The 120,253-nt window shown below is 42.3% G+C and overlaps 7 protein-coding genes across 8 annotated transcripts; 6 read left to right on the plus strand and 1 right to left on the minus strand.

Moving 5' to 3' along the window:
- Positions 1 to 5,908: 5,908 nt before the first annotated feature.
- On the plus strand, positions 5,909 to 17,259 carry ippk (inositol 1,3,4,5,6-pentakisphosphate 2-kinase). Its single transcript, XM_080495184.1, has 14 exons — positions 5,909 to 6,048; positions 10,514 to 10,573; positions 12,122 to 12,217; positions 12,533 to 12,599; positions 12,692 to 12,810; positions 13,019 to 13,108; positions 13,476 to 13,534; positions 14,601 to 14,673; positions 14,795 to 14,947; positions 15,058 to 15,178; positions 15,813 to 15,948; positions 16,033 to 16,135; positions 16,430 to 16,521; positions 16,884 to 17,259. The coding sequence occupies exons 1-14, from the start codon at positions 5,968 to 5,970 to the stop codon at positions 17,116 to 17,118; spliced, it is 1,485 nt and encodes a 494-aa protein (XP_080351310.1). The 5' UTR covers positions 5,909 to 5,967; the 3' UTR covers positions 17,119 to 17,259.
- An 87-nt stretch (positions 17,260 to 17,346) lies between these two features.
- Positions 17,347 to 98,936, minus strand: cenpp (centromere protein P; the record flags this gene model as incomplete). Its single annotated transcript, XM_080495369.1, has 8 exons — positions 17,347 to 19,574; positions 20,131 to 20,222; positions 20,306 to 20,385; positions 91,254 to 91,350; positions 96,526 to 96,614; positions 98,353 to 98,441; positions 98,524 to 98,678; positions 98,791 to 98,936. The coding sequence occupies 8 exons, from the start codon at positions 98,934 to 98,936 to the stop codon at positions 19,444 to 19,446; spliced, it is 879 nt and encodes a 292-aa protein (XP_080351495.1). The 3' UTR covers positions 17,347 to 19,443.
- Positions 24,068 to 43,273, plus strand: ecm2 (extracellular matrix protein 2, female organ and adipocyte specific). The gene is made up of 12 exons (XM_080495183.1): positions 24,068 to 24,270; positions 27,682 to 27,810; positions 28,331 to 28,492; positions 32,534 to 32,722; positions 34,393 to 35,268; positions 35,658 to 35,773; positions 36,026 to 36,161; positions 36,522 to 36,679; positions 37,505 to 37,644; positions 37,738 to 37,850; positions 38,481 to 38,694; positions 40,779 to 43,273. The coding sequence occupies exons 2-12, from the start codon at positions 27,684 to 27,686 to the stop codon at positions 40,963 to 40,965; spliced, it is 2,418 nt and encodes an 805-aa protein (XP_080351309.1). The 5' UTR covers positions 24,068 to 24,270; positions 27,682 to 27,683; the 3' UTR covers positions 40,966 to 43,273.
- Positions 49,638 to 62,479, plus strand: aspn (asporin (LRR class 1)). Of its 2 annotated transcripts, none has more exons than XM_080495186.1 (8): positions 49,638 to 49,910; positions 53,779 to 54,048; positions 56,939 to 57,051; positions 58,981 to 59,194; positions 59,685 to 59,795; positions 59,964 to 60,057; positions 60,417 to 60,555; positions 61,209 to 62,479. In XM_080495186.1, exons 2-8 carry the CDS (start codon positions 53,808 to 53,810, stop codon positions 61,407 to 61,409), a joined length of 1,113 nt encoding a protein of 370 aa, XP_080351312.1. In that variant the 5' UTR covers positions 49,638 to 49,910; positions 53,779 to 53,807; the 3' UTR covers positions 61,410 to 62,479. The 2 variants fall into 2 exon arrangements, with proteins under 2 accessions (XP_080351312.1, XP_080351311.1); XM_080495185.1 differs by lacking the exon at positions 49,638 to 49,910 and adding an exon at positions 50,420 to 50,459.
- ogna (osteoglycin, paralog a) lies at positions 82,261 to 89,133 on the plus strand. The gene is made up of 6 exons (XM_080495187.1): positions 82,261 to 82,671; positions 85,871 to 85,934; positions 86,236 to 86,400; positions 86,901 to 87,103; positions 87,253 to 87,345; positions 87,730 to 89,133. Exons 1-6 carry the CDS (start codon positions 82,516 to 82,518, stop codon positions 87,898 to 87,900), a joined length of 852 nt encoding a protein of 283 aa, XP_080351313.1. The 5' UTR covers positions 82,261 to 82,515; the 3' UTR covers positions 87,901 to 89,133.
- A 1,934-nt stretch (positions 98,937 to 100,870) lies between the features above and the next one.
- Positions 100,871 to 110,429, plus strand: nol8 (nucleolar protein 8). The gene is made up of 18 exons (XM_080495711.1): positions 100,871 to 100,889; positions 101,516 to 101,701; positions 101,961 to 102,023; positions 102,304 to 102,382; positions 102,517 to 102,673; positions 102,873 to 103,171; positions 103,397 to 103,638; positions 104,635 to 105,848; positions 106,018 to 106,194; positions 106,353 to 106,478; positions 106,683 to 106,776; positions 107,357 to 107,495; positions 107,603 to 107,686; positions 108,288 to 108,610; positions 108,784 to 108,955; positions 109,116 to 109,177; positions 109,755 to 109,837; positions 109,974 to 110,429. Exons 2-18 carry the CDS (start codon positions 101,581 to 101,583, stop codon positions 110,031 to 110,033), a joined length of 3,495 nt encoding a protein of 1,164 aa, XP_080351837.1. The 5' UTR covers positions 100,871 to 100,889; positions 101,516 to 101,580; the 3' UTR covers positions 110,034 to 110,429.
- A 1,351-nt stretch (positions 110,430 to 111,780) lies between these two features.
- On the plus strand, positions 111,781 to 119,039 carry gpr37l1a (G protein-coupled receptor 37 like 1a). Its single transcript, XM_080494711.1, has 2 exons — positions 111,781 to 112,482; positions 116,866 to 119,039. The coding sequence occupies exons 1-2, from the start codon at positions 111,844 to 111,846 to the stop codon at positions 117,901 to 117,903; spliced, it is 1,677 nt and encodes a 558-aa protein (XP_080350837.1). The 5' UTR covers positions 111,781 to 111,843; the 3' UTR covers positions 117,904 to 119,039.
- The last annotated feature ends 1,214 nt before the right edge of the window (positions 119,040 to 120,253 follow it).

Genomic DNA, 120,253 nt, shown 5'->3' on the forward strand with positions numbered 1-120,253 from the left:
CTGCACACGTCTGTGTGGTTTCATTACAAAATCAAGCAACAGCGCCCTCATGTGTCCCGGCACACTAACTACATCGCTGTCAGTGTGTCCGCTGCTGCAGCGTAAACACCTTTTTTTTTTTTTACTTATTAAGTGTAGTCATTGTCGTGTAAATGGGGCCTTAGTTTTGCTCAGAAATTATGAAGGAAATGACCTTTGAACCCTGCAGGTGTTCTGGAATGGACAAGCAGCCTCCCTGTGGGTCAGGTGACCCAGTGGATTTGTCGCCCTGAAATCAGTTATTGAGAAATGTGACTTCTGACTTCTTTTGATTTGACATATTACGACGCAACTAAACTAACATTTTTCTGCTAAATAGCTCTAAAATGCAGTTTTTCTTGTTTCTTGTTTTCCTCCCCAAAGAAATGTCACTGTTCTGAAAACCAGTGATATTAAATCACTTCGAACTGCACTATTTATTCTGCTTTTTGTTTTTCACTGGGAAAAATTCAAAAAGGATAAAACAAACAACAATGGCAACATAGCAATGGAAACAGACATCAAATAAGTGCAGCTTCTTTATTTATTTTAAAGCTTTAAAATGTCCCTATATGGCTGGGGATCAAAATAAATCAGAGCAAGTCTGTATACATAATGCAATTTTGTTTTGTTTTTGTAGGTTTATATTAGCATCAGCTTGTAAAACATCTTCACCGTCTGGAAAAACACAAGAGGCGTGTCCTCAGTGTCCTCGCTTTTTAGATGCAACCCTGTGTGAACCTGTGTTATCTAATATTCTGTCCCAGCATTCCTCCATCTGCCTGTCTGGTTTTTTTTTGTTTTTTTTAGCAATTTGTAAATGGTAATCTTTCCCCACTTCCTCCTGTGTTCGTATCCTGCAGCTGGAGTGAAGCATGCGTTCCTTAATGCTGCAGCTGCAACCTGACAATGAGTAGATTAACTGTTTACACAGGTTTATTAAGAAATGCAAGAACACAGGCTCAAGATAAAGATCAAACCTTCAAACCAACACTTCAGGCTGCAGGTGCCGTATTTCAAGATGGGAACTACATTTTCCGCCTTCATCCATCCTCAACCTCAACAGTCAATTTATGGTGATCGGGTGTCGTGTGTTATGTGTTGCATGTTGCAGAAAACTATGAAAACAATTCCCCTCGAGGAAAATCATGGCTTTTTATCTTTGTTTCAACTGTTCCAGTCCAGACATTCCAGCGTTATATTGCTGTATTGTATTTATTTTATTACAAAATGTTGGCTCCAGCCTCACCGCAACACTGGATTGAATATATATGGGATATTTTTATTGTGGTCAAAGAAAACTAACTATTGTCCCTTTGGTTGAACAACATCATAGTAAAAAAGCAGGAAATGTTAACTTACAAACAACAAAACGTAGTACCAGGTCATCCATACTCTTTTGTCACCACGAAGAACAAAAAGACACTTTTCTCTCCCAAAACGATCAATAAGTGCTGACGTCTAAGTCTTGCCTAGATTTGAACCGCAGCCCGTCAACTGAATATCTTCTATCAATCCTGTTTTTTTAAGAACAGCCTGGAAATTGTTCGTTTTTTAATCCTAATATATGTCCCTCACTTTCTATACATGTACAGTGGGTGTTTTTACATACTGTGTGAATATTGGGTGTGGAGTACGTCCAGGATATTGTTGCTATAAATAAGAAACAAGGGTTTTATTCAGACGCCTTGAATGAAGCAGTACAAAGACTGAATTGAGGATTTGATGCTGATTTACAATGACTGTCACCACTGGAGGTCACCAAAGGGGCTGCTTTCACGGTTTGCAGCTCATATGTGCTTTATCCGTGTGGATGATGTGCAGTTAGGTCAGAACATATTTAGTGATTCATTTCACCTCGAGCTCCCAGTGCAGTGCAAAAAAAAAAAACTCCAAACAAAAGCAGCTGGGACAGACTGATGTAGATAATCTGTAGCGTCTGCAGTCCAGGTGTATGAAGTCTTTTGTTCGTCTCCCACATGGCCGGGGGGATTATTATATAGCGTCGTACCCGGAGATTCCAGGTAGCCTCCCAGTTTCCTGGGAGTGTTTTATAAAAGGAGGAAATGGTTTTCTGCGAGTGTCTCAGGAAACTCTGCGGGGCAAATCTCCCGTTTCCGTCGGTTCTGCTCTCGCTTTTTCAAACCCGGTGAATAAATGCACGATGACCCGCTAATATTTCAGAAACGTTGCGGTGAAAACGTCTCTTTTGAAGTCACCAGCTTTATGGATCTGATTGTGTTTCTGGAAAGATCGCCGCGGGGCTCTTCTGACCGTCTCTGGAAAAGTATAAAACGCGGCGCCCCCTGATCGCCGTCTTCACCTGCAGCGTGGACTCATGAGTGTTTTCAGACTTATCGAAACTATAGAACAACATAGTTTCATGCCTCTGTAAAAAAAAACTTTGTCTTCGTGTCGTCTCACTGAACAAAAATATACATTTAACTCTTATATTTTTGCTCCCATTTCCCATGAGCCGAACTCAAAGCATCTCGGACTTTTTCTACGTACACAAAAAGGCCCATCATTCACGGATGTGGAACATCGCAATGCTGATTAGACGACATGATTTTTGCGCCGATGTGTCGATTCTGCAGCCAAAGGAGGCAAAGTAAAGATGTTTACTGACGCAGATTTAGATAAATTTGTGAACAATATATAACAATATGTACACAAAATTTGCCTTTTGTGTACATATAAAAAAAATCGTAGATCTTTGACTTAGCAAACACAAAACTGTTGTATTTATATTTTGATTCAGTGCCGCTTTAAGTAGCTAACATACCTGTTTAGCTCGTCCCTAAAAAAAAGCAGCTACAACAGCCGGATGTAAACTGGAGCTCTGCTCACAGACCGAGCAGGAAGACCCATGACGGCCCAGTCGTTCAAGCAAGCAGTTGTCCTCCTCCTCGTGTTCCCTGCAAAACAAAAAGGCCTTTTAAAAAGGCAGCCCAGGGCGCTAAAAGGTGTCGTGACAGTGGGGAACAGAAAGTGTCAGTGTGTGTGTGTGTGTGTGCGGAGGAAAGTTTTGAATGTCGTCAGCTCGACAGGCGGCAATGTGGGAAAAAAAACAACTTAACTTCTACCTTCTCTCGGCAAAGAGCTGTACCCATTCTGCTTGTTACTCATGTCAAATGCCTCATAGGAATGACTAAGCTGTGTTAAAAGTGAGTCAGCAGAAAGACATGGACACCTGTGTTCTCGTCACGATGATGAATCTATGTGCGGGAAGAAGGATTAAAGAGGAGAGGTCATTCTATCCCGTCACTGGGTGTCCCTCCGGGAGGTCAGAAAGGCCCGGAATCCACACACTGCTCGCCCTAAACAAGAACAACTGTCCATGAGGTGCGATTAAAAGAATTCACAGAGGACGGTTTGGACACACAGGAGGACCGTTGGTGATCTGAAGGAGCCTGTTAAGAGTTTCATGTGACACGGTGCTGGCACCTGGATCAGGAAATTGAAAGACGCCGTCAGAGACGAGTCCAACACGGAAATAGTTTTTTTTTTTTTTGAGAAAGTTTAAAGCTTTTGTGCAAAACAATATGGAAGATTTATTTCACTGCGCTGAAAGTCACATTTCAGGGAAACGTAGATAAGATATGTTGAAAAGCAGGTATTAAATGAGTTCGATCTCCTCTTGAATCGCATAAAAAAAAAAAAAAAAACAACAACTTGATGGTAATTGTGAGTTTTGTAGGTGGAAAATATCTTGCCGGACAAATGAGCGTGGACAGATTTGCAGCAGGATGCAGTTTCACAAGAGAAAGTCCCAAAAAGACGAGGAAAATGTCTGTAGGATCGATGAAGTCAATGTTTCTTTACAGTTTCAGCTCACAGGATCCCACAGTGTGTGTGTGTGTGGGGGGGGGGGGGGGGGGGGGGGGGTTGTCGAATGACAAGTGACGAGACTAATCCTCTTGAAGGGAGCACTCTGTGCTGGACGAAAGCCATGGATTGGCTTGTAAATGCGAAGAGGACAAGACAACGACGGCAAAGTTGAACTTGATTAGCAGGGCTAGTTTGTTTGCTCTGATAACATCTAAAACCTCATCAGCATGCAGACCAATCAGGATAATCAGACACAAGACACAACTAGTTCTCTGTCACCGCAAGTGTGGCATCGAAGAAAAACTCAGAACATTACAAGATTTGAACACCACTGGCTTTGTGTCGTCCATTTCAAAATCTTCTCAATTATGGTGAGAGAATAGTTGAATATATTTTGTTCTGCATTGAAATGAAACTGTTGATCGGAGTATAAATACCCTTTTATTTATTCTAGGTAATCAAGACAGAGGATATATGCATTTCCCCCCATTTTATTGTATTTGATCTTTTTCTCTGATAGTTTTCTCTATAATTTGCTTTTTGTTTCCTCTTTGTAAAATTGACAGGTTGCTTGTATCAGAGTGAGTTTACATGTTGTTGTGATTGAACTCTAAATAGAGGTATTTTTTCCACAAAATAATCCCAGTAGTGACGCCCTGTTTCTACTATTCTCAGTGTTTCCACTGTACACTCTGCTGTCCGCAAACTCACGTCAGTTAAGGGAATTTACGTTTCTTCGCTCCATTGGATGTTATCACGTGGATGCAATGCTTCCAAAAGCCACCAGATGGAGCCATAGTGCTTTCAAGACCAGTTCAGATTCTGCATTAAAAGTTCAGAGAACAAACACGTGCAACATTAAAGACACGGTGAATTCCATACATGTAAATTAAATGGTGTATAAAACCGGCTGGTTGGCACTGGATTTAAAGCATAGTGGATCATGGTTAGTTCGCCAGTCCTTCACTGGACAGAGGCAGAGTTTATGAGGTGTTCGGAGGAGTCCCTTCCAGGAAGAAACTGGGGACAATTTCCCTGTGTGGCGGATTTATATGATCTATTTTTAGAAAGTTACAATTATTCACACCGACCTGCTTTTCCATTGTTTTCTGACTCACCCAGGCGTCAAACAGTAATCACATGATGTACAGGACATTTCTGCATCCGCTTGGACAGACATAAATAAACCACATGAAGTGTTCCCCCCCCTCTCTCTCTTCAGTCCCACCTGTCTGATGTCGCCTCTTTTGACCAATCAGAGCGAAGAGGGCGGGGCCTAAGCGGGCAGCGTGAGAAGTGATTGGCTTTACCAACATGTCCGTCAGAAACAGAACGAAACAAGCTGGACTCAACTAACAGGAAAAACACAGAAACTTGGAAATAAGAAACTGTATTTATTTCCAAGCGGAGGGAAGCCCTGTTTCACTTTTTATTAACTTATCGAGTAGTTGCTCTGACGTTTCCATCTACACATCTATGGTGAAGAAAAAAAAAAGTGAACCTAAAAAATAGTTTAATTGTGATATAATTTAAATATAGCTTACAAAAAAAATTGTTAAAGACAGAGAACACTTCCTGGTTTATACTTCACTAGGGGTGGTATTGTTTAACTATTAGCTGGGCCTTATTTGTGTGCAATTAGCATGTTTCCCTCACACTATCCAAAAACATGCATGCAAAGTTAACAAGTGACCCTAAATTTTCCCGAGGTGTAAGTATAAGAATAATGATACGTTTTAATTATCAGCACCTTTCTAAACACCCCAAGTCACTGTAACAATAGACAAACACAATAATAAATCACATTAGTTGCAGTCAAAACAAACATTCCGACATTTGCAGCAGCGTTGAGATGACATTTAAAAGTGTCCAGAAGAGATTGAACACTAGAACTTCTATTAGCTTTTAATCTGAAAGGTTTAACAGGAGGCAGTATGCACATTGCTGAGGGCGCGGAGCCGGGAAGCACCGCTCTGCCCCCTCCTCCCTCCCTCCCTCCCTCCCCCGCCCCCTCCTGCTCGGTCCCGTTGTCGGACTCGTACTTCTCCGCTGGCAGTCACCGGTCCCGGTCGCAGTCGGTGTCTGTTGTCGGGCCGTCGCCGGAGCTCGTTTGGCGGGATGGAAGTGGACAAGATGGACGAGAACGAGTGGAAGTACCACGGGGAGGGCAACAAGAGCCTGGTGGTCTCTCACGTCCAGGTGAGCCAGCGAGGCTAACGGCCGGCTAACTTCTGCTAAACCTGCACCGAATTGCTTTATATTTAAAAGAGGTATACATCGGCGGACATAAACTTCACTCTGAGTATTTTGAGGGTTTTTTTTCCCCCGCCGGAAGACGAAATGTCAAGAGTTTATTCTCAACCGCTCGAGCGTCTCCAGTTTCTTCTTTTAGCTTAGCCGAGATGCTAGCCGCCTGGGCGAGTCGCTCCAAACCAATGAGAAAGGCTTTAAAACTCCCAAACACAGCTTGAAATCTCACCAGTGGGCTCAGTAAAGTTTCAGACTTAAACTCCCGTCGTGCTTATGTCGTGACTTTGAGGGGGTTGAAGCTGAAAGTGTCAAACACTGATGTGGAGGTGGACTGAAGTTGGCTTCTGATTCATCGTTTCCGCCTTAAAGGGGAAGCAGCACGTTAACGCGCGGAGCTGGAAACACGTTTGGTGGACGTTAATTAAAGATTTAAACTCAGCGCTGTTTGTGACACACTGTCTGAAGCGTGAAGCTTTTATAGTTTGTCACATCTGTTTACGATGCTCAGTTTTGGTGTGCTTTTCCACTCGGATCCGTTTTGCTTCACTATTAGACTCTGATGATGTCACATATTTGCACCTGTAAGAAGAAATAAGACTTTTTCTAAAGCAAATCTAAAGATTTATTTTTATTTTTTTACGGAAAAAGAGTTCCTCCACCTTTTGTGGGATTTAAACAATCTTTCAAGTTCACAGCTGGCCACACTATACAACACGAATCTAATGAAGTTCGCAGATTGTGCGACGTAAACGCAAATGGAATCGTTCTTGAGTCGAGGTGTCGCACGAGAGTAAAGTATCACCCATCCATCCATGAAAAAGAAATCAGCAAAACATGAATGGTGCCTCGCCATTATCCCCACAAAGGTTTTGTTTACATATTTTGCCATGTCGTTTCATGCGGCATTTCTATTTGTTTATTTGACACAAGTGTCGCCATCACCCAGAATTTTATCACAGGTTGTCTTCGGTTGTGAAACCATGACGACGGGTTGATACAGGGTGATGTAGAAACAGATTCAGAGTCCAGACCATAGCTATCGCCCACAGTTCACTCACGATTGTCGTGAATCTGTATTGCTTTTGTTTATAACGAGAATTGAACTCTTTAGATGAGGTCCTGATGTAAATGTCTTCTACTTAAGATTTAGAAACTTGGCCTTGACTATCACATCAATGTTGTAAAATAATAAATCACTGCTTGTCATTGTCACATTTATTTTATTACGTATTTCTTTGTGAAAAGCGAGTGGCAGATTTCTTGTAATGCTCGTAGGCTTTGCAAAGTCTGTCCAGCCTTTTCTGCAGACGGATCAAGGTTGACCTGAAACGCTCTCTGGACTCTCTGCTGGGAGCAGCGTCACTGCGGAGAGAATGAATTCAGCACATCAAGTCTTGCACTGATTCTGCAGAGAGCCGTGGTTCTGGAACGGTGCTTTGAGAGTTGGCAGATCTTTGGTGGATCGTAGACGGACGAATCATTGCGTTGCTTTTTAAAAAAAAATACGGACACGATGGTGCTGACATCAGGTTCTTGCTGTTCTTAATGCTAATTTTGGCTCCTAATGTGATTGGCTGCACAATTATGTCCGTCTCCTACGACAGAATACATTTCAAGGCAGTGAAGTGGATGATTTTGTGTTTTGGGTGAATTGATGGATAAGGAACTTATTTGGATTTTTGGGTGTTGATGAGCACGGATCAGTTCAAACTGACAGTAAATGCAGCTCGGTTAATATTTTTAAATTATAAATAGGACTGATAGTTGGAGGGCATATGAGGACTTTACTTGTAATGTTTCATGCTCTTGATCCAAAGTAGATGAGAAAATGCAAATGAAGTTTTCCCAGAGCGCGACTACGAACCACAGTCTATCTTCACCGCCCTGCGCTCCGAGAGCTACATTAGCCGCTAGCGGCTATCGTGGCGTTTCCAGCCGGCAGCCTGTGGCTCAGCTGCGGCCACACGGACACGAACCCCCCCGGTCGCTGCTCTGCAGCTGGACCAGCTGGTCGGTCAGCCGGCTGACAGACACAGTGGTCCGGTGGTGCGTTCAGGGACACGCCCGCGACAGTGTGGAGAGTGTGGAAAAGCAGAGCGTGAAACTCGGTAATTGTAGATTTAGCGCAACAATTCAATGAATGAACAGCACGAATATTAAAGTGTTTGCACATGTTTAGTGGCGTGACGTTCAGTCATGACATTTCATGACTGAATGTCAAATAACAAGTTTTTCTAGAAACTTTTTTTTTTGTTTCTACCCACCAACAAGTGCAGTGGAAACACAAGCAGAGTTTATCTGTTGAACCCCAGCTGAGATTGGAGTTTAATTTAAAGCACGTTTTCCGTTGAGCACAGCTGTGTTTGTAATAAACTCTTCATGAGATCGAAAAATGTTATGCTGTAAAATCAAAAAAATTAATAAGAAAAAAGTCTGATTTTAAAACAGGCCTGATTGTTTTTATGCACATTTTTGGATCCTTGTAAAACTTACTGTGATTTCAAACAAGAGCGAGCTTCATCATCGAGGGCAGTGACGATGTAAATAGAAGACTGTCATTCTGTCGTTTCACACTTTAATTACTTGTCATAATTTTTTTTGGTATTGTAAATGGCGACCACACCGTGTCCGTCTAAAGCAGAAAGTCACCCACCCTAATTGTGACACGTGTCGCTGAGCAGCTTCTGAGGGAGACGACAGTCTGTCACACGCGTCACACTCCCACTGTGTTGCTTTGTCACATACTGAGAAGTCCCAACTCGCCACGTCCACATGTTGGCTTGATCAAAGTTTTCTAATCTTGATTCGGAATTACTTTTGTGCAATATCGTCTAATTTGTCCGACTTTGTACCGTGTCTGTCCCCAGTTTAAGAAACCAGAGAGTTTTGTGTTCATTCAAAATGGAACAATTGAATATTAACCCTTCAAAAAGTCATGACAGGATATTATTCCCAATTTAAGTTAATCTCCGGTCGCAGATCATGTTTCCATATAATGTAACACTGTGTTGCATTGGTAATCGATATTTCATAGACTTTTTGGGGGGAGTGACTAACATTTTTCACTAGAAAGACTTTGAATTAAAAACAAAAAAATCAATTGATATTGATTTAAAAAATGTTGGGTTCTGCACTGAGTGTATTTTTCAGTTGGCAAAGATAAATGTATTTTGATTCAACCTCTATAATCACAAAAGCAAACGTCAAATACGATAATGTCATAAGCAGTCGCAGCAGCGTACAGTTGCACAAGTCTGGGGAGTTTTTTTATCACACTCTGCTCTTACATAATGTTTAGGAAAGTTAAGCTCGGGCATTAAGCACAATACATAGGAGCAAATGTCTGGAAGCTTACGTCGCTCATGTTGCACTTGTATGAATCAATGTTGTGGATTTAACGTCACTTATGCAATGAGCGTCTGACGCACTTTACTTTAGACGGGAGTTTCACTGTGGAATGTTTACATGTCAACAGGAGTGCTAGTTTCACAATAAGTGGATTCCACCTTTAAAAAAACAATCCACATTTCAGCAGGCTGAATCTCAAGTGTATCAGGTTGTGGAGTGGAGGCATGCCGGGGAAAAGGGAAGTGAGAGCAATGTGGTGAAGGTCGGCTTAGGAACTGAGGAAATCTAACCGGGGACTCGCCGCCGCTGGCATTTGCAGCCATGTGGCGCCGTTACTGGCTGCTGGGTCGCCAGCCGATTTGACAGCTGTCCTTTTCACCGCAGCGTCTGTTCAGAGAGCGTCAACAAAGCTGCTTGAAATCGCCAGTCGACGTCGCGAGTGGGGCCGGCAGACGGATTCGATGTTGAATCTTGGGTTTCCCAGACGTCACGCTGATGATTGGCGTAAAGCTCGGCGTCAATCGGAAGTTTTTAGTTTTTAACCACGTTGACAGTCGTACCTGGATGTGACTAACACTCATGTGAGTCATTGTTCCTCCTCGCATTATGTTCTCCCAGTCCCACTAGTCTGGACTCGCGTGTTGACGTTACGGACGCATTTGGAGGTTTACCAAAGCGGAGCGAGCTCTGATCTCCCACTCGAGTGTTTTTCCTTGACACACCCCAGTCGGCACAGAACGAACTGACTGTTCCTGTCGCTCTGTGGGAAATGATCAGCAAGCGTTTCTCAGGCGAAAGTATGCTTTGTGGCCTGTTCCTAGGCAACGCTGTCATCAGGTCTTAAAACCAACTTTTATGCTCAGAGCTGTTTTTTAAAGGACTCATCAGGTGGATCGTTTTTAAAAAAACAGCCACATTGTTGTGAGAAGCTATTTTGAGACACAAGATATCGATTCTTCTGGTTCAGAAGGCCTGAGCCATTCAACTACAGTTTAAACTAGCTGTGGTTGTTTTTTTTTGTTTAGAAATGCAAACTAACAGAAGTTCTCTCTGCTTTTTTTTGCAGCTTTCCAGAGTTTTGCGTCTTCTCAAGTATCCAGCGGAAGACTCTGAAAACCCACCACAGGTAATTAGAAACCTGCGGATGCATCCCTAAAGACATTTTGAACTTGTATACGTTCAGCCCAATTTCATCTCGAGCAGGCTGGACTGGTAAAATAGACCCATAATAACATAAAAAAAATTCTTTTTGCAGTGTATACGTGATGAAAAAATTTATATTTTCACAAGACCAAATAATTTCTATTGAAAATGACCACAGTCTGAACATAAAGCCAATATTCATGAATCCCTCTGGTGTAGAATACAATAAAATGTCCCAAAATAAACTTGTATGTCTGTTGCATTATGGGTATTTTGGACAAACTCAAACAGCATGACTTTGAAGCTAAAGCCAGTTTGCTAACTTTCATCTCGGGTCTTGTCGTGTCCGTTACTCTTAAGAAATTGATTAAAAATCAATGTTTACAACAGTTTGGTGGCATTGGAGCAGCTTGTGTTCCTGATCTATAAACATTTAATCCTTCAATAAAATCTCGACTGATGTTTGACATTAAACTTAATCGTAGACATTTTGCAGGAATCAACAATCTCATGACTTCACATGTCGACCCCGCGGTCAAAGCATGCACAGGCGAGGCCGTTAAACTGGCTTTACGATAAATAAGTTGTCAGTCTGCGGGGCGGTGTGCTGGACGACTCCCTGTCCAGAATAGTGATAAGAGCTCCAGCAGCTCAGACGACAAAACGGCAGATGAGGTCCAAACTCTGGTTCCTCCCGGCGAGCAGGACGCCCGTCGCTTCTGTCCGAGGGCTCGGGCTGCAGCACAGGCCGCAATTTGCATCGAGCCAAAGTCCCTGGCGGCGGCGGCGCCGCAGTTGTTTTTACATCCTGGTGAGATTACAGGCTCCCTGATCCGTATGTAAACTAAAGCTTGGGCCGGCCGGCCCTCCATATTCAAATTCGCTGCTGCTCCCTATTTGAAACTCGCTTCCAACTCCAGGCTTAACAGTGTTCGGCGGCTACATTTTGAAATATTAATGCTTGATAGTATATTTGTAGAGACGGCAAGAAAAATATGCTATTATTCATAATTTATCCAAAAAAACTAAAACTTCCCCAAGAGTTTAAATTCTTCAAATGAAAGATTTTTCTCGCCGTCCAGGGAAACTTTGAGGTGGTGACCAGCTGACCGATGACTCAAGGTATTAGTGGTTCGATTTGCCTGATTTCAAACTCCTCATAGAGGATAAGAAAAGTGCTGGCGTCGCGCTCCCTCCCGCAGTCCTGCCGCAGTGAAACTCTGCAGGCGCCGTGTGGCGTGAGGCCTCCCGAGTTTTAGTTCCACGTGAAGATGATGCACGTCGAGCGAACACTGCGAGTGTTTGTCCACCGAGGGAAACGTGTCGACGCGCAACAATAGATCCGTTTGAATCGCTGAACAACACGAGGCCCGATGCCGGACAGAGTCGGAGGGCGATCAGCTCTGGATACCGAGCCCTCTGTGACACCATTGTCCTCCCGCGGCCGGAGGAAGGTCAAACGTCGTCCAAGTCTGTGTAACGGAACAGGACAACCCTGTGTGTGTGTGTGTGTTCCTCCTCCTCCCTCCAGACCGCAGAACAGGCCTTCAGGCAGATCCAGAACATTGTGGACTTCAGCTCCAACGTGATGAGCAACCTGATGGGGGAAAAGTTTATCCACAGCGGGGTGAGACACGGAAAGGACAGATTTATCTTCAATGTGATTCCATTACAAAAAAAATAAAAATAAAATGGAACCTGTTCTAATACTTTTTAATTTAAGGTCAAACAATTGAATTTAGGTTTTTTAATAAAATTTCAGAATCACTTCCTAGTGTAACTATTTATTTGGGATCTTTAGAATGAATGTGGCTGTTTAATCCAGTGATATTGTTTTGAGACGTCGAGGACAGCATTGTCCACACGTCCACTGTCAAACGAACCACGTTGCCTCAGAATTATACTTAATTCACCCCGTAAATTTGCCTTGGTGTCCCTGCAGGAAGTGGTCAAACTGCCTCTGGAGTTTGTGAGACAACTATCAATCAAAGTCCAACATCAAAGACCAGGTGAGACTCTTGATTTCATTTGTTCAGGGTTCCACGAGTCGGTTCCTTGATGTCAAACATAAACTGTGTGTGTGTGTGTGTGTGTGTGTCAGCCTGGAGGTGTGATAAGGTCATGGACATCTACAGCGGCTGTGCTCTCTGTCTGCCCAACCTGACGTGTCCAGCCCTCCACCAGCCAACACACACTCCCCCCCTCTGCATCGAGATCAAGGTTCGCACCCGACAGATGTTCTGTATGAGGCTAAAGCAGGACGTTAATTTGTGTTTCGATCTGTATTTGGGCTTCATATAAAAGTGACGTTTTCTGTTTTTGAACAGCAAATCTACGTTGAGAAATGTTTGCAAGAACAAATCACACCAGTCTGTCGGTGTGCTCCATTTACATTTTGTTTCGTGTGTGTGTGTGTGTGTATTTTCAGCCTAAATGTGGCTTCCTGCCGTCGCCCAAACACGTCAGCAAAGACATCAAGACCAAAGTGTGCCGCTTTTGCATGCACCAACATTACAAGGTAACGATAACGAAACGGGTCGGGGTCTGTGTGTGAATGAGACTTTTTAGTGAGTCGGTTCCATCCCCTGATTCTGGGTGGAAAAGTGGGGCGGTGGTGGTGATGGTGGAGGGGGGGGGGTTGTTTGTGGAAAGCACTTTAGTGCATTACAAATCCAGTTAGATTGTAAATGGTAACAAACATTAAAGGAACAAACTCCAGGAAACTGGAAGCAGAACCAAGTTAAATCAGATTCCAGGTTATAAAAAGTCGATTTCTGAGGTCAGACGGAGGACCATCAAGCCAGAGCGCTCCGAATCGGACGCAGTCGGCCACAGACCTCTCGATTTGTTGTCTCAGCGTCTTCTTGGTGTCTCTGTCCCTCCAGGTGGCCAATGGCAAGTGGAAGAGACGCAGCCTGTACTGTCCCCTGGACCTGTTCTCCGGGTCAGTTCACTCACTAACATCTTGCAGATTGTGTTTTCAGTGTCGTTGGTCTTTAAATGCAGAAAAGGCACAAGCGACGGCCTTCTGCTCGTCATTGTCCTTCAAAATGCAATGAGGCGGGACACGGTTGGTGTTTATGTTAATGACAGAGCGACGCAGCAGAGCCAGGAATTAGCCGGTCTAGACTCCACAGTTATTTGCAGGATGACACTGTTGTTGTTCTTTTATTCTGACACTCAAAAAACCGACAGCAGCGGCGGCGCCCCTTCTCTTGGGCCAGTAATTGACGCTGTATGAATATTAAAAAAAGGAACATAATCAGAAAAGTCGTATTTTTTTTTCTTCTTCTCCAATATTGTGTAATCTGTTAAAGCCTTTCACTTGGTGTCTGTTTGTATTTACCGCTTCAACGGGGACAAGCAGGATTTGTTGCAGCTGCGTCTGAACGGCTTGTTGGCAGATTTACAGCAGGATCTGTGTTTTTATGGCCGTTTACAGGCGTGTTTCCGGGCGTCGTCATCAGTGAGACGCAAGTCCAGGCAGGTGGAGGGAACAAACCCCCTAAATTGAAAACTTCCTTTTAGCTGCAGGGGTGTCGTCAGAAACTCCGATTTCATGGAGCTGTTGGTTATTTTATACTGAATTGGATTGTAAAAGTACTTAACTGAGGAAGGATGACGATTGGGTGTCAACAGTGTACTATCTGATGGCACCACTGCCACCCAGTGGTCAAAGGACGGTACTTTTGGTGAAAGCAGCCGATACTGCATCCTTTGTGTGACTTGTACAAGATGTTTGTGGTGGCGACGATCATGGGACGTTCGCTGACACGCTCTAATTCTAAAAGATGCTTTTTGAGTTAGAATTTTATAGTCGGACAATAAAACAATCGACTTTGTTGTTGGGAGTGTGTGCGGTTTAACCGGTTGACACTTGTTTATTTATATTTCTCAATGAGTCTGAGTCCTTGTGCCCTTTAAGCTGCAGCCTGCAGGGAGGGGAAGAATTAAAAAAAAAAAGCTTCCCTGTCCTGCTGCTGAACAAAATGTTCTCCTGTGATGTGCAGGAACAGACAGAGGATGCAATTTGCAGTCAGACACCTGATAGAAGAACCTCAGAACAACTTGAAGATATTTAAGGTGAGATGCAACACCGGAGACCACAAATCACACGTCATCTTTTGAATATGTAAATATCTGGTAGTAACTCTGCAAAGACCAGCAAGGTGTGTGATCTGTATTGTGTGTGTGTGTGTTTCAGGGGGGTCAGTGTGTTTACAGCAGTAAGGAAGGCAGCGACGAGTCGCCGGACCTGAACGGTCTGCTGCATCACCTCCGGCCGTACTTCATGTACGGAAACAACCGCATCAACAGTCACATCAGCAGCAAAGCCGTCCTCAGCGACTTCATCCAGGTAAACACCAGTCCACCAGAGGCGTTCCTCTCTGGGTAGAGCGAGAGAGGACCCTGATGGATGTTTGTTAAAAATACTGAAGCTGGTATGATGGACCCGATGAACTGCAGGTGCTGGTGAACGCTCTGCTGAGCGGTGGAGGAGGAGACGGAGGAGGGCTGACGGACAGGCGGGGAGAAGGCCGGAGCTTTTGCGAAGCCAGTCTCTTCAACAAGGAGCGGATTCGCCACGGTGAGACTGACCTCTACCTTTTTTTTTACAGCTGTGGGCCGTCAAATAGTGCTTTTTTTTTTACCAAAACACACCTGAAGTTAGACGTTATTGAATCTGGCAGCAGAAAAGAAAACCGCTATAGAACCCAGGATGTAATCCTGAGGATTCCAGTCTGATGGAAGTCGTATTCACTGCTCTGCATCTTGCAGGATAGTCACAGTATTTGAATACGTGTTGCTGCAGTGTCCTAAATAATTCAACAGACCTCACAAGGTTGAAATCCCAGCAGCTTTCCACCAGAAGGAAGAAACTTAACAAACGTATTCTATGGCTTAATTGCATAATTTTGATGTACTCAAAATGAAACGGCGGTTGTTGCCGAGGCTTCATTACTTCCTGTGTGACCTGGTGCGACCTGCAGGCTGAAAGCAGTCCAACAGCTCTGCCTGTAGCCATGTGCCTCTTTCATCCCTCACAAAGGCTTTTCCTCCTTCCGCCGCCTCTGCCGACGTTTGAAAGAAGCACTTTGTTTCCTCAGCTTTAATACGCTCCGGCTCGTTACATCCCACTTCCATTGTGTGCTGAACGTGCAGAACCGAGAACCTTGAGACGCAACGTTTTGCTTTTGTCTTTACACTTGTCGCTCACGCAGGATCTCAGGGTTTACCCGGCGACAGCATCTTGTCCAGGATCCTTCAGACTCAAATGTTGGACACGTTGGACATCGAAGGACTTTTCCCTCTGTACCGCAAAGTGGAGCAGCACCTGCAGGACTTTCCTAAAGAGAGGTGGGTCGGAGAGCGCAGAGCGGTGAAGCTCCCGGTGGGTGTCGGTGTGTAACGTCCCTCTTCACCCCCCCCCCCCTCCTCCAGATCTCGCCTGCAGATCGACGGCCCGTACAACCAGGCCTTCCTGGAGAAGCTGCAGAAATGTTCCTCGGAGGACGACGGCTCTGTGGAGTACGCCGCGGCCAAGGTCCGACCGGGTTTCACGTGAATATTTACATCGTTTATGTGAACAATCGCAGCGAGTGGCTGGAAGAACTGGTGACGGAGAGATGATGGTGCCATTTTTAGTTCTATATGACACAATTTACAGTATCCAGAGATGCAAACTCGCAAAAAAAAACAAAGCCCAAAACTAATCAATCGACAAAAACATCAAGTAGAGAGAAACGTATGAAGAAAAGAAACGGAAGCTCAGAGACGCACAGACCGAAGTGTTTGATGCGGTCGCCTTGCGTTGAAACAATTACGTCTCCGACTCCAGGTCCATCAATACCGCGTTGCCATGACAGCCAAGGACTGCTCCATCGTGGTGGCCCTGGTGCCCGGCGCCGAGGAAGAGGAGGACGACGAAGGGTGAGAGTTCAGTTCCCACGTCGTCGTAGTTTGACTGGATTTCACTCTTTCTATTCCGACACTCATTCCATTATCACTTTGTCACAAATATGTAAAGGATCTTCGTCCACAGTTAACCATTTCCTGCCCGTTTAACTACTTTTTTTTTTTTTTTTTTGCACAAAAAGTAAACTTTTTTTTTCAATTTTACAAATGAAAGCTTTTTCCCCAATTCCGTCAGATTTATATTTGCTCTTTGAAACTTAAATCTCTTCACACTTCCAGTTCTTGAATGTTCAGACTCTGTAGGAACATGTTTAGAGTCCAGCAGGTGGCGCTGTCAGCCGACCTCACACTCTTCCTCCTCTTCCTCCTGTCTGCAGTCAGAGGCGGCTCCGGGACTTCCGGCCTCCCGCGTTCTCCTGCTCCATCTCCATCTTGGACCTGGACCCCAAGCCGTTCGACAGCATCCCCCGCCAGCTGCGCCTGGACCAGAAGATTGTCTCCTGCTACCTGCGGACTGGCGGCGCCTTGCCCAAGGGCTCCCTGCCGCCGCCACCCGCCATCTTCTCGGCCGCGGAGAGGGAGGAGTGCACGCTGCTGTTCCACCCGATGTGAGCGCCCGGCCGCCGGCGAGGGCCGAGGCGTCACTGCAGCGCTCCCCTCTCCTTCTCGCCGCTCACTCGGCTCCGGGTTCGACTCCCACGTTTGTCTGTTAAAGCTTCGCTGCTCCCGTCAGGAGGTGAATCGCAGCTCCGCCGCGCTCTTCTCTTCGTTTCTATTTATTCTGAAGGTTTTTCGGCGACGAGCGTCGTCGTCGTCGTCATTCTCCCCCATCGGGGGAAGCTGAAGGTCGCCGGGCTGCGGCGCACGTATGATGTCATTACCTTAAAGTGTCCTGAGGCGTCTCCGTGGCAACATTCGCACGCGTTTCGTTCGCCTCGGAAATCGCCAGAGAAGCTGAGGCCGAGAACCTCGTCCTGGTTTTCTGCTGCTAACTCGCATAAAGAGACTGTTCTGCAAGGTCAAAGGTCAAAAGTGTGTGAAGGATCACCCAAATGTTGATGGTCGAACAGGATTTGGTTTTATGTGAGGTGACGGGGCGAACCACTGCCTCGCCGTACCGCCTCACGTTCAGTGTTTTCATTGGAGGCAAAAGTTGATTTTAAAATGGAGAGAAGTCACACCTGAACGCTGGATCAGAGAAAAGTAGTGAGACTGGAGGATTCTTTTCAGTTCAAAAGGCTTTTAGCTGCTGGATGGACTGATCCTTTTCACGTCACGTTGTTGTTGTTGTTCAGGCTCCGTCGTGTAGAAACTTAACAGCCCGACTAAAACCCGGAGACGCGTCGCTCCGTAAACCTCAAACTCACCGCGAGTCGTTTCAGTTTGTTCCGACCAGCAGGCCTCAACCATTAAACCACAATAATACTCGCATTAATCAAGCTGGAACAGCTTTTAAGTAAAAAAAAAAAAAAAAAGACTCAATAATTACAATAAAGTCTTTGTTGCTAATTTAAGTTGTTTAATAAGAATGAAGCCGTTATTGAAGCGCCGCGGCTTAACTTTGATTTCCAGTCTAATGACTCTTAACGGCGTTTAGTAACACTGCAGGTGTGACGTCGCCAAGCGTCTCGACTCACCGGAGCAAAGGCTGCTGGGTAACGTCGGGCAGGCCGAGCTTCACGCTGGTTTTGTGCCATAAGTGGCTTGTTGTTCGTGGCGTATTTGTGCCTAAATGTCGTGGCAGGACTTGGAGGATGGAGGCCATCACTTTGTTACAGGCCGGAACGCAAAGGTGGACGACGCTTTCGCCGCCACCCGGCGAAGGCGTCGACCACCTTTTGCGCACGGCCCTCGGACCTCGGACGGGGTTCGGGAAACGACGCGTTCAGGGACGCTGGGAGGTTTTCACGTGGCCGGTGAGCCTCGCAGCGCCGCCGCCGGACGCTCCTCATAAAACTGGTAACACTTGACTTTAGTTCCCGTTTGCGGCGTCCGCTCACCCAGCCTCCAATCAGACGTCAGGAACGTTCCCGCACTACGGGAGGGAAAAAAATCACCCACAATCCTTCTCGCTCGTCGGCCAATCACAGGCCGGCACTTCTGTCGAATCCAAACACTAAGAAACGGGAACGGTTATCACTGTAACGAGGCGCGGCGGGCGGACGGCCGCAAACTGAACCAACCACTGATCACTCCGTTAAATCCAGACGCAGCGGGCAGCGCCGCAAAGGCTCATGGGAGTTCCCCCCAGGTGGTGGGGCTGGCTGACCACACCAACAAATGTTTCCACACAATTTAAATTTAGGTTCAAATCACGTCGACATTTTAACCATTTCGTGTATTTTCTGTCCGGCCGTTTCACAGAAATACAGTTTGTGTTGACTCTCATTCTTTTATTGGTTGAAATGGATGAAAACGGTTTCCTGTCAGACGACGGCAGGAAAATGAGCAGAATTAATCAGCATCTTGTTAAAAAAATGTTTCCAGAACAAATTCATCAGGAGGTCAGTAACAGGAAGTTTCAATTGCTGTTTAGTTCAGATGAATTTTCTCTGGGAACGTTTTCAAACCCAGGCGTCGCTGCACCCCCTACCCCCCCTCCCCCGCCTCATGGCGCCCGGTCGGCCGGCTGCCCGAGCGTCGGCCTGCAGAAACATCACAGCACTGTGATTCCTACAGACTTGTAATAACTGCGTGTGTGTAAATAGCGGAGAGAAGAAGAAACTATTTGAGAATACAAAGGCGACACTGCTGTCCGGCATTTTGTATTTAAATTATTTATTTTTGTAGATTTTGACCGGCGAGCTGCACCGTCGCAGCTCCGTCACAGTCGCACTCTTTCTATTGAAATAAAGACTTCTAAGAGACTAAACGCTCGCCGTGGCTCGTCTTTACTTGAACACGTGTTTTCAATGGCGCTCACCCCGGACGCTTTGATCAGAGGTCTGGAGGAAGGCCGACGGCTCTGATCATCGACTCGATGGCCGCTTCTGCTCCGAGAAGCTCCTGCAGGCTGTGGAAGGACTCGGCGGCGCCGCCTAGAGGTGGAGAGGGGAACAGTTGCAGAGCTGCACACAGAGAAGAAGGAAACGATTACAGAACGCAGCCATGTGAATTTTTCAGGTTTTAGTTTTTCTCGTTTTGTGTGTAGAATCCTTCAATCCTCCAATAATAAAGAAACCATTTCAAAATATGAACAAAGAGGAAGAGCTGGACAAAAATAAATGTAGAATGATCAATCAAGTTGATGCTTTGTAAAGTCACCCTAACTTCAAAAGTGCTCCTCTAATATGAGTATCATCAGCTTTTAATTATATTTTGACTCTGCAATGTTTCTTGAGACGTATAGCTAGAAAGATGATGTTAAAAAGATCGTCTTTTCAATCAAAAGAAAATATTCCCGGATGTGAAATGTGTCTGATCCGTCTCAACAGCCTGCAGGCAAAACTCAGGGAAGATGTCCATGTGAGGAAGAGGAAGTCATAAAACATTAAAAAAAAAAATTTTTGCCAGAGCAAGTGGAGACTAATTACAATGACTCAATGCACCACTAAGTGGTAAAAAGTGGTACTGCAACCTGGACCAGTTGTTGCACGGTGAACTCCGTTCAGGCAGACCTCTCACCTTCCTCTGGGATCTTGGTGAGCAGGTTGAACTTGGGCGTGACGGCGCCCTCTTTAGAAACCTCCACGGACCAGTGGAGGACAAAAACACAGCTGTAAAGAAAACATGCAGAGAAGAGATTATTTTTTTAAAGACTCGCTCCGGGGTTAGACGCTGTCAGGGTGGGAGTGTTTACCCAGGAAGCTCGGGGTGATTCAGGGTCATGACCTCCGACCGGCAGCCTCCGGGAAGTGAGACGACGGTGGGATATTTGTCCTGCAGCGAGAAAGAGACAGAAAATCATTTATTATAGAACAGGAAAAATACACGTTTGATATTTCATTGTATTTTGCACTGGAAAGTGTCATTTGGTCTTGTGAATATATAGACATTTTCATCATGTATAACCTGCATCGCGACAAAGAAAAGTTTGAATTTAAAGGTTATTATGGCAATATTTTCCCAGTCCCACCCACTTAAGATCAAATTGGATTTTATATGGCCCCTGAACGCAAACGTGTGGGGTCTAAACCAACTTTTGACTGTAGTACACATTTCCACCTCGGGGTGACGCCAAATCGCACTCCTGCTTCCACCAAAGGGGCTGATGAGTGTTTTCAATTACACTGGATTTTATTACTTCTGGAAAAATAAATGTACAAAAAGCAGCTCCAGTGTCACACTGAGCTGCTCTTGACGGTCAAAGAGTGACATGAAGAGTTTGCAGAACCCGACAGATTCGCAACTTTCTGGACAGACGGTTGCAATATTTACTGTGACGGCGAGAAATGCTGGCAACAAATAAAAGTTCCAACTAATGTTTAGATACATGCTGCTGCCAAAACAAGGTGAGATTCTTTGATTTTCTCCACAACATGATCTGTTTTAAACTGTTTTGTTTCAAACTTGCTGAAGTGACTGTTTGGGTGCACGTCGGAGGCTGGCCTGTAGGCGGCGCCGCAGCCCCTCTGGTCCTCAGCCTAGCAGAGGTTTGCACAAGCACATGGGGGGGGGAGTCACTGGAGGAGCGGAGAGGCTGAATATTTGGAGCGTGAGGTGGTGTCGTTGCCTCATTTCACACATGCAATCTCCACAGAAGAACGCAGATTCTGAAAGTTTCCACTGGGTTTCCTTCCAGACACGGATCATTTCTGAGCTTCGTGGGGTTTTTAAAGGAGGTGTTGTCGAGGTGCCTTTGGGGACGTTCAGTTTGACTGGGGGGGGGGGGGGGGGGGGGGTGCTGGACGAGTGAAATCTGATGAAACAATAGGCCGTGAATCTCCTCGATTTCCAGGCTGAAGGTTCACTGGCAGCTAGAGGGTCTTCAGAGGTGGGCGGGGCCACAGGGACGGGGGCGTCCAGGTGAATCAGTCAGGAGGAATCTCTATGAGCAGACTGAAGTCCAAAGGGGCTGAACAGCAGAGAGAGATCAAGTCTGAGTTGATCCGAAACAGGATTTAAAGCCGAGCTGGTTCACTAGATCACATTAAACTGACCAAGAGGCTCAATGCAAACACAACAAAACGTTTGTCTTGTGCCTCTTTTAAGAGGGAAAAAGCACAAAGATGACAATCCAAGGAGGATATTGATCTCCTGCTGGATCTTCGGTGCGCAGCTCGCCCCACGCCGGAAACAAAAAGCACATCAAAAAAAGTCTGGAATAGCGTGCTCTTACATGATTCGGAAACCGTATTCCGCAAAAATCTGGCCAGTTTAAGCGGATGGCATTTTGGCGAAAATGGGAGAAGGTACACGAAAAAGTGCATCAATATGTGTGGAAAATTCAGATATCGTACGCTGTTACTCCTGTTAATGGTTCTGTGATTATTAGACTAAGTCCCTTGTTGTTGTTGTTGTAAATAGATGAATAAACATGTGTGACGGATTAATGTGAGATTCTTCAGTTGAAATGGACAAGATTTCTGTTTACGTCACTCGATTTCATCCCCACCTGTCTGTGCTCATGTGTCGGACTCTTTGAACCGTTAAGTTTCTCCCTGCTGAGACGCGGATTTGTGGAAAAATTGTGAAAGATGCTGATTTTTTTTGTCACTGCAAATTAATTGTTAATCAATTTGATCTTTACCCTGCAACTGAAAGCACTGGTGTGTGTGTGTGTGTGTGTGTGTGTGTGTGTGTGTGTGTGTGTGTGTGTGTGTGTGTGTGTGAGCGACAAGTTGAGGCAGGATCATCTGAACCATGACATTATTCACTGTGATCAACTTGTAGCGTCTTGCTCCCATAATGTTTTTCTTTACGATGCGGATCGACAATCTTTGTTTTTGTTTTTTTAAATCACACGGAACGCAGCTGCTGAAAATCGACGTGAACCTTAAACTCAGTTTGAAGATAACAAACATGTTTGTTCAGGCTCGTCTTCCGCTCACTGCGGACTGAGACGTGGTTTCTTTTTACCCACGTTTCCTGATACAACAACACACTAAACCCTTTCAAGTTATCTAATCAACCTATCAATAACCTCATTTGTCTCGGTTCCTGTGGTTGAAGCATGACAAGTAACCTCACCCACTAGGAAGCAGTTGGTTAGTAAAACTCGTTTTAAACTCAGCGTGACTCGAATTAGCGAGTCGACATGAAACCAGTTTATGGACAGCAGCTGTGGACGCTTACAACCCCTTCATCTCAACACTTTTCTTTAAACTGACTTCATCAGGAGCTTTCTTTCCTTCTTTCTTTTATTTTTTTTTGTGTGCTGGGAATGATATGGACTAGCTGGAACCAGAACTTCAAACCCAAGTGAAGAAGACGAAGAAGAAGGGAAACAGACATCAGGAATGAAGAAAGTGGTGGGGAAACAATGAAGATAGATAGAACCAGTAGATAATGTAACCTTATGGATGCAAACTGCCGTTAAACCCAGAAGAAGAAGACTATTCATCAATTCATGTTTATAGTGTATCGTTCTCTGTGGTTTCAACACAGAAACAAGCGACAGCGCCCTCCCGTGGCCCGGCATACTAACTACATCGTTGTCAGTGTTCCCGCTGCTGCACTCCTTTTTTTTTTTTTTTTTTTAAAGGGAATAGGTTTTGTCATGTGGAATGTGTAAAGTGTCGTGTCACAGAGTTTCTACTACAAGAATAGTTATATATATATATATATATATATATGTGCTGATTGGGAAACGTCGACAAAGCTAAAGCTGAGCAATGATCGTGTAAAGATCTGAAGGATTTCAAGTGGAAATAAAGATATAAATCTGCAGCATTAATATCAAAGTTATGACTAAAGCTGGTGGATTGACAAATGGCAAAAAAAACCAAAAAAACTATTTGTTTCATTCAGACCCACATTGAGCAATTAAAGCATATTTTAATTGAAATACAGAAGAAGAGAAGAGACTTACATTATTTTACTGTCGTTCAACGTCTGAAAACCCACTTCCCTACAAACAACTGGCTTCTCATATCAGCAGAAAACCTCCACTCAGCCTCGACATCAATTTTAAATAGGATACGAGAGTCTGGAAGACCTGGAAACTTTACTGTGTTCATGAGACTTCAAGGCACCTTTTAACCATCATGGCCTTTTAAAAGGCAGAGGAAGTCCAAAACGTTTCACATGTCTAAAATTCTTCCACTGCGACACTGAGGTGGGATATTTGGTTTTTGTGTGACCTCTGACCTTTTCCCTTCGTCAGCTATTTTGACTTTCTTCGACTTATTTTGCTTTTCAAATCACACCAGAACCACAAAGACTTTACCTGCCGCTTCAGACGCTTGTTTTCCCAGCGCAGCGTGTGTGTGTGTGTGTGTGGCAGCGTCCTGCTCACCGACACAGGAAGACAGAAGTCAGACCTGTCTCCTTCTCCTTCTGCTTCTCCCTCCCTCCTTCTCTCTCTCTCTCTCTCTCTCTCTCTCTCTCTCTCTCTCTCTCTTTGTTTCAGCTGCAGTTTGAATCCGTCACTGCTTTATTAGCCTGCTCTGCTCCTCACGGCCGCTGCACGCACTGGGACACCCCGAGAAACACACACACGCACATACACGCACGCACAAAACAGTATCATCACACACACACACACACACACACAGACACACACACACACCTCCTGGAGCTCCTGCCGAACCAGAGGAGGAGGAGGAGGAGGAACGAGGGAGGAAGAATTTGGCCTGAAGTTCTGCAGCCGCCTTGGAACTGCTGGTAAACTAGAGTTAATGTGTGTGTGTGTGTGTGTGTGTGTGTGTGTGTGTGTGTGTGTGTGTGTGTGTGTGTGTGTGTGTGTGTGTGTGTGCATGTGTGTGTGCCGTCAGCTCCTCCCCTCTCTGTCTCCGTCTCCGTCTGTCCATCTCTCTTTCTCATAATGCTTCGTCAAACAGTTTGTCTCGGCTCAGAGGACTTTCACACACATGAACAGTCTGATGAATATTTAAAAAAAATGCTTTTTGTCGGGGGTTTAGTTAGTTATTTTGGATTCTGTGAGTCTCGTTTCATCGGCTACCAGAGCTTCGAGAAACAATCTGCAGTTATGTGAAGAGAAAAACAAACAGGCTAATCAAATAACGGAATCATATTTATGGGGAATTTTGAAGAAAGGCAGAGTTCATTTATATCGACTCGCGAGTCTCCAACAATACAAGTAATGAGCAGAAACGTTTCTCAGTAAAAACTTGGAGTTTTGTTTGAGACGTTGTGAGATACCGGTACGTCTGATCTGAATTAAATGATCAAAACAGAAACACTTTTATCATTTGAAGCTACGAAACCAATCAGGTTTCATCTCAAGACCTTTTAAAACGAGGAAGCGGCGCTTTTTCTCCGCGAATCAATCAAATCAAAACCGTCACGTGACGTCCCGGAGCTCGAACAGAAAATCTGAACTATCTAACGAGCTTAAAAGTGGAAAAAACCCCCCAAAAAACCCAGATCTGACCTGCAATTACATTTCCCGAGACGTGACATTATTTAAAGCGACTCGGCACCAAAAAAAGAAAAAAGAAGTGAAGCTGGTTTTCAGATCAGCGCCGCGGCCTGGTGACTTCAACAGATGTTACAGCGAGTGTTTGTCTGTGGCGGTGCTTTGGGATTAGTCTGGTCTGTCAGGACCCCCGGAGCCTGCTCACACAACCCTGACGCTACACTGCTCTCCTCCCTCCTCGTCCTCCTCCTCTTTCCACTCTCCCACTCCGAGCTTTTGAACATGAATCTGGCTCCGATCAGCGGTTTGCGATGAGTCGGGCTGATTGAAAACAATTACGACCAATAACTTCACTCCGGCTGCAGCGACAAGGAGGAGAGAAGCTTCGAAACGTCAGGAGCTCCTATAGAACCGACACAAACTAGTTGATTTGGTTAAATAATTGGTCAAGTTCAGCCGTCACCGGTTGATGTGCTGTTGAGAAGCAGGTAAAAAGAAGGAAACGGGGATCTGATACCGTTACAACTGCTGAAGGTTGGAGGAAAAACCTTGAAGTCCTTCAATGTGAATTTGAGCCTGATGCTGCGAATCCTCACCGACATTATGTGATGACTGGACACTTGATCCCAGTGCAGAACCTTGGATGTTCCCTCAGACACCCGGTTGATTTAGCAAACGTGTCCAGCTCAGGTCTGGAGTTAATCTGGAAACACTCTCATCACTCTTTATGATGTGAGTAAATGTGAGCCTGGCCTCGGGAAATCGCGTCTGCTTTAGTGTGTGAGGACGGATCTTTAATCAAACTTCAGACAGACTCTTCAACATGAAGAAAAAGTTCCAGTATTGAAAGCTTTTTTTTTTTTTTTTGAGAGAGAGCGAGAGAGAGAGAAAAGTGAGATTTTCCTCAACTGATGAGAGGTCGTGTCAGAACTGAAGCGACCACTTCCTCATTCTAAACTCACTGAGGCTGCGACAGCAGCAGAACTGAACTTCAGCTGGATTTCATTAATCCACAAACCTCCTGGTTTATTTTCATCTCTCCATCTGAGCCTGCTCATCCAGAGACTTGAACTGCTGAGTGTTTTCCCTCCCTCCCGTCTTCTGCACTCCGTCTCAGCTCGCATTGCCCCCCCCCCCCCCCCCGCTCTCATTGATCTCTGGTCTTCTATTGGCCGTTGTTGGGGGGGGGGGGGGGGGGGGGGGAGCGAGGGAGGGAGAGGAGGAGGGAGGAGGTTCAAACCTCCAGTCTGTGGAGCTGCAGACTGAGGATTTGAAAAAGAAAATGATTAAAACAGAGCTGGCACAAGTCAGGCAGGGAAGGTTAACCAGGGTAACGTGACGTAAAACCTTTATGGGACTTGTAGTTTTTGATGTTGAAGTTTACTGCGTTGAGCTTTCATTGTACTTAATGAAAATACCTGATTTACCTGTAATGATAACGAGCCCCAGTATTATCTGAAGGTCTGATTGAGATACTAATGACAAGATAAAGTCACCTGATTAGTTTTTAATTTGAATATCATGTGCTGCTATAAAATCCTGATTGAAAACATTCATTGTAGTTCCTACAATAACGGTTTAGATCAGCAGTTAAATCATGATCAAAGACTGAACGCAGACACACGGATGAATTTCACAGAGTTCCACTTGTTCATCCAGACAGTTCCGTGCTGGTTAAAAGTCAGGCACCATTAGTCGTTCGCTAATTCCGATAGTAAACGATAAAGTTAAAATCTGAGTATAGAAACATAAAAATTGACTGTATTTTAAAAAAACAACAACCAAAACTGCAGATGCAATAAGAGACGGTGGTGTTGACACTGGGTACGATAATAGAAGTGGAACTAATAGGATGAAGGAGATTTCCTGGTTCTTGGAAACAAAAGTAAATATCGTGAAGTCAGGAAATCAACAGGAGATAGATTGTAAATCAGGCTTTTGGCTTTGGTCTGATAGCGCAGGTCAAGGAGATGAAGCACACAGGCGTGCTTTGAAATGATTTCATTTACTCAAACTTTCAACATCAAAAAGTTATTTCAGCAGCATCTGCAGAAACTTTTGAGTCTTTGTCAATACTCCATTTTAAACACAATACCTCCCCGACAGTGACGACCAGTAACGTGCATTCTGAGTCGAAATACGTATCATCAAACAGGAGCAACCGCAGGTGGAATATATGCTCTTCTTTTTCTTCTTCTTCTTCCGTGACTTTGGCCACACCAGGTCATCATGCTACGCGGCTACGTCCACCATGAGCGCTTCACACCAACGAGAATAAACACAGGAGTGCTGCCGGAGCAGATCTATTACTGTTATTGAGGCTGAAACAGGGAAACTGTCTCGTTGGGGCTGCATTGAAATCAGACACAAGACAAACTATCAGGTGTGTGAAGGTGTGAGTTAGCTTCTGCTGCGGTAATAACAGGCCCGCGACGCACGAGACTACTCATTAGGCGCACACACTAACACAAGCACGTGGAACCAGCCATTAGGACCCCGCCAGAGGGTATATGAGGCCCCGGCGGCTCGCTCACGTCTCTTCCTCTTTGAAACTGCTGCAGCAGGTAAAAAAAACGAAGCCTCTGTCGTCCCGTTAGTTCGTTTTAACAGCCGTTTTTTACCCCCCCAAAATCGACAGTAACAGAAGCCATGCGACCACGTGACGGTTTTGATCTCTGGTCTGTGCTGCGCTGCAGGGATGAGGTGGTGGCTGGTGGCGGCCGCCGTGTGGCTGCTGGTGGTCCTGACCGACGTCCAGGCCCGAGACAGACCCCACGACCAGGGGGGAGAAACCCGCAGAGGCAAGAGGAAGCGGAGCGGCCAGGGTGAGACGGCTTCTTTTGTTCCACAGCGGACCGGTCATTTGGGATCGCCCTTATCGAAGGTGACACTCATTTTGCCAAATAGAGCTCATTTGCTCCGTTAGTGTCGTTTACAATTCAGAACATTTGTCTGAATGGTGGCGGAAAAGAAAAGACTGCGCGGGCTGCAGAGCCTCGGGGTCAGTTCCCATTAGTAGAACAATACTACAGTAGAAAAAAGGGAGAGTGTCGTCTCATGAAAAGAGGAGGAATGTTTTTCCATCTACTTGAAAAAAAAAAAAAAAGCATGATGGAAATGATCACTTCAGCATCAGTTAACTTGGAACAAATATGGACCAGCTCCTGTTGTCCTACATTTTCTAACCTTCCTCTGGTGTACAATCGCTCAAAGTACAGACTTCACATATGACGTCCGACTGAATCCTGCAGGCAAACGTTCTCCGACTCAATTAACAAGGAATCGAGCCATTTGAATGAATCTGAACAAAGCGGTCAGAGATGTGTGTATTATTATGTATTGCAGGTCTTGGGCGAGCCAGAGCGGGGCGCTCTCGGCCTCTGAAGATCCGACTGTTCCCCGGTCCGCCCGCTGTCTCACAGGCCACAGAAAGCCACGGGAATAACCCGTTTCTGAAACCCGTTAGGAACGGCCAAGAACCGCAGGCCAGCTACAACGTGATCCCAGGTCAGTGGCACCCAGACACGCAACTTTAACTTTAACTGAGCCAAGTGAAAAAAACAAACAAAACCCAAGGAAATAATTTCAAACAACTTGGACCAGGAATTAAACCAGTATTTTTTAAAGCAGTTACAATTAATATCATTTGATTGATCTAAAAGAGAACCTGACAACTTCGCTCTTCCGTCCATCGATGAGCCTGTATGAAAGATATACAATGTCGTGCCATATCTATCTGTGGTCGAGAGAAAAATAAATACAATTTTAATAGTCTACACATTACGACAAGGCTACATCAAAACAAGCTTGGATTATATATTAAACACTGAACATGGAGGCAGATTGTTTTCCTTTTTTCCCCTCATAGTATACCAGGAATAAAGTCACCTGTTTACCCCAATATATTTTTTTTAAAAAGCCCAAAAAGTGCCCGTAGAAAATTAAAATCAAACCTTATTGTTGATTTAAATGGTGTTAGAGTTTTTCAGCATGTTTATGTCTGACTCAACATGGGTGGGAAAAGAAAACAAACAAAATTATGCACAAGAGTTTTGAAGTCTATAAAATGTTAATATGAAGAAACAGTAACTGCTGCTGAATTAAAATGAAAAGCATTTTAATGCAGCCGTGAATGCGGTCAGCTGAGCTTTGAGTGGAGTTCCAGCTCAGCAGCTTAATGACAAATCATCACATTACTTGATGAACGGCAGTAAAACAAACAAAGAGAAACCACTGGTGGGAAAAAAGAGTCCGCCGGAGGAAGATCTCACACAGAGACGAGGACAAAGATTCCAGGGAGGAACCTCAGAGCCACATTAAAGGCGCGTTTACGTAATTACAAGAAAAGGTGGCGGTGACATCGGCGCTGGCGTTAATCTGTCAAAGACCTTTTGTCTCGGATGTGAGGACGAGCCTGTTTTAGGTGAACGTGACGCAACAACCAAACAGATCACAGAGACGAAAGGTCACACGAGGTGAACCAGCACAATGTGTCCTGGGGAGTCTTTGAAGAAAGACAGAAAGAAAGACTTCAATGCTTCGTCGGTGAAACTACATTTATTCTTGGTGTAAAATATGGAAGTCTGCTCACCACCAGAGCTTTTGCTCCCATCTCACACTCGACACCCAGACGTTTGTTGCAACTTGCTCAGCTCACCTCCGCCCTTCATTTTAATACCAGCAACTGTAGTTTAATGTCAGTTTAGAGGAATTCTTGCATTTTTGTTCTTTCTGTCTTTGTTTTTTGCATCCATGCATCCCTTTCAAACACGTGCAGTGCCTCCACGGACACCTTGAAAACAGAAATCTGACTGAATTTGTTTGGATTGAAACTCAAGAGTCCCATTCACATCAACATTGTGGAGAGAGCAGAATGATCTGCAGGTTTATATGCACGGCAAATATAATGTGTGAAGCGTCACCTGGTAGCAGTGAGGCTCACAAAGCCGTTCACATGGGCTCTTACTGAATCATAAACAGGGTTACGCCACCTCCTCCAGTGGGAATGTCAATCAGACGATCTAATCAAGACAACAGAGCACACATGAATGTATTTCATTTGGACTGGTGCTTTTTCTTACGGTAGCTACAGTTCCTGAAACGTTGGATTTATCTCCGGGTCAGGCGCATCCCAGCTCTCTGCCCCGACGACACCAAGCCAGAACTAATCAAACGACTTCATTGTTGTTAAAATTACACTGAAATCTCCAGTAAGGGCCAGCGGGTCACAACACCGGTGCACAGACATCGGTTATTGTCATTTACACAGATCCCTGCAATTTGCAGGAGGGGGACAATGAGAGTCTGTGACAGCGACATCAATATTTTTAAAGAGAAAAGAAAAGCTCTAAAGTATGAGTGCTCCAGCAGAGATGACAGGGTGACAGTCTCGCAGAGTTAATAGGGAGACGGTATTTAGGAGGAATAACCAGAGTCACATAACTACCTGTGCTTCAATAGAAGTAACAAAGAGCATGCCATTTAAAAAAAACAAAACAACAACAAAAAAAAAAAAGGATAGATGACAGACAGCACACGCCGAACTCAAAGAGCTCCTTTCTATGCCATCGTAGTGATTTACAGTCTTTCCTCCTGACTCACTGACCCAGTCCCAGCGTCGTCCTGTCCCCTGGACTGATGAAAGGTAAACGTAACGCAGAGGGAGGGCCTGGAACGACAACAAATCACTGCTCTGGATGCCGTCTTATAGTAAACTACAGGCTCCAGGTTTGACTAGACACTCACGGCAATTATTACCACAAGTCCTGCTGACAAAGGCAGAGGCTAAACTTGTGATCCGCTGTTTGTGTGGTTCTGGACGTCTGAATCACTTTCCACATGTCAGATCTGTCGCGTGATTCAGTTCAGCCTGTGGATTTTTTTTTTTCCCCTTGGCAAGAAAACCAAAGGAGTCATATCAGAGTTTGGTCGGTGGGATGGCAAACGTCATCGCTTTGTGGCAGCCTGTGGAACGTGGGCCGTGTCTTGAAGTGTAAATACAATGTTCGCATCTGTAAGGACAATATCTGGGGGGGACACTACATCCAATAATTGACCATGATGGGACGCCGGCAGCGTGGATCTGCCACGAGGTATACATTGACCGGAGCCACTATGACGTCCGTTACATGAAGAAAAACCACGACTCCTGAGAAAACAAATCGTATTCGTGCGGTAATTTGGGGGACATTTTTTTTTGCTTCAGATTAGAAATGCTTTCCATTCTGAGGAGGTCGATTGTCAATTATAACGCCAACACATAAACAGTCCCACGTGGACACATTCAAACCTTCGGGACATTCTGTCACCAATCAGCCGGAGGACCTCGGGAAAACTCTGGCGCTCGCAGGACGAAGACGCGTTCGACCATCACAGGCCTCAACATGTGAGAACATTCAACTCTGCTGTCCAAAGCTGGTGCAGATCTCACAAACAGGGCTTTTAGTGGCTGCTTGGTACCGGAGTAACATTGAAATGCTATTTCTGAAATGGAATCTATTATTTCTCAGCAAAACATTTTGGACGTTGGGTGTTAGGTTATATTTAGTTCATGCTGGCCTCTACAGTTAAATGTTGTCCCATTTCAATCAAGCTAAAAAAAAAAAAAAAAAAAAAAAAAAAAAAATATATATATATATATATATATAAAAATACACGACCGGTCACAGTGCGAGAACATCAAGATCTTCCCATTTTTTTTATTTATCAAGTATTCAGCTTAATGTCTCTTTGCAGTCTGAAATGAAAGAGTAGAACAAATAAACCATTTTAAACCAGAAAGCATTCTGAGCTGCTGACTCATCAAAGTCGCCACAGTTGGCAGATACAACAGTTCGTGGATTTCTTTCTACGGGATTCACCACCAGAATTCTTCAAACTCTGTTGCAGAAGTTCCCAAACATATTCTCCTGTCCAGTTCATACCAAACCGATGAGTTTTCTGTCTGCAGACTGTGCTGGTTACTCCATGTTTCCAAGCTTCTTCGTCTTTCCTAATGTCGTTCTGGTAGAGCCTGGACTTCTGTTTTGGGATAGTATCTTGCTGTAAGATGAACATCTGAATACCAGAGAGTAATGCAGGGTTAAGATTAGTCGGGGTACTGCAATGGTCACTCGACGGCGTAAAAAGATCTGGAGTAATGAACCCAAGATTTTAAATTTCGATTTACAGTATCAGTGCATCACACCTCCTTCAGGTCTTCAGTAGTCCAACGGCTAATGAGTTTATTCCTGTCAAACCTGCAGCTTCAAGTAAAAGACTGTTGTGGCTCGTCATAGATATCTCGACTTTCTTTGTATTGCTCAGAACTTTTAATTACAATGATGGTCTGTCTCTCACTTTCCCCGTTGTTAATGCCCTTTTGTTCACCATTTTTTAAAGCAACACACAACTTTCTGCAGGACGTTCGTGAGGGTCTGGCACCACAATGTGGTCCAACTCTGCTTTTATGTACACAGAGGAGGTTTTAACCCACTTGACCGTTCTTCCTGCGTCTGTGTACGAACAGTAGATCTCCTCCTGACGCTCTCATGTGTTTGTCTGTTCCAGGTAAGCAGGGCCAGTGTGTGTACCAGGGTCTGACCATGTTCGACCAGGCCGTCTGGTCCCCGAAGCCCTGCGTGACTTGCTTGTGCACCGGAGGCCGGGTGGTTTGTGACGAGATCACCTGCCCCGACCCGCACTGCCTGTTCCCCTTCACCCCGGCGGGAGAGTGCTGCCCCGTCTGCATGGAGCCAGGTAGAAACACAACATGCGACAGGGCCATGGCGCAACATACAGAGGAAACAGAGATGGGCATTTCTGATGGGGGGGGATCTATTCAATCAACAGAGAAGCATGACAGGGAACCAAACTGCAGAGTTTACATCTCTGAGGCCTTTACATGTTGCTCTCTCTCCTCACACCATGGCTGGAAAATGTGGCCCGGCACATTTTTGGATCTGTCGACACGCATGTTGTGAAAACTTGACATGTGTCTTCTGCGAGTGGTTCGACATGCCGAAGACTAGAGTTTAGCTCACGGTCTGACCTATGCTCACTTTAAAGGCTTTGAACAAGAGATGTTAGTAGGACATGACAATCTGCACAGCAAAGACTCGATTTGAATCATAGTTGGCTGCACAGTCAGCCAGTGGCCCAAAAATAGACCTTTTTAGTCATTCTTATTTTTCAGAAGACATTCTTACAATTCTATACACTACAGGTCAAGAGTTTGTCATTTCACATACATTTCTTTTTTAGCATTTCAGAAGATACACAGAATAGATGTAATGGGTTACAGACATCCCTTGTACCTTTTATTACTAGTAGTGCTATAAATTGGAGACAATTCAATAAAACTCAAGCAGCTGGCATTAAAATAACAACACAGACTTATTTGTTTTTTGAAATGACTGCAACATTCACCTGAAAGTGCTAACTGGAGAATCACATCTCTGTGTATATCAACACTGCATGTGCAGTGTGCATGGGATTTATTGGAAATGGACAGCGTGAAGGACTGAATGATGTTTTATAGTCACAGAATGATTAAGTCACAGTTGCTACGTTGTTCTGTGATGCATCGTCACTAAACATCCTGCATGTTAATTTTGTTTTATGGCTATAAAACACTATACGTGTTGGACAAGTGAGATAAAGTTGGTCTACATTACTAATACTCACGATGTAATATAAAATGGATTGAATTATGAAATGTGTTTGTGTCTTCTGCCTTAAAAATATGTTGATGTATAACTTAGAGGGATATTTTTTTTAGAAAGACAAATAATGGAATAATGATGAAAAGCTGAATTTTTCTCTATAATCTGGTACAATGGATGCAAGAGAAGATTAAAGTGTTTGATTATAATCAATTTATTTTCATGCAAAATTTGCAGCATTTGTGAGTATCCTTCTAAGATGGTGTATTTGTTCCTCGGTGGCCCTTTCACATGTGTAGACTTACGTAATGTCTATCTATCATGCTCTGAAAACAAAGGCACCACCTTACAGGTTCACAGCAAATCTGGCATCCCAATGACTCATTATGTCTTATTAAATGAACGTAATTCACCATTTTAAGCTGTTGTCCTGTTTGGTTGCTAACTCAGACATAAAAAGACCAACGTTATTATCTGAACATTAACCGTCGTCCCGGTTGGTGTGTTTGTGGTTTATAGACTGGCCGGCAGCAGCCCGCTGGTCTTAAACCCGTCTGTCTGCAGCACTAACACACACGTGTCTGTCTCTCTGTCTGTCTTCTCCCTTCTATACTCTTTCACTGTAGTCTCCTCCCTTTCTTCCCACCTTCCACCTTTCTTTCACGCTGTCCTTGCTTTCTCATGTCTGTCTCCTTTCTCTGTCTTTTCACACCTTCTCCACCTTCATGTCTTGGCTGGGCGTCGCCACCAAACCCCCCACCCCAGACCCCGACTTCAGCCTTGACCTCTCTGGTGACTCCCCAGTTCCCAATGACCCAAACGACCCCGTGACCCCGCTGAGCCCAGAGGAGATACAGCGAATCCTGTGGCGGGAGGAGGAGGAGCACCGCGAGGAGGAGGAGCGCCTGAGGAGGAAGGACGAGGCCAGGAAGAAGAGGAGGAAGCAGAGGAAGGAGCAAGAGGAGAGGCAGAGGAAGTTGGTGGAGGAGAAGAGGAGGGAGGAGGAGGAGGCGCTCAGGCTGCAGGCGGAGAAGGAGGCGGAAGAGTGGAGGAGGCAAATTGAGGAGGAGCAAAGGAGGAGACAGGAGGAGGAAGAAGACAGGAAGCAGAAGGAGGCCGCAGAGAAGGAGGCGAGAGAGATGGAGAGGGAGCTGGAGGAGGAGAGGAGGAAGCAGGAGGAGATACTGAGGGAGGAGCTGCTGGCTCTGGTGACGCAGGAGGAGGAAGAGCGGCAGGAGGAAACCGAGGAGGTGTGGCTCAGGGGAGACGTGTTTCAGATGCCCCCGAAAGAACCCGAGGAGCCCGACGACCTCCTCCTCCTCCATCCAATCGCAATTCCCCCCGCTTCGTCCTATGAGCTGAAGGAGGTGGAGGAGGAAGTGGAGGTGGAGGAGGAAGTGGAGGTGGAGGAGGAAGTGGAGGTTGAGGAGGAAGTGGAGGTTGAGGAAGAAGTGGAGGTTGAGGGGGAAGTGGAGGTGGAGGAGGAAGTAGAGGTGGAGGAGGGAGAGGAGGAGCTACCGGGCAGAGCGGGGTTCCCTCCAGGCTGCGACATCTCCGACGTCACTATGACGTGTGAAAACGCCAAACTGGCTCATTTCCCGGCTCTGACCATCCCTGAGCTCAAGTCTCTCAGTCTGGAGGGTGAGTCCACACCAAGACACACTGCAACATTGACACGGGCAGCAAAAGACCTCAGAGTTGAACCCGAACCATCGCTATTGTTCCATGCAACATAAAAGTAAAATAAATTCCCCCTCCATTCGTGGAGCACGACGCTTCACACCCGTGAACCAAAAGAGAAACGTCGGTGTGAAAGCAGGAACATTTACAGTTTGGTTTCCAGTCCAGTCCACTCTAGCTGGCGTTAAAGCACCCACGTAATGGTTTTCTTTAAGACGTGAGAGAACCCTGCGTGTCCCGCGGTACAAACTGGAGTAGGCTTTTATATAAACAAGTCTCTTAACACACGGCACATAAGATGACGACGACTGCCGTTGAACAGGTCCGACTGAAAGCAACCTGATTTGCAGGAAACAACATCAGCAGCATCCCAGCGGGGGCCTTTAATGGGATCCCGAACCTGGAGTGGATCAACTTGAAGAAAAATAAACTCACCTCTACCGGCATTGACGCCAAAGCCTTCAAAGTAAGATGAACCACTGCGGCCTGTTTTGTTTCCCCAACTGCTCGCCTCATATCGTGTTTTGGCAGCATTGCTCCCTTGACGCTTGTGAAAATGATGAACAGGTGAACATCTACAGTGTGCAATCAACTGCAGATTTACTGACTCCTATATCTTCCATTGAAATTAATTAAGGACTCGACCTACAAAAAGATTTCCAGGGACCGTCCATTTGTCAGACATATTAACTTCGTGTGTCGTTTTTGTGTGTCCCAGGGTCTGAAGATGCTAAAACGCCTCTACCTGGACGGGAACCTTCTCGACGTTGTGCCCTCTGACCTCCCCCCGACCCTCCAGGAGCTGAAGATCAACGAGAACAAGCTGGGAGAAGTCGATGAAAACAACTTCCGAGGTGCTCCAGTGCTACCGTTTCCTAGACGAACACCAACTTTAACGTTTAAAGTCAATTAACTCAGCGATTCCTCATTTAGAATCTTCGATGCGTTTTAGTTTTTCTTTCCTTCATCCAAGTTCCCGTTGCCTCATTTTGATATATTGTATGAAAGTCTAATGTCTCCAGAGACTCTCATTCCATCACAGTATCATCCATTAATTTAAAGCCTTTTGAAGATTTTTCCCAGCTGAGCTGAAAATGAGATCTGAAATTTTTTTTTTTATAACACCGATAGAGGAATAAAACTCATAGAGAGGTTTCCAATATCTGAAGTGTGCTCTTGCTTTAATAGTATTTTTCTTTTTTCTTTGTTGGCAGACCTGAGCGACCTGGTGATTCTGGAACTGGAAGCGAACCTGCTGAGTGAGGGAAACGTAAATCCTCGAGCCTTCACTCCGTTAATCCAGCTCTCCTACCTCAGACTGGGGAGAAACCACTTCCGCACCATACCGCAGGGGCTCCCCAGGTCACTGCTGGTAGGAAACCAGACCTGCTCACACACAACTCTGTTTTCCTCCATCAAAACAACCAGATCCATCAGACAGGATATATTGAGGCTCGGGTCACAATGGACAACTCTTAATAAAGTAAAAAATTCCACACTGAACACAGCTGGTGGCAAACAGCACACTTTCAAAGTTCAATAACTGCTTCAATACACCTGCTGATTACATAAGTACGCCGTAAGAGAAGCCCTCTGAGCACCTGGATGCTTTCCAAAGTTGTATTTGCTGATGAATCAGGGTTTTTTTTGTGGGTCTTGCGTTTAAACTGTATGTCTACCTGCGGGAAACAAGTCAATTATATAATTATAGTTCTGGTTAACCACAAACACTTACAGAACACCAGTGGTTAAATCAAGCTTCAAACCTTCGTTTTACAATATTGGAGAGGTGCGACACACTCCGAACCTTTTTCTCGCATTTGTTGAGAGATTATGGTTTTCTAATTCGCTGTGTGTGAAACCAGGATGATTGGAGGACTGTGGAGGACTGTATCTGCGTGGCGGTCGTACCTCTGGCTGCATGCGGATGTGATTTGGATGTCAAGTTTTTAAACCAGAAACAGTCTTTGATGAACAAACATAACTGCATTTTTTTTTTCTCCCAGTTGATTAAAGCCTTCATGGCTGAAAACTCCCCACAAACCATGAAATCTGAAGAAAACACATCCGGTTTAACAGCAGCGAAGATGATAAAAGACACACAACAGCAGATTGCTTAGATAAACAACATTAATCCAGTTTCATCCAGATGAAGCCAAACATTTGCTGTGTTGTTTTTTTTTGGTTCTCTTTTCAGGAGTTACATCTGGAGAACAACCTGATCGAAGAGATTTCAGAGGCAGTTTTTAATCAGACGGTGAACCTGAATGTTGTTTCTCTGAGACACAACAGGTTGGACGAGACCAGGATTGCCCCTTTGGCCTGGATCAACCACAGGTTTTACACATTAGATTAAAAATTAAAAATTAAAAATCAACTGCCGTCGCTCCCGCTTCCATTTCTTTGAAAATCTTTTCTCTTCTCGTGCAGAAATCTGGAGTCCATCGACCTTTCACACAACGAACTGTACCTGGTTCCCTCCTACCTGCCCAGATCTCTGGTCCACTTGGTGCTGGTGGGAAACAACATTGAACGGATACCCGGTAGGTGGGATGTGCTGAGGCGTGCATTTTCCAGAGCCCAATGAAGCGCAACGCTCGGTATTTGAAGCCACGCGCTGCTTTGGTTTCCAACTCCCCGTGCATCCATCTCCCCGGGCTGAAATCGTCAAACTTAATTGCTCATAAAGTGGTACTAGAGGTACGTTTAAGTAGTGCGTTGACGGTGCAAGTTGTACTTACGACTGGGAAAGTGGGGTTTCTCTGAAGGCTTCTCACTCAGAGATTTAAAAAAAAATAAAAAATGTGCCAGCAAAAGCAAACAAAAGTGAAATATAAGTGTCAGTAAAAATCCTATCTTAAAAACAATATGCTTGAAATTAAAATAAGGATTAAAATTAAAGTATTTTACACAAATGGAGCTGACACACGCAGGAAATGGAACCGTGTTCATGGAGGTGGGAACTCCAAACGTTTTTTTTTCGTGGGGTGTACTGTGCGGTTGGTTTATTACAGATTGCAGCATTCCCACTTACCAGTTACTCATAAACATAAACGCATAATCACACCTCAGGTAGTGGGATTAACCAAAACAATACGATGTGGTTTGATGCGCTGACATTTTAAACTGCGTCTTGGTTTCGCTTAGATAAATGTTTCCGTGTTCTTTCGTAGGCTACGTCTTTGCCCACATGGACCCTGGTTTAGAATACCTCTACCTCTCCTACAACAAACTGGACGGCGAGGGAATCGAACCCGAGTCCTTCTTTGGCTCCTACCACTCCATGGTGGAACTGTGTTTGGACCACAACCAGCTGATCGCTGTTCCCTCGGGCATCAATGAGATGACCGGCCTGCACTTTCTCAGACTGAACAACAACAGGATCAGGTATGGAGTCACCGTCCATCCATTCATCCATTCATCCATTCATCCATTCAGCCATTCACACGCATCCGGTTTCTCTCATTAAAGCCGAGTCACACGGGATTTCATTAAATCCCAACAGGTGCTGGTAAGAAGCTTTTGAAAGCTTCAGCGATTCACTATATGCAGCATGTTACACTTGTTGCCCTGCTAAATCAGTCACGTGCATGTGTGAACACTTTCTGTTTATAATATTAGTATTTTTAACTGCTACGGGATTTAAGTAGAACTTATGGAAAATGTGTTTAATTAGCTCCTGATCTCCCAACACTTCTAAACATCATCCCCTCTTGTCGATGTTTACCTAACTTGTCCACCCCATATACATCCGGTCTAATTTTGGAAAGGCCAATTAATGAACGCAAAAAGCAGAATTTTCATATCGTCATCAAGTTATTATAAAATAGTAATAAAGACAAAGAAGGCCTGAGTGAGCTGAACTGCTGGACTGTTTGTGATTTTCTCTTAAAATGTCTGATGTCTGGCTCACATCAGTCTGATAAGAATGGCGTTACCGTAGCGATGAGACTAATTTACTAAACAGGTCAAGAGTTGTAAATAACATAACTCTACATGTGACTTGTAAACAGAAATAATTAGTAATTTTTTTATTTTTTGCTGTATAATAAAGTGTTGCCTTGTTTATACGCCTTGTTGAAACTTCCACTGAAGCGTCACAAGCAGTCAGAACGGCAACACAAAGAGATAAACAAACCCCGGTGATTAAATACAGACGCAAAACAAAAAGGAGCTTCCAGAGGCTGCACAGCAGCGTCGAGTCCGACCAGACGACTGACTCACTCGTCACACGCAGCCAGACGGCATTAGGCAGAAAAGTTCACCGGACGGAGAGTTGTCCTGACGACAGGAAACAAAACACGTCGACTCCAGTTTCCACCTGGGAGTCACCCTGAATCACCTCATTACGCACGCTTTCTCTCTCAGGTCCGTGGCCGTCCAGGTCGTGACAGCTTGTTTTAGACGAGAGCAACATTATGATGTCGACACGTAATCAATGCAAGTGGGAAAGTAGGAACAGAGTCCAAGACACAGATGAGCACTTTAATGAGTGTGCTATGAAATAGCAAATGTAAATGAAAAAAAAAAAAAAACATACTAAATTTGATTTTTTTAAAAAAAGGGTTGTTTAGTTTCCTCTTCTTTTGTGGGAAAAGTTAAGATCTGTTTTAAGCCGCGTTTACACGACGACGTTTTCAAGTGAAAACGCTCCGACTTCGCCTACGTTTTGAAACCACTGCGACTGCACACGTGCACCACGGCCATAGTACAGAGTTCTTCTGCACACGCTCAGTAGAGGGACAATAAGAACAATGTTTCTCCATCGTGTTGCGACTCCCAGTCCATATTCTCCAGCAACCGTAATAACAATTCAACTTTGTCATCTGTCCATACAAGCGTCCGTGTACTCGCTATTGTTAATGTTTATAGCGCGTTGTTTCTTTGTGTGTGTGGTTTCACTACAACAACAAGTGCCGACTCATTGCCTTGGCATGCCGACTTCATTGTTTTCAGTGTTCTTCCAAAACGTTTTTCAAAAACGTTACCATGTAAATGCAAAATCTTTCCGAGAAGACAATGTAAAATCAGTAATTCACAACACATAAAAATATGTTTTGGACCAAGTTAACCCCCCCACCACCAAAAAAAAATTTTTTTTAATTAAAAAGCTAAAAAAGCTGAGGCTGAGAAATAGTACCACTATAAGAAATATAGAAAAATAAACAGGTTTGTTTTGTGTGACAAAGCTTAAGAGAGATTTGAATATACTTTAATATAATTGTTGGGGCATTATTTGCCAGATGAAGAAAAAAGAAAAAAAAAAAAACCATCACAGAAGCTCTGGACTTAAAATGTGCCAGTTGTGGGTGTGGCTTTTGTCTCTTTAGCAGACACACTTTTACACTGTGAAGTAATCGATTACAACAGAACTGCGATCGATTCCGCAAATCCAATTGATTATTTCGTTGCTGTCCGACAGAAATGCGACGATTCGCCCTCTGTGACTGTCTAACTCCTGTGTCTTTCAGGAGTGTCGCCGATGAAAGTATCTGTGACCCCAACCACAGCGGCGACTCCACCCTGGTGGCGCTGAGGATGGAAAACAACTACATCGATCCCCAGAAGGTCTCGCCGGCCGCCTTCTCGTGTGTGCGCTCTTCCTCCAGCGTGGTCATAAAACCCCAGAAAACCCAAGCCGTGAAATCCAGAACCTAAACACACTCCTGTTTTAAGCCCAAGAACCACCAACGGGGTAATTTTTTTTTTTTTTTCCTGCCAAATTTAAGTTCCCCTCGCCATCTTACTCTGACGCTGTAGTATTAAATTGGTCATATAAAAATCTAATTATATATTCCAATTGAAAAAAAAAAAAAGCTTGTTAACATGACGTATGGGTTGAACATGAAATAAAGAACTGTTGAAAGAGTTACAGCTAATGTAATATGACTTCTGGGAAAAGTGTTGCCCCGTGGTGGAATCACTCCTCGGAGCTGTGAGTAATATTTTCTTCTTCTTCTTCGTCGCTCCCCGAACATCGTTTTAGAGTCTGGTAGGTTCGGCCCTCCGCAAAGCGGGACGGTGACGGAGCTCCTTAAAACCCCCACAATCAAACACATCTGTCCGCTTCAGAGAAACTCTGTTTAATGGAAAGAATTCCTGCGCCGTACACAGTAAACTGAAAACGCTAATAAAGAAATGGAAAGAATTCAGTGAAGTGAGACCACAAGGCCAGCACATTATATATATATATATATTTTTTTTTTTTAACAGCTTCAGCACCTCCATTTCTCCCAAAGCCTCCGTTCATAAGAGCTTGGACAGGAAGGAGAAGGGTGATGAGGGTGAAGGATCAAGTTAAAGGTTTTGTCTGCTTTTCATCCTTTATATGTTGTAATCTTAAGTGAAAGAGCAGAGACGAGGCGGTAAACGTTTTGTGATCCAAACGAGCTCGATAACAGGATTAAAAAAGAGGATTTTACAATCCTGCAGCGTGTTTTTTTTAACTCCCGGCCATGATTTAATGACCATTATAGTCATTAAAAAAAAACTGCTTTAGGGAAACGACAGCATTCACCAGTAGAAAATCCTCAGGTGCAGCTACCTTTTCCAGGTTTCACTCATTTCATTAATGAGGAGCAGAAACGATGGGAGCCCAAACAAGTTATAACCGTTGGCATTATAATAAGAGAAACTGCAAAAAGAAAAGAAAATGTCCACTACCTATTACCGATTAAGAAGTGCTTTCTGATTAGGAAGTGGTTAAAGGAGGCCAACCCAAACAACCACTAAAGGACAGACGACCTATGATGGCGTGCTGAAGTATTTGTATAAATAATATCACTACAGTCAAGCGTGACTGTAAAATAAACATTTCTTGTAAAATCACATTTGTTTGAGAAATCCTTCATTGTTTGCAAAGAGCAGGAATTTTTCAACAGTCAATACAAAGGTCACAGGTGGATTTGTCTGGAGCATGCACATGGTTTAATGGTACCTAATTATTCCCTTTTTGACAGTGTATTTGAATTATAATAGAGTATTTCAATCCATTAAGCAGAAGTTGTTGTCTTTTTAGGCTTTTATTTATAACTTTGGTGCTTTAATTCGTTGAAAAATACACCAGAATAGTCAACAGGCTGGATGGAGGCTATTTTCATGAACAACGTCGTGTTGGATACTTCAACAGCTCTTTTACTTTTAGTGGATCACAAAATCTTGGTTTTCACACATAAATCGCGCATAAATACGGGGAAGCGACCTTTTTCCTCCTGTAAACACCCGACGTCTTGACACATTTGCGTCTGCCCCTCCAAAATTAAATGAAAACATAAAAAAAAAAGAAGAAGAAAAAATATAAGGGATGTTGAAAGCTTCTATAACAGAACGGATGTTAAACAGAGGTGAATGTTATTTTTGCCTTGTACGACTGTCGCTCTCCTCTAACAGACGCCAGATTTGATAGTTTGATTCACAGACGACTTTATTGGGATCAGAGGATGTTCTGGATGAAGGAAAAAAAACTATCACTGGTAAAATAATAACCCTGCCAATTAAATCTCATCGACCTCCAGACATTTCCTTCTGTCGTTGTACGATTCAGTCATTTCTTCTTTTTTTAACAGGAAAAAAAGAAAATCACACAAATGGCAAATGTGATGAAATTACAAATCTATGGCTGCGCTTCAACTTTCCACACGCGAATAAAGAAAGTGTAGTTACTGCTGCTTGTAGTAACTATTATGTATTGAACTAGGGACAATGTGGATGAAATGCTCTCAAAGATACATACATACCTTTAACGTGCAGAGCACTGACTGGACTTTTCCCAACTATTTCAATTAGAGTCATATTGCTTTATTTGTAAAACCAGATAAATGTACTGTTGTGATGATGTCCTTCACTTTGCTCTTGGCTGGCCAATATGTTTAAATTATATGATGATCTGTTGGATGTATAAACACCATTTACCACTTTTTAAACACGTTGTTATGATGCACAATATAAATAAACTTCATTATGTCAACATGGCTGCCTGATTTATTTCAGTCTGACGTTCAGGATTTTCACTCTTGGTATAGCAAATATACTTTACACAGAATATACACTGAACAAATGAGTCCTCTCGGAAAGTTTCTGGGCGAAAACCCAACGCTGATCCAAGAAAAACGCATTTGTGACGAAAAAAATCCAAAACATTCATCGAGTAGTTAATATTTAAAGTACATCTTTACAAAAAACCCTAAAAAGTCCCATTCAAGAATGTATAGGAGACGACAACAAAATGTTAGATTTCAGAAAACCTCTCATTTCGAGGAATATTTACGCTCTCCATTGTGACATACAATAAATATATGGCTCGTCGGTTTCAGATATACACGTAACAAATAATTTTAATGGTCTTATTTTATACACAAGTTACACAATGTCTATTTTTACTCACTTTAAAAAGCTGAAAATGAGTAGAGAAATGTTTGAATTTGTTTAAATTTACCTAAAATTCCAGTTAATAATAATAAAAGGCCAAAATTATTAAACTGTCGGCAAGCGAGTGTCAATTATTACAAAGTATAGACAATGCAGCAATCCCCCACTAGTTGTCACTAGAAAGTCGGCAGACCTTTCAGTAGAGTTTTAAAAAAATGTCGGTGGGAAGTTTGAGGTTTTCTTGTTAAAACCAGCAGGGTTTGACAGTAATTTTATCAAAAAAAAATAAAAACAAGGTGGCATTGTTGGTGTTTGTGTCAGAAAAAATAAAAAAAAGATGATGCTAAGAATTCAGTCTTGCATTTTCCCGTAATCGAATCAACACATCAGGATTTGCATCACAGAGTGAGACATGATAAAATGAAGTGTAATGAGCGTCATGTGTCTTCGAGCCCCGGTGCAGTGAAAAGCTATAATTATCAAAGCTGGAAAAGTCAACATAATCAAATTTTCCTTTCAAACCGAGGTTGCAGATCATTTGCAGCAGTAATAGGCATTTAAACATCGACTGGAACAGAAACACCAAAACGTGAAAAGAAAAAAAAAGAAAAGAAAGGAAAACCTTCAGCTTCTGCTCGGGTAAGACCAGTTGGAAGTAATGGATAGTTATATGTAGACAAAATAAATCCAAAAGTTACAGAAAGCTTAACAATAATAAAGACCAGGAATCAGATAATTGTGGTCAGTTTGGAGAGTTTGACTATTGTCAACAACCTTTTTTTTTTGTAAAATATAAGCTTCGGGATGAAGAAGTTTTCCACAAGAGAAGACAAAGTTCTTCTCATCTGCCAACAAAGAAACAGCTGCTGTGTTCATCAGCTTTAAAAATGAAAGACGTGTGGAGAACAATCTAATACTCATTACTCACATGACCCCAACAGCAGGAGCAAAACACGCCGTCAGCGATTTCATCACAGAAAAGTGACGCACGTTTAGGTTGGATCTCTATTGGGCTTGATTTGGAATGATTAACAGGACATCAGAACCAGAGGGACGTCACCGTATCTATGAAACCAGATGCAGCTGATCAACCTGTGAACAGTGAAGCTTGTCTTCACGACAAAAAGACAAAAATCCCCAAATCCCAAAATGAGCTGTGATTTCCTGTTCTTGAACTCAGGGATGATATATTTGTCCCCAATGCAACAAATTCTCTTAAGATGAGCTCCAGTCCCACTGTGAGGAACCTGCAAGTTCATTTTGACCACGACTTATCCTCCGACTGCCACATTAAACATCTGCAGGACTTTCACTTGTTTAATGTCACTGAAATCAGGGTTTTCTGTCTGATGTTTGTTTGTTTGTTGCTTCTCCGACTGTCCAGCAACCCCAACTGGAAAGCAGGAAGTTATGCACAGAGGTTTCTGTCCACCGTCACCCCCCCACCTTCTTTTTGTTAAAGTGCCACAAGAGAGCTTCATTGAAATTGACATCATATAAATACAATTTGGGTAAAGTTGAAATAAACTTAAATTAAACTAAAAAACGAATTAAATAAGAGGCAAGCTCCACTCAGCTATAGATATATATAAAAAAAAAAAAATACATACACACACACACATATATATATACTGTAAATAAATTTTAAAAATATTTATTTTATACATAATATATATATTTATATATATATAATACACCATAAATATAATTACAATTAATTAATTACATATTATTTTACAAATTATTTAGATTTTAATAAAATGTAAAAAAAAGAACACTTTTTTATAAAAAAAAAAAATTTCTTCATCTTCTTTTTTTAAAATCCATTCCCAAAACGTTTCATTCTTTAGGTGAACCTTACTGCATTTCCCACATCCAAAGCTGAAATCCTGTGTTTGTATCAAAGAAGCCACGTGTGAGGATGAGGAGGGTGAAGTGGTTTGTTGTGAGGTCTCTCATGGCGACGCCCTCAGAAGCAGCAGCAGCAGGTAACAGTGAGTCTCGGGGTCGCAGCTTTTAAAAAAATATTTCCTGGCAGGACGGCGTTCCTGAGGCACTAAAAAGCAACAACATGCACTGAGGCAACTTTCTGGCACCGTTCGACCTCACAAGTTGCCCCGCTGACTTCCAGCTTTAAAAAAGCCGCAGATGGAGGAAATTCTCCTTAACGCAGGAGCATAAGAGCTCCAAGCGGTGGAGAACCACGGCAGACGTCTGACGGCTTGGAAAGTATGAAATCCTTCAAGGAAAGAGACATCCTGACCACCTCCCCGTCAGGAACGCAGACCATCTTCCATCAGGAAATAATCTCTAATATTTAATTGGCAGTTTGAACGCAGTAATTCCAACAATTACGCCATGGATTTTTCTTTTTTTTTTTCTCTCTCTCTCGCTCTTTCTCCACAAACCAATTTCCTACTGTGGACAGCTGAAGCTACTGAATCAGTCGTCTGTGTGGCGGACCAGCCAGCTGAGAGGCTGAGGTATTCCCGACCAGACCTCTCAGACCTCTCAGACGCAACTGACGGCCATTCCGAAAAAACACCATTTTCAAAGGTTGCTTTCGTTTGTGGACCGATGAAGGGACACAGAGGGCCACCAGCTAAACTCATGTTCAGAGGAACATAGTGTAATGAGATATATCGTGAGGCCATTGGTCTTCATGGAAACAAAGCATGCGTGCTGCCACGGGGCCGACGGACGAAAACCAACAACCATCAGGGTCCAATCAGATCTATAAAACTGGTATTCTTGATTTGAAATACTTAATCTTTCAAGATTTCTTCAGAATTCTCCTGAATTTTTGTAAAAGTTTCTAAAATATGCTGCTGCAGCCGAGTCACCGTTGAGTCCTACTGCCCTTTATTACATAAATTGAATAGACACCAATGGTCTCCGTGTTTTCTGTTCCCGACTACAATGAGCGCAGATGTTTAAAAATAGGGTGAGCTGGCCGATGAAGGGTTAAACTGAAAATCTGGCTTCTCACCAGGGTATTGTTTCAGCGCACAGTTATGAGGCGGTGATTATGAGGGGCTGGAAACTGAGTCTGAGGTTTCTCTGTTGGAAAACCATAAATGCAGACTTGCTTACATATCAGACAGCGGCAGCTTGCGAGAGAATTCAGCAGGACTTTTCAGAAGCGAAGAGAAGTGCTGCTTGTTTCTCAGGTTAAACAATTCAAAATAAGAGCCCAATCCTTGATAATATTCAATTATTTTGTAAGTGTAACGTATATTATGACCCGTATTTAAAGGTTGTCAAGGGGACAGTGAAATCTAAAATGACTGAAACCTTTTTTTTCCACTAAAAATAGAAATCACAAGGGGAAAAAATGCAGTCTACAAGTACAAATTACAAGTAAAGGCCAAACATCAGGGTTTCCTTGACCAACACAAACTAATCCTCACCACTGTACTTGATAATAAAAGGAGAGCGCTGAACCTCCCTGGGTAAGAAGGACCCAAAACGAAAGGAGAACCGAACCGAGCTTTGTTTTTTTTTAACCAAACTATGAATCAGAAAGTTTATTCCAGAACAAAGAACTATCAAACACAATAAAAATGGCTTCTCTCAGAGTCGCAGGGAAAACCAACACCACAAGCACAACGCCCAGTCAGCACAATGGAGGCTTTTCACCCGGTTTATCATTCAGGTGTGATTTGTGGGATTGTGCTGAAAGTAGAGGACATGCTGGAAAAGACGAGCAGGGATAACGCCACACACACCAATTGAAATTTGAGAGCCACTAACTAGCTTGAGAAGCGTCGCTTTAGGCTATGGGAGACACTGGGAGCACAACCGAAAGAGCTGCACAACATCCAAGTGTTGACGATGCGAACAAATCCCAAACAAAAGAGAAAACAAAAACATAAAAGGTGAAATTAAAAACGCCAGACAGAGAGTCAATTTAAACTTTCTCCTTATGTTCTGTCTCCTGAGATCATGATGCTGCAGTTGACACCAACATTAACTTCACTTGGAACTTCGGTTTGTTTGAAAGTGATGCTTTTTAACTGTTATTTGACATTGAAGCAGTCAAATTCTCTTTTTTATTTAACCATAAGTACCTCACTCAGAGAAAAGCTTTCAAAGGGGCGTCCAGACCTCAATGAGGTTATAATAAATTGGCGTGCCGAACCTTATAACTGCGTGAAGGTTTAACGGGTGACAGCATTGCAGCTCTCACTTTCTGAGGCGCGTGTTGAAGCGACACATCTTCATCCTCCAGCATCCGGCTGTAAACTGACCTCGAGGATGAAGAGTTTCTTTTTAAGTAGTTTTGGGGTTTTTTTAAGGAAGAAAGAACTGCTGAGAAAAAACAAACAAATAAAAAGCATAATGAAGTCTCTGTGGATATTGAGAGCGCTCTGTATGGTGAACATGAAAGGGCTCAGCTGGTCCTGCGTTAATTCGATGATCATTCGACCAGATCTGTGATGACTCGGAAAATCTGAATTTCCTACTGGGAAGATGCAGCGAAAAACCAAAACACAGACCCCGTCCCACTCCGGTCCAAACCAGGGCATATTTGGATGGTCTGCCTCTGCCATAAGGTTTGCCGTTCCAGCTCAGCTCAGCAGAAAATGCCAGGACTGAATGGAAAAAGGAATTGTATAACACTCGAATCCCGGAGGGAGCGAAGCTCCTGTTAGCTTTTCCATTCTTGGGAGGTATTTCTCATTTCTGCCCCCAAGTATAAAAGCCGAAGGATTTCCTGTTGTGCCTTGTTAAAACACACCATGCAGAGCAAAACACACACTGAATGTGAATTAAATCTTTCTTCTCTGTTTTCACTTTCCCAATCCATAAGGACGACGGTGATACCGATGCTACTGGTTCTCACTTACTGTGACGCTACCATGTACAACCGACTCACAACCCACTGTTCTGGCAAGCGGCCCCGAGCTCACGTAGAGCGACTCGCTCCACTTTAACAGAATGAGAAATGTTCTAGAAACAGTTTCTTCATCCAGGACACACAAGGTCAACACGTAGGTGTGTGTTATGCAACAGCATTTTTTTTTTTTGTGGGGGGGGGGGCGGTTGATTTTATTCATGAATTAAAACAAGAAAAATATCTGTGAAGCACATCAGAATTTTAAGCTTCAGTCCGACTGAGATCCTTGTGGATAAGAGGTTGTCTTAACTTTGAGGAGCACCAAATACATTTAATAGATAATAAAGTAAGGAGGATGTGGAGGATCTTTGATCTTTGATCTCTGTGTGTGTGTCCAGGTCAGGTGATTTCAAAGCAGACGCGATGAGCGTTAGAAGAGGCCAAAAGTTAACATAATTCAGCTGTTTAAGGTCCTACGACTTGGCCAACTTCTGTCGATGCTGAACATTATATAGAGGTTCTCCTCACGTCAACATCTCTTTGAGGAAAAGCCTGTATATTTCAACAAGGCCACACACCGAATCCTCCACAACCTTTCAGCACGATCGTTCATATTTGCACAAACAGTCCCCCACCGATGGGAGAAAAGGGGGAAAAAAAATATTGTTCACTGTTTTGCATGAGGACACTTAAGTGGACATGCAAGTCGAAACTTCAATTCTGTAGATGTAACATGTTTCTCCTTCTGTTGGCGTCTCCACTTCCCAGACTGATGTTGAAGAAGGTGGAAGAACATCTGATATGTTATCCAGACATGATTGATTCAAACATGGATTAATGTGATTTATAAATCATTGCTTTCAATTATATTTAGATTCCTCCCAAAAGCACCTTAAAGCGACCTCCTCAAACTGCCACCTGAAGCCTGCCAGTGTTTCCCTGCTGCCGCACACCTCCACTCTCCGCCAGGCCTCAGTGGAGCTGTGAAGGGAAGGGGAGGTGACAGACGTACCACTAACGCTCTATATAAAGACCTGAGCGTGCAGGAGTCTGAAACTAACGACCCTGGCATCTCTTCAAAGCACCGGATGAAAGGCACATGACTAAGCAGCCGAACAAAGCCTCCTCAAAAACACAAGACGTACGGATGGTGTGATCGCTCAGAGTCCAGAGCTTCTTCCTGAAACTGAACCTCTCACCCGAACAGAGGAGGTTTTCCATTGGAGGGGGGTGTTCTGGGTCTGTTTTTTTTTTTTTTTTTCTGAAGAGGGAGGTTGATGCTGTTCTTCATTCACTGGGAATCTATTGACTGAGAGTCCAAGTCTTCCAGCTGGACCCTGCTGCTGCTGCTCTGCTCACTGCGTGGGGTTTAAATCAGGACACAAACACACCTGAGGTAGGACACACCCTGCACTTATCAACTCTAAAAGAACTACTTCTTAATTAACATTTTAACTTTGGAACTTTGGAACATACTGTGGTATGTTTCAGTTTTTAATGAATTTGTGAATGTAAAGTGTTTTACCTCTACTGCTGCTCAAAGTACTTTTTTTCTTCTTCTATATTTACAAAGTCTTTGTCAGGTGGTGGAACTTTGTCCACCACCTGACTTTTCTACATGCTCTGGTTGTTTGAGTTTGATCCACAGGCACCAATGTTTTGAATATAATGTGAAGATTGAAGGAAAATCTGATGGGATGAAAGGATTGTGATGATGATGATGATGATGATGATGATGATGATGATGATGATGATGATGATGCACAGTTCCTTGGCTCTTTATAAAACCCTGGGCTCTGTAATGTGTAACTTGCCTCGAGGTTCAGTTTGTTGATTTTGTATGGGGAAAAAGAAATGGAAAGTAAATTTGCTTGGAGTCAAACAATAGAAAGGTGCAAACTGTCTGAATGAATGATGAGCAAAGGAACAAAAAACATTCCAAAAGGTAATTATTTTGATTAATTGTTGACTAAATATTGAAATGTTATTGCTGAAAATCAACATACAGAAAATTCTCTTTAAAGAAAAATTAGATCATTTTCATTGCTCTACTTTTATTTTTTTTTAACTAATCCTTCAAGAGGACAAAAGTTAATTTCTGTCATATTTTCTTCTTAACTTTGACCTTGTTAACACAGTATTATCTTTTCCTTTTACATGTTGCATGTCAATCAAAGCACCTTGTAAACCTTCAAACTACAAAAGCTGACATTGGACAATGCAGCACAATTACTTTGCCTCTAGTTTGCTGGTTTCACGAGAGTCAGAGTTCCTCTGCGTCAGTCTGAAGTCACACTTATTAGTTTTGAAGCTTTGATTTGACTCAGTGACGAGAAAACACAACAGCAGCAGAAATTACACAAACAGCATTCATGCTGGAAAAACACACGATGAGAGAGCGGAGAGTGGAGTAAAGAGGGGGAAAAAAGAAAGAAAGAATCTTTCTGGGTGCAGCAGAAGGGTCTGCGACGAGCGGTATTTGCTGCCGCAGCAGGATGCTCCACCACCATCAAATATTTGTGGGCGAACTCCACGTTGGGCTGAAGGGCTCAGCTTCCATTGCAGAGCAGCAGCGGCACGCAACCAGGCGGTCGCAGCCACTCTGCTTGGTTCCACGAACGCGTAACGGAGGAAGACGTATAAATCATTCAGTGAATCGCCACATCTGGCCAATAGGTGAGAGCTGGACAAACATTTACGTTGGCCCCAGGAACTCATTCCCAATCAAGGTTTTTAGACCTTCATGGAAACACCAATAGAAAAAAGAAAAAAAAAAAAGAAGAACAGGAGCACTTACTGAAAGCGATCCCTTCAGGGACTCTGCATGCCCTCTCACCACATACTGTTTTCGCCATGTATTCTTACATCAGGCAGCAAAAATGAAGCTGAACTCCTGTGTTGAAAAGTGCTCGGGAGGTGAAATCAGCACCGCTGTAAAGTCCATTTCACTCTCCAGGAAAACCAGCAGCAGGAGTTATTTGACATACTTTACTCTTTACCACAAATAAAAGGGAAGTTATTACTCAGAGAGAGGGAGTCGTGTGCAGCGAAGCCTGTCTCTCAGGCTGCATTATTGTGGTGTTGCCGTCACTCATTAGCTGATATTCACTCACTAAGTTAAACTGATGATCAGCTGGTAAGAGGAAAACTCTGGTGTGGATGGAAACAGTTTTGAAAACAGTGTGTCAATGAAACAGCTGATTTGATCGAGCAAACCGCCGACAATATAGGTGTTATAAACACAAGTTAGCATTCCTAAGTCCCCAGTTACGCGGCAATGTTTTTGCATTTTCGCTTCAGAAATGTTTTGCATTTACAAGGCGAGGTTTTGAAAATGACCTCCGTTTACATGGAAAATGGAATGTAACGGATGTAGGGCCACTAGTGGGTGCTGTTGGTTGTTTTTGTAATGAAACCACATACACATGCACGCAGAGAACAATGCGCTGTGAACATTAACAATGAGAGGTTTTACATTCGTATGGAAACACATTGTTGTCACGGTGACTCTCAACTATAAAACGAGCAAGAGAATATTTACGGGGAGGCAAAATGTTGTTATTGTCCATCTACTTGTGTGTGTGCAGAAGAACTATTTACTGCCGTTTGGTGCGCAGGAGCAGCGTTTCAGAAAAGTTGTGTTTTCTCACGGAGAGGGAGCGTTTTCAAAAAGTTCCACCTTCAGTGGCTCCAAGCACTGTTGTCGTGGAGACAGACACCCATAACACTACAAAAGTTTTTTTTTTCCATTTGAAAAGTTGTAAACGAGTCCTTACATTGCCATTGCAGTCCTGTGAAAACAGCCTCCATGTTTTATTTGAGGAGGATTCGGGTAATTTAGGAATAAACACGCATTCGACACAAGAGAAGAAAATTAAATAAATAGTAACAGGGTTCCAAATTGGCCACGGAAGCATGACAGAGGAAGAGAACAGCTCTACAACTGTTTTCATGTACAACTAAAATAACGAGCTCACTGTTTTACTTAACAGAAATCTGTCTGTGACGTGTTACTGCCGAGACGTTACAGTAGCGTGACACAAAGTAGTGCATTACTCACAACACTGCTAACCTCATGTGACCACGGTGTGCAACAAGCTGGGACCAATGGGTTTCTGTGAAAACTATATCTTTAAATTAAACAGCTCTCTGGGAGGTTAAACTGTGTTGTTATTGAAAGTTGTTATTGGCAGAATGCAATCTGTGTATATATGATTGATTGGTATTGATCGGTGACGTAAATCAGTCATATAAGAATAAATAATGAAAAAAAATTAATTAGTGTTGACCTAAATTGAAAATGCAGTGATGTACCCATTCAGTTTTACATTTCAATTTTAGGAAACTAGTACTCAAGGGTATTACTTTAGCACTACATCGATACCAAGTAATATAAACACAGACCTCCATAGAGCTCCGCACTCAGCTTACATGTTAATAATGATTAAAAAAAACAACTAAACTTATATATAAATAATCCGAAAGCTTTTTTTTTCTTTCATGTATCATAAATGTGCATCGTCTTTTTTCCAATAATGTTCGTAGGATGAGATTAAAGTTTTTTTTTCTTCTTGTCACCCTGCAAGAGGTCCAGCCCTGAGGTCAGGCAACACCGCAATAAAACATAGCAGATGTTCATGTAAAGTTGTGTTTAAAAGGCACCGTGGGTTTGTGTTTTGGACAATGGGAGATTATTACACAATAAAAGTGAGATTCACATGCCCAGTCTGGTTCCTAGACTGTTCCAAGTGCCAAGTCTGGCTCGGGTCAGGTTTTCATTTATGCAGCATATCATTACCATTACAGTACGAATACCAGTGGAATTACTCATACATGAGGAACAAAATGAGCTGAGTCGTGTGTTTCTGGGTTTCTCTTAAAGCTGCGGGGGGGAAAAAAAGAAAGAAAAAAAAAAACACTGCTTGAAGAGATTATTTCCTCAGCCTAATTGTGTGCGTGCATAAGGGTGTATTCTTTCCTAAATGTTCAGTTTTGACCTCAGTTCAGGACACCTGGTAATTCAATGCGTTTGGCAGAGGACCCTTTGTTCTCAATAATGATTTAAACGTTTGACTGAAGACAGGACTTGTGATTTTATTGTTAATTTCCTGCCAAGTGCACCAACTTGGACTATGGCCAATAACACAATATGAAGAAATACATGAGATACAAACGTACATAAAGATGCAAAGCGAGAGGCTTTATGTTATTTGAATAAACTTCAGCTGTAAGTGGCAATAATAACATGATGTTTCTTCCCACAGCACCTCTGGGGTTGCTCCTTGAGAAAACCATGAGGGCGTTCCTCCTCCTCTGCCTGCTGGCGCTAGGCAACGCCAAACCCTACCAGCCAATCAACGTCATGGACTTCATGAAAAACTATGACATCATGATGGCGGATTCGGCTGACGATGACGATGATGATGACGAGGGCGACAATGACCACGACAACGACCACGACTACAACGATGAAGACGAGAACTGCCCGACTAATTGCCATTGCTCACCTGGAGTGGTGCAGTGCTCCGATCAAGGTGAGAACATCTCGGCATTGAAATGATATATAATACATATATATATATACTGTGACTCAGGCGGCAGATTGTTTTGTCATATAATCTAAAGTTTGGGCAAGACGCTGATCCTCTGATCAACCAAATGATGGTCAAGTGATTTGAAATGTGTGAGCATGTGGTGGTTGTTGTTGGGTTTATCATGGATTCTCAACATTTGAGGAGGCAGTAGATCTGTGGGTAGCGGGAGGCTTTCCTGAGAAGAAATCCTGATTAATGCAGGTGACAAGAGAGTAAAGTTACAACTGATTTCATGAGAGCATAACTGAATTTGTAGGTATAATGGAGACGAGTTTAAACCATATGATATGATTCAAAAGCCACTAACGTAACAAAGGGACTCCAGCTGGAACACTCTTGCTGTAAAGGGAAAAGTGCTATCCTGACTTCCAGTCGTGGTTGTTCTTCAAGCAAGACGAGGGAGTGTTCTGTTCACAGCTGTTGTATTCGGTTATACCCAGACCAACCCTGGTTTTACTTTTTCGTTTAAGTTTTGTTTAGACGGCAATCTTTGAAAAACAACGTCCATTCCAATAGAAATGGCAGAAACGCTGAAAACAATGTCGTTTTCCTGGAGATCCAGTCGTGGGTTTTTTTTTTGTTTTTTTACTACAGCTGCGGTGCGCATGCTCACATTCAGCATTTCGGAAAACTGACTTTTCCGTTTTCACAGAGATGGGGCTTTTCAAAAAGCTCAGTTTTCAGCGGGCCGGAGTCTCGTTGTTGTGTAAATGGACCCTCGGGAAACGCAAAGAAAGTTTTCCGTTTTCACTTATATGTTGTGTCTCATTTGTTCATTTGTAAATTCAAATCGAGTCTGAAAACAGGACACACTAAACTGGTCCGGGAAAGACCTGGTGCTGCAGGTTTTAGGCTCTCCCAGCCACGGCACACCTGATTGCAATGACTGGTTCAATACCACCGAAGACGCCCAGCATCCTACCAACAGAGTAGTATTTGCACTGCACAATTGGGCAATCCCTGCTTCTTTCTTTCTATGTTTTACGAGCGGTTTATGAGTTTACAGCTGGTAAAAAATACCACCATAATGCCTGTTACATTTTACGCTGCTGTGTATGAAACGTGGAAGGATAAACATCAGGACAGCTGCCCGGCAGGTGCGTTTATTAGGTCATTTGATCCGATGTGAGAAATGTCAACACGAAAGTGAAGAAAACTAGACTTTTGTTATTAACCAGACGACGGCACGGACAAACGTTTGCACTACTATGAGCACACAATCAGAGGAAAAATACTGTAAAATCGATCCGACTCGCGTGAAAATACAATCCCAGGCAGTTCAGTGAGAACAATGCTGGTTTGTTTTTGCGCAGTGATAGTCTGAAGAAAGTATTGGTATTTGGCTCAAATGAATCACTCTAAACAACCTGTTGGAAACAGTGATCAGGGTTGGCTATAAACCATGGAAATGATCTCATACCCAATGATGGGACAGCTCAACCGTTTCATATGAACAACCTTCAGAACTCGCATAGAAGAAAACATCAGCTGTTTTCATTACAGGGAAACAGATACAGTCAATCTAATATGACACTGTGCAGAGTAACATTCCCTCTGCCAACATTTTTTTTCTTCTTCTGCAGGGATCTATAGCCAAAGCTTTACCGAGAGCACTTTGAAGGCAGACACATCGATCTCCACAGTGTACAGTGGGAGCCTGCGGGTTGAATGGAGGCCTACTGTATGTGTGTGTGGTGACAGTTTTATTGGAAGGTGGAAAAGTTCAGTCAATGCTCAGCTTGTCATGCAACTCGCATGAAAACAGATACGGGCCCCTGTGACGAGAACAATGAAATACTTGACAGAAACTTAAATGCAAAGACAACGAGGAGTGAGATTGAAAACGCAGACTATTTTCACCAGACAGTACCAAACTAGGGTCCCGTGATATGAAATACTGATGTTGAGTAAAGCAGAATAGCAATACCAATGAGATTTGCAATTTATATACGATTATGTTGTTTTTGTGCCTTCAGATTTATTCCTCCAAATAACAGTGCTCTTTGACTTGACAGTTAAATTGATTGATAAAACTGTTCTTCTCCATTTGAAATCCCGTCTCTGTTAATGGAAATACAATTTGTTGCCGTTCAGTCAATCTTTGGTGAAAACTGTGCGATATATCGTGAGGAGAAACAGGCAGTAAAACCCGGCACGGGTCAGACAGAGGCAAAAAAACCAACATGAAAACACAGTAGTGAATTATGAGATCCAAAATATACAGGAAGGCAAAGAGTGCTGGAGGCGATGCACACACAAGAAATACAAAGACACTCTGACTGCTGACTGGAGGCTGACATGTCCCGACAAACGCACGCAGTGAGTGACAACCAGGCTAGAACACAAAGCAAACAGATTTAAGGAACCACGACAACAAACGGTGAGGTTCAAAATTGGCTGGGTCAGTAACGGGAAGCGGCACAAGAGGAGGATGAAAAAGACAAGATGAAATAACACACAAAAGCTCAATACAAGATGTGAACGATAGATCCGAGACTTTGATGCATTACTTCTTTCAAAACATGAAAAGCGAGTAAAAACATACAGACGTGTCCTCATATCAAGCCGATGTTCTGTTCTGGACCATTTCCAGAAAAAAAAAAAAAAAAAAAAAAAAAAAAACCTCAGTAAAAACATCGCATTTACTTTCTTGTCTTGTTGATTCACACTTCTATTTGCTGAGCCAATTGGCATTATGGGATATGTGGTTTTAATGTCTTTTTTGTGGGGATTATCGCCATCTGTATGTCAGTACCTTTTATATAACTCACAGTTGTGACACAAGCCTTAATCAGAGATTTGGTGGTGTTTTTTCTCTCCTTTCCTCCAGGTCTGATAGATGTACCGGAGAAGATTCCCGAAGACACCGTGATGATTGATCTCCAAAACAACGACATCATTGATATCAAGGAGGACGACTTCAAAGGCCTGAGCAAGCTTTATGTAAGACAAACCAGAATATTTGTTACAACACGCAGGAAGAAGTTTGTTCCACATGCACAGATTTACGAAGCAATGCTGGCGGAGCTGCATCGGTCGATACACGCACACACAACTTATTAAGTTGGATGATTCAAACTAACTGTTTTCTCCCGTCGATTCAACGAGCTCATTGGGATGAATACCTCATATGCATGTTAGTGCAGCTCTGCGTTCCTGCAAGCAAAAAAAGTAGTACTTTACTTCTGTCAGAAAAAGCTCCGACAGAAGATAAAAATTACAAAAATGAAATTTTATTTTCAAATGAGGTAAAACAACCCAAAAATGAGCCGAGCGATTCCAGGACAAGACGTCTGACCGCGAGCTGGTAGAGAATGTCGTTGAATTCAAGTAATCTTAAAAATCTCGTGTGCCGGTACGGTCTATAAGGTCGCTGTAGAGTGTGACGATGGTTGAACACTGTGAACTTCACAACATGTCGTCACGCTGAAACGACACAGTGAGTCGGTTTCCGCTCAGCCGCGAAACAATGCGCATGGCTGACACCCCCATCACACCAAACAACGATTCCATTCACGACAGAGACGTACAAATACATACATTTCCTTTCTGATTGAATGAATAGTAAGCAACAAACTGGCATTGCCTCCAGGCTGAGCTGAAGAAGCTCCACACATGACTGTATTGTTGACCTCCGATTATCAGCATGATCTCTCCTGCTGCCGCGAGAAGCATAATGAAATATCCGTGGAAGCGAATAGACACATTTGATATTAGAAGTTTAATTCTCATACATATTGTGTGCTTGAAAATTAACACTGAACTGGAACTCATCCCTCCATAAATAAAATACCCCAATCCTATCTCAAAGGATCTTTATAGTTGTAGAATAGTTACTATTGCCAGTGAAGGGTGCAATAAAAACACTAAATAGTTGTTTTGCAGTGTTTTCTTACACGCACCCCACACTCAGGAACCATTTCATTAAGTACACAAGCCGACATTTGGGCCAGTACAATCTCCCTGCCCTGTTTTCTGTCTTTAATTAGTTAGAATTTTCCGTTTTGATGAACTGTTTCTACATGTCTGTCTGATATGTTAAGCTATGAGGTATTATATTGAGAGATGCTTCTACTACTGTGGCCACTCTATTAACTATTACATTGTGTACCAGACGCATTGGCCAGCGGGTGAATATGCTTGTCCTTCACATGAGGGATGACCTTTCACTCAAAAATAAACTTTTATATTATGTAAATGAGCTTAGTCCCATAGAGCAGTGCAAGTCAGGAAGTACGCCAACTTTCCCAGAGCTGAGCCCAGTCAGAATTACCTCTCCATCTCGCAGAAAATGGAAACAAAGCACAAGTACATGCAGTAGAAAACAAGGAATATCTGTTCCAAAACGTTCGAGAACGAGTCACATTTAGCCTCAAGATACCAGCAAATGGCCATGACATCTTGCAGCTGTTATACTTGCGAGATAAGAGGAAAAGAGGAAACTGCTCATTTGAAATTGGTCCAAACACAGCCTGCAAGCTTTAGAGTACAAACAGGATTTAAAACACTTCCAGCTGAGGAGCAAGTTTCGTTTTTTGATCTCGATGCCATTTCTCAGCTGGAAATTGACCACATTGAGTGGTTTAAAAAAAAAAAAAAAGGTCTGTATAGTCAAAACAAACAGTGAGAACGATCCACAATCTGAGTGATCAAACGATGGTTTCATCACAACCTGACATGAACCTGATATAACTATATGATGATGGTGTTTTTATCATTTTTGTAGATTGAAACAAGGTGTTAATACAGATTAAGCACGATTTTTCTCACACTGTTAAAGAACAGGTTCTCGTATTCACCACTCATGATCATTCCAAACTACTTGGACACGTCGCCTATATCGTATTAGGATTTGTTTCTCTCCCACCACAGGGGCTGTTTCTGATAAACAACAGAATCTCCAAGATTCACCCAAAAGCCTTCAGAAACATGAACAACCTCAGACTGCTGTACCTTTCCTACAACCTGCTGACGGAGATCCCCGCCAATCTCCCTCCCTATGTCATCGAGCTCCGCTTTCACGAAAACAACATCGGCAGGATCCAGAAGGACGCGTTTAAAGGCCTGAGGAAACTGCACGTGCTGGGTAAAGCCCCTTTCTGCTTCTCCATATCAGATATGCAATAGTTGTTTTCAAAGACAATCAATCACCATAAAAGGTCCAAAGTTTCTTTCGGTCTTTGTGTGTACGAGAGAAATGCATCAGCATCAACCTGCAGATTGATTGAAACGGCATTTGCATAAAATTAAACACATAAAAATGAATGTACGGTCGTCCTACAATCCTGATTTAGAGGTTGATAAGTTTATACAGTCCAGACTGAATCACTGGCAACGTGTCTTACAAGGTCTCGTCAGTAAACTGTTGAAAATCTACAACCTTCCGCAGCAACTGACCAATGAAGAGCCGTTCTTTGACCGTTTCACTGAACTCCTGTTTAGTGGAGCAGCAACGCCTCATGACTTCTAAACTCAAGTTGACTAAAGTCCTTTAATCCTTTTTCACAGCAACATGAACGACTTGTCTGCAGATGTAATGAATATCAAGATCTGTTGTTTTGCTTTTGTCTAAACAGAGCTGGGCGCCAACCCTCTGGCCAACAGTGGAATTGACCTCGGGGCTTTCAATGGTTTGTCAACTTTGTACATCGGTATAGCAGAGGCCAAACTGACTGCCATACCTAAAGGTGAGACACCCGTCTCATATGTGAATGGGTTTAAAAAATATATATATATATATTCTGGTTCTTACAGCTGCTTTTCCCAAATCATTAAATGTAATCAACCAGAGTCGCTGAAAAAGCTCAATGTGTTTGTTGGAGTTGTTGAATCCACTGTTGTGTCGTTTCTCCCAGACCTCCCGTCATCCATCACAGAGCTCAGCCTGGACTACAACAAGATCTCTAAGGTGGAAATAGAAGACTTCATCAGATATAAAAACCTGCAGAGGTGAAAAAGATATATATATATTCATTCTTAAAAAAATATATTCACCCAAACTGTTAATGATTTCAATTCTCCTTTGTTCAAATACATTCAACTACTTTTGCAACTCAAGTAACCAACAAAAAACAACTTCATACTATGAAGTTATTTCAGCCACACATTCAAGGTGTCCTCTGATATAAAAGCCAAAGATCTATACTGATATGTTTATTAAACAAATAGGCTTAATTTAATATAATATACCCACTAATGAATGAATGAATGGTGTTTCTTGTCCGGGTTTGTGATGCCTTTATAAATTCCATGATTAAATTAAAGGACAAACATCGACACCTTCATCCAATCTTCCCGCACATTTTCAGACTTGGACTCGGGTTCAACCAGATCAAGTCTGTAGAAAACGGCAGCCTCGCCAACATCCCCGGCGTCCGTGAGATTCACCTGGACAACAACCGCCTGAGAAAAGTCCCACCGGGCCTCAACTCCCTGCGCTACCTCCAGGTGAGACCCTGCGCCTGTATTACCAACATCATCATTACAACATCATCAGCGTAGAAGATCTGCTCCTACAGCCTCGACAGCAGCCCGAGCTGTTGATACCAAAGTAGGAAAGGTACAGGCAGATCACACCGAATTTTAACAAAACCATTAAAAAAAACATGCAATAAATACAGCCTGTTTCCCCGTCTCCTACCCTGAGCCCTGGGTCTTAACACTGGCTCTCACAACTCAAAATAAAACTGTTCAATCTTACTTCAACATCCCCCACACATTAATACTGACAGCTATTTTAAAGAGAATGATGGACGTCTTTAAACTGTGGGAGGAGGCCGTTGGAGCCGCACAGGCAACTGGGAGAATATATTGCAACACGCCACACACAGAACGACAGCCAGGACAAACCCGGGTTGTTGTCTTTTTTAATTAATTCTGTGAAGTGACACACCAAACCCAAAAAACCGCCGAGCCGCCTGCTGCAAATGTGCATAAGAACACGGGTTTGGATTCATAACATTTATGACGGACTGTCACAATGATCATTTCCATGATGTCGAGTTTCCAAGGTTGTGGTAAAAACCGCATTAATCCATTACTCCCAAATCGTTGGTTTTTTTGTTTTTTTTTATTCAAAGCACACTTCTCTGTCTGTTCAGGTGGTATACCTCCATGCCAACAAAATCAGCAGCGTGGGAGTCAACGACTTCTGCCCCATCGCGCCCAGGCCGAAGAAAAATCTCTACACGGGCATCAGCCTGTTTGCCAACCCGGTGAAATACTGGGACATCCAGCCGGCCACCTTTCGCTGCGTGACCGGACGGAGAGGCGTCCAGCTCGGAAACTTCAGGAAGAAGTAGGGCGGCGGCTCAGGAGCAGAGAAGACGGAACAGGAGAAGATTCTCAATCGATACAACACAACACATCTGTAACTCGAAAGGGACAGTCGTTGACGGACACAAATGCATTTTTCATTATATTGATATATATATATTGTAGTAGATGTTGAATGTTGAAGAGATCTACACATGAACCTTGTGTCAGGGAAAATGAATTGTAAATCATAAGCTACAAGCCGAGGATGTTTCAGCAGCTATAGAGAGTAATGCAGGAAGTGTATTTAAGAGCAAGAACACAACAATTAAGACCAAAATAGGAATGTTACCCATCTTTGAAAGGGGATTTTTGTTGTTGTTGTTGTTTTGTTTACCTTTTGCCTCCCAAAAATCCACCGTGTTACACTTTTCCTGGAGGACAGTGCCTCCCTCTGGTCAGATGATGAACGGCACTCCTTGATATAACAGGTGTTACATCCTGAAGCAGTTTTAACAATTTGTTTTGTCCTTTCATAGTTTTCAAAACTGATTGACGAGAGAGAGAGCGAGAGAGAGAGAAAAAAAACATGTTTCCATTGTCTTTGTAACTTGCATTATCACGTCCAGATATCTGTGATTATCAGAGGAGTCCCTCTGGCAATAATTGGACCTTTCACAGTGAATTCGCTTTTTGTTCCAGCAGAAGTCTGTACAGTCAGTCATTGACGTTGGCATTATTCAGTGCAATAAGTCACTCTGAAGACCCAAGTCTCTGTGCGGATGTATCATATCTCACTGCATGTTTGTTTTGTCTTATTTAGGGACTATACGTCTCAACAGTTTGAATCATTCCGTTGTCCTTGGTAAAAATGTGTGTCCTCTGAAAGGCTGAGAAGTAGCAATCGGTGATCGAAAGTTAAACATACGAGTCTCGTTGTATTCATTAACTATAGCACCCAGACCAAGTCATTATAAAAGCGGGAGGTTATTATAAACCTGCAGCATCCGAGAGCGTCTTCTGTCCAACATGCTCCCGTTGTTTCCAATGTTTTCTCCTCTGAATGGTGCTATATTTATTGAGGAAGTCTTTGAATAAACCCGTACCACCTCCACCACTATGCCGTCGTGTGTTTTTAATATTCATTTTAACATAAAACCACTGGCCTGCTATTAGTGGCAAGGCAGGGAAATATTGTTGATTACTAAAGGGCAACACCCAAAGTAAGTGTATTAATGTGATTGCATGATGGCAAAATGCTCTCATTGTCAGTCATTAAATTTGACCTCTCTCCCTAGATATTTATATCTATATACAGGTAATCTTAGTCATTCTCAATAGACAAACTTACATGGCATCACATAAAGTGTCAGACAGAATCTCATTAAAGTACAAGAAGTACAAATATCAGAAAGTGCAGTGGTTTGATGTTTTCAATATCTAAAACTTTCTAAAAGGATTGAAAACAATAGCCTCAAGACATTCTCTGGAGATTCTTCAATATCGCATCAAATTTTTAATCAGATTTAGTTTCAGATCCTATTCAGGTTGATGGTGCAGAATAATAGAACTATGTTTTCCCCAGTTCTATAGAAACATGACAAAAAAACAATATTTTGAAAAGTTGTAGAAATGTAAAAGTCTATATAAGGATAGTGATGGCCAGGTGACCAAGGAATATAACGTGCAGTGATGGAAAAATATATTTACATCTTGTTATAAATAATAGCGCTCAGGATTAAGCATAATCTCAAAAAAAAAAGTAGGAGAATCTACCAGGGGAAGCCATATATAAAATGTCACAAATGTCCATTACTTTAGTTCGAAAGGAGAAATCAAATTCCAGGCTGAAGCTCTTCAAAGAATTATCAACACAAGCCGGATCCTATGAGGTCACAATTCAAGGTAAAGTAGCAGGTTGACGAACAGCACGGCTTTAGTCTCACACACCATTAACAACATTTATTTTGATTCATGAACTCATCTTTACCTCTTTGTGTAAAAAAAAAGGTGCAAAACCAAAAAAGGAAATAATGTATTCCACATGAATTTTGGCATATTAATCAATATTTAAGAAACATAAGTTACATTTAATAAAAAAAAAAGTAAAAGTCAGAAACATCTTGTATGTGATTCTGACCAGCAACAAAACGTATGCCTGTCTATCAAATGTTCTGCCATTGTTTAAAAAAAATAATTAAAAACCAAACAAAATTAGATGAACATTCAAGCTCAATTTTCTATTCAACCTTGAGAATTAAATTAAAATGCACAAATAACAGCCTCTGAACTTCCCCCAACAATTCCGTTCAGAGGTGATTCGTTCATCTACCAGCAGATGTCACTGCACGCTAAAGTTTTAGACAAGCAGAAGCGTTTCTCCCAGTGTAACTGGAGAGCTGATGACCAATCCAGGAGCAATTCTTTCACATTTAAACGTGACAGAGCTTTCCTGAGGCTATCGAGCCTGTCTATACTTTAATAGCCATACTTGGAAAACAGTGGAGGGGGTGAAAAGTTGAATAAATCTTTAACTCATTGCTCAGACGAACCTTCACCCCACAAAAACAACTTTCCACTGTACATTTTTGAGCTTACTTTACTTAGGTTTTTACAACACCGCTCTAGAGACTTGATGTTTCTCACAGCTGCACTGTTAAGTGCTTGGAAACTGTAGGAGTCCTCTGCATCGTTTTACTGATGATTTCCTTGCAATGCTGCCGTCTAAATCAATTTGGGCTTCAGATCGCATTATTGAATGCAGGCATGAGCCAAGACTTTAAAATGATGTTGATGATTCGCTTTTGTGGAGGGTCAGATAAGAAGATCATCACTTGCATGGAGTTTAAGAGAGAGAAAAAAAAAACGCCCAAAGGGAAGACTTTACCAATATTTTGACAAGTAGATTTTATGTTTAACTACTTTATATAAAACCCAGATTGTGGGATTGAAGTCATGTTTTTTTGGTTCTTCTGCATCACGAATCTGAATCAAAAAAAGGCTTAAATCTGTGCTGCTGCTAAATTCACCCAAATAATGTCACCAGTTTAGAGTCAATCGCAATTAAATGCTACAGGTATGTCAAATAATGAAGATATCCTGAAAACTGGATTTGCCCAAATTGACAAGATTGTAGCTTCAGCTGTATTTGGTAATTACTTATTATTCTATACATTTAAAATGGTTTTCTAAACATTTGTTCAAAATCTAAAATGAAACTGTTCACTTGAGGATTTTGTTTGATTTCAGAAAAACTTTGCATTTACACAGCAACGTTATGAAAACGACGTTTGTTTACAGAAAACCAGAGGAAAAACTGAAAATGCCATCGTTTTCATGTTGTTGCCACTAGTGGGTGCTGTTGTGTAATATTGCATTGAAACGACAAACAAGACCAATAAGCCATAAACATTAACAATGGTGAGTACACAAACATTCGTAAGGACATACGACCAAGTTGATTGTTATTACAGTGACTCAACTACAGGAAACTGTTAGTTATGACACTGGACCCAATAAATTATACTTGTATGAGGAGAATAGATTCCTCCTCTATAAGCACAAAGCGAATCGGTCTCTATCACAAAAAAGTTTAAGAAACTCCAGATTTTAATGACGATGACACTAAACGTTGACCTAATTTCAGCCTTTATAGCCTTCAGCAACTATCTGGATACTGCAGGTATAGAATTTAGGGGGAATATAGAGAAAGGATAGATGGACGGGTGGCTGCCGCATTTCCCTTCCATTACGAGTTAGTCAGTCATTTTGGTGGTTGGAGTAAAGCCAAGATCAATTGATTATTTGAGGTATTAAGGCCACAATACAGAGTAAAAGTAGCCCGAGTTGGGGAAGTGTGACAGTAAGGTCCCAGTAGGGTCTGTTAAGGTAAAGGTATACCCACTGTGGACGAGTCAAGCTCAGTTATCTGTACTGTCGCACACCGGTGAGCTCAAAACTGCCTGCTTGCATATTTATTTCAGGCCAGTATGTGTTAGTTGTGAGGGTTTATTTTTTTGTGTTTAATCCTTTATTGGTAGAGACGACGGTTTCCAATAGACTTTCATCTATTGTGCTTAGCGAAGCAAAGAAAGGCCCATCAACATCCTTTATCTACTACAAAAGCCACAAATATAGTGAAATATACCAAAACACACCTGAAATGAAGATACAAACGACTTTGATAGAATGTGTGATGTAATCTGGTACAATCTGTCCTATTAGGTTGTACTTACTGTTGATATTGTAACAGAACTGTAATCGTGAAGTGAAAATGTGAAACAGTGACAGCCTCAGATGACGCAGTTTGAAGTACAGTCAGACTCTCGCTAAAAAAACGGTTCTGGGGAAGACGTGATTTCACAAAGTTTCACTGAATTCATGAGCTCATTATTTCGTGCCTTTAAGCCATAATTGAGACATGGTGGCCGCTGAAGCCGGAAGACGATCGTTTCTCCACGGCTGCCTTGCTGACAAAATCACTTTGAGCTGCGAAACACACAGGAGTGGTGAATGTGATGAAACCGGTGTGAAAACGTGACGAGCTGTGCATGAATGGTTTCTTTTTTTTCACTTTCACCCCTTGGTCTCTCTGGGAGACCAAACAGCAGTCAGCGTATGCAGACTTCCAGAAACCAAACACCTGTCAGCTGCTTTCCACGGGTCCACCGTTACCTAGAAGTGATATCTGCAGCTGAGAGTGAGTCTGAACTCGGGCGCAGGGCGACGCAGCTCCGGGGAGGCTTTTTGTCTTTCTAAATGAAGACTCTATGTGCAGAGGGTGGGGTAGAGGGGAGCTGCCTCTTTCTGTCTCCAGGAAACATATGGAACAGATCTGCCGGTTGGCCAGGCCTCATCCTGCCACGTCTCACAGTCACACACACACACATGGACACACACACACACACACACCTAACTTCAGGGTTCTTACCTCTCTTCACCCTCTGCTTTCACTCTTCTTTTTCTTTTCTTTTTTGCATTTCTCGGGCTTATCGCTCATTCTTGTCATCTCCTGTGTCATCTTTCAAGTTCTCTATCCGTAACTTCTACGTCGACAGACTTGCTGTCCTGCACAGATTGAGTATTTAGCTGCTGAATCCATAAAAAATAAATAAATAGATGAGCAGTATCGCCACATGTTTACATACAGGTTATTGCCTGGAAAGAAACAGAGATTCATCCATCAGCCAGTCTATAGCTGCTTGATTCGGCTGGACATTACTGCAACTAAGAGGTTGGATTCAAAGCAGACAAGTTGCTCATTTGTCATGAAATACGCCTTGAAACAAACAGCCAAAGTAGAGTCACAAATTAAGGCCCCCCCCTTTCACACAATATTTTTGCATTTCCATTTCAGAGAAGCTTGGTGTTAATATGGCAATGATTTGAAAACGATGTCTGTTTACACGGAAATGGAAACATTAACAGTGGAAAAGGACATTTGCGCAGAAGGATGACAAAGTTGGGTTCTTACTATATTGATTATAAAACTACCAAGTCCCAGGAGAACATGGACTGGGAGTCAATGACACCAGACCGCCATTGTCGTTATTGCACATCTGCTCGTACATGTGCAGAACAAGCATTTACTACAGCTGTGGTGTGCATGCGCAGTGGCAGTGGGCGCCGTTGTCGTGGAAACAAACACCCAAAACGCAACGGAAGACACGGCATCATCAGAGCTCGACGACATATGAAGGCTTGTCTGTCTCCTTACGGTGAATGAACATCATGTGGATTTCACCATAATATTTGAAATAAAAACAAAAAAAAAGAAACTCGACTTTTGTTGATAATGGTCTGTAATAGCGTGCGATTTCTTTGCAAATAATCCAGTTCTGTTTCAGACCTTCAGCTTCAGGAAGCGTCACAAAATATCTGATTGTCACATTGAAATAGTCGACTCATTTTTAAATGTTTTCAATTCTTTAAAGTCATTGATTAATGCGTGTACTTGTGCGGCGCTTTATTAAAGTCACAGTAATTCATCAACGTCTTCAGCACCAAACTCAAGCAGTGGTTATTTAAGACATTGGAAATCCCTTTGTCTCCTCCTTTATAACCATTCCGCCGTCGTACGATTTTACCAGGCACGATGTTCACTTAAGCTGATTATCTCTGTGATGTGGTATTCCCACGCAGATTAGCACCATTCAGCCTCACTGCTCTGCCTCCTCTCCTCATTCCGGGTCGGCTCCTTCTCACCAGCAATCCGTGAGTTAACTCAGGTGAAAAAAGCAGTGGACACTTTCTCATTTTCCATCTTTTTTTTTTCTTTTCGCTTTTGGTAGAAACTGTAAATCTGTGATATGTGTCAGATTTATTGCTACTTCGCAGGAACGTATCCACTTTGAAGACTGTTTAACTGCCTGCTGAAGTAAATCACCTGTCCCTCGCTGCAGCTCGAGTATTTTAAATCCAACGTCAACAAATTTAAATCACTTTTCCATGCTCCCGTTTGCTCAATCAACCGCAAAACCTCTCCAACCAATCGGGCATTTCGCAGTATTTGTTACCTTTATTAGACTTTAGGTGATGAAAAAGTACAGCGACTGCTGCTACTACTTGATTAAAAGAAAAAAGAAAAACTCTCACCAATTTTTAGTAACCCTGAAACCTTGGTTCAAGTCAAACGTATTATTTGATGAGTTAATAATGCGATCAGCCTTGTCACATTTGACTCTACAGTGACAGTTGAGGCGGTTTAATTTAGGAACTTGGCTGCTCCGTCGAGGCGACTGGCGGAAGATGAGACAAAATCATGCTGAATTGGAGTTTGATGATAATTTGGTAATTGATGCCCGGAGCATCAGGAGTACTTTCCATCAAAGTAGAACTGGCAAAAAAAAAAAATTAAATGTCGGGATTTCATGGCATGCCATTTTTGAGATCGTTTTTGACATGTTTGTCTTCAGAGAATATGGCGAGTGCTGATGATTACGCCGCGAAGCTGGGAGAGGCTGGTTAGACGCCAACGGCAACAGGCAGAGGAGGCACAGAGGGAGCTCGGGTTCACGGGATATAAAGTGGAGAATGGGCAATGGTTCCGTCGTTAGGAAAATGGAGAGCTACCGTTTCAGTCTCTGATTCGAGATCCTAAAACCTCGTCAATCACTCAACAGGTCAATGACTTTGGCTTGACCGTGTGCATGACAGCGTGAGCAATTGGCCGTCGTAGTATATAAGGTAGTGATGGACCAGAGCGCAACAGTGGGTACTTGACAGGCTTTCAGCTTTTCTGTCAATGAAAAAAAAAAAAAGGACAAAAGTACAAATTAACACGAGCATTGGTTAAAGACACACCAAGTAATTTACCGAAGCGCGTCCTCAGAATGCTTTCGCGTTTACACGACAACATTTTGAAAACGATGTCTACATGAAAAGTCCCAGGAGGAAATGGACTCGGAGTCATGACACTCTGGAAGCCGCCATTATTGTTATTGTCCAATCAGTGACGCGTGTCCAGAAGAACTTGCTTGTGACGGCAGCAGCATTTCAGTCGAAGTTGCATTTTCCCTCGTTTTGACGGAGCCGGAGTGTTTTTGAAAAGTTCCACCGGGAGCAGTTTTGAAGAAGTTGTGTTTTCATTGATGCGCAAACTGAGGCCGAAAATGCAACAAGCGTTTTCACAAGCGGTCATATGAATCCTGATACGTCTGTTTAGTTCCAGGATTTGGTCATTTTTTTGCTTCAGATCTAAAGTCAATGCTAATTTTGTTAAAAAAAAAAAAAAAAAAAAACCTTGCTTTGTCTGTATTCTGTTGAAAAATAAATATACAACTCTGTCTGTGACATGAGTTGCTTTAGCATTTATTATCCAATGATTGCCCTGTTTACACAGGCTGCTTCTTTCCATATGTTCCCCCACACTTTAATCCGCACTGATCCCCGGCCACGCTGTGCTCCACCGCAGCCACTTGTTTGCGGCGTTATGCATACAGTCAAAAAAACGGGCACGTTTTTAAGTCGAGATCCACCTAATGGACAGGATCGTTGATGTTAAAGTGTTTATTCTGGTTAGAAACTTAATGATTTTCTTTTTCTTTGGCTGCTGTGACTGACATGTAGGAGGGAGTGAATGAAGAATTTGCCAAGATGTCATTAAGCATCAAATAATATATATATATATATATATATATATATATATATATATATATATATATATATATATATATATATATATATATATATATATATATATATATATATATATATATGTACCTCAGCAGCAGCGAAAGCATTTATTGGGTTTTTGAACAACTGATAAAATGGCCAATTATAGGTCATCATCATTTCTAAAGACAGAACAACCGCACAACTATGTTGTATCAAAAAGCTGAAGTTGGATCTTTGGACTATATACAAAAGAATTTGTGTAATTATTCACCATTTCATTGTTTGTTTTTTAAAGCGCTTTGTGTTTCTGATGCTTCTACTCTCTGACTGGTTATGATCTTTTCTGTCAGCGACTAACCTGCACATTCCACAATGTTAATAGAAATGATTAAAAAGGACAAAAACAGGCTAAATAAAACCCAGAATGATACAAAATAATCCATTGATCCATCATGAAAACAGTCAAACTTTCCGTTCATCCATCATATTCTATGCGGTGTGCGACCAGCAATGAACTTCAGTTTTCTGCATCTGGCCTGCTCATTACAGTGAATAAAATCAAACCCACTGAATGAAAAGTCCACCAGCTGACCGAACATTCTCAGTTAGATGTCTTTGACGACACCTGAAGACCATATATCTCGAGAACTGCTTCCAGACTGAGTCGAAGTGAAAAAGCCTCCACTTTGAGGACTCTGGATTTTGTTAGAGGTGGTAAAAGAGGTGTAAAATAATAATAACGCCAGCTAATCCAAGGGCTTTCAAACGTATAGAAACTTTTCTCCTGGTTGAAGAAAGAGAAACATGCATGGATCATTAACTCACCGCAGGTTTCAAATGGGATTATAGCTTTGGATTGTGTTTACAGAATCACATATGGGGGGAAAAACACTGGGTTCTTCTGAGTTATGCGCACACAATGTCCCTACCTTGATATTTTACAAGCCCCGGCATAAAATTATGACATATCGTCAATAGTTTATTGAAGTCGATCGTACGTCCGCGTGGATTTTAGCGACGGCAAATCCTGCAGATACTGGAAAGAAACTCAAACTAATGAGGCTCACAGTCGTCCAAGACCACTGCAGACGCTTTAAAGGAGGAATACAACACTTCAAGGGGCCAGAATTACTGCAAAGAACACTCAGAAGTTGGAGAAAATTGGACATTTATGCTGTCAGAGCTCACTCAACACACACCAGTTCAGACACTCACACACACACACACACACACACACACACAAAGCTGAAACATACACCACAAAGCTCATCCAGACCGGAGCCAAGGCTAAATGAGGCCAGTGAAATTAAAATGTTTAGAGGGAAGGACTGAAAGGCCTGTTTGTTCATGTGAGAGGATCCCAGCAGTGATGCTTTCTGCAGGGAAAAGACTGACATGAAAAATGAGCAACAAGGAGGACGAGCCAATTGCTGTCTGGCTCTGGAGTGGAAAAACCTGGCCTGAGTGTGTGTGTGTGTGTGTGTGTGTGTGTGTGTGTGTGTGTGTGTGTGTGTGTGTGTGTGTGTGTGTGTGTGTGTGTGTGTGTGTGTGTGTGTGTGTGTGTGTGTGTGTGTGTGTGTGTGTGTGTGTGTGTGTGTGTGTGTGTGTGTGTGTGTGTGTGTGTGTGCGGAACACAGAGGTTGGATCGAAGTTCGACTGCATACAAACTGTTAAAAGTACGAAAGCAGAAGTTGTCAAACTTTGCAAAGCGCTGAAAAATCTGCTTAAATTTTCACCGTGAAGCCAGCTGAGTCCGGTTCGTCTTACCAACACTTTAACACTCATTGTTTTGCCATTCAGGAATGATTAGCAAAACATAGATTACAGCTGCATTGAATTTTCAGCTGAATGTGAATATTAAAAAAAAAAAAAAAAAAAAAAGTCAATACCACTTTACCATCATAGAACCATATGCTGCTGTCTCTGCTTTAAAAAAATAAAAAATGTAACAAAGAAAAACATTAGGGATCAAACAGGAGATGCGGCGCGGCAGCAGGAGATAATCTGTCGCGACCATCTCCGGAAACGTGTGAATTAAAGGCTATAAAACTGGTCATGGTGTCAACTACACATATACAGTATGGGAACTACGTCTTGGCACACACTTAAGTGTAAACCTGGCATCACATCTCCACAGGAAAGTGGTTATGTGTCCTGTTTTGTTTTTTTTCGGTCTGTGTTAAGGTTTTTCCAACGTAGTGGGTGGACCTCCAAAACATAAAACTTCTCTCACTTAAAGTGTGAAGCAATAAAAGTGTTGTGAATGTTGTGGCATGGCAGTGAAAGCAAAAGGTCCAATAAATAAATAAACGAGGTAAGGGACAAAATTTTGCATTTATTTTCTTCGAAAAACCAAAACAACGTTAACACTGAATTATAATCATCAATATACACAAACAAAAAAAAGCAAAATCTGAGTCTGAACTTTGCAGATTGTTTAAATCATCATTTGCTGTTCCTTTGAGGGAGATAACCCAAGCTTTATGGTGATATATTTACGCACAAAACTGGCTTTAACAACTGTGATAACTGCGTGCTGCAGCACTACTAAAAGCACAAGGACAGACAAGAGACTAGAAATGAGAGAAACAGACAAAGAAATATAGAGACAGGCGGCTACAGCCAGAATCACAGACGCTGTTATTTTAGCCAGTAGCGATCCTCAAGCCAGAGCTTTTGAAGAGCAGTCCAATAAAAAGAGATTTTATCCAGATGGAGCCTACTGCAGGGGAGACAGTTGTGCTCTCCTCATCACAATTAGCACAGAAGGAAACATTCAAGACCACAATGTCCTATTAACCGGGCATAATTACATTAACATGGGAACTTCCCAGAATCCCCTTGCCCTCACAAACATATGAAAAACGCATTGACTTGAACCACAAACAATAATATAGATGAACTGTAACTGTGGTCCAGAGGACAGACTGAACTACTGTACCTGCGGAGGCAAAATTAACTGCTCATTTATTTTCCTGCACATTTTTCAAGCTGCAAATCTTACAGTGCGTCTACATTTACAATATAAGCAAAGCATACGCTGTTTGTCAGATTAAGATGTATATTAGCCTTCAGTTTCGGAGTCCCTCAAACACGGATGTCAAACTTTGCTTTTATTCCCGAGTTGGATGGAACAGACAAAGCGGACAGCTCTTTTAGTCATCTTCACTTGGCTGCACGGTGATGTAGTGCTTTGTACTCTTCCACCAGAGAAGCCCGAGTCTGGAACCAAACCTGGATGTTCTTGGTCTGAGCGGACTTGCATGTTCCCAATGGGCCTGTTGGGACTTTTTCTTTTTTTTTGTTTTGTTGCCAGGTTATTTCATCCTCCCAAAATCTAAATGTGTTATAGGTACAAAATTAAAATCAAATCTTTATTGTTCACGGGTCACACTGAATAATTTTAAGCCTCTTTGTGTCCAACAGTGATGCACGGTGCCTGGAAACAGACACCAGCAATGAGCTCCTTCTGCTCTTATCCCTCTCAAACAGGACGATCACACACAGCCAGACAAAACAACACTCCTTATCTCCTGATTGATAAAGATAGTAAATGAGGCCGAGGGCCCGAAGACAACTATATCTCAGATACTGGAAACTTGAAACAGCAGGGGGACAGGAGAATAACCTACTACATAATTGTGAACTACTGATTCTTCATGTTTAAATGGATTCCATGAAAGCCTGAGTACCTATTGAGCCAAAGCTGCGCTGTGACTCACTTTCTGTCTGGGAGAAGGAAAATGCAAAGAATTCTTGGACAACAAATCCAGTAGTCATCAAGAGAACAAGGAGTAACTATCCAATACCACCGCACACTGGAACCCACTCAGCCCCTAATACTCTCCATATGTCTCATACTGGTTTAGTCCAAACCAGCGTGTCCCAGTTGACAGTTTAATCAGAGGTGGTCTCTTGTCCAGTACCAACACAGGCCATCATCACGACACCAACGTTGCTGACACAACAAAGACAGTGAAAAGGAGAATAAAGAATTTTAAAAAAATCAAGGGAATGAGAGTTTTATTTGCCAAAGTTTCTGCAAATATGCTGCAAAAATCAGTTTCAGTCTGAAGTTTTTGTGCATGACTCCCAGTTACCTCTGCACCATGCGCCCAAGATGTTTCAAATCATCAAATAAAGCACTCCTCTTGAAAACAAGCCTAAGTGTTGGAGACAAATCCACTCAAATATCAGTACATTTGATTTTCGCTCAGTAAATGATCATCATGATTGGTGGCAAGGTATCTGACGTTTGGCGTTTAATGTGGTTAGGTGTTGGCGGATATTCAGGCCATGGATAACGCCTGTTATTTCTTTGTAGGCCTTTCATTCAATATTTGGCAGGGCAAATGCTCATCAATCAACAGGGAGAAAACAAACCTTTGAATGACCCACATTTGGCCTCAACAGGCGAGTTTAAACCTGCTATTCCAGGTAAGTTATTAAAAATGGCCACCAAAAATGCAATATTAAATCATGTGGTAAGTTGCCTACAAATAATTTACATACATTCATTTATGAAAATGAGCATGAAACTCTTGTGGTGTGCACATTTTACCAGAAACAGATGCCATTAATACCATTCTTCATGACACGTATTTCGTGTTGTGGTAACTCGCCACTCGTCGTCTCTTGCAGAATACGGGTGTGAACTGTGTCACTGCAAACTTCCGTTCAGCCTTCCTTGATTCCACAGCAGAAGTGTGAGAACCGACATAAGCCGTACAGAGAATCCACATGAAGATTTGTTCTCACCGACCTCGGGGGGATACAGAACTTATCACGCAACTTCGGCCAAGTTGAAGACGCTCAGGCCGGAGCTCTGGCTTAAGACGTGTCACCAGACCAGAACTGGAATACAAAGACTCCTGGACAACCAAACTGTACAAACCCACATTATGGACAACTATAGTTTATCACTCAAGTACACTCAAGCCACTTTAAAACTCTAGAGCGTCTGCCACCAGTAAAGCCCGTCTCTGTGGATTCTATGTGATTGATAAGGTGTTCTGTCGGAGCCGGCAGTCGATCTCGTGCCGAGATAAAGGCCCGCAGGCTTAAAGAGACAAAAAGGATTCTTTATGATAAACATTTAGCAGCTACACAGGCTTCAGACTGTGATACACTGATGACATGAAGCAAAGATCTTGTATAATTCACAACAGCTGGATAAAATGGCTCTTGATGGAGGCAAAAAGGCCAAGCTTAATCCAGATGGGATGGGTGGAGTGAAGAAAAAAAAATGAGAGAGGGTCTAAAGTTCCTAAAAGTAAATTAATATCTTGGACCATGGAGACAATAAAACAAAACAGGGTAGAGTAGGTATTAAACTCTACATGTGGATTTTCTTCCAGATTCAAACAAAGACAACATTCTGGCGAGGGATCACTGTCGTATCAGGCACATCGAGAGGAAATTGAAACCATGGCTCTGCACAGGCCGACATCAGTTCATGCACTTACCACCACTTTTAACTGCTCAGCAATTCATCAGCTGTCTTACACGGAAAATGACGCGTATAGCAATGGGGGGGGGGGTTTATATATGCAGCATCTCCTTTTGGAGTCTCGGCTCCCTTCCTGTGCATCTTCATCTTCATATCCACAACATTTGGCTCAGCCACACATCAGCAAATCACTTTAATACAGCTCCAGACTAATGGCACGCGTACCAAGCAAACAATGCATCGAGCTGTATTGCATATACATATTTCAAAAATGTCTACTTTCTATGTTCTCACAGAGATAATGCCTTTCAAATCTGTGTTAAGGGAGTTTCGGGAGGAAAAGCCATTTGAATCCGCTGAAACACAATACAGCCTTCACTTTTGACCCCCGGGCTCCAAAAATGAGAAAAATGTTGCCGACATTCAAAAGTGAACCTGTTGTTTGTAAAAATCAAAATGGTGGTCTCCTTCTGGAGGCTGCAGCTGAGCTGTTTTAATCATCAGGTTCTCCTCTGGGACTAAATTCCAAGGCTGATTGCCAGCATTTGAACCAAGGCTCGGCAGAAGGAAAAGGACTCATTTCTACAGTAAATAGGAAGACAGACAACTTTTTTCTGCATGGGGACTTACTCCCGCAAGATCATCGGAAAAAAAAAATAAGTTCCATAAAAATACAGAGCTAAAAGTCACTCTATTAACATTGTAAAAGAGACAAAACATGTGGGACCACATTATGTAACCTTAGAAAATCAGAGAATAATTGATTTCCGGTCAATAGTAATGAATGGGTTTTGTCCAGCGTAGTTTGGAGGAAAATTGAACGCTGCACGGCTTCTCCTCACGAGACAATAATGGTGGTGGCAGATAGGTGGTTATGGTGGATATATGGTGTAAAAAAAAACAAAAGGCTGACATCGGAGCCCAAGGTGCACTACCAGCATACGTGGTTAAGTTCAGGACACCAAAACATTTCGTGTTGAGGAAAGTTACAAGTGGTTTGAAATGCTGACAAAGTCAACATGTGAACTGCGTTGCCTTTATTATTTTAGATAAATATCTTTCCTCATCTGTGCTTGGGTTGCTTAAACAGACCCACAACAAGAACTCGTAGTGCTTCAGGAGCCAGATACTGCTGGTTTAGAAGCTTTATCAACCAATACTGATCGATTTGTACAGTAAAAAGGCTTTACAAAATCAGAACTTGATGTTACTTGACCAACAGATAAACATAATCCATCCAATCCCATGAGATTTAGACCCAAAGCTTTACCAAGTCAAAGCCGATCAAGATGGAAAGAACAGTTATTCTGGTGGGCAGATGACCAAGTGGGATCGTTATTACGAAAACTACCAGGAAAATATGAACTGGGAGTCGTGACACTCTGGAAGCCACCTTGGTTGTTATTGTCTATATACATATACATATAAGAACTGTTAACTGTGGTTCTTGTGTACATGCTCAGTAGCAGAATTTTCAAAATAAAGTCGTGATCCAGCGTCGACACAGAGATTGGGTTGAGGCATTTTTGAAAAGTTTACAAAAAGTTGTGTTCTCAGTGACTCCTTGCTGTTTAACCAGACCACCAAAACACAACAAATGTTTTCCATTTTTACTTGAAAACGTAGAGTAAGTGAGACCTTACACAACCTCACTTCTTCAGACATATTGTCCAGAAAGAAAACAACAAAACAAACTTCTTATATTCAGAACAAGATGGTATTGTATGATGTTGTCCATGTGAAACAATGCAGTGAACCACAAAGTGAAAATCTCTCCATCAGGTTTGTATTCTTGGAAAACATCAACAGCAAATTACCATGAAAACATGTTGCGTAACGGTTTTAAATCCGGGCTTACTCAATTTATTTATTTTTACTTTGTGGCTCTCCTGTGGGCATGAATGCCGCGTACCAACATCTGACCACAAAACAGTTCCACAAGTGACTCATTCACCGCAGAAGTGGAATTCTTCAGTTAATCATTTGTGTATCTGTAATCAAAATAGTGTGCCGATGAGAAATATTGCTCTAAATTGACCTTTTCCACGGGGTTGGGATAATTTTAATAAAAATGAGCCATCTTTTGGTATTACTGTAAACTTACTATTAGCCACAACAAGTATTCAATCACGTTTTAAAATGATTATTGTAAGCTTGTTATTGTACATCTCTCTGAATGTATTGCTCAAGGAAATAAGGCAGAAGTTGCTGTCTATGATTAAAAGCAACATTGCTACCAGATCCCTAAAACATGACAGAGTTTTGTCATTAATCGTTAGACTGACTTCTTTCATTAGACAACAATATTACAACATGTCAACGGAAACACACTCTGCAATATATAACACACAAGTGTATAAGCACTTCTAATGATTTAGCCGCCATTTGCTGAACTTAAAACATTTGACTCTGGCGAAAACAAATGAACTATCTTATGAACATTTATTAATTTACACAATGCGTTTGGTAATCAATGCAAAATAATGTTTGGCTTTGCAACTGGGCCAATAAGGACTTGAATTGTGAAGTTGAGCTGTGCTAATTATCCAACTTTCAAAACATTACATAACAAGCAAAACAAAAAAAATCCGCTCAGTGTCAGCTCTGCAGACGTTGGCTGCAGCCCAGAGCTAACGGGGTGGCGGTGCCACCACCAAAACACACAGCTCTCAGCGGCGGGTTAATATATCATGCCATGTTGTCAGCCAGACCCACGCAGAGCGAGGCTGTTTAAAGCCTCGCCAGGTGGTCCGCTGTGCTGAAAGCTCGTTTGCAGTAAAATGGGGTGTCTGTGTGTGTGTGTGTGGGGGGGGGGGGGGGGAAATCACTGAGGTATGTTGTTTTGTCTGGGCTGAAATCAGTCTGCCATTACTTATCGCTCACTTGCACCTGTCACCCTGAAACGGAGCGCGCCGTCGCGCTGACCGCCGCTGTCAGAGGAAATGAGCTGGGAAACGTTGACCAGTCAAACCGCCGCGCTCCAATGAGACATTAAAATTGTGGGTTTTCAAGAAAAACAGTTTATGACATGACAACAAAACGTTGAATCAAATTTGCTGTCCGTGGCTTGTGAAATTGTACATTTAAAATATTTGCCTTGCCATGACTAATTGCGGCTTTGTTCAAGATCGTGGTTATAATTAGGTTAATCAACATAAGTAGCACAATTTTATTTACAAGGAAGTGACCAGTTTTGGAAATACTGCTATGAAATAAAACATTACAAACCACGACCTTTATCCGTTAAACACCAGAAACTAATTATAATGAATTTATTCAACGCAATTAAAACTAATTTATTCAAGTTTAAGTGGGCTTGTTGCTCATCATTTTTCCCTGTACATGAAAACAGTTGGAAAAGCTGCAGTCTCACTCTCATTGCTTACCAAAGCTGCTGTCCTGACCATAACAACTTCACTCAACTCCTGTTTACTTAAGATAAATCACCTCATTCATTCTCAATTGAGAGCGCAGCATTATAAATGTCTGACTAAGTAACGTGTATCTACAGCTTTAGGCTATAGACCACCTTCCTCCAACTACACAAGGCAACACAAAAGTTGAACTGGACTGTGAGCGAGAAACGGGTATGAAATAGTAAAAATAGAATTGCATATGTTTTATGACGAAAGAGAATTGTTCAATGTGTGTTTAGCAGATCTCAAAGGAATACGGAAGGTTTTCTAGTGTGAATGTAAAGCTCTTGTGTTGTTTTGTAAGAAAACTTCATAGGGCAACGCCCCCTCCACACACACACGCACACACAAAAAGGCCTTTTTTGACCAAATGCATTGCAGCATTCAAGTCAACCAGTATACATTATTTACAGTAAATTCTCTCTGTCTCTGGCTTTAAAGGCATCCCACATGTACACAAACACATTGAGCCTGACAGGAACGGCATGTCATGGCAGGAATAATGTGTGTTTACGGAGTTGTTGTGGGTGGCTTCCTACCCCCCCCCCCCCCCATTCGACTTAGCTTGATTGTGACGCAAAAAAAAAAAATGCCAGTGAAACGCCCTGACAGCTCCAAACTCTGGTGTAGAAAATTAGTGACAGTGAAAACATTCTCCAGTTGCTGGCCCTCTTCCCAGAGTCGTAAAACTTTAAAGGTGTTCATAATTGCTAACACACCTGTAACAGTCCGGGCTCATGTTCCTTGGATGTTTATATCTGGGCCCCCGTCTTTTTCCTCTCCACTTGAAGGCTGAAATAGTCACATGTTTTCTATTTAACTGTTTTGCTGTTAAAAAAAAAAAAAAAAACCCAAGCTCTTGTGCTCTGCTTGTTTATAAAGTACTGCCTCTTATCATATCTTTTCTTTCATTTCACCATGTCCAGAGACCCAAAATGAGTCCAGCATCTCTCTGATTTGACAACCAAGAGCGAAAGAAATCCAACAACAGCTGGGCTGCAACAGCTGCTGAATACACTGCGTGAACAGATTCCCCTCAGCGTTTTTCCTGAGAATCTCTTGGCCTTTCAATTTTGGAAAGCTCGTCCATACTTCAAGCACCCACCCTTTTTATTTTTTATCCCAAAATTCAGGTTTTAGTTCATTCTTGGCATCCTTTATCAGATTAGCGATTATTTATTGACGCGTTACTGCCTTTACAGCTTCTTGGAACTGAGATCGTGCCGGGGTCTGATACATATTAACACACAGCAATGCCCTGATTAAAGAGATGGACACATGAGATACCAGGCCACAGGGTTCACGCAATATCTTATGGTGGGGAGATATTCGTTTGGCACCAGAGACCCCGTTCCCCCCTTTTTTTCCTCATCAAGCGTCAAAGAACAGAATGTCTCAAGTTTTACGGGCTGGCAAACAAGTATTTAAATAGGTAGTTAATGTATATTGCCTTCATACAGTGAACTCCCAGTAAATTCATTGTCTTACAAAAAAACTGCCAAAGCCTTTTAAGCTTGGTTCTGATGATCCTCCCAGCTGGATTGCACCCGAAGTCAAACAGTACCAAAGATCACGCCGAGGCGTTGCATGATATGTATAATGAGGTTAAAATAAGATTTGGGAAGGAGGAGGGTGACGTGACCGTAGCGCAAAGAGCGACGGTGGTTTTGAAGTGCACGAGCCAACTGTTCTACTCCCACTTGACGCGTTTAATTCAACCGACACAAACAGTTCAGACGACATGTGGATATATGAAGGTCACTGGCATTACGATTCTCTTATTCACTGTCTCAAGAAACAGAAGCTCCGCAATGGTAAACATAGAGGCGTTTCAACTGCCATGAATTGTACGACGAGTTAAATATTTAATGGAAAAACGAAATTGAACATCTGGCATGTTCTCCTGAGAATAAAGCTTTTTTTTTTTTTTTTCGTTTGGGTTCAGCTTCGTTCTGGGCCAGAGAGCTGCAGCACAAGTGTGAACGCTGCCAGAATTTCCATGGCTGTGCTCACAATCACTGACAAGGGGATAACTCCTGAAGTCTAAAATAAGCTCAGAGAGCATATACTACTTTTTTTTTCTTGAGCATTGAATACGCTGAGGTGGCCTACTCTAATTAACCTTTTTTTGGGGGGGGGATGGCGGTTCTTTAACTGACAAACTCATCGTCTCAAAAAGTTTTTTTTACTGTAGACTTTTATTTGTGCGTCCCAGTGGGGAAACGGTTTAATTATAGAACTTGACCATGGGGGACCTGAGTTTTAATCCCCTTTGCCACAAGAATTGCATCAGGCATACAAACTAACTCACTGACTAACAAACGGCGCAGGTTGTAATGAATTCCTGAGGTGAACAGATACTTCTGCAGTACGGTTTCATTTAGGGAACTGATTACGAGGAGTTCGCAAAAAAAAAACACCTGGCTTCAACAATAAGTGGTCAAAAGCAATTGAGCTGAGAAATCCCACCACAAAACAGGTCCTTTTAGACTTGGCATTGTAAAATGCTCCATGTGTGCTTCAGCAGCTTCCCGTACGCTGATCCATCAACGCCGATGACACGATCAGGACCACAACCAGTACGTCCAACAAATAAAAATCCCCCCGTCAGCACATTTTATGGAAGATAAGCAAAAAGCTTTTAAAAGGCAAAAGGCAGAACAAAAAGGTCAGGCTGAAATATTCAAAGATAAACATTTCAACTGTAGAACAACTTTCTCATTCTGGGAAGACTGGACACATACTTTAGACTATTTACAGCTGCATTTAGATGCAGTACAGTGAACAGTTGTGAGTGAAAGATTCACTGGTTCATTATATAATACAACCCAGAATGAATTTGACATTTAAAATTTATTCTGCACGAGGACACTGCAGTCAAATCATCAAGAACTATGTTCAGCGTAAACAATAGCGAGTGCTGAAAGTGAAAATGTCAAAATCTCATGGTCGCATACCAGCCATCTGCTCACTTGCATTATGTTGTTGTTGGGTTATAATTTGAATTTCCTTATTGATCGATCCATTAAAGTACCGTACAACCCTCTTACATGTTGTATATTTTCCTGTTGTTATGCACACATGACGGCACAGTACAGTACGGAACTATTTTTTAGTTTTAACTTCACCAATGAACATGTGACGAACGAGGAAAATTCATTAAATTCTAACTTTTTAAGGTGGCAGTCTCCACGAAGACCTTTCTTTCTCTGAGTTGGAGCCTCAAAAACAGAAAATGGAACTTGTAAAGAGATATGACATGATAATAATCCACTTTTTTTTAAAAAGGCATGATGATTGTCATCGTACAAAACAGATGCAATGTATACAGTTGTCTCAAAATTAGATTATCCTGAATTTAACTTGGCAAAGACATTATTGCTGTTTCGACATGCCGTGATTATTTGTAGGCCATGAAAGTGCAAAGAAACATCAACCGTGACCTGAAACATTAGTCACTGCGAGCAGCAGTAGTTCAACAAGCCGAGCACAATTCACTATTGGTCAGCTCAAAGTAACCGTGCAAATCCCAGCATATAATCAGTGTCTGCCTCACGGCGGCTAAATTAATTGTCTGGCCAGCAGCTGGGAGAAAAACAGAGCTGGAGACGGAGAAAAACACTCGTCCAGCCTAATGAGAGATAGGCTGGTTATTAGAAGTCATTACAGAGCGGCCGGGCAGCGACCGCAGACATTCCTCCTGACAAAACACACTCACACTTTGGTTGTCAACATTGACATTTTCTGCTTTGGCTGCAATTTCTGCAGTGCATGCTTCTTTTTTTTTCTCCCCCCCCCCCCTCCCTGTTCACATTTAAGGGACATTCAGGAGAAGGTGGACACTTAATCCTCCGTGTGACTTTGTCTTTTTCCATATGCGCCTGTTTTTTTGCTGTATGTCTGTCTCTCTCTCTCTCTCTCTCTCTCTCTTCTGTCTGTCTCTCCGACTCCCTCTCTCATACAGCAGACCAATGATGGGTTGTCAGGAAAGGGTTAAGAGCTCTGCTCAATGAACTCGGCTTTAAAAGTCTGCTGGAAGCTACCGGTTCAGCCTTTAAATACAGTCATTTGACACATCCAAGCGGGGGCTTGTAGAGGCGAGCAGCTGCTGACCCAAACCCAAGCTTTAAGGGGACGAGCTGCTGCGTCGGCATCACACTGCTTTTGGACAGCATGAAGGTTCTCTTCCTCGCCTGCACGCTGGTGCCGTGGCTGGTGGCAGCCTCGGCCCGGAGATCTGATCAAGACTCACAGCTGATACCGGGATCTCTACCTGGCTGGCAGCAGAATGGATACTTCAGCGACCACTTGAAAGCAAGGAGGGCTCGGGTGAGAACCTCATGATTTACATTACAGTTATCAGCAAGATATATACACATTCTACCAGTTTATTTTCTTTGATTAAGATTTTTTTTTTAATGCAGAATGAGAAATGTTCAATGAGCAGCTTGCTTTTGCATGTCTTCAGAAGATTGTCACTGCAACACAGCAGTGTTGATATGTAAAATATAGATGCAAAGATTTTTTGAGCTCAAATAAAAAGATGCAATCCACTTCATGAGGAGTAACTCAAAAAAAACAATTTTCTGACTGTAAAGCAGATGCAGATCTGATGATGGTTAAATTCAGAACAGAAAAATATTACTTCACAGTTGCCAAGATTGATCTTAAACAACAAATCCATGTTTAAGACAATTAATTTGCCGTCTGTATACAATGACAGAATCTGTCACCACTTGATTTGACCATTTTATTCCTCCAACAGATAATATTTCGCTCTGCACACAGCCCCAAACACACAACATCCACACACTGCAGCCTTCCACCAGACAAACTAAGCCCTGAATAAACCACACAAACCGTCGACTACGACCACACTAACCCTTTCAAGAAGCATTTGGACGTGCCAAACCAAACTCTGGTTTGATTTTATCCTTGGGAAACACTTGGAGGGAAAGAAAAGCCCAAAGGAGAGAGGGAGAGAGAAGAGTGAGGCAACGCTGTGGAGAGCCTCTTCACTTTTAATGAACTTCATTTGAGACAAGCCGTTCTCCCTAAAAACAAACACACTCACACACACAAAAAAAAAAAGAAACTTCTTTAATGGCAGACCCTGAATAGACAGAAGTCCTACTCTCTGCCGCTGCCACAGTTCACCACTTCGTCTACGTTCAATGGTCCTACTTTTTATTGTGCAATATAAAAGGTTGCGTTTCCTCTTTGCCTGGTTTGGAGTTGAGCCGGTTCAAAGACTGAGCAGCAGAGTGGTGGTTGGTATTCAGCTCAAAGAGGCTGTGCCTGGATGCAGCCAACTCAAGGAAACTGAACCCAGGCTTTAGTGATGGAGTATAAACCGAGGAAATATTGTTTTCCTCAGTGTTGTTGTCGGACTCGAGCTTTGATGTTCAGTTTGTTTAGCCGCAGCATAATTTGTTTCTTCTCTCAAGCTGAATATCGAAGCCTTGATTTCAGATATCTTGTTGCTTTTAGTTCCAGATGTCCGATTTGGTGACTTGAGGTGATTCTTAAAAAAACACTTTTGGAAAACTTTTAACTACTGTTTTCAGTCTCAAAACTACTTTGCTTGACGGGTGGAATGCTTCCTAACCTGGAAGGCTCTAGAAGTATCTGAGGTCAGGGGCCAGAGGTTAACTCAAAGTTTCCACATCTGCATGGGCACTTGGGTCCGAATAACAGGAATCTCACCATCCGTCCACATGTGGACATCTGCCAAACTGCACTGTGTTGGAAAAAAAACATGCCTGCTTCGTCCATTGCATGCATGTGGTGCATATTTGACCTTATCAGGAATGCATTTGGGTCTCTTGAACCGAAGAGATAATGAAGCGATGCATTGACCAGGTATGATTGCGGTCCCATCAACAGCTGAACTCGCAACTCGGGAGTCAGTACAATAACGTAAAAGAGAAGAAACTGCAAAAATAAAGCAAATAGATAACTGAAATTATCCACATCTCCTTCATGCTCACCCTGGAAAATATATTTTCCAATTTTAAATGGTCCAATGCAGGGAGCAGAACCACAATGGGAGGAGGAGAGCAAGTTTACATCATTAAAGGCTCGTGCACACAGCACAGGCTGGACTTCAGGGATTTTATATAAACACAATACACAAATGGCACAAAACATACACATTGCATTTCCTGCAAAAAAATGTAACTCATAGTGTTTGCCATGTTGAACTGATTTATCTATTGATTCTAAAGACAAAAATATATACAAGACTAAAGCAAAACGTATTAGAACCATAAAAATGTTTGTTCTGCTATTACTTTGCTATCTAAAGATAATTTTTTTAAATTTCATCCAATTTGAAATTAAAAGCATTTGAAAGTGTGGGGTTCAGTTAATTACAATCGAATTGCCATATAAAGTGCCTTCCCCTGGAACAAACACAATGAGTCTTTAGTAAAACTGGTGGATTATTGTATTTAATACGATTACTCTGAAATCTAAAGTTGTGTTCTTAAAATTTACACAATTTGGATGAAACAGGAGGATGTACATGAAGGCATGCACATCCAAGAGGGTAGGGGTTGGGTAACTGAAGAACGCACTGATTGGCCAATGATGTTGGACCATAGACTGCACCTTTTCTGCAAAGACGGTTTTGGCTGGTAAAGAAAACTGTCGCACGACAAATTACGCGACGGCGACCGGTCTGTCTCGTTGTAATTAATGGAAAACGCGGCTCCACATCAGCCCTGACTGTGGTCGCTTGTCAGCCAGTGGCCAGCTGGTAACTCAACACTGCGTTACAAATTGCCGTCTCCTCCTTCATTAATTTCTGTGAGACCATTCTGTCAGCGCTGCGAAAGACAAAAAAAAAATAGTCAAACAAACAGCAGGAAAAAGCTACGCCTCAGCAGAACCCAATAAAAACATCATCCAGCAACACACTTCACTGGCGGGTCAAATAAATCCAAGCACACATTCCTGCTCGACCAGTTACTGTAGACCACAGTCAGACACTGGCCTTGGCTCTTAAACCGTTAGAAGACTGCTGAGCGGGGATGAATTTCAAACCTTAAGGACTGCAGTTGAATTGAATTATGTTCACAAAACAAATCCCAGTGATCTTAGTTCACAGTCTTAATGATCACCTCCACTGAAACTGTGAATCCTTTACTTATGTACCTGCTTTCAGCACATTGTCAGCATCGATCATCATTGCGTACGATGGATTAATTACCGAACAAATTGTTTACAGCAATGTTCACTAAGCTACAGCCAACAATGACATCAAACCAAAGAGTGGGGGCACATTGTGCAACTGCAATGGCTGTACAGACCGTCTTGGATTTTGTATTTTCATCTGAATGTAACTAACATCGAGTGATTATAATCCAAAGCAGATCGTACTTTGATTTATTTATTATCTGGTTTCCACCCAAACTCATGACAAATTGCATTGTGTATGTATGTTTCCTTCACTTCGTAGCACTGGGAGTGCCAATGTACAGTATTACTCTGGTCAATAAACCGGTTGGTCATGTTTATCCTGCAGAGGGCGCTGTATCCCGCTGATGAACCTGACGACAGTCCGATGCCAGAAGGAGGAGATGCTTCTGGTGAGATCAAAGATACATTTAATACATCTGCAGCTGGCATGACGAAATGAAATGATGGGAGAAATTTACATTTTGGAATAAATTTTACTCCACATAGCTCCATATTTTCATGATAAAAAAAAAAAAAAAAAAAAAAAAAGTTAAAAAACAATCTTGAATCAGTTGATAGCTGTGCATCATTTTGAAAACAGTGTAGCTGGTCAAGGCTTTACATTCCTGCAGCAGCAGCTTTCTACTGATATGCACTTGAAGGAAGCTGAAGCCGATTATTCTGAGGACAGCTTGGTGATTCTGTTTGCAGATCTTCCCACCTGCCTGCTGTGTGTGTGTCTGACCGGCTCAGTGTATTGTGAGGAGGTCAGTCCTGACATGACCAGTGTTCCCACTCTGCCCAAGGAAACTGCGTATCTGTACGCACGCTTCAACAAGATCCAAAAGATCAGCAACAAAGATTTTGCCGACATCTGTAAGTCTGAAAACTGTTGAAACAGTCAGTTTTTGGTTTTTTTTATTTAAATTAAGTCATTATTAAGCAGTTTGCTCTGAAGAGACACATAAACTGTTTCCTTGACGTAGGATATTATCATGGGGTTTATCTTAGATTCTTAATGAAACAGTGTTTGCAGTTACTCTGAGGTTAAATTAAACCTTACTGACAAACCTCCAGTATAACATGTAGGATTCACTCTCTTGTGTTTTTAGGGGTTTCGAGCACCAATGTCTTGTAAATGGACACCCAAAACACAAGCGATGTTTTTAATTCTTATTTTAAAAAGTTGTTGCGATGGGAGCTTTAGTTCATCTATAAAAGTTAAACCATTTGGCAGAACAATGTAATATCTTTTCAAAAGGTTTAATCCTGCAAAATACAAAACATGATACAACATCAATTTGGTAAAACGATCAACCGTATACATTTTGTCAAACTCAAATCTGACAGTTTGCCTTTGTATCGTTGGTCCACAGTGACTCTGAAGAGGATCGACCTGACAGGGAACCTCATCTCAGAGATCGAAGACGGGGCTTTCTCCAAGCTCACCCTGCTGGAGCAGCTGTCTCTGGCTGAAAACAAGCTGGTCAAACTCCCGATGCTTCCGCCCAAACTATCCATCTTCAACGTCAACAACAACTTGCTTAAGACCAAGGGAGTCAAGGCCAACGCATTCAAGGTCCGACATCTTCGCCTCACCCCACGTTTCAAGCAATAGTGTCTGCAGTTGATCTGCGGAGAGCCACAAATCCTCAATGGGAGTTGAATAGAGACGTTACGTCTGAGCTTGAGGACTTTAGTAACGGTGGTGCATCTTCTCCCTTCCAGAAACTCACCAACCTGGTCAACCTGGACATGGGCGACAACCAACTGGAAGCTGTTCCCTACATCCCAGAGAGTGTTCGGATCTTACACCTACAGGTGTGTATATTAAACAGGAAAGACCCTTTAAACTGTGCCAATACACTCGTATTATTGCACGTCTCGTAGTATTGATGAACAAAGGCATAGAATTACTCCTCTACAAAGGAAAATGAGAGAAAATGGACTGAAGATAGACGCTAGTGAAGTGGAGATCGTTAATACATAAATAATTGGGTATAGCTGCTATGTGCCAAATCCTGTTGTTTGATGCTGTTGGTATTTGATAGAGCGAAAAACAGCGTCCACGTCTGAGAATTTCCAGCCAAAAACCTTCTGCCGATGCTGCACAAAACACGTTCCCCGCAAATTGACACGACCGCGCTGTGTATTTGTATACGTGTCCTCTGTAACGACGGTTCGCTTCCTCTCCATTTCCTCCAGAACAACAACATCACAGACGTCACCATAAACACCTTCTGCAAGTCCAACGACACCTACTACCTGCGACCGAGCCTCAGTGAGGTCCGTATGGACGGTAACCCGGTGGTGCTGTCGAAGTACCCCGACAGCTTCACCTGTATGAAAGTACTACCCATCGGACGGTACCGCTGAGCCCAGCAGCCCCGTGAGCCGAGAAGCCGTTACCCGTTACCCCCCCCCCCCCCATGCCCCCATGCATCAGAGTGCTGTTGAAGGACCACAACATTCTGGATTTTTTTTGGAGAGATGGCCCCCACAGCGGCAGTGGAGGTTCTCAACGTTCTTACTTCAGCAAACCTACAAACAGCTGGTGTCACTGGCAGTTACAAATTGAACAGTTAACTGGACTGATGGTGCAGAAATGCAGGTCGTCCTCAATTAATCAATGGCCCCTTGTCACTGTCTTGGCGGGGATAAAGTTCAGCACGTCGTGTCGAGTCTCGATATGCTTCAAACAAACCAAACGGTTCAATCACATACAGAAACAGCGATTTCGAAAAACTTTCTGTGGTATATATTTTCTATATTACAGAAGAGTTCCTCCTCCTCTGTTACAGCCTCACACTTCACCCTGTTCTGTGCACAACATGTAAGCCTGACTACTTTCTGCCTGGAACAATGACAACATTTAAGCATCACAGCCTTCAGTTCTACTTCCACTTTGTTTGAAGCACACTGACTGTGGAGCTCAAACTGACGCCTTTTTTTTTTATTACAAAAGGTACAATCACCGTAGCATATACCGGTACATTGACCTTTATCTCAATGGCGGCCAGAGGTTTTCACAAACTTCGCAAACGATTTCTAAAAGTGGGACAATGTTGAAAGAACATTTTAAAGAGCAAGAGCTCCCTGGAATTTTTGTATCGCTAATCTGAATAAGGAAAAAAAATTTTGAATTACTTCTTTCCACCTGAATACATTCTTTTCAGATAACCCAATACATTTTAAACACCTGTATTATGAACACACGTCAATTTGTAACGTTTTAAATCTGCAAGAACTTGAACCCCACTGCAGCCATCATTTTACAGAAAATTACCAAAATGTTATATTTTGTGGAGGAAAAAAAGTAGAGAAATTGAGCTCGTGCTTTTTTTTTGTTTGTTTTTTTGTGATGGGTTTGAAGCCGACATAAAAATAAGCATAGCTATCCCAACTGAATAATACATATCCCAAATAATTTTAGGCAAATCTAATTAATCTCGTCAATAATAAGAAGACTTATTACGACTGTATTTGTAATGTCACCTGAGCATTATTAGATGTCTTCTTATGTCAAGCAATCCATTGAATTTTTTTCTGTAACACCAGAAATTTCTGTAAATACTATTTCCGTGGAGTAAAAAGGTTCCCTTTATTGTACCAGTATGTGAATGAATGAATTCTATTTGTAACTATTCCATTAGAAATGTCTCTTCATAAGGGCAACATCCACGTAGCCTCGACTGGCTTCAGGCTCTCTGATGCATTTTGTGACCTACCTTCACTTTGCTTTTAATTTATAGACTCCAGAGGAAGTAAACGAGGGAACAATGTATCTATGAACTATACTAATGTGAAAGTTACTCCCTCTCGCTTTCTGACTGCTTTTAAATGTCTTGCTTTTGTCCCTGACGCTTCCCTTCCAGTAATAGAAATGACTGTCGAGATTATTACTGATGTGAATAAGACAATGGTGTACAGGGAGACGTGTATGTGACATGGCTATGATTACAAATATTTTAATGAAAATAAACTTTTTTTTTATAATGAAAACAGTGCTTGAAGTCATTAAAATATCATATTTAAATGAGAAGTTTCAGTCGCTCTACATCTGGTTAACCAGCATGCTTGAGAAATGACACTTACAGATGATAATGTAGAGTTACGCTCATTGTTTAGTTAAAAATTATATATGAATGTTTGACATGTCATTTGAATATCACTTAAAATTAGTACCAAAAAGCCAACTTTCAAAAATGAGTTTTCAAAAAGGGAAGACGTACTGTTTAAATAAAAAAAACCAACTATAGAACGTTCTGCACTTGAGACAGCTTCAGCTCACATTGATTGGCAAATAGCGGCTGGGAAAACGAACCGATAGTCATGTCTGCAAAAAAAAAAGCTCACTTACATTAGATTACGTATGTTTGTACGTGTGTGCAGGGATATTTACTCCAGTGTGTCCATCACTGTGTAGTCGTGTGTTTGCCGTCGCCTGCAACAGCGGCAGGCTGGATTTTACACAAAACCCAATGTTTTGCTCGCTTTGACTTGTTTATTCCTTTAAATACATGTTTGTCCTGTGTGTCATTAGAGCGTGTGATGCACTAAAGCAGGACGGTTAAAATGGGAATTACATTTTTTTCTATAGTACCATTGAAGAAAATGCAAGAAAAGCAAAATAAAGAGTTTAGCGCACACAGGCCCAATATGGAAAATGTGCGTTAATCCGTCTTTAGCGTAGCCAACTTGGCAGCTCTTTACGTTCTCCAAGTAAACAGGCAAATCGGTTCCATATTGCTTCTGCAGCTTGATGCACTATTTAACATTTTACTGCTACCTCTTCAATAAAGCCCCGCCCTTACACTATATATACCGTCCCCACATTAACTCATACCTTCCAAATAAATCTTCAGCCTGAATGTGAGCAGCATACATCAGTTTTGTCTGCATTTCTTATGCGTTCATGGTTGACAATAAGACTGTAAAAATTGCAAAGATATCATTTATAAATGAGGGGACAGAAGCAGTCAAACTGTTAATCAACTCACAATAAAGTCACAACAAACAAAAATCAAGACAGAATGCAAAAATCTCCATGTTGTTTCATGGTAGTTTTCTACGTCTATTTAGAGCTGCATGTGACGCAACGTACGATGCATGATGATGGCATTATTTAAAGCACATGAAACTCTCATCTGACTCTGAAGGCAAAGGTGTATAAATGGTCCCCGGTGGGTTAAACCGACTCCTGGAGAGCAAGAGGCCATTGAACAGACAGAAGTGTTATCAATTATGATATTTCAACAAAGTAAAACCTGAAAGTCGCTTATTGTGGACTTCAAATGTAGACATTTGGCCCAAGATAACAAAACTCCTCCACTGATTGATGAGGGTGAAACTTGGCAGAGGTCAAAGGTCAAAACCAACCAGAAGCTGACCTTCTACATCCGTCTGCTCTCTGACTGACTGACTGACCATCTGGTCTCCACGCTTTGGACAGACTGAAGTCTGCGAGAGCCCCGGAATATGTTAAAACATTTCAGGGAAACAACAACAACAATAATATTATGCAATACGTATCTGAGGGAAGAGTTTTGGGAACCGCCATGTGTCTAGACATTATTTTAACTCGTGTGGTGGTGCAGTGTGACCAAAATGATCAATGTCTTACTTCTTCTTCTATTCAGTTTGAGAACAAATACCAATGCGTCAAGCAGGTGAGCACGTTTTTTTGTTTCCCCCCCCCCCATTGAGGGAGCAGGAGCACCGTCACTCACCTGGAAGTGTTGGAACGCTTTGGCTCGATCGTCACATCTCTCGGTGAAAGTCCTCAGAGTCCTGAAGAACAGCAGCAGATCACTGGTCTCCTCCACTCTGAAATTACAACGCTCACGTTGTTAAAAACTGGTTGTTTATGTGCCTCAGCAGCAAGGTGGTGGCAAGGTACCGTAAGATTTGATACAAAGAGCAGTGGGAAGTTTAAAATTGTGCAAGTGTCGACGCAGCTCGCTCGGAATAACAACATCGGGTGCTGATGTTTAGTATGTATTTAAACAGTGAATATCAAGGAAGACATTGATGAGCACAGCCAGGGGAAGACTGTCAAATAAAGTCCATTCAAGAAGTTGTGTTAACTTCAAAACGAGGCGAATGAAGCTGGAATCGGGGGAATCAAGAGCTAAGATAAGCTAAGATAAGCCTTTATTGATCTCACAAAGGAGAAATGTACTTGTTACATTCTGCTCTTAAGGACACTCATGAGTAGGAAAGACAAGAAATGTGCAAAGAATAGAGGTATCTTATATACAATGACTATCAAGAACTCTAAGGGCCAAAAGTATTTACAGTAGAAGTAATAATAAGTAAAATAAAATAAAATAGGACTAAAATAAGGTAAAAATCCCACACTATAATAAAGTATAATAAGTTCTAGGGTAGCAAAGTATACAGTAAGATGAGATACAAGGAAATTAAACTATGATGGGGGGTGGGCGGCAAAGTGTAGAATAAAAGTACAATAAACATACTATCGTAAAAGATAATACCAGTGTTGGCAGTGCAGGTTCAGAATCGGGGGAATCAAGAGCTACAACACACGGAGGCACCCAGGAAATAGACATCGGATGTCGTTACTCACTGTAGAGTAACCAAGATGGGACGTCAAAGGCATATATTCTAATTGGGCTGAAGAGAAGATGTTTGTTTTTTTCTCACATTATTTCACAGTATTTCACAGTCACGTCTGTGTATCATTGAAAAAAATCTAAACTGCGACTAATGGAAATTCCCCATCAAACCATTGTTCATGGGGGAAACTTAAGCAGCATGAGCCAATGTTGCAATTATTAGGCATTATTCAATACAAATCTGGCTTATTTGGGGGTCTTAAACCAACATTATTAATGAGAAACAGATTTCAGACAAAGGTCATAATAATATCACTCAATGATGACAGAAAATACGTCCAAAAAGAACAACTTTGTCATTTTTCTAGAACTTCATCATCCTTCTCACAAAATAGGAGAAGTCTAACCATTTTCTTCAAAATAGTGCTTGATTACAGAGAAAGATGAATATTAAGATTACAACACAGAAAAGAAAAACAAAAAAGAAGAAATCTCTGCTTTGCTTTGGTTTGGTCCGTCTCGCAGAGGCCCAGACACTCAGTTAAACAATTTCCAGTTTTCCATGGGGGCCCGGGGCTCGACGGCAACCGGGTTTAGTTTCCAGATGACTGTTATTCCACACAGAGCTGATGGAAACATGGCAGCACCCTGCCATATCATGGAGCACGACCAAAAAATTTAAAATTTAAAATAAAAGACAGCAACAGAAAGACAGAAGAACAGAGATTAACAGAGATTGTCTCAAAGTTATCGTGTCATTCTGTGCAGCTTTTATGTTTCCTAAAGCCTTCAGAACTATAATATTACTGCTCCACTCTCTAAAGTTAGGTAAGAGAACCAGAGAGGGCTAACGCTACCACATCTCAGACCACACACACAAAAAATAAATCCTGTTTACTTTCAAGGTAAAAGATTCCATCAAGGATGCCATGTTCTCCCAAGTCGCTGAATGTTGTAATGGTCCAAACAACAGTTTCAGTTTTATTTCCTTGACACATTTAAAATGTGGTTCTTCTGTGACCACAAAAGAAAAACTGGTTTATTACTTCAACCATAATGCATGCCCATATGCTGCAGGATTTCATGTGTCTAATAAAAAAAAAAAACTGTCTTGAAAACAAACCCAGGTCTGAGGTTGATGGATATCACCTGCTACTGCTGCAGCCCCGACCTCAACACACGTCAGCTTAACATCATCAGTCTGCCTCGGAGCTCGAAACACAAACCCGACAGGATTCAGTGAAGCGCGCCCCCCCCCCCCCCCCCCCCCCCCCCCCCAGATGCAAGCGAGGCCGTATTCCATTAGCAGTGACTTAAAAAGACGTTTAAGTTTTAGTTTAGGTCTTATTTTGTACAGTTTCTAGACAAATTGACAGTTTGTCAGAGGTCCAACAGCAATGTAATCCAAGTGTATTTCCCCACATCCAGCATTGGACCTGAATTTCAGCCAGTCTAAAAGTTCCTCTCGCGAGCTCGACTGAAAACAGGCCATTTCTGTGTCTGTACCTTTAAATGCTAATGACTTGTGTTTGTCCACGCCGACTCCATGTCTTCCGGTCGCGATTGCGAGAAGAAATTACACCCACTTGTAATTTTAGACGGCAGAACTCATCTACCTGTGGGAGGGTCAAAGTGAGGAGGCACTACCAGAGGGAGTGGTTATTTCCCTGCATGATGTCATGAAGGGAAAAGCTCTGATTCGCCTGTACGAGTACACATTCGCTTAAAACGTGGAGCAAGCACTTCTGGGACCTCATACACAGGCTATGGGGACACATTGTACGGTTTTCCATAACATGTATATACTTTATAAAGACAATTTTGCATAATATGGGAACTTTACTGTAAGCCATTTTAAGGTCATAATTCACAAGATACGTTGCATGAATATGTAGAATAAAGTAAGATATCCAACTGTACTATCTTCTTTTTATTTTTAAGATGGGTCCATGTACAATCTTGTGAAATACAGGCTAAACACAGAAGTTGTGTTGTTCTTTTAAGCAACCCTGAGATAAATTACTGATCGTAGAAACCATCAGAAATCCAGCAGCAGTGCCACGATAAAACTCTCTCTCGGCCCAGATCTTTAGTGGTTTACACAAAACCAAGTTAAAAACAGCTCGGATCCATCCGACAGCAAAACTGCTCAAGCAAAGCAAAACTCATTGACGTGACACAGCAGACCAGTTTATACAGACATTATTACACCTGTTATTACTGTCAATGTTGGAGCAGTGGAACAGACGGCAAACAAGGTGGTCATGGTATAAGTTAGGATTGAATTCATCGAGCAAAAGTTCATCCTGTACAAACATTTTATTGGTTTTTGTTAGAATTGTGCATACAAAAAGTAGTTACGATCATGAAGTCATATTTTTTCCATCAGCAATGAATGTCATGTTTTGCTGAAACATTGAAATCCCGCTGCTCTTCTGAATCAAGCAGATTGTGTTGACGCTGACCTTCTAGAGTCATGATATTGAGGAGGTTGTTATAACAGATAAGCTGTCAAAGGCATGCTTTTATTGTGTCAAACCGAATTTATTGACGAAAACAAGGATTTTTATTCTTATGTGCATGCAATGTGCTTTCGCAGCCGAGCCAAGCAAAGCAAAAACAAACCACTGAATCCAGTTTTGATTGCAGCAGAACATCCAGAACAAACATCTCAGCGTCACTTTGATGTATTAAAAAGCAAAATCTTAACAAGTGTCAGATGATAGCAATCGCTGTGTCAACACACTCCGCACGAAAACCATTATTGGCTGGAGGCGAGGGGCAGCTGTTTGTGCAGGTCTAATTCATTAACCAAATAATTCCCTCCTGAAACAAACCTTTTATTCTTTAAGACGCTATCTAATTGGCATTACATGTGTAACTGCAGGGGCTCTCTGTTGGGCGATGAGCCCTGACAAAACATGGGTGGCCACAGAGCGCAGCTGTATCGCTCCTCATAGCAAACAGCTCCCGGGAAAATGGAGCAGATGTTGAAACGACTCACCTTTATTGGATATACAGACCGACAAAACCCAGTGTCAGTATTGATCTGCATTAGTCTAGGTCAGTTTTAAGAGATTATAATTGTGATTCAGGCGGTAAAGACAAAATGCTCTTACACACAAGCGCACACACACACAACCAGTTGAATCATTATCTTCAGTATTTTTCCATCTGTTGTTTGCCAGATTCTGCAGACTTGGCCATGCGTTCCAGATGTGGTTTGGCCCGAGATGTAGAGCAAATCAGACTTCTGCACTGCCTCGCTGATCCATCGACAGAGCCGGCGCGTTTATGACAGATTGTGGTCAGAGGATCAAAAAAAAAAAAAAAAAAATGCACCTGGGCACATGTTAAGCCGGAGCCCACGATTTATGGAGTGCAACTTTGATCTATCGAGCAAACGGCTTCGTGTGACTGGGTAAAAAAACACAGCGAGACAATTGATTGATTCTCCAGTGGACAGGCATTACTTACGCCTCCAAACCTTTTAGCGCCATTGCTAAACATGGAGATCCATTAAGAAGAGCTGCACGTCAGATGAGCGATGAGTAACTGGACCGGACGCCAAACCGATTGAGACAGAGTCGTGCGAACAGTCCTGATTCCGTCGAACCCATCTTGAATTAAATTACAATCAGATTGGAGTCGGTGGTTTATCGGCTGATAAACGCTGTTTATCGGCTGATGACAGTGTGTGTAAACGGCTCGTTAGATCGATTCGCGCTGTCTGAGCTGCGTGCGCATGTCGGTTGGGCAACATCACCCTGTGATGTGTCACACAGTGTTTCCATCAGATTGACAGAAAAAAAAAAAAGGGTCCATGTGAACACAGATAATGTAAAAAAAGCTGATGAAAGTTGATAGACTTTTGGGGTTTTTGATGTGAATATTACAGATCAGAAGCAGGGAAACGAAATCAGAAACGGCCAATCCTGCACAGTTCTTTATATCAGTATGCATCATATTTGTTCAGTTTCTTATTGCTTTTAATTTAATGTGTCTGTGGTTCGGTTGGTAAAGTGGGTCGTCTTTCAATCCTGAGGCTGCTGGATCGATCCCCCCCCCTCGTTTCTCCTTTCCATATGTCAAAGTGTCCTTGAGCAAGACACCAATCTCCAATGGCAACCACCATCCATATGTTTAATAATCAATGCATTTAAGCAATGACAGCAGCTTGACACCCAGTCTTTAACTGAGACTACTGGGAAACGTTAATCTCATACCATTCTACTCTATTTGTACATTTCCAAAACTATATCTGTCTTAACGTTTCTGTCGATCAACCCTAAAACACGTTAAGCAACATTAACCTTCGGGAAAGATGCTTTACAAATAAGTGTGATAGACGGATGAAACCAGTGAAAAGCTTGATATTTTTTTTCCGACCCAGTTCTCGTCAATCTGCAGTGTTTGTGCTCACCTGGATATGAAGGTGCTGATGCTGTGCAGGTCACCCGAGTCCAGCACCACATTCAGATCACTGATTGTCCTCTCAGACGTTCCACCCTCCTGAGAAGCAAAGATAACGTCTTAGGGAACACAAACAGAGTCGCTATAATTCAAAGTCTTGTTCTGTTAAAATTGTGGCTACCACTGCAGCACCTTGCATTTCTTTTCTGCATTTACTTTGTCATGATGATACCATCATGTTGACTAAAACAATTTCATGTTTAAAAAAAAGGGCTGCTAAAGCATAATAGTATAATAAAACAGACGAGATATATTACTATTTAAGCTGGCTGGTGCCTTATGGTGGTGTTTCTAAACCCGAGGCTTCGATTGCTCAGCCAAACATGCTTTTTTAAAAAGTCTCATAGGGATGTAAAAAAAATATTTAAACGTAACTCGTGTGTGGTTCTTCCGTCACATTACTTGTTATAACAAAGAAATATCCTTTTTTTTCTTTCTAATTTGTCAATAGTTTGTTTTGTTTTTTTCTTTTGGGGGGGGGGGCGGGGGGGGGCAGACAAATTGAATCTGGTGCAACGAGGGCAAAGATCTTGTATCAGGATGACCTTATAGAGAGGGCTTGTTTGCTTAGACTTTCATCCATGAGTCATATTAGTTTTAAATTAGTGTTCAAGCTGCGCTCGCCCCCCTGATGCTACAATTCCGTCATGGTGTAATCTATATCAAAGCCTAGGAGGAGAGTGTGTGTCTGCTTACAGATGGATGCTTTCCAAATTACACAGCCAAGCAATTAATGTCTTTATTCAAACAAGTTAAGACTTCAGGACAGAAACTAGAATTTTAATGACACTTTGTGAGGCAAGCAGGAAAAGTGATTCAACGAAAGCAGCTGCAAGGTTCGTCCAGCTGGAATTAAAAGCAGAAGGCTGCAGGACCTACATGCAGCTTCAGAGACGACAATGATGCAGAACCTCTTGACTATAGGATTACACTCACATCAATGTCACATCTTCAGTATTTGTTCGTGTTAAAACACCTTTCAGTCTCTGATATTAAAATCAAGCTCTCCCAGAATCACAGCAATCAGGTGGCGGGTTTGAGGTGGTTGGCATACAAGGCCATTCAGGGGAGAATTTGAATGTGAATCATAATTAGCTATAGTTGTGCTTTTGTGATTCTATATTTCTGTGTGCAGTTTGAACAGTAGAAAATGAGATTATATAGTGACTACAAATCAGGATAAAGTGACTACAAAAGATAACATATGTAGACAGTTTAATGAAATGTAACAATATCTATTTAGTTTGGCTAATAAATGATCTGATTTTTAATATGTTGTCTCATATTAGTACAAATACCCAAATCCTTTGTCAATCATTTGTCAACCAATCATAAATGTGCCGTCGCTCCGTGGGAGCTGCAATTGTAAAAGCCTGACAGGATGTGGCTTTCACCTCAGTTAAACCTGATTTGGATTAAATAAAAGTGAAATAAGAGTGTTCTGATGAGCTGATAAACTCTCAACTGAAAAGAACTACTGAACGTGGCTCTCTGTCACCCCCTGCTGTACCTCGTCTGTAACGCGTGAGCCATTCTTGATTATGGGGAAGACTAAAACAATATTCAAGGCTGATTTTGACACTAACTGGCATTTTACATTGTTATTACTATATCCTTGGTCCAATTAGTTTTCCCCCCATTCATTTGTATCCTGTCTCTGTATGTTGTTTTGATTTTTGCTCCCTTCGTCTGCGCTTTCACCACACTGATGTTTCTGATCCGGGACTATAATCTTTACTAAGCTATTAAAAGACATTTTTAAGAAAACAACATTCACCTGGTTCTCAGACAGTTGAAGCTCCACTGTGAAGGCGAGTTTGGAGCAGCGACCTGATAAACGGATCTGCTGAACCAGCTCAGTATCACCTTAACGACAAGAGACATAAAGACGTTTGGGGTGGATTATTACTTCAGGTAACACGCAATCAAATATTTTCAAAAGTCTTACTGCCTTGGAGAGTCTTTGTGGTGAAACTGTCCAGATTGATGCCATTCATCTCTGTTTGCTGTCTCAGATCCTCTCTTAGTTCCTCGACTTCTTCCTTCAGCCTGGACTGCAGCCGCTCTATTTTCTGGCCTGTTTCCTGTCCACATAAAAAATCCCTGTGGAGAAAAAAACAAAAACAAAAAAAAACTTAAACATTTAAAGCTCGAACGAGATGAAATTTCCTCATCATTGGCTGAATTTTAACTTAAGGAATAAAAGTGAACTCACAGAGCTTCCTGCATTTGTCCTCTGAAGTGGAAGCGTAAGTCCTTGTGGTTGTCTTTAATGCGCTGCAAAGCTTTGATTTCAGCCTGGAAATAGTCGATCTGAGCCTCCAGCCCTTTAACCATCTCAATGTTCTCCTCGTCCATCATCTTCTTCTGTACTAAAAGATCAGAGTAGGAAACAATCCATTATAAAGCACGAGTAGATGTGGATAGAGTCCTGTTGAAGTTGAAGAGCAGGACTCTGGAAAAACTATGAAAGCAAAATGAATTGGGAGGAAAATTTACATTGATTTGATAGGATTGTTATTTTCAGTACTTCTATTAAAAATGACATTATGGTAGCGATAGGGCTGAGCGATTTGCTCTAAAAAAAAAATCTATAATTTTTTTTTTTAAAGAAAGATTTGAGTTTCAATTAGATTATTTTTCCTCAATGCAATTAAAAAATGACTACAGACATCAGATATATAATATTAATAATAACTTTATTTGCATCGCACTTTTTTTTAACCATTGTTACAAAGTGCTTTTACATTAAAAGCTCAATAAAATTAATAATTATTATTATTGTCAAAAGTATATTGTCAAAAGTGTAACTTTACTGCTGTGTAATTCTACATCTATCCTGTTCTGAGTACTTGATCATGGGGTGGCTGGCTGGGTTGGTAGAGCGGTCATCTCCCAGTTGGAAGGTTCGATTCCCATCTGCTTTTGTCCACACGTCAAAGTGCCCTTGAGCAAGAGACTGAACCCCCCCACAATGCTCCCAGAGGGTGGCCTTGCCTGGTAGCCACCTCCATTGGTGTGTGAATGGGTGAAAGTGATTAACAATGTAATCACCCATCATGAGTGCTGCTATATAATAATATACAATTATATGAGGCATATAATGACAATAAACTATTCTGTTCTCTTTCTGAATTACAAGGGTCCTAGTTTACACCAGGGGTGGGGAATCCTGCTCCTCGGGAGCAGCAACCCTTCATGTTTTTAACGTTTCCCTGCTCAAACACACCTGAGTTATGAAGGCGAGGCCCTGCAGAAAGCTCGATAACGAGCCACTAATTGCTGTCAGCTGCGTTGAAGTGAGGACACGTTGAAACCGCGAGCAGCTGCTTTCCCTGTCAAACAAAAGTCTCAGAAACAGCAAAATCTATTTTTTTTTAAATGTCGACGGTCAAGAGAGGTCGAGTTCAGTGTTTTGTTGGTATTTTTGTTGTTGTTTGTTTTATTAAGTACAGCAAAAAGCTGTAGGAAAATATGACGAAAACATAACGTGATACTTCAAATGTGGCAATATCGTCTTTTTGGCCGTCCTACGATGGGACAAGCATTTAAAGAACAGTGTTAACCGTATTGTTATCAATACGTGTTATGTGTAGAGTTCGAAACAAAGATTTGTTTACCTTTGAAATCTTCTTTAAGTCGCCAGAAAACCAAAACAGTTCGTCGCCCCGCGCTCTTTGGACTCTACCTTTTGACAAACTCTGAAGGGGGTGAAGTGTGTTTGTGAAGAAAACTGGACAGAAAATTAAACTTAACATCAACCAATCACGAAAATAAAGTTTAATTAAAAATATAGTACTTTGTTTCGAAACTTCTTTCTATTATTAAAGACTAACTTTAAAAAGATATAAGACATGTGATACAAGTGTCTCCCCTTCTATTCAGCGGGTCATAGAACGTACCATTTGCTACGTTTTAACCCTTTAGTGTATAGCTCTTGAGAAATTTGTATCACCAGAAAACAAACTGTTATTTTTTATTGTCGTAGTTCTTAATTAGTTCTGAAGAAATTGATGATTATTTCTTATATTTCTAACAATTTTGCATCTTCAGTGAGCGGTCATGAGTGTTAACTATCTTTGTTCTGTAGTCTTAGAGGGGTCTCTGGCAGATGTGATATCACATCACATCGTGGACGCTTGGTTTGTTGTCCTTTCGAAGTTGTACATTTTTATTTGATGGCCATTGATACTGTCCCCTGAAAAATAATGATTAAAGAAACCATCTCGGAACCTTCGGCGCTGCGGAAGGAAATGCCGTCGGACTTGCAAACCCGGACAGAGATCAAAGTAACACCTACTGGATACATGTGAGGTAAACATTTTTTCTGTCCATTTCATTAAACTTGTCGTTTTGATGTGTTAACAGTTTAGATCACTGATTTGTAAATTCGTATATAGACTGTATGTGAAGTTGCTTTGTCCCTATCGCCGTTTTGAAAGAGTTCGGGTAACTTGGATGTTGAAAATCTATAGAATGCACCGTTTAATGTACATTAACCATATTTAATTCTCTCCTTTACAAGTTGTCAGACTTTATTCATAGTGCCATCATGTTTTGATTTATTCAAACAGAATTAACTAGCATCAGTATGTAGACTGCAGGTTATGATACAACATTTGCTGGGATTTTGCTTTTAATATCTTGTTTATAACCCAACGGTACAGATTGTACAGGTGTCGAATTATTGCGTTAATTATAAGCAACTGTAAGGCAACAAAAAGCTTTTTGCCCCTTCTCCTATTGGAGCTTTGTAATACCCAAAAGTAAACAATGTGCATATAGTGGTGTGGGTTGATTCAATTAGATGTTGTATAAACATGGTGTTATAATGATTCTGTTATCTGAATTATTTCAGTTTCATGTTATCCAGACTGATTGACTTTCTTTGGCTTAGAAGTGCCAGTTCTGACCTATTGACAGTCCTGATGATTGTCTAGTTTCAGGTGCATGTCAGTGGCATTTGCTGCCTCTCAAGTTGAAGTTTTGTCGTGGATCTGGAGCAATGAAGCGACTGTACGTCGGTGGATTGAGCCACACAGTCACTGAGAAGGACCTGAAGGATCGGTTTGGAAAGTTTGGACAAGTGGAGGATGTGGAGCTCAGGACCAGGAGAGATGATGAGGGTGAGGTGGTCCAAACACTCTGACATGGAATCGATTTAAACTTCTTTTTTTTAATAGAAATCAGTCTATACATTCAGTTTATTAAATTACATCATAAATCTCAAGATTTAAAACATTAAAACTGAATTATAATTTAAATGAAAATACTTGCCACCAAATGTTGTTATCATCTTCCCTCAGATGCTGTAAAGTTTTGATATTGGGGCTTTTGTTGACTGAGAAACCTTTTATTTCCCTGCTCTCACTTTTTTTGCTATAGGAGTTCCTTATAAAACCTTCGGCTACATCAACATGAACATTTCAGACGCCGATTTAAAGAAGTGTAAGTGATCTGACCTGCTTGTCGTGACAATCAACTATTGACTGTTTTATGTTTTGTTTGTTTAAACTGAAAGTGAGAGAAAATATAATCCCTGTGGAGACATCATGAACTGATGCAACAAATGTATTTATATTTGTAACAAAAGAATATTAGGTAGGTATATGCAGATAGGCATTTCATTGATCCCTGGTTAAAATAAACGTAAAAGTCTTGCAATTCTTTAACATCACAGCTTGCATTGTGTTCCTTCTATATGAAAACCAGTGTCCAATCTCTTCAGGTATGACGGTGCTGAACAGATCCAAATGGAAAGGAGGAACTCTACAGATAGAAACAGCGAAAGAGAGCTTCCTGCACAAGTTCAGCATTTTTCTTGTACCCCACTATAAACACCTCATATTACCAAAGAAATGACGGAGAAGGCATCATTACACTCAGTCTTAACCGAGTGATGGTAGGTGAAGACATGTGCTGAGCGTGTTTTATCTCTCAGATTGGATCAGGAGCGGCAGGAAGCAGCAGAGCGGCAGCTCCAGCCTCCCTCGGCCGACGACCCGAGACGGAAACTTCTGGACTCTCTGAGTAATGCTGGCGTGGACAACTTCACCATGAAGGCGGCTGTACCGGGAACCGAGATACCAGGACACAAGGTTAAATCGTCCACTGTCTTCTATTTCTGTCAAGTCGTGTGTGTCTGTGTGTTGTGGTCAATACTGCCTGTAATCCAACATCTAAATATCATGTTGTTTTTGTTTGTTTTTTTTTGTTTTCTTCAGTCTAAAAGTGAATCATAGGCACACGTTGTGAAGCTTGATGTTTCGACTGTCCTCATGCTCCTCATTCTTTCAGGATTGGGTGGTTAGTAAATTTGGACGAGTCCTCCCCGTCCTGCAGCTGAAGGGTCAGAAAGGAAGCAAAGCCCGAACCCTAAAGTACGACCCGTCCAAGTACAGCCACAACATCCGCCGTCTGGACCGAGACGCCACGGAGCAGACCACACCGGTCGCCGAGCTCACCTGGGAGGTGCACGGAGGAGACGACGACATCAGCAAGAAGCGGCGGGGAGAGTTCCCTCCATTCAAGCCATCAAGACCCAAGAAAAGTCGCACAGATGTGGTCAACGTCCAGAAAGCCCTGAGCAGAACCCGGTAACCACGATAGGTTTTGTGCTGGTTTCTGTGAAACTGAAATCTTCCTGTTGATGGCGATTATCATAAAAAAGTATAAGGAATTTCATCTTATGTCTGGAATTATGAACTCTTTCCAGTTTTGTGAAGGTCTTCTTTTTCTGGTCTCACAGCTTCTGTTATTTGTTTCTCTTGTGGATAATCTTGTAAAATCTGAACGTCTACGTTTTCACTGTGTCTGTGTAGAACGGAGTCGGTGACGCCAACAGTCGGTCAGACTCGGGCTCAGCCGCACACCAATGGATTCAAACCAGCAACCGGCCAGCAAGCAGCTCGGAGGACACGTTTTACAGACAGCGATTCGGATGAAGAAATCCGCCGGCTGGCAGCAACTCTGCAGACGTCCCATGGTTCACCGCCACAGGAGGCGGAGGAGGATAACCTGGAGGTGGTGGGATACGACTACTTGATCAAACCGGGAGGCAAAGGTAACAGGTGTTTGGGTTGGATGTTACTTGTTCTGTGTGATCAGCAGTGGAAGATTTGAACCCCTGAAGTAGAAACACTATAGAGTTGTCACTTGCATCTGCAGTCAGGATTTATCCTGCTGGGGAAGAGCAGGAATACTAATCCGCTTTTGTAAAACTAACTTGTCTAACCTAATCTCAGCTCTCTAACAAACCCAGCAAGTCAACCCATCCCAGAAAATATATCTAACTGCCCCCAGATCGGAGGCCAAATGAATGTAGAAAAGAAAACATTTTAATTTCCTTGTGACACGGCATTGTCAAGTAGGTTCTAGTGTATCTAACACTGTCCGTTCACACTAAAAGCTGACTTTTCTTTCAAAAAGTGAGGGATCTGCCCCTGTTTTTTTGTGCAGATTTCTTTTTTTTTTTAAGTGAAAAAGGAGGCCACAGATTGTCGCTTTTATTTCATTCCATTTTGATTGAATTGAATATTCTGAGGATTGTTTCTGTTGCAATTCATATGTGAACAAATTATTACGATGAATAATTCTGGTTACTTGCGCCTTATAAAAGCAATATTTTCTCAAATATACAAAGCTGATATTTCGTTTTGAGGAACATCCTTAAATATGGCGTGTTTGGAATATTTACATCCACCACTTTATGACCATTTCACTTCATTGGTCATGAGTCCTTAAACATGATTATATAAAGGCCTTCACTCTCCATCCAGGAGAAAGTTAAATGACGGGTGCTCTGCATCTTAATAGACAAAAAAAAACAGAATATGATCGTATTTTAGGAAAAGTATTGACACTTTTCTCGTTGGCATCTCTAACTAAACTCCTTACTGGTCTTTTTATGCCTTTGTTTATGTAGGAAAGAATATAAATGATTAATTGTTACTTAATTATTTTACAGGTAAATATGAAAGTGGGGATGATTGCAATAAAGAAGAAAAACTGAACTTTGAAAGGTTTGGCACAAAACGACTTTTTTCCTTTGCGTTTCCAGGCGACAAAGACGAGGAGGATTATGACTCTGCCGACACAGACGAGCTGTTTGCATCCAGAAAACCTCCCTCCGCTCCTCAACTGCAGGCAAAAGTTTCTCCTCCCTCCAACCAATCCAACGCAGCCGGGAAGAAAAAGGCAAAGAGGAAAAATAAAGCGGAAGAGGAAGGAGATGCCGTAGACACAAAAAAACTCTGTTCCACTCAGCTTAAAGACGATTCTACTAAACAGAAAGAAACAGTGGTACAATGCACCTCCTCAGAATCTGATGGTGATGATGATGATGATGATGATGATGATGATCAGGAGGAGTTGGATTCAGGAGAATCTGATTATGATGCCATGTTTTCTAATATCACCCATCTGGAGATCTCTTTTGGAGACCTGCAGAAACTGGCTGAAGAGGCCCAGCGGAGCGAGGACACAGACGGCCTTCGGCCGCAAACCGCCTCCACTTCTGCGGAGCGACCGGCTCCCAGGAAAGGCATCACACCCGAGGAGATCCTGGCCGCCCTCCTGGACGACGACAGCAGCGACGACGAGCAGGAAAAGAAGAAGAAGAAAAAGAAAGGCGTCACGTCGCTGCCTGCGTTCCAGGGGACGAAAATGCTGAATGAAGAGATGCAGAGAGGCGAGAGACCAGAGGAAGACGAGGAGGAGGAAGAGGAGGAGGTCACTGAAAAAACCAAAGTTGGTGAAAGCTGTCAGAAAGTTGCACAGAAGCCGACTTCAGAAAGCAGTGAGGAAGAAGATGAGGGGCAGATGAAGGACGACGTCCCCGAAGTTTTCAAAATGGTTGGAAGCAAAATTCTCGTGAATCGAGAGACAATAGAGACGGGCTCTTCCTCGAGCAGTGGAGATGACGAAGACGAGGAGGAGGAGCAGCAGACGAAGGCCACACGGGGTGATGCCACGTTTAAGTCTGAAACACGATCTTCATCGTCCTCCTGCAGCTCCTCTGAGAAAAGGGAGAAGGAACAAAAGAGGATTTCTGCTGCAGATGCTCCGAAAGCTCCTGCTTGCACTGTTCTCGACAGTGAGTCCTCTTCCAGCGAGGAGGAGGAGGAGCAGCCTCCCACTCGGGTGGTGTTGGGCGCCAAAGAGGAAGAGGAGCGGCAGAGGGAGGCCAACCTGAGGAGGCTGGCGGCGGTTCAGCAGAAGCAGAAAGCGGCTGAAGAGCAGAAGAAGCTCATCCAGGGAGCTCTGGCCAAGTTGGTGCGTTCAGACTGCGTTTGTGTGCAACGTTTACTCACTTTAAATGATTGACGGGAGACACCGTGACGCTTAATTCAGTAAAGTGCTTCTTTTTTAGCAGGATTCTTTTTTGTGGTTTTGAGATTTTAAATGGAATAATTGAACTGTTTTTTGTTTGTTTTTTAATCAGGATGCTCCAGCACCAGCATCAGGCAAACACATCGTCTTTAACTCTGATGATGATGATGATGATGATGATGATGATACAGATAAACAGCAGACTCCATCGTCAAAGAAGACCCTGTTGGACGACAGCCAATCAGAGGACGAGGCGGCGGCCAGTGAAAGGAAGGCAGTAAAAGAGAGAGTGAGTTCATCCTGATTGATTTGACTATTTAATCATTGTCACTCCTTCCTTATATGTACGGAGTCTCTGTATGTCTCAATGTGTCCATGTAAATAAATAGCGCTACGTCAAACGTGGAAATCCCACGTCCATCAACTCCTCCACCCTTGTGCTTTCAGGTGCGTCCAAAGCCACCGGGCCATCAGCTGTTTGGTGGCAGCGAGGATGAGGAGGGCAGCGATGAAGAGGAGGACGGCAGCAGGTTTGACCTCAGGCCTCAGTTTGAAGGTCCGGCGGGACAGAAGGTGAGAGTCGGCTGCGCAGATTGAAGTCGGTTCTTTTTATTCAACACCCATTAAAACGTTCGTCTCAGAAGATTTTAATGAAAGCGAAGTCGTCTTGACGCCTTCAGAGGGTTTTTTGTCTCTTTGATAATTGGTTTTGGGTAGAAGTGACTCCGTGCCTCGACGGTTTTGTCAATGCTGACGAATGTCTCGTTTGCCTCGCAGCTGATGGAGCTGCAGTCTCGCTTCGGCACAGACGAGCGTTTCCGGATGGACTCCCGCTTCCTGGAGGAGGACGAGGACAAAGAGGACGACTCAGGTGAGGCTGTGGAGTAATCACTTCATTATGAAGGCCAGAGGATCTTTGAAAAACTCGGTGAACAAAGAAGTTTTGAACAGGAAACACATGGGAAGTGGAGACATTATGTTTTAATAGTATTTATGGTCACATGAGGTTTTGGGGGATTTTACATCACGTGTCCACGGAGCCTGACTTTACATGTGGCCATTGGTTTGTGCTAAACATTTAGTTTTTTAGGATTCTCAAAGGTTAAATTGTCCTTTTGATTCATGTTGTTTTCAGCAATCATAGTTTTATATATTTTAAATATGAGATTAAATGTAAACGTCTCCTGCAGATGTGCAAAAAGCTGCCTGTGTGTGTGTGTGATGAGGAGTTTCTGAAACTATGTTTTTTATAGAACAATATACATTTTTAATTTGATTTGGTAACTTTCAAGAAAGCAGACTAATATTAGTGTACTTTTCCTCAAAGAAAGAATTATTTATGGTGGAGTCGTAGCAGCTGTACAGGTTTTGCCTAATTAATGGTCTGGCATTTATTATTTATTTCTTTATTCATACTGTGAATATTATGAGCGGTTTGTTTTGTGATTCAGCTGTAAAGACGAGCCAACCGGAGGAAGACGAGGCTCTGGAAGAGGAGAGGAAGAAGAACCTGTCCATTGTGCAGAGCGTGCTCGGCAGCAGCCAACAAACCTGCAGCAGTAAAGCGGCCGTCAAGGCCAAAAAATTCCGGTCAGCCTCACACAGGCAATTTGTTGAAATGAGAATCGGGTGTGATTGTGATGAAGGAGAAATTTAAATCCATGTCTGCATTGTGTGTGTGTTTTTTTTTCTCGCAGGGACGTGGCAGCGCTGCATTACGACCCCAGTAAAGAGGAACACGCCGCGTTTGAAACTAAAACTGATGAATCCAAGAAAGAGAGGTGAAATGTTGACAATATGAGGCGAGCAGACGATTGTGAGCAGTTAACGAAGTTGTCAACCTTGAGTTTATAATCTAATAAGAAGAAAGAACAAAACAGACGAGGACTTTAGTGGCGTACTTATTCAATGCCATATCGATTCCCACCACATACAAACACTTTTGCGTTTAAATAAATTGGTTTATTGACGCCAGCTCATTATTTTAAGAGGAAAAAAAGTACTAGTTTGTATATAGATTTTCATTAAAGTAAAGTAAATTAGGTTTGATTAAATTTCAACTCAAGCAACTCCTCATATGTTTGAATAATGATTATAAATCAGTGAAATAATATTCATAATGAAACATTTAGTAATAATGCAAAAAAAAGTGTTTTTTTTTAAACTGGCCCAAATTATTAACATTGAAACATTTATTGTCTTATTGAATTATAGAATTCATTGATTAATATGGGAAAAAAATTGGTCTATAACCTTTATACACTACTATGTATTGAAGGTGCAAGAAACACTTGAAATAAGACGCTCAATCGTGCCGCAAGGCCTCCGTGTCTTCAAGTAATCAACCTGCCTAAGTTTCCCGTCGTCTGTTGTCTGTCGCAGCAAAGCGGCTCGAAAAAAGAAGAGGGAAGAAGCCCTGAAGCTCCCGGAAGTTTCTAAAGAGATTTATTATGACGTGTCTGGCGATCTGAAAGCCGTGTTCGGCCAGACGAAGGACGACGTCCCCGAGGGGGAGGAGAAGATGAACTGGGACCAGGTGGAGGAGAAAGAAGAAAAAGAGGAAGAGGAGGAGGAGGAGGAGGAGGAGGAAGAGGAAGAGCCAGCCGCGTCGTTGTCTCTGCTCTCGGCTGAACCCGAGAAGGACGATTCTTCCGGATTTAAATTCTCCTTCTTTGGGGAAGAAGAAACGACCAGTGGAGAAACAGGTGGGTTGAAGCTCGGGGAACGTCGGATGAGTGGAACTTGAATGTCCCAGTAGAACCTGAAGTATCCAGGATAAAGACGTCGTTAAATGTCCTGCATGCAGCCTCGTAATTGCGAAACTATATACTTGCTACTAGTTTAAAATCTAACACTTTATATATCCACCCAATGGCAGCGGAGTACAAGGTGGAGAGCATCCAGGCTCCAAAGGTGTCATGGCAACAAGACCCACGTTTCCATGACAGCAGCACAGACGAGGAGGAAGATGGGAGTGAGGAGGAGGAGGAGGAGGCGGAGGAGGAGGATGAAGACGCGGCGCAAAGCAGCACAACTCTCAAAACTACAAAGTGAGAAAAAAAAAAAAAAGTTAGAATGAGCAACAACAAAGAGCGTTTTCAGTTTGGATGAAGTTTGATTTATTCAACGTTTCAAAAAGTGTCTGAGCTTTGAAGTGAAGACGTTTTCTCCGTGTCCTGATTTCTTTTTGAACGTGTTTGTCGCCCACAGGGAGGAGCCGCTTGCAAAGACCCATTCATTCTTCTTCCACCCCGACGACAGCAGGCTGACGGGTACGATCCATGTTTCTCACTTTATTTCTCACCTGGATTATCTCTGGAAAAAAAACTGGATTTTTTTTTCCCCCTCTGTTTCGAGTCTTTTACACAATAGAAAGTAATTTAAAAGTCCTCCTGCGACCGTTCCTTCACTGGTGAGCCTGTTTATGCTAAGATCGAAAATGCCTCACCAGAATGCGGTTGCATCACAGTGTTTATACATGATTTAAGTTCCTCTTTATTTTTATTTTTTTCTTGAAGCTCTATATTTTCTCTCTGGCTTCACTGTAATGTTTTGGTAAATCTGAGGTTGGAGAGGAGTTCCCGACCCGGAACTCCTCTGGTGGACACAACCACTCTCACCAACTTATAAAACAGCAGTGGGTCCACCATGTAATCTATATTTACAGATATTTAATGGATTTATTTTATAAAACCTTGCCTGTAAAAGTTGCAATTTCTAAAAGCATTTCAAGTTTTATTAGTGACTTTTCATTCAAGTGTTTTTGTGAGAAGGAAACCGACGGGTTCTGAATGTTGTTCGCAGTCGAAGCTCATTTATAACGTGTCACCTTCATGCGTTTCCTCTCAGACGGCCCGCGCTTGTTCTTCCCGGTCTTGGAGCTGGAGGAGCAGAAGGAGGAGTGGGAGGAGCGAAGGACGGCGCTCAGAAAGGTGAACCAATGATCGCGTGTGTCTTTTTGCGTTAAAATGCGCAGCTCCTCGTGGATTAAAATTAAAAAAAATCTCTTGAAGCCACCGTGTTAATTTTAATGCATCTTGTCTTGTCTGTTGTTTTTGTTTTTTGCAGGAGTACAGAAAGAAACACAAGGACGCTCGAAGGAAACTCACTTCCTCCCTGAAAAGCTGAGGATTGTAGAAGCCTGGAACTCTGTGAACTGGACCTTGAGACTGATCGTAGGAATAAGGAGGAATATATTTTGTGGTCAGTCGAACCTTTACAGAAATGCCACAATAATTGAGGAATGTGATGTGTTACAAATTAATACGTAAGATTTTTTTAAAAAAGGGGAATTTACTTTATTTCCAAGTATCTTTGGATGTTTATCAGACCAGACTCACATTTCTTCCCCCCGGTATTACGTTGATTTTTTTTTTTTCCTTTTGTGTGTTTTGTTTCACTGAATTTCACATAAAGCCTTCTGTGTTGGTTTTTTTAGTTAAACTAATCTTGCAATGACCAAAAAAACAACCACCAGAGTCGACGTCATACAACCGGAGATGATACTTTTGTGACTTTCTGAAACCCGACAACTGATCCGACATAGATAGTTTGTTTGTACAATTGAATAAATAAGATTGATTTTGTGATTCTGTATATTAATGATATTTTTCTTATCTTATGAGCAGTGATGCGCAGTGGGTTACATAAACATCAATAACTATTGTATTTTCAGGCATGCAGGACAAAACATTGGTATAACGTACTAAGGTTTTTCCAATGATACCCATTTAGGTTTATATTTTGAAATACTTTTCAGAAAGGCCATGGTGGGCGACATGACACACAAACCCCTCTTTACTCCAACTTCCAAGTATTAAACTAAAGTAGATCAAACACCATTAAAGACACTTAAAACAATGATTCCATAGCAGACTCCAGGTGCTGAAACCACTTTTGCAGCACAAATTGACATGAAAATACGATGAAAAATATATTATGAAAATATATTGTTAAATGTCATGAAAATAGTTTTTCTGTAACTTAAATGTTTTGATAAAAAAAATCTATATATTTTTTCCAAATCTAAAGAATTGTTACCAATAAAATACTGCAATCTTTATATAAAGCCAATTTCAATGATGCAAAATATAGTTAAATGTCAACAAACCATCTATAACTGTTGCATTTTTCAGACTTTTGCAATAATTTGTCTGTTTTACACTGTTAAGGGGTATTTTAAACTATACTTGAACTATACAAACAGTAAGTTCTGACATTTGTTTTTACAAAGAACGTGTGTGCGTACATGTGTGAATATGGACGTGATGGTGTAAACATTTGTGCAGATCTGCTTAAAAACATATATTAGTCACCTTAAGGACAAACATCTTCCCAGTGTGATGATAACATTGCAATAAAATGTATTTATATTCACGTTTTCTTCAATTAGAATTGTAGTATTGGATATTTACGTACCTTACTTTCAGTTGTTTATGCTCTCAACGCTTTTGTTTACATTTTAATTCCTGCAAAAAAAACAAATCTTCCGATGTAGTTTGTTTTTAACTCAGTGTCAACTCTCTGTAGAGAGTTTGGTTATTTTTGTGATTTGCTTTTTCACATTTAAGAGCGAGACGCTTGTATGTTTAGCAGTAAAGTTGAACCTGTCTTTATCGTCGGTAATCAACCTCGACCGGAAAAGCAGGCTTTTATTTTTATTCAGCGTAGTTTTCCCCATTTATTTTGAAGTGCACTGAGCGGATCCTCCGCGTCGTGTTGCGTCTGACTTGACGATGTTGAGAACAAGTGTTGTGGATGGAGTCGCGTCATCAAAACTTCTGCATCAGGACCCGAGAGGAGTCGCTCAGTACCGGGGGAGAGGAGTCGCCCAGCCTGCCCGCTTCAGGACACTTTTCATCCCGGGAGAAAACTTTATGTCGCAGCACATGTCTGTAAAAGAGACGGATATCACGGCCCAGTTACATTTAGGTACAAAATGAGCCCGCTTTGGTGTCTGTTGCTGGTGTTTCTGGGCTCCGCGGAGCTCCGTCACGTCCACGAGGCTGCTCGCAGGTCTGAGTCCGCCCCGGAGGTTCACCCGCCGGTGGATGCTGGGCCGGACTTCTCCCCGGTGAGGACCCCTCTGGGCCGGGCGGAAAGCTCCGTGAAGCGGGTGGCCCGAGGGGCCAAAGATGGGGGTCCCAGGAAGAGAGACCCCGCGAACAGTTTGGGACACCCGCGGCGGTTCGAGGACCCGAGCGGCTACTTCACCACCCCGCGGAGCGGCCGCCTCACCCCGGCGCCCCCGCCGCCGGCGCAACACAACGCCTCGTCCGGGCGCGGGTCGGGGCTCCTCACGCCGCTGTTCCCGGTCACCGACGGCTCCTACTGGGCGTACGCGGTCATGCTACTCGCGCTGGTGCTGTTCGCGGCGGGCATCGTGGGGAACCTCGCGCTCATGTGCATCGTGTGGCACAACTTCTACCTGAAGAGCGCGTGGAACAGCATCCTGGCGGGACTCGCCTTCTGGGACTTCCTCGTGCTCTTCTTCTGCCTGCCCGTGGTCGTGTTCCACGAGCTCACCATGAAGCGGTTGCTAGGCGACCTGTCCTGTCGGCTCGTGCCCTACCTGGAGGTGAGGAGCGCGTGCACACGGTTCACCACCTGTCACTTTGTTTGTTGGGTCTGTTTTCATAGTTTGTTTATTCTCTCTTTTCTCTCCGCTTGTCTATTTACATGTGGATTGTTTGTTTTCACAGTCTGTCTCTTGTTTTCAAACTTTTTATGTTTGTTTTTCACTGTTTATCTATTTTGTTTTTTGTTTATTCTTTTGCATATAGTTATTTTTTTGTAGTTTTTGCTGTCATTTTAACATTTTGTTTGTCTGCTTTCACTATTGATCTATTTCACAGTTTATTTCTCTATGTTCACTCTTTTCACCCTTTGTATCTCAGTTTATCTATCTTGCTTGCCCGTTCTTCCAGATTATATGTCTGCATTCAGATTATTTGTCTGCATTCAGATTATTTGTCTGTTTGCATTTTGATTATTTGTCTGTTTTCACGCTCTATTTGTCCAATTTCACATTTTGTGTTGTTTTGTCTGCTTTCATTGTGTATTTGTCTTTTTTACTCTTTATTCTTGCTGCTTATTTGTCAGTTTTCATCTTGGGTGGATTTATGCTTTCATAAGCATACATAGATATTTTAAAGTTTCAAAGTTTTCCTTAGTTGAAAACTTTCACCAGTGAAGTAAAAAAAAGGTTTTTCTATTGTTGATTATTGGTAAAAGGAGTGAAATACAGGTTAACCTGTTGGAGTGAGTGGAGAAAATGCTGACTAGAACAATAAAAGTCAATGTAAATGTATTAAAGACTTGGCTGGTTGCGCTCTGATGAGACTGGGAGCTTATTTTGGTCTTTAAATAACAGTTTCATATCTGTGCAATTGATAAATTGAAAAAAAAGCAAATTATCTATCATAAAATAGTGTAAAACATATTTTTCAATTTGAAATTAATGTTAAATGCATTTTCAATTGACTACTTTCAAAGTTTTAACTTGGCAAAATGCTGATTAAATCTTTCTAAAAACTTCCATTTGATTGGAAGCCTAATGAGGTGGAGAAATGTGAATTATGTATAAACAAACGCCAGTTCTGCTTGGACACCCGCCGTTTGGCTCATTATGATTTGTATTTCCATGAAGACGGACCTCCAGCTCCGTGATGAATGGTCTTCTGTCTTTTTGTTCCTCTTTCTTCACTCTGGAAAAAAAAAGAAGCGTGCTGTTATGGGCTGTTTGGCCTCTTCAGCTGTCTGTTATGAACCGACCGACGTGAAGCCGCTCTTCTTCCTCACACCACAAACACAAACACATAGATGCAGTTATCAGGAGGTTTTTTGTTCACAGCTGCAGAGAAGCAGATCCAAATAAAACGTCAGTGATGAAAGAAGGTTTATTTGTAGAATCCGTGGCTGTGGTGGCTCTCGAATAAATGGGGTAAAGAAATTCAACATAAAGTCTTCTTGTATGTGACTTTTAAATCATTTTTCTTGTTGAATGAAACAAGCTGACTGAACATTTCAAGATATAAGAATAAGAATGTGTGAGCTGGAACATGTGAACTGTTTTTAGAACTATAAGTTGTCATATCATATGTTATGAAAGTCTTTTCATCAACATGAGAACTGAAACTATTCAGGAAAGCGATTCACTTGATAAAAATATCAAAACAATTTTTTAAGAATCAATTTTGCGACTTCATGTTTACCATATGGACGATGTGAAATGTCTTAGCGGACAAATAAAAAACTCCAAAGATATGAGATGACGAGGAAATGTGACTTTTTTTAAAATTATTTTTGTTTGAAATGAATAAAAAAGGTTAATTACTGACTAAATAAGACACCATTTTAATTGATTAATCAAGCAAACAACATGACCTATACATGTAGGTAGAATTGGAGCTGACGGTTATATATTACAGCTTAATATAGATGTATATATTTATTGTGGTGTAGTATTTACAACAGTTGAAGCAAGGATGTCAAACTAACCCGAACCCTAACCCTAGTTATAGTATTATAAAGAACATTATTGACGTGACAATCAGTTAAATTATTAAAATAGTTATAGTGCAAAACAAAACCAAAAAAAAGGCTTAGTAATTCAATGCACTTCTTAAAATCTACAGGCTCTCTGGTGTTTCTAACCATGTGATTTTAGCAAAATCACACTTATGGTATTATGTTAATGTGATTTTGTTGTTCTGCTGTAACAGTGACAGAAAGCAGGAGGAAATACTGTGTTTGTCAGATTTGTAAAACTACAATCTCCTCAACAGCAATGTTCAATTTCCAGTTGAATGAGTGTCCTATTAGTTTTCACATGTGAATTTTATTAGTATTACTCACCTTTTCATGTCATTTTATTGACATTTAGCCTCTGTTTTGTTGTTTCGTGTCACTTTAGCCATTGTATCTTTGTTGTTGTTGTTTTATCGACATTTTAAATGGAGTTTCAGGCTCATTTCACAAAATTTCATATCATGGACTTTGTTCTTCGGCTCTTTGCACAGTGTCAAATAATTCATGTAGCCTAAACCCCCCCCCCCCCAAGTGTATTTTTAGAGTATGATAAGAAGAATGAAAGAAGACTGGAGCTACACAATCCACTTTCTCGTCTCTAATCTTGATAAGAACTTCCCTCAAGTTGACTAACTTTTCATCCAGTCTGGAGGATTGTGTGAAAAGCCGAGTTAAATAGCTTGATCTGGATTGACCCTCACTGAGAAACGAGCCCGAGGCTCTCGCAGCCTCTTTTATCAGGTTTCCTGCGTTTTTGTTTTTTTTCCCCCGTGAACTCGGCTTCACATGGCTGAAGTGGGCTTTTTCACTAATTTGTAATAACAGCTTGTACAGGAGATCTTTAAGGGGGTCAGACTGCTGGCCTCCTCTTTTCTTTGTCGCTCCACCTATTTTAATGCTAATGAATGTAAGATCGAATGAATTTCCAGCTAATTGCCTCACTTTCTTCTTTTTTTTTTGAGACTCTCCCCTGGAGGAGTGTTTAATGGAGGTCACGCTGCCAGCTGCCCCTCCGCTCTTGTTAGTTAAACTATTTTCATGCTAATTAAAGCTCAGCCTTAATTATCTGGAGTCGTGTCTCAACTGTTTGAGGTCATTAAGCGATCACAGAGGCAGGACAAGTCTGTCACGATGGTCGTCGCGCTTCTGGCCAAAACCCAGCGACTTTCAAGTGTCTGGTGTTCGCCGGTCTGCAGACCGAGAGTCGTGTTGGAGCTATAATGGCTCCCTGCTCGCCGTCACTCCTCTTGTTCCTCCCGTTTCTTGTGCTCGGGATGTTAATGAAACGCTGTCGGGAGTTTTAATGTGACGAAGCAGAACAAGTTCTCGTAATTGCATAAGTCACTAAACTGCATTTCCTCACATTAAACTGCCTGAAATCAGAGCAGCGTCTTGTGATACCAGGAATACAGTCGGTCACAATGAGTTTTACCAAGTGTTAGAATATTTTGCTTTGTATAAAAAGAGGGTTTCAGTAGAGAAGTTGAGCCATGATATTGCTTTGTTGTGTCAAATTTGTTTGTGAACGTGAGATCAAATAGTTTTCTTAAAACCCTCAAACTGGCTCTTCAATGTGACATTCTCATATTTTGGTCAAACCAAACATTGAGGGTTGAACACTTTGCAACGTCCGTCCTCTCTCCTGCATCGAGTCTCGTCAAAGTTTAGTGCTGAGCTGTTGATTAATTGATTGTTTGCACCATTAGAAGGTTGTTTACATGCCAAAGTGGATTCTACTTTGATGTCTGTGTATATAGCCTGCGGTCATCAGGCCTGTTATATTAAAGCGGCTGTGGCTCAGCAGCTTTGACACCTCCGAGGTGAACGAATGAATATGAAGGCAGACTGTCAAAATAAAACACACTTCATAAGTGAAGTGCGTTCTTGTTTTACAACACTATTCACATCCACCCATCCATCTCCTATAAGTGCTTCATTCAGTTGCTGGAGCCTCAGATAACAATGGGGGAAGGCGGCGTGCACCCTGCACATGTCGCCGGTCCATCACACAGGAAACACACAAGAGACGGACAACCACACACACTCACATTCACGCTTCACAATTTACGGTCGGCAGTTAACCCTCGTGGGCACTTTTCTGGACCGTGAGGGAAATGAACTGTAGACATGAGAGACGGTTGTGAAAAATGTCCAGTGAACGGCTGTAAATTATGGAAAATAAAGGATTTTAATAAAGCTACTGTAACCTTGTTTAATATAAGTTACCGCCATTAGTAATTTATTGTAAAACCCTCAGCTTCAGATCTTTATACGGTGTAGAAATGTAATCTGATTACAGTAATTTGTCGCATCCGGGGGGACGGGGGGGGTGGGGCAATGTCTCTGCAGTGAGATTGTTTTTTATGTCTTCTCCTAAAAGAGTCTTCCAGATGCTTTATGTCTGCTCCCTCCCTCCCTCTCTCTCTGTCAGGTGACCTCTCTGGGCATCGCCACTTTCAGCCTCTGCGCTCTGAGCATCGATCGTTTCCACGCCGCCACCGGCCCCGGGCCCCACCAGACGACTCCCAAGGTGGAGCCCTGTCAGTCCATCCTGTCCAAGCTGTCGGTCGTCTGGCTGGGCTCCATGGTGCTGGCCGCCCCCGAGCTGCTGCTGTGGCAGCTCCTCCAGGAGACCGTCAGCCTGCCCGCCCTCCCCACCGGCCTGCAGCAGAGCCAGGCCGCCGGCTCGCTGATGGCGGCGTTCCGAACCCGGGCCGACGCCTTCAAGGTGGACGTCTGCGTGCGCGAGCCGTCCGCCGAGCTGCCGGAGGGCGTCTACTCCCTGGTGCTGACGTACCACGAGGCCCGCATGTGGTGGGTGTTCGGGTGCTACCTGTGTCTGCCGCTGCTCTTCACGCTGGCCTGCGACCTGGTGACGAGGCGGGTGCTGGCCCAGCGCCTCCCACAGAAGCCTGCCGTCGACAAGGCGGCGGGAAGGTGCTCGTCCTCGTCGTCCTCGTCCTCGTCGGCGGCGGCGGCGAAGAAGAAGAAGCCGCACGTCAGGGAGCAGAGGCTGCGCACCACCGTGATGGCCCTCACCGCCCTGTACGTGGCCTGCAACCTGCCGGAGAGCGTCACCAACATCGTCCTGGCGTACGTCTCCGAGCCGGCGTCGGCCGCGCTCCCCGCCCTGGCGCTGCCGGCGCTCGGCCTGACCGGGCAGTTCCTGCTGTTCCTGCGTTGCGCGGCGTCGCCGGCGCTGCTGCTGTGCCTGTGCCGCTCGCTGGGACAGGCCTTCATGGACTGCTGCTGCTGCTGCTGCGAGGAGTGCCTCCCCGACGGCAGCTCCTCGTCCTCCTCCGCCTCCACCGGCGCCACCTCCACCCTGTCCTCGCCCACGTCGCTCTCGCCGTCCTCCCTGTCGCCCTCCGGCAAGGAGGAGGAGGCGGTGAAGAGCCCGTTGCCCCCGGAGACGGCGGTCGGCGACGGTGCGAAGGACTCGCCTGCGGCCATCGGGACGCCCTGCTGATTCCCCCGCGGCTGCAGTGGTGACTTTAGAGGATCGTTTCAGTTCTTCACGGTTTTCTTCTTGTCCTGGTAATCGTGTCAAACAATCCCTGAGATGTTTGTTTCTAAATTCTTGTTCTGGAAGCACTGACCAACGGCCGTCACAATGCAACACCCACAACACACGTAGAACGACGCTGGACAAATAGACCAAAACACAAAGTGCTTTTTTTTAATAACAAAACATTTGAAATCTGTTAAAAAAAAAAAGAAAAATGGGGCATTTTAAAAGGGTTCACATGCTTTTTCATTGCCGCTGTAGAAATATAAACTAGATCAAACCTTTAAGAGAGAATCAGTCGTCTACAAGGTTGTTTCTGCTTAACTTTTATAAATCGTTGCTTTTAGTGATTTTTTTTCCCAACTAGGATGGAACCTCACACACAAACACAATAGTTTACCTGAAATACCTGAATAAGTTTTGATCATTTGCAATAGTCCATTGAGTTTAGTTAGTTCGATATGAATCCCTGTAGAGAAGAATTCTGTTCTGTGAGAGTTAGATAATGACAAACATCATAGACGTTCTCTTTTTAAAGGTACCGTAGTTTAGTTGGCCTTATTTCATTTTTGAAGGACTTTGTATTTGTTTGGTTTTTTTTAATGGTAAAATGTTATAGTTATTCAGAATTGTCTAATACTTCAGGGTCTTTGTACTACAAGTTCTTAGTACTGTATGAATCAGGAACACTGGATAGTTTCACCAGGAGATTCTTCAGCAGTCAGATGTTTGTGATTGTCTTTTTTTTTGTTTTTTAAAGTATGATTTTGTTGTTTCTACTCATGTACAGCTCTGCACGTGGATTCACCAACTTTTAATCCCACGTTTATGTTGCGCACACACAGACAGGACAGGAGAGCGTCGGTGGGAAGACATCAAAATGAAGTAATGTGAAAATAAATTTAGAATGTTTTTTTACATGTTTTATTAGATTTTGTTCAATATAATGTAAATTTCTTCAAATGTTAGTTTATTTCCTCTTATATGTCAGTATTTCTTTTGTTTTCATGTGTGATATGCAAACAGCAGAGCTGATGAAGGTTTTCTGTTGTTCTGCTTTTTTAGTAGTTGGATAAATAGAGTGATGCTGTGTATTATTCCTCATGAATCACACAATAAATTCAGTTAAAAAAATCAAAGATTTGATCAAATTCATCTTCCAAAGCTCCTGCGATTTACTCCCAAACCTTTGAGGTTAACTTTCCAGAAACAATTAAAATATAACCGTTTACTCTGCCTCAATCACATTCACGCCACGTCACTTAATGTAATACTCTGGCATTTGGTCGCTCCTGTGTTCTGCACACGAGATTTATCAACATTAAGGCAGATGAATAAAGCTTTTAGGTGTCTTATGAGCTCAAACACTGTCACTTACTTTTAAAAAAATGTATTAGATGTCATTTTGTTGTCGTCACTGTCATATATTATTCATGTTGCCAGGACTGGAGTTAGATCAGAATTAATGAGGGACTCCTCCCCCAGTCAACAGGAGTCTGATGAAATAATAACAGAGTAGCTCTGGGTAATGTTCACGCTAATAGTGGGCCTCAGTGCACTGGACATAGATCTGCTTCATGTTGTAACTTATGCCACTAATTCCAATATTATAATCACTTACTAACTGTTCACGGCCAAAAGTAATAGTTGATTTTACACCTTTTTTTAAAAAAAAGGTATCCCAGTTGTATAGATGAGGAAGTGTGTTGCTATTTTAAAGCATTTTATATTTAAGCACTCAAATAACAGTTGAAAACGTGAAATAAAAACAGAAAAGACCAGACAATAATACAATTGCCAGTGTTTGGTAGCGTAGACTTGTGTTTCCCTGGTTTTTAATGCGTTGTTTACACTGCTAAGTGAGACTGTTCAGTTCATTTGTAAACGGAGAGCAGGCCCTCTGATCTTCAGTGGAAGGAATGCCGCTCGCTCGGCTCCCAACACCCACAGAAGGAGAAAAGCTCCTCATGGCCCGACTGTGACGCTCCTTTTTGTCATCCCTCAATTATTGAAGGTCACAGCTTCACAATAACAGTCGGCCTTTTGAGTTTCTGCAGACATAATGAACACAGTCGCTCTGTGACCAGTTGCTCGGGAGAACGGGCAAGAATTTCTCGCTCCGACAACAATTTTCTTTCTCAGCTTTTTTTCTCTCTCTCTCTCCCTCTCTCTCTCTTTTTGTTGACCTAAAAAAAATTTGTCATGCGTTTTTTCCACCAGCGGAAAGTGTCTGCAGTATTGTACGCCACACTGGAGGGCGGCCAGCAAATCAACTTGTTTGCTCGGGAATTGTAAAACACAGAAACTTTTC

The sequence above is a fragment of the Blennius ocellaris genome (genome assembly GCF_963422515.1).
Source record: "Blennius ocellaris genome assembly, chromosome: 4".
In the NCBI taxonomy this organism is placed as follows: Eukaryota; Metazoa; Chordata; class Actinopteri; order Blenniiformes; family Blenniidae; genus Blennius; species Blennius ocellaris.

Coding starts and splice junctions, on each gene's coding strand:
- ippk (XM_080495184.1), top strand. CDS start 5,968: ATGGAAGTGGACAAGATGGACGAGAACGAGTGGAAGTACCACGGGGAG. Junction 12,600..12,691: donor AGTCCAACATCAAAGACCAG/GTGAGACTCTTG, acceptor TGTGTGTGTCAG/CCTGGAGGTGTGATAAGGTC. Junction 15,179..15,812: donor CAAGGAGCGGATTCGCCACG/GTGAGACTGACC, acceptor TCGCTCACGCAG/GATCTCAGGGTTTACCCGGC.
- ecm2 (XM_080495183.1), top strand. CDS start 27,684: ATGAGGTGGTGGCTGGTGGCGGCCGCCGTGTGGCTGCTGGTGGTCCTG. Junction 27,811..28,330: donor GAGGAAGCGGAGCGGCCAGG/GTGAGACGGCTT, acceptor TATGTATTGCAG/GTCTTGGGCGAGCCAGAGCG. Junction 38,695..40,778: donor CTGAACAACAACAGGATCAG/GTATGGAGTCAC, acceptor TGTGTCTTTCAG/GAGTGTCGCCGATGAAAGTA.
- aspn (XM_080495185.1), top strand. CDS start 50,426: ATGATGAGCAAAGGAACAAAAAACATTCCAAAAG. Junction 50,460..53,778: donor AACAAAAAACATTCCAAAAG/GTAATTATTTTG, acceptor TTCTTCCCACAG/CACCTCTGGGGTTGCTCCTT. Junction 54,049..56,938: donor GGTGCAGTGCTCCGATCAAG/GTGAGAACATCT, acceptor CCTTTCCTCCAG/GTCTGATAGATGTACCGGAG.
- ogna (XM_080495187.1), top strand. CDS start 82,516: ATGAAGGTTCTCTTCCTCGCCTGCACGCTGGTGCCGTGGCTGGTGGCA. Junction 82,672..85,870: donor TGAAAGCAAGGAGGGCTCGG/GTGAGAACCTCA, acceptor TTTATCCTGCAG/AGGGCGCTGTATCCCGCTGA. Junction 86,401..86,900: donor CAAAGATTTTGCCGACATCT/GTAAGTCTGAAA, acceptor GTTGGTCCACAG/TGACTCTGAAGAGGATCGAC.
- nol8 (XM_080495711.1), top strand. CDS start 101,581: ATGAAGCGACTGTACGTCGGTGGATTGAGCCACACAGTCACTGAGAAG. Junction 103,172..103,396: donor AAAGCCCTGAGCAGAACCCG/GTAACCACGATA, acceptor GTGTCTGTGTAG/AACGGAGTCGGTGACGCCAA. Junction 105,849..106,017: donor AGGGAGCTCTGGCCAAGTTG/GTGCGTTCAGAC, acceptor TTTTTTAATCAG/GATGCTCCAGCACCAGCATC.
- gpr37l1a (XM_080494711.1), top strand. CDS start 111,844: ATGAGCCCGCTTTGGTGTCTGTTGCTGGTGTTTCTGGGCTCCGCGGAG. Junction 112,483..116,865: donor GGCTCGTGCCCTACCTGGAG/GTGAGGAGCGCG, acceptor TCTCTCTGTCAG/GTGACCTCTCTGGGCATCGC.